Here is a 144,179-nt window from a genome sequence, read left to right on the forward strand (position 1 = left end):
ACTATTGGCTGCACACAGGGGTGGGCAGGACTGGGGCTGTACAAATGCAAACTCATTTTTCCTTGAGGTCGGGTGCTTCACTCTGTGGTGAGGCTGTGTGTGGAAGCTTTTTCTTGTAGGAATATCTGTGGCTGGTGGTCAGAAGTCTCCTTTAATGGATCCATCATTTTTTCTCAAAAGTTGACTTACTTGACACAAAATACGTACACAGAGATGCATACACACACCTATTTCAGCTGTAAAGCAATGTGGTGCTTCATCCTTAACCCGCTGAATTTGGGCTTCTGCAGTGCATTTCCTTCCCCTCCCCAAAGAGCCCATCTTTGCTGCTGAGGCGGATTATGTAAGAGGATCACACATAGAGGAGGGTTTTGTTACCACCGAGGGAGGAGTAGACAGGGGATCTGCAATTATGAGGATCGAAAATATAAACCTCTTAGGCAGGAATGCTCAGGAGATCAGCTGCATTCCTGCAGCCCAGGGAAAAGCCTGCAGTAGAAGCAGGGAAAATGCTCCAAAGCTGCTGAATCAGAGGGAAAAAAACACCCTGCTTTTTGTTTTGCTTAGCTTGTTTACCAGAACACCATGGAGGTACAACTGGGATGGAAAGCAGTGCTATTTAACTCAGTTGCAGTGTTCATGCTGAAACCTGCTTTTTTTGCTTTTTTGCTTTTTTGTCAATATTTTGGTGTTTTCTGTGCTGAATGTTTTAGTAGGCACAACCAAATACTCCAGGATTATAGGCAGAGTTTGGAGAGGGAAAAAATATCTAGAGAGAGAATAGTTTTCCTTTTGTTTCTTTATGAATTTTAGAAGATACTGTAACAAATTACTGGTGAGAAAGCCTTAAAATATAGCCTTTATTAAATAGACTAAGTAGTAGATTTTCCTGTCTGGAAGCCTTTCTGCTTACATATCACTTTCTGAATAGCAATTACTGACAAACAAATGTCACATTGTAGCTGTGCTTCCATTGCAGCAATAATAAAGTTTATTTTCATTCTGTCTACTGCCCAGCGATAATTTCCAGAAGTTATTTTTCAGCTACTGCTGTTCTGGTTTGGCAGAAGATAGTGTGCCCACATTTCTTGGGAGAAAGCACACATTTGTTCAGGAGGAAAACAAAACAAAACAAAACAAAACAACAAAAAAAAACCAAAACAAACTGTATCCAGCTAATGGCATTGGTAAAGTAATGAAAAATTTATTGTGTTTTCAGTGTATAATCCCTTATGACCACACTTCAACGCCCTGTGCCGATCACACTATATATCAAAGAACGCTTTTTTTTTTTTTTTTTTGCTTTAAGTATCTTATTATTATTTCTTTCAATGATCTACTGCACTGTAAGATCAGTAGAGAGTCAACAACGAAACACAGTACCTACATCACATCGAAGTTATGAAAATGGTAAAGCTGTTCAAATGCATAGCCAACAGATCTTACAAAGAAGAAAGTTCACTTCTGTGCAGGGGAACAAAAGAGGTTTGTGTGCTTCCAAGGTTCTTTAATGCAAGATAAAGTACATACAGAAGGAAAGTTCTTTTGTTGATCCTACTGCAATACACTGAGTTCTACAGTTATTTGAAACCAAAACAAGATTAGGCATATGTACTTTGAAATTTAACACAAACTCTTTATTTTAATTAACTATGTAAAGCAAGAAAATATTTATCCTATTTTTAACTGGCAAGGGGTCATGTATTTCTGAACGTCTGAAGTTTGAAACAGGAATTTGCTCCAGTTCCTTGTCACATTGCCTTCCCAGCGCATGTACCCAATAGAAATCCCCAGAAAAAATAACCACCTGCAGCTAAGACACATTCATTGTATTTAATTTAAAAGGTCATGTTTTAAATTTGGGTGCAGGTGCTGATGTTTACACTAAAAACTGGTGCTTGCATGTCTGGATGCTGATTTTAACAGTAAATATAGAACTGGAAACTCAGGGTTGCTTACAGATTTTCTGTGTATTATCAGTGATTTTAAATATAGATATTATTCCTACAATTTATGTCATGTTTGCTATCATAGCATTCTTCTTACTTAGAGATAGACTTATCAGCAAAAGGCACTTGTGTAAGATGAAATCTCAGCTCTGAAACTGAGAACTCAGGACTGAAGTTGAGTCCAAATTTCTGACTTGAACAGAGCCAAAATGTTTTTCTTTATGCCTAACTTACCAGCTTGCTGCATTGCACTGTTCTGAATAGTAGTATCATTTCTGCTCCTGAGGATTAGTGGAGACTTGATTATCAAGGAGGACTTTCTGATCTAGCTATACTGGTTCTGATAATTTTTTTTATTATCTTGCAAAACAGCAAAAGCATCATGCAGTATAAATAGATTCCGTTTTCTGTACATGATCACTCTCTTTATTGGAAGTTCACTGTAAGCTTTGGATTTCCAGTGAGTTCCGATACACAAGCAAGTCCAAAGTGCTTATTATGGTTCACGCATCCATTTTAAATTGTTTTGCTATCCGCTCACTCTGATGAAAGCACCACTGATTTTCAGGGCCTCTTTAGGAATAAATACTGTCTCCACAATGGATCAGCATGGAAATATCTAATTTATATACCCTTATTCCAACAAGCCCAATGTAAAAAAAAAAAAAAAAAAAAAAAAAAAAAAGCTAGAAGATAAAGATAGCATCAATAAATATAGTTTTAAAATTGAGAAATTATTTCCAACCCATTTAGAAGCTTGTACGTCCACTTTAATGTCTAAGATATTATAGAGACAGCAATATATATTTAAACTACTATGAAATTAAATCTTAACCTAAGCATTCTAAAGATGTTCAAAGCAACACTACACTGTAAATCAGACGGCTTATATCTCAGAGTGTGGTATGTAACATAACTTATTTTTAATGTTTTACTATTAATGTTATGATAGCCAAAAAGTGCTTACAAAATAAAGGCAATTTTAGAAATTGGTAATCTATCACTGGCACAACACAGATAAGGAAATTTTAGCAATGAAAGCACATGGCTGTACATGTCAGTGTAGCTAACACGTTTGCAGTTGGAAAAGCAGGTGAGCAACTCATACTCTGATGCCCACCTTGATTTCCTGTTTTCACAACAGGCTGTTATCCCCAAAGGAAGCATCTTTTCAGGATGCTGTCATACCCAGAGTGGCAGTCCCTGGAGTTTGGTAAAATGGAGCTAGAGTAACACTTGTTCACAGGGTTTGTTGTCCTTTGTATCCTTTGTAGACCTGAGTTGGCCTCTTTGGGCATAGCTAGTTAAAGAATTGTTTTTATGTGGATTGCCAACACTGTATAATGGAGGTGGAAGATGGTAACTTTAGTTTCAGATCATATTCTCCATATTTGAATTGCTCTCATAAAAGGCAATACAAATATGTTAAAAAGTAACTGAGGACAAAACCCTGAAATTATAAAATATGCAAACCAAATATTGTGCATTTAGAAGAGCATAAGCAATTAACTTATAATCATATTTAATGACTTCTCTTGCTTGACTAGTAGAAGTCCAGTATAGATTTTGGTCTTCAATGAAACTCTTACTCTCACAGAATTCTGCATTAGTCATTATCATAGATGCAATCTGAAATGGAAATAGAATGCAGAAAGATCAGCATTTAGAACTTTGACTCAAGGATAAAATTAACTGCAATTTAATATATTATTATAATGATTGGAATGCTCAACATACCTTCAGCAACGTCATCATAAATCTCTCCATCGCTGTAAGTTAAAAATAAAAGAGAAAAAAAAATGTATTTCAAATTGAAGCATCCATATTACTATCTGCCTACAGATACAAAATGCTGTAGCACTGTGGTTCAGACACACTGTCCTATAGTTCATTTTCTGGTTAGGAAAGTGCTACCCGTATTGTAACAAAACAGCACAGAGCAAGAAGGCATAGACAGAAGAGTTTCAGCGAAGGGCAAAGCTGTATTTAGTTTCTAAAGCAAAAGGCTTGTTCTGTTAAAGGATTTTTTAAAATAGGTTTTAAAATAGCAGTTCTAACAAGTTCATAGTAACATTTCCATTAAGAATGAAAGACCGAATGAGTTTTTTTGAATCAAAATTATGAAAGATAATTAAAAATAATAATAATAATAAATCAGTACAGAGCTAAAATGCTTATTTGTTTCTGTATTTGGATATGTGGTAATGATTTTGGAAAAGCAGATTTTTGGATAATGAATTTACGTAACTTCTATGTATGATAATTGTTCTCTGAGAAGGAATTTTCAAAATATGTCACTCAGACACTTGAACAGTTGCCTTGGGAGCCAATAAGGCTATTTATATGTGTAAGCTAAGCCCAAGTGTAAGTGTTTGCAGGCCTGAATTCTAAAATTGACATCTGATTTAATATTTAGAGATCTAACACAAAGCACATTGAAGGAAATAGAGAGGCTCCGTATGACGAAGATTTTGGATTAGAACCACAAAATTATTCTCAGCAACACGGAGCCAATTCTGCTCCATCCCAAAAAGACTGAAATAAAAATAAGCTTTATGACAAATTGGTCCATTTTAGTTAAACATTTGGAATTGGCATCAGTGCATTTAATTACATTAATGTTGGTTTTATTAATAGATTGTAGTCCTGATAATACTTAATTCATGCAGTTTTTCATGGTTGAAACCAGAATGTATGGTTAAGCAGCAAGGAATGAGGTCTTGGACAATTTCCAGCTGAGATGTATGTGACTAATTCTTGAGAAATCAAAACTCCATAAATGTATCTCGATTTATAGCACTGGGATGACGCATTGAAATAATCAAATTTCACATTTATTTAACAAACAGTTCAGAACAAAGCATAGCATTAAAATAAATGTTTCAAAATGATGATTTTGCACTTACTTCTCAACTAAATTGCTTCTCAGAACATAGCCATCTGTAAAATTGAAATACACAGATATTTAAGTTAAATTTAAACAGGCGTAATATTTGATCGCTTTCTGTCACTTTTGAAATGCCAATTTCTGTTAATTATTTTGGATAGGAAGACATACTGTGTATTACAGTGTATACTGGATATGTACTCATCTTAGTTTTAATTGTTTAATTGTTCTTATCTACTTGTTTAGTATGACATTGATCTCCTACAGGGACAAAATGTCTTATAAGATATATACACCAGATAAAAAGTATTAACTGTGGCTGTTAAGAATGTTTTCACTGTATCAAATTGATAAAAAGTCTTTGTGTAAAAATCTGAAAATAACTTAGAAAAGCTCTACAGTAGTGATTTAACCTATTCTTTTGTTACATTGCTACTGAAACCTGATAAAACCACACAAATTCTTCTTTCACATACTTAACGTCCTGGAAAAATACTATTCATCGTCTTTGGTAAAAGACATCAACTGAAATACTTGGTACAAAAGTATCAGTTTTCTGCTAGTATATCTGGTGGTGATCCTGCAAGTCAGTGTAAATGAATCTTCAGGTCTTACTCTTTTACTCAAAGACAAAATTTCCTCCTTCATATTAAATGTTCTGATGCATGAAAGTATTTCTTTTTTTATTCCAAAAATGTATGGGAATGTCCAGATAAAGAATCATTACCTACTTTATTCTAAGTGAAATTTCCATCTATGAAATCCCTGTTACAAGATCCACTTCTTTACTGGCAAGGTTATTATCCCAAATAGTACTGCAAATAATAATCATTAATTCTTGTACACAACTTTTCTCCATAGAGAAACACTTATATAACTCAACTTAGTGTATTTCAACATAAAAATAATTAGATATTCTATAAATTCAAATATGTAATACTTTTCCCCCAGGAATATGCTATTTAATTGCCAATATTATACAGAGTAGTACAAATTGGCAGTTTCTTCTTTGACAGCCTTAATACAGTAAAAACACTGAATTGATCAGGAAAACTGTCTTGAGCTAGAGCTGAAGTTTGCCTGAAATGCATTATTTTCACATAGTAATATTTCATTTTGCACTAATCTGCTTTAGCTTCTTCCATTTACTACTTATCAGTTGTGGGAGTACACATAGAGTGAAAAATAACCTTAATAGCTCTCTGTATAAGATTCTGTGCTAGCTAAAGCCTTTGTGAGTTCAAAAACACTTTAAAATTAATCACTGATCCACAATGCATACTCTACAATTAAGGAAGTTATGAGTTTCCTTATTTTGAATGGTATCTGAAACTTATAATCATTACAGATATCCTTTGAGAAAATGATTCAAATTTTTCTTGCTAAGAAAACCAAACAACAGTTAAATAAATTTCAGACTAGACTGCAGCTATGTAAGAGGAAATAGTTGCTTAACCTTCCTGTATTTATACCTTCACTGTTGTGAAGATGTGATATTTACATCAGTTCTGCTAAAACTTTTGCCTATTAAAAATGTTAAATTGCATGGAATCTGCCACATTTCAAAGAACCCAGTGCTGTGTAGTTTCAGTCACCTGTGTATTTTTCAACTGTACAGGCACTAAGCTGTGGAGGGTCTCTGTATGTTGAGGACCACATGGAAGAAGTAACGAAAACATCTATAAATGTTAATTTTCAGTCAACCTGGGCTTCAAAATGTAAAACTGTACTATTAAGATATAAGGACACTCCAACTATCGCAAATAACCACAACTCCACAAAGTAGGACTCAAATTTTACTAACTAATGTGAAAATTGACAGAAATCTTTACAGAAGCTTTTATAGAGGATATTTTTATTTGTTTTGCTCTTTTATGCATAGGAAAGCACTATCTTCTGTCACTATCTGAAAAGCTTTGAAGATTATGTGAGGGAAACAGACAACGTGAACTAATTTCCACTTTGCTATTATCTCACTTCAAAAAATGTGGCATTGACAGCCCCACTTGGGGAAGTAGCTGCACCAAAGCAATCCATATTTTGAAAAACACATGTGTTGTTATGCAAGATATTCTTCCTGTCGGCCTGCCAGGGAGAAGGCTATACTCCAGATTGTAACAGAGGAGTACAGAGGGGAAAGAAATAGAAAGTGACCAAATCTTCTTCAGAAGCATAAGGCTTTGGACTGTCATCTACATAGGCTAACAGTAAAAGGTAAAGGTGAGAGGAAGGATGTTGCCACTTTTAACATTGTCTACTCTGTGAAATTACTACAAGGAGAATTGAAAAGCATTGTAAAGTAAGTGCATGAAGAAACTGAAACCAAGAGTAGATGGTCCAGATTTCTCCAAAAAAAAAAAGCTAAAACTTCTGCCAATGCATACTCTCTCCAAGGGTTTCAAAGAAACACTGAAAGGCCTTGTGCAGCTCCCAAAACAGGCAGGAATGCCAACAAGGACATATGCCTTGGATCAGTTGGGGCCCGGCAGGGGAAGACTCCTCAGCAGTTTTCCCTCCCTGCCTGCTGAAGAGATTAAATTCCAGCTCTGAGAATCCAGAGCAAGAATACCATCATCAATCTTCCCTTGGCTGAAATCAGTGGGCAACAGTTCCAAGGGGTGCAGCAAGGATTTTCCTATTTTACCTGGTTTAGTGGGTTATCAGTGCTACAGGCTTTTTAGAAAATGGAGGAAGATGGAAGTAGTAAAAACATCTGCTTATCGTAGCTGATGCAAAGTGTTCTCTCTCATGATTTCATCTCTTGACTATTAAAGTTCTATGTTTTCTACGGTCTTATACACTTAATACTCTTGAGGACCTACTGTAAGTAAAAATAATGAGATAACCGAAGTATATTTCTTGTCAACCACCAGACAAAGACTAACATGCTCTGCTCTAGTATGGCAGGAAATAGGTATTTTTTTAATGTCCTGATTCAAGTTATATATTCTCAGGCCATTTAATTTATAGCACATGCATTCCGTACTTCAGCTAGTTGTTAAAACTTACATTTTCCTTCTTCATTCCTGCACAGCACCTTGGTATCATCTGTACTTTGTATAACTTCAAGAGGCTCTCCTGGCTTAATCTGCAAGTCTTTAGATCCCCACTTTCTTTGGGACAAGTCCTGGACAGTGGTGGTAGAGTAAAGAACCTTGATTTCACCTTCAAACTGTAAAAATAAAATAAAAAGACGTCAGTTTTTTTATTTTTTATTTTTTTAAAGAAGTCATTGATGTAGAGCTTATTATCATGCATATTAATACCAATATATTCTCATTTATTACTAGGTTTTTGAAAGTTAGGCAAATAAATGTCTATGCACTTGCAAATGTTTACATCACCGTTCTTACAAGTAGTAGCACTTTACCTGTTAAGGGAAAACTAACTGATGGTTTACAAAGTAGAAGAAACACATTAGAGAATACTACATTAATATTTTAGTTTTTATATTTTAATGTGAAGAAAACTTACCTTGAATTTTTTTCTGAACTCTTTCTCTTCTCTTTCCATCATTTTAAGCTTCTGTGGATTCTTTTCATCTGATTTGCCTTTTGCAAGACTCACAGATTTTGATAAACTTAAACAAGAGGTTATAATGAAACAAAATTAATAACACTTCTAAGGTACTGACAACCTCTGTGGCAGTTCTAGAGAAACTGCATTTCCCTCCATGTGTCTTTAGAACATTTCCCTTACTCTAGAAGAGTAACTTGGGCAGTACAGTGCAGATTTGATTACTGAAGTTAAAAGCTGAGACTGTCCTTCCTTCCTTCCTCCTTTCCTCCCTTCCTTCCTTCCTAGTTATGGAAGATATGTTACTATTTCTATTACAGCAGTGAACATGGAGAATATTTCTATGCTTCTAGCTACCGCATCTGTGAGAACTTTTCATCTACCAAAATAGTTTGCATAAGCAATACTCATCCCTTTAATGATTTTTGTGAAGTCTAGGTATCTTAGGGTAGTAGAATTAATAACACATGCCCCACTGTGGAGGTCACTGAGGCATCTTTGTCCTTGTAAATGAATTAATCCCTTGCATCCATCATGAGATTTTGCTGCTCAAGGGAATCTACATTACATTTCAAGTTCTTACACCCTCTCCCCTGCCCCCACCTACACACACACACATTCCTGATATGCTGATTTGCAATGCTGATCATGGAAAGGATTCACTTCCCAACTGCCTTTCCTGGTGCTATACCTTGGAATTTAAAATCAGAGCTGTGAATTACATTCTGTTTCACTGATAGCAAATGTTTATGTTTAAAATAATTAAGATCTAAGGTGGACCATGACCTGTTTTTATACTTCAGACTAGATTACTGTAATGCAATCTGTGTGGAATTCCACCTGAGAGAAATCAGCAATAGCATAATGTGACAAATTGCAGTCAGGTCTACAAATGCTTACAACACATCTGTTCTCCAGAGATAGCTGTGAATTCCCAGTACAGGGAGAAAAGTTTTCCAAGTTGAACTTTAGACTTCCAGATGTGTTTCATACAGATAACACTGAACACTATCTCCTATTCTCATAAAATACTGCAGCAGCCAAGATCAAGTATAGTACTTATCTTAACAGTCTCCAGATTTTAATAGGAAGAGGTCTGCATGCAGAGAATCTACAATTAAAGATCTTTAGGTCACACATTCACTTCTACTTCTTGTTCATCAGGTGCTACATTTGATGAATTTCAAAGCATTATTATTTATTCTGCACTCTAATGCGATTATTGTTTCAGTCTGCAATGGAAGCCATTACCAGCAGCAGGGTTATGACAACCACGAGACCTGATACCATCACATAAAGCATACAGTCCACTTACACTAAATACTTTGAAAATATATCAGAGCATAATAAAGAGTTTTAATCAGAATAGTAATTTTCACTTGCTTGAATTCAGGTGGTGGAGGAGGGAAGTCTGAGGAATCTACATCATCATAAACACTGTCTCCACAATCTGAAACAAGATCATTAAAACAGATTCAACATTACTATGTTGCAGTTCAGAACATTATAGGTAAGTTGACCAGAAACTGCAGTGTCCTGTAGTCACTCCTTTTCTGTAGTAACTGTGGGTCCTCTGTTTTGCACAAACTGCTGAGCAAAACATACATAAGCAGCCCTTTTCAGAATAAGACTCTTTATTAATAATAATAGGTATTCACTGATATTTTAATCTTCTTAAGCTAGAACAAGTTTTAGCACATGTTGGCTAATGCAATAGCCCTTAATCTTCATTTTAATTAGTCTATTTCCCACTGTGTTGCACCAAAGTATATTTTTAGGATTTTATTTTAATATACGCTTAATCACTTCTGTTGCACTTTGGTCAGTGTAGCATTGCCTAGAAGTGGACATGATTCACACGTACACCAGTTTATAGGCCACCTCATAGTGTCAGAGTAGTGGAAAAGATTTTTACCACAAGAATACACTTTGAATCACATCCAGAGTATTTGTGGAAAGAAGGCAATTATTCAACTTATTAAATCCATGGCTTAAAAAAGTCACAGTGGGAGATAAAAGGTTTAGAATTCAGTTCAGGCAGAAGCTCCCAAACTTGTGAGAGTTTGCTCTTTATTTCCTGGCTGAGCTGATATTTATGTTTTCTTACAACAACACAGCAGGCGATAAAAATAACAGCAGGCATCTCTCTATGCTTTTGAAGTCTCTCATTAGGAGTTACTTTCCAACTTCATCTATTCACACTTATGTTAAATGAAAAGAATAATTGGAAGTCTCCAAGAGAAGCATCCTGCCTTCTTTAAAAATACATTAAACTGTTTTCTAGGAAGCTTGCACTGTATTGGTACTTCCTCATCTGTAGCCAAATCAGTCACAACATTTCAGATTTGTTTGCTAGAACTGGGTAAGTAATGGGAAATTCTGTTTCCTTCCTTGGATATGTTTTTGTGACTAACACACAACATAGAGTAATATATGCAGGGAAAAAAAAAAAAAAAAAAAAAAGGATCAATAATCAATACAGAGACAAAGCAATAAACGATTAATTACCTTTTCCAAACTGTTTTGTTGAAGAAGACCTTCTAGAAAAAAAAAGAAAGAAAAAAGAAAAATAAGAAAAAAGTGACCATTAAATATTTATATCACATTGACAGCCCTTCACATCATTTACTACACTTATGACAGAAGGGCTCCAAGTAGTGTCCAGATATTTTTAAGACCTGCTGACACTATCAGTTGTCAAGGACCAAGTGTTTTTTACCACTGAAAACTAGTTTAGAAGTGAATGAGAAAAGATGGTAGTGAAAACATTAATTCCTGACCTAACCAGTAAGCATGCCGGGAAGAAGATAATCTTTGCCTTTTTCTCCATGATTTAATATTCCTAAAATCTGGATTGGCAGAACTAGATTTACCAGTTTATATCAGATACATTTTGCTGGTGAACAGCCTACATTTAAATAGAGAACAGAAGAATCTGGCATCAACAGAGTGGAAGAGATGATGCACTATTTGAGCATTCTTTAAGGGTATATATATTTTTTGTTACATTTTATTTACTAGGATCATGCAACAAATATAGCGTGTAAGTATAATAATTACATTGTAAAGATTAGAAGAAAAGTTATCAATGTTTTTTGCAGAAAAATATTGCCCTGATTTGCAATTTGGTGCATGATTCACTAGGCTGCTGTGAGAACATGTTAGTAGCATGCAGTAAGTGCTTTATTAGAATTAGTTAATGTGCACTGTGATTTCCTAGCAGACTCTTACAACAAATTTCCATTATCTTCTGCCCCATTGACTTTGGTTGTTTTTTCTCGTACACTTTTCTTTTTGCAATCTTTGATCTTTAGCTTCTTCAGTATTCTCCAGGACCAGATATCATTCTTATCTTCATCCTGTGATACAGACCTTTGGAGTATGCATGCAATTATCACAATGTAAAATGTAACACTCCTTTCAAAAACTCCAGTTCTGAGGTACATAATTATCATTAACGTCAACACAGTGAGGATACAAAACTATTTAAAATGCTCAAGTATGTATTTTAGGTATATAATAATGAATATATTATTATGTATTTCTCTCTTCCATGGAGATACATTTACAGTTATAGATATTTTCTACCTGATTTCTGACTTTGTGCTGTTATGTAGCAAGCTCTTTTCCAAGACGTTCCCATATCAGAGTTATTTGGTCTACTTGGTGATTTTCAAGATGGCAGCTTCTTTTGCTGACACACTAATGTTAGTTACAAAATGGAACTTCTCCTAAAGTCCAAAGAACCTTTTCTTTTTTAGATTCATTTATCACCTGATGCAAACTCACTTACTGAAAAGCCCAACTATTCTTAATTAGTATGTCAAATTTTAAGAAAAGCTAAAATTTAAACATTTAAATAAAACATTTCATATTTAAATGATATGAAAACATACCTAGGAGCAGCATCTGTGTCATCAACTCCATCATAAATTTCTTGATCAGAAGGAGGAGGAGGGAACATCTCTTTAAGAAATCAGAGAGTAAGTTAATGTATTTATATTTAATGCTTCTGAACATGGTACTAATTACTGGCCTGAGCGTGTCAGATGTCTGTGCAAAGTCTGTGCAATATTCTTATAAACGGTTTTTTTCTGTAAACCTGCAGAACCTATTTATTAAAATAGCAGTTGAGACATGTCCCAGTTGGGCACGCCACTTAAACATGACATTGCCACTAACAAGGGCATGAATAGAGAAAACAGATGAATTTACACTGTATTTGATGAAAGTCTCAGCAGTTGGTTTTGTCCCATTTGACACGATGCCTTTTTTAGTGTGCTTCTGTTTGAGATGATTGAAGATCTCACACCAGCACTTCAAGCAGATGACACCTTGTGTTCATCCACGGGAGTTACAGGCGAGTGCAATGCAAGCTCCTCATTTTGGCCACAGCTCTGACCTCTGAGCCCCACCTCCCTCAGTGCAGGGCTAGCTCAGTTTCCATACCCAGTTCCAGCCTCTGGTCAGAGCTCCTAGTGAAATCTGTACTTATCTGGCAGCAGCTTCATTCAGGACTGCCAGGGGATGCTTCTCCCATGACTAGTATCTAAACTCTAAGCTGAGAAGATGAGCCGTGCTCTTGTGATCAACAAAGAATGCTACATAAATATATGTGTTACCAAAGAGGAAACTGATTTGAATGTGTGTTTTTGACAGTGTGGAACTACTGCAGATATAACAGTTAGGACTCCAGACTATTGCTGGAACTGAAATACCCTTCAAATCTGCCATAAAAATTCAACTTCAATTGTTAATATCACTGTCTGTTTCAGAAATGGATTTATCTGACATGAAATCTGTTTTCTAGTTACGTCTTTCCTGTTTTGTGAGGTCATTTACCATTTCATAAAAATATCTTGTCTATAATCTAGCATGCTTCCAATTCACAGTATGTGAAGATGAATTCATTTTCCTCCAAGTTCATGCAGGTGTGTAAGAAAGTGAATCTGGCCACCACGGTTGTTGTTAGTTAGCTAATACATAGCACGATTATGGGTAATTACTGCATTATACTGCATTATTTGGAAGCTGCAGAGGCCTGGATCTGAAGGTAAGCAGTATACAGAAACAACTTCCCCCAAAAGCATGCATAGAAACTTACTTCCAGCTCCGTTTCGACCACCACTCTGACTGGAAGAACAAAAACAACAGGAGTTTTAGAGAAAACTCTAATTTTGAACAAACAAACAAACAGTACAACACATCATGATTACCTCTTGCTTTAACTGTTCTTAGTTCTAAACCTAGTACCAGAAGGCTTTGGTACTTGTTTGTGTTACTGTCTGTGTGCTACAAATTATGTGCCGAAAGCTGAGGCACAGGCCTACACGTACTATTGGGGCTGCAACTAAATGTACCACTTCTGTTTTTGTGTCTGCCTTCATGAACTGACTTCTTGCAGTTAAAAAGTAGGTGCACTCTCAGTAATGCTAAGGAAGTATGTCATCTAATTCATGAGTGAATTAGCTGTTAGATGAGGAGAGATTAGCTTTCAGCACAGTTAGGTAAAGAATTTAGAAAACTTGCTCTTTTTTTATCCTTGGAAGTAGTTTATTACAAAATAGGTGGAAAAGTGTTTTAGAATATCATTCAAAGTAATTCACGGTGGAATAAATCAGTTATCTATGGCCTCCTCAGTTAATGTAAAGGGGCAAGAGACACAGCATTTGTAAGATAAGCTGTGAGGGAAATCTGCAGAGATCTAAGCAGGTATTTGAAGGTATATATAGGTGCACATTTTCAGATCTTCAGCATAATTAAACTTAATTTATCTTAATTGATACTATTGGAAATTTATGCCATTTTCATTTAATTTCAAGGTGATACAAGCTAATTATGTATTCAGAAAGTATTTTTTATTGCTGTTGATGTCATTAAGCCAAAGAACAAAATATAGTTTAGGATCACAGGATAATTCAAGTTGGAAGAGATCTTGGGATGTCATGTAGTTCAGCTGGATGGAAATTATATTATAACCTGACTGAACACATGAGAGTGCACCCACACCCTTTAGATTCACCCCTTATGAGGCAATTTTCATGGGATTAAATGGTAAGCCAGCAAATTTATTGCTCAACTATCTTTTAATAGGTGATGCTTTAAACCTCTAACTGCATGTTTCTAGACTTTCAAGGATTAGTGTGATGTTCTAACAGTAATTGTAAATAATCTGATAGGCTCATGGTAACTAAGATTAATTCCAGGCCAAATTCTTGTTTAAACGTACATCAAAGTGAGATTTTTCTTAAACTCTTGTGTCAAGAACTACTGAAATACAGTAGCCCTAGTATTTTGTTAATTTTGGAATATAAATAATACTCCTGATAATGAGATAATGCTGTTTGGTAAAGAGGCTTTTTTTATAGTGTGGCATTCTTACAGTGGTTTAAAAACAAGTTGATGCACTTCAGACCTTTCAACAATTCATGTTCATGAACTGAAAAGAATGCTACTCATCACTAGAGAAGTTAAAAATGTCAAAATACAATCCCTAAAAATTTAATGAATATGAGCCATTCATTCAGCCATCCAGGTTCACTTAACTATTATTTCTGTATGCAACAATGTAAGTATTCTTGTTTGCTTTTGAATTTAATTAATCTGAAGAATTTTCCTACATCACTTTCATTGAGGTGGTTAATTGTGATGCTCGACATAGCGAAATGGATTGGCCAAAACAACTTTGGTAATGGAAGTACCTTACACTTAGAGTATCTAGCCCCCAGAATAACTTGAATAACTCTTCTGACTACCATTACTATGATATGAGACCAATGCACATTGAGGGAAATTGATACTGAGCAACCTGCAAAAATATCAGATGCAAAACCATATTAGTTACCTAAAGAATGCCAGCCCAAAGGCAGATCTTCAAAGTGCTGCCTTTGGAGCTCATAAGGCAGTTTTAGCAGCTGAGGATCATCTGCGACCCAGCCAGACAGCTGCAATCATTTTATTCCAGCCAAATCTCTAAGCGAAGGTGCTGGGAAGCCCTAAAACCAGATGTAATAACTGAATGCTGCACGATAGTTGTTCTACACTCTGAAATCCTGTATGCTTATACACAGTCCTCTTATCTGAATTCCAGTGTATGTGATTCTGCACATCAGGACACAGGATGGAGAATGAGCACTGGTTTGCTACCTCATGAGACAGAAACAGACTCTCATATTAAGGCCAGGTAACAGAGTTCATTTTGGGTTATATGATAGCTCCAGCTCCTATCACAAGATCGTAAATATACTACTTTGCCAGTAAATTTGATATTGGCTGGAGATTATCATTTTCTAGCTGCAGGTCTCTATGACATTAGAAGCATGGAACGCTGAAGTAGAGAGGTTGCAAAGTAGAACTGCATTGCAAATGCACTGGGGACTGTTTAATTGTAGAACTTGATCTAGGGGAAGGTGCCCTTGCTCATGACAGAGAAGCTGGAACTAGATTATCATTCAAAGTTCTGTTTTGCAATTCTATTTTTTTAAGACAAAATTAAAGGAAATGTAGCCCATACCTATATCAGGTTATATCAGGGAATTTAAGAGGCTTATTTTTTCTTTTCTGACACAAACACACACACACACACACACACACACACACAAAAAAAAAAAAAAAAAAAAGGAAAAGAGGTAGTAAGACATCATTTGAGTGCAATGAGGGTGATAAAAAATTCTGCAGCACAATGAGTGCTTCTGGAGAAAAGTCCCTTATTCTTACATGTTAGAAAAGGTAGTATATGACTTCTAGAAACAGAGCAAGGAGTGAGAGGGGAGGGGAGAAAACTGCAAATCCTGCAGGTTTTGTTTTCTTTCCTGAGAGTTGTGATGACACAGAATGGACAGCAAGGATTTCTCCTGAGTGTGAGTGCTTATAGATTCTGAACCACTGAGTCCATCTTATTCTTTAGACTACTTCAGACTGAATAGTTCAGTGACACGTTTTTTATACAAAATGATTTGTTTTATGAAAACAGCCTACTTGGTAGTTGTAAAACTTCTCCTGTTCAGACAGTCTGAGATGATTCCTTTTAGTGTGTTCCTTATACATACCTGCTAATACTGTCCTGTTCTCCAATATCATCGTATACCTCTTGGTCAATCTCTGGTTGTTTCACAACAGCTTGTTGCTTTGTTTTTAAAGAATCATAATCAATTTCCACTACAGTTGTTTTAATGTATCCATCTAAATAAATGAAACCATGTTAATTACAGTTTTAAAGCCTTCAGTAAAAAGAGCAATTTAACAGAAGATACAGAATCACTGATTACGTTATATTGGATCATCTTTGAAAACATTCATAGAAATGTGTCATTCTATCTGCCTACATACGTACAAATCCAAGACCTATCTCAGCCCTCCTCTACCTGTGTCAAGTTAACTTCATCTTTGATTCTCAGCTACAGCTGAAGAATTTCTTGAGCAGGCCCCAGGAAGAAGAGATGGTACAAGCTCTGTTGACCCTGGGACCACTGTGATCTTTAGGCATGTTTCAGTACAGTCCATGACAAAGATTCCAACAGGATGTAAGGAAGGAGAGACACTTTTTTTTTGCATGGATTGTGCTTTGTGTTGGTAGATACACTGGAGTTGTATTACCATCCTCCTCTCTGTGGAATATCACTAAAGAGAACTAATTATATTCCCAAGTGAACTCTCCCAACTCTCTTGTCCTATCCTCATTTGGGAAATATTTCTTTAATGTCTTCTAATGCCAAGTACTACAAAGTGCTCAACTGGTACTGTCCAGTTGTACATGTGTGAGTTCATATTGAAATTGTCATTTCAATCTCATCAAAAATTTAAAGCAGCATTCTTAATATCTTAGACTGATTTTAATGGCTTCCATTGATTTTATGGATCATCTTTCAATATCTTCGCTACACCTCCAGAGTCAGATAGTCAGCCCTTCACCATAGCCACGGATCCACTGAATTTGTTAATACAAGTAGAAAAATGTCTTATATTTCAGACAAAACAAACAAACAAACAAAAAAATAGCAAGAAAAAAAAAACAAAAACAACACTTATAATAAGATCTTCTATTCTCTGCTTTTAATTTAGGTAGATCCATTTTATTTCTCATAGAACAACTTGAAAAAGCCAACATCATTACTTGCATGGAGCCAAATTCTGATGTTACTTTGAAGGATGAATTACCTCTCAACAGGTCCTTGAAGATCCCAGTGTATGCCTAGAATAGTTCCTAACTTATTGTAGTACCTGTTGTTTACATTATGTTTACAATAACTTGCTGCAATGAACTGCATGCTAAGTAAAGACAGCAGGGCTCATGGTAGTAATTACTGCTTTGTTGATCAGTGACTCAGCCTTGTTAAGGTGACTCTTCTGGAGAAATGCTGCATGCACACACACGTTCCCTTTCTTATAGTGAAAACATTCAGTAGCACAGTGAAGAAGCAGAACTTACAGCACCCTTTTATCCTGCCCAGCCACTTTCCTTCTGGGTTGTCTGTTAGACGAATGATTTCAATTTGATCCCCCTGCTTGACAGTCAGTTCATTCTTCCCTCCCTTACTGTCAATACAAGCTCGTGCCTGATGAAGAACTTGGATGGGTCCTGTTAACTGCAGAGAAAAAAAACAATGAAAAAAGTCACAGATGTAGAAAAATACAGTTCTTTCCCAAATGTTCACGCAAAGGATAAAATAACTATCATGATGACTACTTGTTTCATTGACATTTAAAATACTATAGGCAAATAAAAACACATCACCCCTTCTTCCAACTTATGAACTATAGTTAAAACTGGGTGTTAAAAGAGAAGGCAACCAAATCGAAATAAAGCAGCTGAATGAGTGGCAGAAGCACAACAATAGACTAAAATCAAACTGTGTAGCTGTTTCTCACAAAGCAGATTTGTATTTGGTTCTACCAGGCAGATCCACATAGTTCCAGAAGAACTACTGATATGAAGAAATCTCCAGTAAGATTAAGAAAGTCTTCCACATAAGTTATGCACAGAAAATTATGCTTTATAAGTGATCCTACAAGCACCTCAAAGAGGTGATTGTCCAGTTTGTTAGAATTCAGGAATTTCTTTATGTATGTTGAGGGGAAGCTTGTTTGGATTTTAATTTCTGTGCTTTACCACAACAGTAGTTTTGCAGAAAGATTTGGCTGTTAACAGCAACAGACTGTCTTAGGAATACCTATTCTTATATGAAGTAGATTTGTCACTAACCCTCTGACAAACATCAGCTAAATCACTATTAACTATTAATATTTTCCTTTAATATTTGCTCTTCAGCTCATCTCAAGGCTATGATGTGGGAGAATCACTGTGGAGTTGCTGTGCACAGTGCATAGCAGAAAGCAAGAAAAATAAATCCACCTACTATGTACAAGGAAACCAAAGGGAACAGAGTGAGAACATCACAAATAAGTATCAATTAAAAGAATATGATTGGCAGTTTTTTAAACTGTGGGAGTGTGCTGACCATCAGCTACATAAAAATGACAGAAAGCAGAAAGAACTAACTCATAACTCAGATCTTAAGCTCTGACAGTAACTGTAGCTCCCATACAAATGTATCATACACCCTTCCAACCCATTTAAGCCAGAAGTCCCTCTGAGTTGGAGACTAAGGCAAGGGTAATGTGATGCTATTTAATGCTGAAATCTCTTAGAGGCTCAATATGGTTGTATCTAGCTTGAGTTATGCAAACAATATGAAGTATATGGTCCCCAATTTCCATTTTTATAAAGGGTTTTTGGTGCTATTCAGTGAAGGAAAATTATTTTAAACTAAAAAGTGAAGAAAAATGCTTTTAAGGCTTTTTTTCTTTTCCTAAATAGAACATAAGGGAACTTAATGAATACAGCATAAACACTGAAAAAACGTCTTTGTCTTCATTACAGAGTATGAAATCAGTCATATGCCAAACATAAAAGGGTAGGTGAAAACTGTACTCAGGATTTATCCAGGTGCTTGACCTACCTAGCAGAACAAATACACTTCTCACCCGTCTGCAAAACTATTTTGAACTCAACAATGCTGATTAATGAATCTTAGATGTCTTTGCCCAGTGTACAAAACAAAGTGCTTACTTTGAATTTCTTCCTTATTTCCTGCTCTTTCTTTTCTTTTTCTTTTTGTTCTTTCTTTTCTTGGTCCAATCTTCTCTTTTCTTCCTTTTCTGACTTCTTCTCTTTTTCCCTTGATGTTCTAGAATTAACAACAGTGCAAGTCTTAGTAAAGGTTTCTTACCCAACATCAAAAGCAGCTACACCTGACAGAAGACTACTTCTCCCAGGGAAACCAAAGAAGCAAATTCTAAACCCAAACACGGTTGTAAAAGATTGAAGAAGTAGCCCTCTCTCTTATACTACATACATAATCTAAAGCAGCTGTTTTCAAGACAATATAGCAGAAAGGAAGGCTGGCTCTGCATGTGCACGTCCAAACAGTTCTAGGCTAATTTTGATAAGGAGGCCTGGAAATTGGTAGCAAACTTAGATGCCAAATACATATCCAGGCCATCAGTGGTTCACAAAGCCTGAACTGAAGCCTGAACCTATCAGGATCATGCTATTTTAAACTTAATTGAAAGATATTCCAGTGGTCAACATAAAGTGTACTGCATTGTAAGTGGGCCTAATACACCAGGGTACATTGCCTGTGATGCATTTCATGCCAGACTGTACTAAGATGTGGGGATATAAGTAGGATGATAGTTACAGCTTTGCTGTAACTTTTCGAAGGGAATTTAACAAGAAATTAATGCTGAAAGTCATTCTACTTCAGAAACAATATTTTGGTGGAGGAACTTCAGAATCTCATTTATTCCAAAGGAATTAGAATGTTTCTTTACATCCTAGCATACAATGAATCCCATATACCTAGCTATTAGTGCAGTGAGACACTCCTCAGAATGAAGGGCTAACAAGTGAGCAGAGCTCTGATTTCAGCTCTACAGAAATGCCAGGAGTCTTGGTCCATGTGAGCTGTAAATCCAGTCACTCATACAAATTCACTTATATACAAAGCAAGAACAACCACAACAAAAGGATCTCTGTGAGTTCATAATACTGAGGGGGCTGACCTTGCTTTTGCTTCTAAGCAGTAATTCCAAACAGGGATTCATACATGTTCATTAGATCAGAAATCAGACTTTCCTTTTACCTAACTCACAGTAATAACATTGTTTTATTAAGGATTTTTTTTTCACCCCAGGGCATATGAGATAAAAGTTAGAAATAACCTGTGAACAATATGACTTTCCCTAAGTCAAATGGATGAATCCAATAATGCTTGGTAGCAACTGCACTGGAATCACTTCTATTGTGCCACATGAAGCACCTCTTCTAGGAAGCTTTTGCTAATAAAAATACAGGGGTTTGTAGGTTTTTGCTAATAGGCTACAGGGTTTTAAATTAATACCTGATGTCATTTATGTCCTCATACATCTCTCCATCACTTCCTTGGTCCTGTAAGACAAAAATCATTTAAAATGGTTTAGATACATCTGAAAAGAAGAACCTGTTATATGAGCTTTACAGACTATATAAAAACATTTACAGAAAGATTTTCATACCCATCCTTTTTTTTCTCCTGACTTTGTATTTATGATATCAGCTATAGTGCCCTTGATTGTTGCTATCACAGCAGCACAATGCTTCATCAAAAGTGGATGTTTTAAATTGCAATGCTAGTCCTGGAAACCCTTTATCTGCAATGATTATTGCATTGCTATGATGAAAGTGCCACAGTTAGTAGCAGTAACTAACATCCCACTCTGGAGTGCCTGGTATCTAAATGGAAGTCAGATTAGGGTCTGAGAACCTGTTTTAGTCCTAGTTCAGCCAGGTACTCACATATATCAAGACAAACCTATGCTCAGCTGACGCAAGTCATTTATTACTATAATGGAACAGGGCTCTTGTTTCTGGGAAAGCCCAATGAGATTAAATGTCAAAAGAAATAGAAGTTTTGTTTTGTTTTTAAAGAAAAGCAGCAGCAACAACAACAAAAACACTCTTTTTTTGTTAAAAAAGTAAACTAATGTCAAGCCAGCTTTGATAGTTAGCTCTGCTTACACAGTTTTATTTATGTCCTGCATAATAAATACTTCTACGATTTATTGTCAGTGTGGCCAGATTCATTCCACAACTCATTTTCTAATTAATTGGAAGTAACTTGCACTAAAAAGGATAAATTTATCAGGGAGGATAACGCTTACCCCATCTTTATTTCCAGGACCTGCGTAACCAAAAATAAAAATCAGGATGTTAATTTTCTGTTGTACAAAAGCAATTCAATCTAGTCTTAATTCTTTACAGACTGCTAAAACACAAGTGGTATTAAATGGAAATAAATGCAGGCTCTTACTTTCAGTGAGGATCTGAGAGTGTAAAAAACAGAGGTTTTCAAGGTACTTTTTCTTGTACATTGTAAAGTGGTCATACCTGCTTTAAACACTTCACTTCACCTGCTGTTTTGTAAAAAATAGCTTATTTTGCCACAGTTTTAGAAGTGAAAAATTTGTTTTCAAGATTCATCTGTGACACTGACAAACTTAACTATGGAATTTTAATGTAAAATCAACATTAAAAAAAAAAAGACAACTTGGTCTGAGCAGACCACAAACAACTTTCTTGCACCAACCCTGCAGCTGTTTAGGGGGTGCAAAGCTTTTCCTGTTAAGCCGGTGTCTGTCCTGAGCTGCAGAAGGAGGAAATCTGAATCCACCACTTCCTCCTCCCTGCACAGATAGGTTTGGTAAGCAAAGAGCTTGGGCTCAGATGCAGCTCCAGTGCCCACAGTGCTGTACAGCACGGATGGCCATCACTCTAAAGGACACATACTGTGCCTGGCACAGACTGATGCCTCCAGAAGAGAGATCAGAAGGCAGATTGAAATTCTTTGTGTTGCAATCTGCTTGCTTCTCTGGCTGCTCCTGGTACAGCACAGCCACTCACTGCCTTTTACAGAAGGCAGCTCAGAAAGAAACACTAGAAGCACAATCAAGATATTATTATTTTCTTAATCAAGTATAAAAAAATGCCTGGAGTGCACAGCTTCAACTCTGAAAGAACAGCATTAATTCGGTTTGGTTTTTAAAATCTGGTAATTTGCAGACCCATTATACTCAACACAACAACAAAACAAAAACAGGGAGACTAGGGGAGGAGAGTGGAAGAGAGATATTTAAAGCAGTTCCTGAAAGGATGTCATATTAATTGTAAAACAGCTGTTATGAGAAAAACTTCTTCGTTTATAAAACTGCAGTACCAGAATAATCAGTTACATCAATCACTCACAAGCACATTAAGATACAATATGCTTTTGCTTCTCTTACAAATACAATTTACTTACAGCTTCATATAGCTGTTATTATTTAAAACTTACCCATCCTACCCTGTAAAAGAAATTCAACATCATCATAGTTTTCTTCAGTGTCTGGGTTTCTGTAAATAAGAAAAAGGGAACATGTGAAAGCTATAAAGATAATTTTACGGTTGCATTTTCATATAGCTATTTTTCTGCTGCCTTTTTCTATTATTTTATAGAATGACAGGGCACCATGTTGAGCCTTATATGTTCCTTAAGTACTCATGCAATTCCCTAAGCTGCTCTTCATGTGATTAGGTTTCTCACATACAGACACCATGGTCTTGAGTATGGATGGAGAAAAGGAGCTGAAGGCTCTCGGACACCATGGAGATGAGTGTGGTATGAGAAATACAACAGGCACATGAGCTGACCGAGTGGAGTGTCGGTTGGTCATCTTAATCACACTCACAGATGAGGGCTTCTCACACACAGTATACAAGCAGAACACCAGATGTTTTGCACAATGGTAAATACAGCTCTACAGATTGCTCCCTGACTTGTATGGCAAGTGCAAACAGTGGACAGGAGAAACCACAACTTAAGAATAGGCCAGGTATAAGGGCTCTGGTGTTGCCGAAGTGCTGCCAAACCAAGAGAAGTAAGAAAGTGAAAATTTAGCTCGAAATTATATTAGAGATCTTTAACTTTTGAACACTCTATAATAGTCGAAGTAGGACTGTCAGCCTGGGTATTCATTCAATAGAGGGGTGTCACGGGAGCGAGGAGAGGAGAGCGGGACCACCCCTAACAAGCACCGACCCACCGGGACCGCCGCTGCCGCCAGGGGGGGACGGAGCACAGCTCCAGGGTGCGGGCAGAGCCCAAAGCGCTGCCGGGCGGTCCCATACGTCTCCCCGTCTGCCCTTAGAAGCGAGCTGCTGGCCGGAGGAGAGCTCGAGATTATCCCCAGCTTGTTTCCGGTCAGCTTGCACGCCATAAAGAAGTGCTCTCCCCTCTTCACCGCTGTAGGCTTGCCGATTAGCCGGCGGCTTTTCGAAGAAGGGCGATGTAAGACCGAGGTATAACGGAGGCTTCTAATATTACCGCGGCCGGCCAGGCTGCGCTCCGTCGTGCGGTTTCACACCGACCGCTGATCTCAGTTCCTCGCGCTTGCACGGTGGGGTGTCAGCTAAGACAGACTGGCCCTCCTGACTCCTTCCCTCCGGAAAAATGCACAGGAAGGCTTCAGTTATTGATTCAGCTGACTTTATGCAAGCATACGAAATGTACCTCTTTGGAGTACAAAACCCAGCAGGATGTCTGTCTGCTCCCTCCCCTACTCCCTTACAAAGGGGCAGAGAAAGTGTCCTTACAGATAACGCTATCTGGGGAAACAACTAAATGGATGGAGAATCCAAACGAACAGAAAACTTACCCAGACAGTGAAGGGAAAGAGTAAGATGGGCAAAATGCCCAGAAACCTGGAAGAGAGTCTTCAGCTGCTACTACATGAAAAAATTGGCAGAAATAGGAGAGAAGATGAAAGACCTGGGATGTTAAGCTTGCTTACATTGTTTCAGAGCTGGGCTTGACATTTCTGGGCGGCAAGCTGGGAGCAGCAGGGGCGTTCAGGGATGGGTGAGAGGCAGGTGGTGGGGGCGGTGCAGATAGGGAGGCTGCTGCTGGGGTAGGTGCCATCTGTTTAAACCCTTCATTCTTAGCACCTGTAAAACAAACAAACAGAAATGAACAAAAACAACTGAACAAACAAACAAAACCAGAACAGACTAAATTAACTAAGCAAAAAGCTCAAGAAGATTAGAAAATGGAAACCTCAGGTTCTGCCTAGAAGAATGTAATGCCTACAGCAGTCCTTAAAAATGTTTTTGCAAACACATGAAAGAGATACTAAAACATCTGTTTGTCCAGTGTATAAGCTGTTGTGCTCTTGAGTTATCATTTATTCTACAGTTTGCCTGCAATGATCAGTGTCACAGAAGCAGTGATGCAGTCTTGCTGGAGTTTTCCTTGCTCAAAAACAAAATCTAAAGGGAAGAGATGAGAAACAAAAAGGTTTATTGGTACTGATTAAAAGCTGTATAGGTTTTTGTACACCTTCAAGTAGATTTGTAATGTCAGCTATAGAAGATTGGACTTAGTTTTTTGGTTTTTTTCACTGGCAAACCCATACTAGAAATGATGCAATTTGGGAAGCTACACCCTCAACAAAAAGGTGTACTCTTAAAAACAAGATGATGCAGTGCAGGAGGAACACAGAAGCCACAATTATATGAGTAGACTGCACTGTGTACTTCACTGAATGTGTGTTCCACATACAGGCTGCAACTAAAACTGTTTCAACTATTGCTTTGAGAGCTCATAGTCAGAGAACTTATTCACACACATTCTAACAAAATTGCTGCCTGTATGCCATGATGTTAAGCACAGGATTACATTTTAACTAGCATTAGTGGATTAAAAGCTACCCAGAAGGAATTCTTCCCAGATGTATGGAGCAAAGTCCAGCAAAATCTAAGAAAGAGGAGCAGGAGAAGAAGTAATATTCACATGTCGGTTAAGCCAACAACAACAAGAAAACAAAACAAAACAAAACAAAACCCTTTTGACTTCTGGAGGTTCTCTTCAAGCTTACACCTGTGTAGTGGAGATGAAAATCGTACCAAGAACAGAATATTCTTCAAAGTGCTGGAAAAAAAAGTGGCTTAAACCCAAAACAACAAGTATTTATTAATGCTTAATATCCAGGCTGAAACTCAGTAAGACTACTGAAAGAGCATTCATTACTTGCTATTTTAGCAATATCATGAGACAGAATGAGGAGCCAAAAGCCTATTGTATTACACAATAAAATGCTGGATGATATAAATGTTCTCTGCCTCATTTCTCTGCTTCAGATCATTGATGGGGGAAGAAAACAGGAGAAAGAGTTAGAAACATAGAATGATAGAATCACTCAGGTTGGAAAAGACCTTAAAGATCATCAAGTCCAACTAATTATTCTTATCTCCTTACATTAGCAGACTCATGTGGCAGGGAAATTGCTATACTAAGTTTATTTTACCTTTTTTTGGTAACAAATACCAGAACAAACTGAATTTGTCATGCACCCCATCTACAATGCTGGCTAGCCATTTGCTGCTCAGAGCTAGACATGTGTGTATGAATTCTTCCCAATAATATCCTAGTCTACAACTGCTGTGAGTTTATATAAGCTAAGTGTGGTTTCTGCATGGTAACAGTTCTCAAAAAAGTTATCTTCCATGGACTTGTGCAGTCTCTCCTTCTCTGCATGCAAGAGCACTGCAATGACATTATACTAGCAAGAATCACAAACACTACAACAGCCCCGGGTGGGTTAGTGACACCTGACCCAGGCTCCCTCTGCAAGCAGAGTCAACAGTTCATGGCTCCTTGAAGCAACACCTGAACATATATATTAACAAAGTTAATTTGATGAGATTAAAATATGTGACATCATAAAACCTTAATGCCGAAAGGACAATTTTCTTCAATAGCCTAGACCCAAAACAATGTGAAATAATACTTTCTCTTAGTACTGAGAAGACTGCACTGGTGATAATGTGTGTCAGCTGGAGAGAGCCCAAGGATGAACAGTAGGAATGATTAGAGATCTTGAAAACATGAATTCCTGGAGACACTGAATGAATTGCGGTTATTTTGGTGAAGATGGCGAGACCAAAGGAAAGAGAAACAAAAAAGTCTCTGACAAAGAAAAAACAGTTCTTTAAATAATAATAATAATAATAAAAACAAACAAACAAAAATCATCCCTTCCCTCTCCACTTCTATTGTAAAGATGACAAGAAGTGATGTGTTTAAAGACCAGCATTAGGTGTCAGGAAGCATTTTCTAGATTTCCTGTTTTGGAACTGCAGGCAACCAAATATCAGTCTCAGGAGCATTCGCAAGAAGTTTTTTTTTCCCCCAGACATTATGATTGTATGAAGATTTCTTAAGAGCAAAACTCCAAAAGATTATTGCTATAGTCCCAAAGTTGTTATGCGTCAAACCTTTTTGTCATATCATTGTCTTTATTCAAACATCCAGTTGTTTATCCTCTCTGTTGTATAGATTTCTTTTTTACAAGGCACTGAACTACTTAATTTTTATGTAACTTTCAGTTCATTTTCATTTAACTTTTCAGAGTCTCTATTCATTGAGACTGCCAGCTATAATCCCTTATTTCTCCAAAGTCCCCAAAGGCAAAAAGTCTGTTTTCATAAAAGCGATGTTATTTGGTATTAATTACACAACGTGTTTTGACTGTCAATCCTATATCAACTTTTCCACAGTTATACATCATTTTGCATTACTGCAATTAGTTTATAGGACTAAGGTAATGATTCAGCTCAAGTTCCTGTGCATAATATTCCTTCCACCCTCTTGAGAGCCAAATCCAAGCAAAAAGAAAAAAAAAAAAAAAAAAGAGGAAAGAAATCCAGATGGATTTTAGATTAAATACCTTTTAATTATTTTTAGTTATAAGCATTGAACAACCTGTCTGTTTTTATCTATGTTCATTTCTTGGATCTTAGAAGAACTGAACGGTCATCATGATAATGGAAACATAGTTTTTCTGTTCTCTAACTGTAGAACTGTCTCTTCTCTGTGTTTAGAGGTGTAATTACCTACACCTACACAAACTGAGTCTGCTGTGAGTATAAAATGCTTTAATTCTAATACTGAAAATAATGGGATGAGTGAGATAGGAAAACAACAGTCAGTGTGAAAAGGCTGTTAACAGGCTTACAGAGACACAGCTATCATGATGTTTCAGTAGAATTTTATTTGTTTATTTATTTATTTTAATTGGAGCAATTTAATTTGATCCCCTCTCTTTTTGAGTCTCATGGGCTTGGTGCTCTGGAGATTCAGAAAGGTTCTTTACTGGTACTGGAACTGAAGTCAGCTCTTGAACAGTCAGTATGTGAAATTAAATCAAAACTGCCTCCTGGCTGAGCAGGCACCCAAAGCACCCTCACCACAGGAAGCAATGTGTTGGACCATCACAGTATGATAGCTTTGATTACTAACACCGCTTCCAAACGGCCTCTTCTCAGTTCTTCACTTTTTCACATGCCAGGAGGCACTGAGAAAGCGGGTAAAGAAACTGAAGTTCTTGACTAAGAAATGAAAGACTGCATGAAATGGAATTAGTTCCTCAAATCATGTGCAGCTGTAGAGCAGTGAAGAGAAGTTAGCTTTAGAAACTTTCCATATAAATAATTAAATACTGCTGCTAATTATGATTGATACTAAATTTTTAAAATCATCCTTAGAGCTTTAGCTCTCACAGCAGGACTGTACACAGAACACTGTAAACTGTTCTCCTATGGGCTTAGAGAGACTTTTCTAACAGTTTCTGTATGTGCAGTTGGCAGAGGTTACCTGCATTCCTGCTGAATATTTGTGTAGCAGGAAATTTAGGACACTGAAACTGTCTTGATGTAAAGTGTCCCTGATGTCCCTGATGACCCCTGTCATTCCTGGCTTGTGAAAGAGAAATACTGAATCATTGTCAGTAGCTAATACAACATCTAGAGTCAGAACCCATCTTTGCTTTTCATCCAGGTATTCTGCACTATAATTTCAGTAAAAATCAGCCTGAGTATGATAGTTCTCAGTAACATCCATGCTTCACTGTGTGAATTCAAACAAAAACTAATGAAAACAAATAAACAACAGCAACAACTAAAGCATGCAAACAAAAAATATACAGATAAACCTAATTCCTTGGCACCCCTGTATGCTGTGCAGTCACACACAAGTTTAAAGTTAGGGAAAAGGGAAGATACTCTTTCTCATCTTACTAAAAATCATCCTTAACTGCCTCAAAGTGCTGCATTTCTCAGACCTGAGATACTGACACCAGAAACATCCAGTAGACCTGGGAAAAAAAAAAGCAAAAAACAGCAGCACCTGTATTCCTTACTAAAAGAACACATGCAACAAGCAGTGCTGAGATGAAACAGGAATCTGATGAGAACCAGTGATTCAGCAAGGACCCATTCTCTGCAGTCCTTTTCAGACTCACAGCTTTAATGATAGAAGCTTCAATGTTGACGAAGCAGAAGTGGCACAACTCTATATATCCTCTTCCCTAAATATCAGGGTGTTTCATTTCTTGAGTGAGAGAATAGCAAACAAATAAAGAACAGTATCAAACTGTCAGCATGAGCAGAACAGAAACAGTCAGAGAAAAAAATAAGAGTTGTAAAGCACTCACAGCTGCAGTTCAGTTCTCATGGGTTGAAGGCACAAGCTGCTCAACAGTTCAACCTTTGATTCCTTGGCACTAAGTTATTCACGTTTTTCGTGAACCTTGTCTGGACTGCAGCAACTATGTATGCTGCTGAGATCGAAAAGGACCTCTAGAGGCCATTTTGTCCAACCTCTGCTTGGGCAAGAATGGTCAGAGGACGATGCTAAGGACCATGTCCAGGAAGCTTTTGCAACCTTAACCGCAACAACTGTGAATTACCATTAAGGTATTGGGCTGCAGCATCTAGGCATCAATCCAGAAATGTCTAATTGAAGAATGCATACTAAAAAAAAAGAAACCGGACACACAAATCACAGTAACTTCAAATTCACCCTTGTGGCACCCACTTCACCATAAATGTATCAATATATATATTAATGAAAACCTGCACCATAAGAAATATTTTTCTTACATATATAGGGGAAAACCTGTTTCTTCATTTCATATCCTCTCTTTTACTATAGCCTATGGAAAGACCTCTTTCTTTATGATGCCTGATACAGCCTACTACTGATGAGGAGTCATCCCTTCTGGGTTATATTAATGTAAAAAAAAAAACTGACAATAATCTGCTACTGTAAGGAGGCCCCAAACGTTCTGCAGGCAAAATGCCTGAAATTTCATAATTTTCAGTGAATTTAATGGTTTTGGTTTTTTTTTTTCATTCTTTTGAGCTGCTTTGCAAACGTGGTATTGTTTTTCAGCTTTACTGCAAAATGTGTCACCATTTCTACATGCAAGATCTGGGAAGGCTTCTGGGTTTTACAAAGAATTCGCTGAGAACCTACAACTACATTTGCAGCAGCTGATCACCCACTTCCTCCTTTATTCATAGTCTGCAGAGTGCTGTTCTCTGCTCTGCTTCCTTAACCTGCATATTGATTTAGATACAAGCCATTATTTTGTGTTTCACTATTATGCTTCTTTGGAACTGCTGAGAATAAACAGGCTACAATTGCAAGATTTCTGAAACTCAGTGCTTTTGATTTGCTGTTTTCAGAGATGCTGTACCCATACAGCCATTAAGATTACAGGAGATATTGCTTATGCCTGTAAATCAAAGTCCACATAATGGTTTTGATTTTGCTTCCCTTGAGTCCAAGTCCTACCTTAAAAAATACTTCAAAACAGTCTTTTTCTTTTTTTTTTTTCTTTTCTTCTCAGCTCTCCTGACTGTTTTTTATCTTAGGTGGTAATGGTGCATTTTCAGTATTATTCAGAGGAAGTAACCTCCCACAAAAGGGAAATTTTGGAGGGGGGAAGTGAGGAGAATGGAGACTTAGCTCTGCTCAGCTTATTCTGTTTTAAGAAAACATTGATGATATTTGCTCATACATTATGGAAAACAGGATCTGAGCAGACAGATGGAAAATTTGTGTCTCTTTTCCAAGTAGAACATCTCATTGATCTAAATTGGGAAATATTTTCTTTGGTTAAGTGGTACTTCAGTGCCTTACAATCCAAGATGAAATAGAGACCACAGATTGTGTACCTTGATGAGAGTATATATCAATCTACATGAGACTGTAGAAACAAACGGATAAGGGGTAAAAGAACACTAGAAAAACCTACAAATGAGGTTGATATCTGAGAAACGTTAAGCATTCAAACAGCCTTGAGTTGTGTGGTGGCTAAATATGAGACAGGATATTCAGAATACTTTGGGCAGAGCTGACTGGCATGAGGAAAGGGAGTTAAAACAACTGTTGTGTAATTAGATGTGGAAGCATGTCATTATTTATAAACCTGAGACGATTATTTTTATATTGTACAGGAAAAATATATGCAGGATAAAAATGGCAGTTTGAAGTATTCAGTGACTGAGTAAGTGCAAGATAGAAGTGGTTTAAACTTAGTTAAACAAGCTATTGAAGATCTTTACAATTTCTTTTACTTGTTCGGTGTAGAAAACAATGACATCATGATGAGTGTACAGTCCTATTTAAAAAGTAACCACAGAAGTGCAAACACTGATAGTCCATATGAAACATAAGTTGCATAAGAAATTCCCACGCTACAAAATCCTGCATTCAAATCAGGGGATTTTTGCCCATTTATCTTTCAAATCTGCAAACAAGGAACATCTCTGTTCCAAATTTAAAATTTCAGGAAGGCTGAGTTTCAGGAGAAAGCTGGTAATATCAAATATGTTCATTGATAAAACACATTAATTAGGATAAAATTGTCAGTATACAGCTTAAAAAGCTTCCTAGGATCTTTATGTTTAAATTACATTTTTCTATCAGTACTGAATAGTTACTTTAGTATTTAATAATAAATATCAAAGCAAAACTTTGTCTTGGCTTTTCAAGTCAAAGTACATTTGCCAAGCTATGCCATAAAAATGTAAAATCCAAGCATTCAGTTTAGTCATGATTTTTCTATGAATATTTCACCTCTTGTGTGTGTGTGTGCCCTTAGGAGTATACTTAATTAAAAGAAAATGCTTATTGCTTTCTAGTAAAAATTGACATTCCGGCTTAAAAAGATTTGTGTATGTCATTAGAAGGATAAATATGAAATAACATGAATAAATCTTTGTACTGTGTCCACATAGCATGGCTTAGGTGATGGTGGGGGAAGTGTACAGCAGTAGCCTCTGTGAGAAGACACTGGGATCTCTTCCAGCCATTTCAAGAAAAGACCCAGCACTGGCCAAAGCTGAGCCCATCAGCAACACTTGAGTCACCTCTGTGATAACGTATTTAGGAAAAGGGAAAAAACAAAAACAACATTATGCAGCAGCAATGGAAGAGAGGACTTTCTCTGCAGGTGCCCTGCAGACACCAAGATTAGTGCAGGAGGGCAGGAGGTGCTCGAGACTCTGAGCAGGGTTGACCATGAGGGAGTGGCAGTGACAAAGCATTACAGACTGACCATAGCAGACACCATCAGGAGTGAAACTAAGTCTGGGAAGAAAGGGGGTTGGGAAAAGATATCCAACACGAACCTCCCCTGCTGCAATTTAAAGCTATTACCTCTTAACGTGAATTTAATGGGAGAAGAGGCCAACCCCCACCTCACTGTAATCCTCTTTCAGGTAGTTTCAGGTTTTTTGTTTTTTGTTTTTTTTTAAAAAAAAAGAAAAAAGAAATAGAATTGTGGAAAAGCACATGAAACCTCAGCTCTCTGTGTGAGGAATCCAAAAATGGAAAAAATAGGCAAATTATGGGGAAAGCTGGGAAAGTTGTTTTGGAAAACTTTATTCAAAACTCAGGAGTGTTCAGCAGTGCAGAAAATCATACTGCTTTTATAATATTGTTATTAATTTGTGTGGTGCATAATACAATCAAGTAATGAAGGTTAATCTAAAGTGTTTCTTCAAATGAACCAAAGTAGGTCTAAGAAATGACAGGATAGAATATATGACATTATACAGTTTTATATATATGAACCACCAGGGATATATTATTAAAACAATTAGGAGAAATCCTGACATCCCAGATCAAAGAGAAACTTTGTCAGACTAAAAAGGTATGAGAAGTATATGCATTTTTGTGAGCTAAACACAGAGAAGTTGTTTGGATCTAGCTGTAAGTGAGAACTTCAGGCTTCAAGATGCACCTTACAAGCAACACATTGACAAACGCTTGGCTGAACATGAGCCAGCAGTGTGCCCAAGCTGCCAAGAATACCAAGGACATACTGGCTTGTATTAGAAATAGTGTAGCAAGCAGGATTAAAGAAGTGATCTGCACTCTGCTTTAGTGAGACCACACCTTGAGTATTGTGTTCAGTTTTGGGACCCTAAACAGTAGAAAGATATTGAGGCCCTGGTGTGTGTCCAGATAAGGGTAGAAAAGCTGGTGAGGGTTCTGGAGCTTACGTCTTATGAGGAGTGGCTGAGGGAGCTGGCATTATTTATTCTCGAGGCTCACAGGAGACCTTATTGCTCTCTACAGCTGTGAGAAAGGAGGTTGTAGCAAGGTGGGGGGTGGCCTTTCCTCACATGTCAAAAGCAGTAGGATTAGAGGGAATGGCCTCAAGTTCTGCCTGAAGAGATTCAGGTTGGACATGAGGAGAAATTTCTTCTCTGAAAGTGTGGCCAGGCACTGGAACAGGCTGCTCAGGGAGGTGGTGGAGTCACCATCCCTGGAGGAGTTCAAGAAATGTTTAGGTGTTGTACTAAGGGACATGGATTAGTGGGAAATATTGTGATGGGTGGATGTTTTGACTAGGTGATCTTGGAGGTCCTTTCCAGCCTTGGTGGTTGTATGATTCTATGTATATAATTTCATGACTACCCACATATTTTTGCATACCTGGAAAAGAAAGTATAATTATTTCCAACTTTACCATGAAAGTTCCTGTAAATTAATGTGATACTCTGGATACCCCTTATTGCTAAAATTGTTAAGAAAAACTCATATGAACTTAATAAGGGCGGATGTTTTCAGCTAATTCTTATCATCTGTCTTGAGCTCTCACTTAAAATTATTAATGTAGTTTGTATTCTCATTGTTATCTGGGATACATCCAGGTTTCAGAATACATGTCTTTGTTACAACAAAATTATTTGTGTATTTGTGTTTTACCTATTGAGTACAAACAAATGATGAAAGTTCATCAAAGGTGTTTCACTATATGAACCATACAGGCCTATGAAAGAACAAGATAGCAAAAGCTGTAAAAAAGAAAACTTAGTGAAAATTATTCAGTTGAATCAGTTTCACTGTTTTCTGTACAGAACTTTTCCTTTTGTCAACTTTCATATTAAACTCACAACTACCCTTTTCGTTTTACCTGAGAAGTTTTCCTTTATAAGTTGTGCTCTCAGTACTCCACCACAAAGGTTTCTTTCATATGTGGAATAATCCCAAAGGGATTTTGTTGTTTTCATCCAGCACTGACCCCACTTTATGATGAACACTGGACTGTAAAACAGTGTAACGCATGAGGTCTTTCATTCAGTTCTTTGCAATTTCCAGACTAATTCAAAGAACATATTGGGAATATACTTTAATTCAACCCAGAAATGACCTGAAGTCAATTTCAATTACTCTGTTGATATCATTTTGAAATTGCTAGATCATTTTCAACAGAATAAATAGGTTCATCTTATCTGCAGAATCTTAAACTATGCATCCTAGATACTGAATACTTAGCTCAGGATTGGACTTAATGGGATTTGGCTTTGTAAGCTGCAGGAATGACTCTAGAATTTGTATGTGGACTGAAAATACATGCAGGATTAAAATACATTTTTGTGCTTGTCATTCATACAAAGATATACACAGTCCTGATCATATAAATGGGAACAAGTATACCACATAAGGTCATACAAGCAAAAATCAAAATATTTTTGAGAAGATCTGTGAATGTGCCAATTATATGAGTTACTTTCTTAGGCAGATCAGTAACTTTTATTCATATTTTAATCAGATGGGTTATGTTCATTTTAAATTGCACAGTTTATATTTTTATCTTATTTTATTTTACACTGATATAAGCCAATCAATTTTGGGGGGAAGCCTTAAACAATTAAAAGCAACACTTCTAAAACTTCAGTGACAGGATTTTTTCCATAGTATTATTATTATTCTTTGCTGTGGAAACTCTTAAAAGAACACAAAAAATTTTCTCTGTCTGGAGCAGACAGAAAGCACGTGCTTGCTCTTTGTTTGTTTACTGAAAATTTTCAACTTAATGTTCTGTAATTATGATGCATTTAATTATAGCTGGAGAATGAAGAGAAGAGCAGAAATACTGAGGGAAAATTAATTCAACTGGTTGGTTGGAACTCTGAGCTAATGAAAATGGTCAAAGGAATTGAAATAACAGAGGAAGAAAATTTTTTTTTTTTTTTTTGAAAGAGACCTTACAACAATCTGTCACTGACAGGACTCCCTTGGGGTCAGATGCTCTCAAGTGATGACACTGCACTTGTACAAGATTACATATATTGTGTGGGTTTTCATACACTGTGGTTTGGTTTGCATCATGAACTCACGGCTTTGAATATATTTCAGCCAAGCATCTTTCTTCAGTTCAACAGACTTCAAAAACTGATTCTTCTGTTTCTCAGCCATGTCAAATATTTCAGTTTAATTTTGCTGAAAGAGAAATCCTTTAGGTTCTTCTATGTACAGAAACAGAAAGAGAGGAATGTCCCTAAATGAAAGCTGAATAGTTTTAACCTTAGTTTATAAATTACATGCTAATCCAGATTTTTTAGGACTTTCAGGCAGGTCTAGCAAAGTTACGTTATTTGATATCATCACCTTGTTTTACTTCCATCCAAATAAATTACTTGCCTCAAGTTACAACTCTTTTCATCCTCTTACACCTTATGACTGAGCTATTTTGTGACTATTCAGTTGAACACTGAAGTAAAGAAAGAAAACCTCCAGTGACATTTTAAGTCTTGATTCTGCTGTAAACCATAGTGACTTCCTGTGATTAAAAAAAATCCCCTTTTCTTTTTGACTTTGGAAGCTCTTGTTTCATTTTGCCATCTTCCGAGGGCAACAAGTGGCTGGCTTTAAGGGGCTCTGCAAAGATGTTTAAAATGTTATTTTGACAGATACAGTGCTTGTCACTTACCAAAGTGCTGTGCTGCCTAAGACAACATGCTCTGCACCTCCACTTTTAATTCTGACATTATCACTGGTCGCTTTGTCCAACACAAACAGCTGTGTCACTGAGTGGTTATGTACTGAGAGCCCTAATGGGGCCGGCGAGACTACCTTTATCCAAACTAAAAAATTTCTTGTGTATATTATCTTCTCATTGACTCAGTTTCCTTTCATTTCTCCCACTCCTTCTCAAAGTCTTCTCCATAGCAGAATTCAGAGCACTGGGGACTTCTACAGACTTCATGTGAGTGGCCATCTGCACTGACAGGAACCCACTGAAGTCAGCACAGGTGCAGTTCTCTGAAAGCAACAGTGTGCTGTGGCTTCACATGGACAGATGTCTGCAAAATGACTTTGTTTCTCTTCTTCATTTTTCCAAAAAAACACCTGTTTGAACTTTGGATGTTTGTTATTAAACACTAATGTATTATTTCCTGAATGTAGAAAGCACATGCATCCCACTGATTGTAATGTGAGACAAGTAAGATCTCGAGAAAATGGGTTTAGTGGGGCATTGCATGGAATTTTAGAATCATAATTCTATGATTCTGAGTTGGAATGGACTTGCAAGATCACCTAAATGAACTCCTGGTCCCTCATAGGAATACCCAAATATCAAACTCTATGATTGAGAGTGTTGTCCAAATGCCCCTTGAACTCCAGTAGCTTGGAGCTGTACCTGCTGCCCTGGGCAGCCTGTTCATTGTCCACCACCCTCTGGTGCAGAAGCTTTTCCTAACACCCCTCTTATCCCCCCGATGCAGCTCTGTGCTACTCCCTTGAGCCATGTACTCACAGGCCCAGACTAGAAATTTTGGAAACCTGCCTTCATTGAAAAGTAGAAACAAATTTGCCTCAGCGGTGTATTTGTATCTGCAGGGATGTTGTCAGGATGAGATGAAAAATTCTAATCCATAGCCAGGCAACCCATAACATTCATGCAGGAGTGGTGGGCAGTCTAAATTCTACCCTTACATGTGAACAAGAACCACTACATCTAAGGTGAGTATTTCAGCCTTATATATAAAGTTATTTTGTGCCCAATTAATACTTTATTATGAAAAAAAAAACACAGTATAGTAGCTTTCATGGGAAAGGATAGTAAGCAAACAAACAATAGAAAAAAAAAAGAAAAAAAAAGAAAGGTGTGAACTGATGCTTTTGAGAAAGACAAGTTCAAAATCATGGCTTCAGTCCAGAAATACAAGGTTTTTCTGCACCCCAGGCATATGTCCCTAAATCATCTATAACAGTTGCCATATATGAAGCTTATCTCTTCACAAAAAGACACTGTAAATCTCAAGTTTTGCACTAGTACAGATAAAAAACATTAAAGGCCTAACAACACTCCAGAGGCTAGATCTCAGAAATCCATCCTGATGAACACGAAAGCCTTCTCCATTTGCTTTTCTATCTCTGTTTTTTTATCAGTCTGTAAATCACAGCAGAGAATAAAGCAAATATGGCAAAGCTGCCGTTTGTCAGGAAAAAGTAATGAGCAGAAAGAATTAGTGCTTATCAGTCCTGAAATGACAGTGAAAAGAAGAAAGAAAAAGAAAATAAGAGAAAGCAGTTTGGTTTAACTGCCTTTCCAAAGCAGGCAGGTTTTGTCATTTACATTTCCAAGAAACCCAACAGTAGCGAATAACCATCAAACTGAAAATTACCTTCTTCAGGATTTATTCTAGAACACCAGGTCTCTCCACCAAAAGTATTCTGCATAGTCTATATATTCTACTGTTCTGGTCACAAAAAAATGACCTGCATTAGTAACAGCCAAACATAACATCAAAGTCCACATGTCAGATCTACAAGTTCAAGGTCAGTATGAACAGATTTTTATTTATATCATATCTAAATCTTTCACTCTTGATCAGGTCCAGAGTGTGAAATAGAGAAGGCTATGGCTGATCCCTCAGTTCTACTTAGTTAGGTTTGTGATTTGTAACATATTTGGAGTGCAACCGGTACCACCACACTGGGTAGCTCCATCTTTTGGCCCTGTAACCCGTGCTGTTTATTCCAACCAATGGCTGCACCCCTATTGGTCAGCGACAGCTGGAGATTCTCCTTCTAGCAGGAACCCTGATATTATCTTCATGGCCTTTTTCATGTGAAGAATTCATTTGAAATACACAGAATAACATTTCTACTTTTCAATTTAAGAAAGAGAACAACAACAACAAAAAAAACCAAAAATAATACATTGTCAATATAATTGCATGTGAAACAAGAAAATAAAGAAATTAACAAACAGGAAATTTTCACCATTAATTGGTTAGAAGTAATATTGAATTATTATTATTATTATTATTTTAATTATTTACAGTTTTGCATGATTCAGACTTGGTCACGAATACTCAAAGTTTTAGCTATCAAAGATCAAGTTGCCTTTGTTTTATCAAAACCTTTTCAAGTATTCATTGCTGAAAATGCTGCTTTTCCATTTTGAAAAATTCCGGACAATGAAATAAGAACAGCCATCCTTAACAATGCTCTATGCCGAAGAGATGGCTGTTCAAACTGTGGTGAACTGTCATATTCATTTTAAAGAGAAACAGATTTATACCATTTCAGGACCTGGCCCTGGTAATGGGTTTTAGAGAACATTTCCTTAAACATAGGATGACAGAGGAAAACCAGAATATAGCAGAACCATCACATCATAGAATCATAGAATGGCCTGGGTTGAAAAGGACCATAATGACCATCCAGTTTCAACCCCACTGCCATAAGCATGGTTGCCAGCTGCTAGACCAGGCTGCCCAGAGCCACAGCTGACAAGACAGTACATTTTATGTTACTGATGAACTCTTCATTTTTTAGTAGCAGAAAATAGTAATAAAAAATATAGTTACATGCATACTTTTTGGTGGCCTTTTGTCCTCATATAAACTCAAATTTTCATCTGATTGTGACACCTTTAATTTGTCCTTTCTCAGAAAATCCAGTCTTGAGTGCATTCAAAACTGACAAAACACAAGCAATGCTGTATTCTAAACACTGAAAGCACAAGTCAAATTTTATATCAAGTAATTGACATGAATTAACATGATGGTTGTGGATTTCTTTAGAACAACTGTTTTAAGCTTCATCAGATGCTGAATGAGGTAATTGGGCATATCTCTTCCCTACTTGGGAACTTAAGCTCTGTTCAGTTAATCTAAGAGAGACGCTTGAGGTAGACTAATGCAGTTAACGTGAAACGACCTCCACTGTCAGAAACTACTCAGCTGTGTGTTTCACTTGATATAATTTGTAGCAGGATGTACCTGGATAAAATGACTTGAGCTAAAAAATATTTGTGAGGCCTGAATATATTCTTTGCTTTCCAAATTCAGTGTAGGTAATAGTACATTAAAAAAACAAGCAAAACAAGCAAAAAACAAAACAAATAAATGGGTGGGGGGGAGGGGAATAGCCCTCAAAATTTAATAGAAGAGTAATTTTTTTTGTTTGTTTGTTTTTGTTCTTGATTCTCCCACAAACACTGCATAAAGCTTAAAAGCTTAATTTTAAAAATATAATCACAGTTTTTTCATGTGATCATAATTCCCAGTACCTGGTGTTCTAACAAAAAGAGAGAGAGCCTCCTCAGCTGCCCTATAACTTGGAATAAAAGCATGGCAATTAGCATCCCCTCGCTCCTGCTGGAAGTGAGGATAGCTGATTCAGTCCTTGCCCAGGACTGCCTGTAATGCACTGGGAGGAGAAAATCTTGACCCCAAACTTGTAAGAGCAGGTGTTTTAAAAGAAAATTAAGGAGGACATGCAGAACATCTGAAAAACTGATCCCTCCCGGAGCTAACAGCATGGGCCTAACTTTAAGAAACACCATCTTAGACAAATTAGATTTCAGACATTAGAAATTAGATTTTCAGCTTTTTTTTTTTTTCTTTTTTTTTTTTTTTTTTTTTAAGCTTGCCCTACGTGTTGAAAGGAACTTGTTGAAGTAGAACTTTTTGCGTGAGTACAGTCATGGCAATTACATTTCTTCACAGAAATGTATATACTCATACATTTTAAATGTATTCACAGATTCTATTATTACATGCAAAGCAATCTCAAGTTTTATAGAAATCTATTAATATTTGTGCCTGGATTACAACCATAAGAAATTTTGGAGGCTTGGTTCTTCATAAAAACATTGAAGTAGATCCTCAGGCACTACACACTTCTATGCTATTGAAATCACACAGATCTAATAAAAAATACAAAGAGAAGAAGATGCTTATAGAGTCTAGGTTCAGATCTTGGTATGAGATCCATGCAGTTCCTCTTGGGAATGGCTGACTGTAACCTTGCATAATGTTCTAAAGTACATAGTTTTCTAACATTCTGAACACTATAAAATTCATTGGCTTGCAGGGCCATGTGGTTAGTCAAAGAAGAAAAAAATGTATGGTTACAACAGGTTTACTATCACTTAGATAGATATCAAGATGTGCTCAGGAAGTTCATTAGAGAACAGAACAGAGAACATCAACACTTCAGTTATAGGAAGTCAGTACTTCAATGTCTGCTGTGAAAAGTACTCAGACTCACTGCTACAAGTTATAGTTTTGAAAAACAAATAAACCCAATACAGAAAATATTCCTCCTACACTATGTGTTACTGAGAGAGAAATAGTATAATTTCTGTCCTGCCCAGAACAGGTAAAAGCATATATTAAGGCTTTAAGGGCTCTCTAATGCACAGGTTTTGTGTTATTTTTGAACAGAATTGACAATTTTACCTGAAATGAATTGATTGCTGAAGGGGTAGAAATGAAATTAAAGGAAGAACATAGAGGACTCACTGTCTCTTGGGATGCTCTTCTGGAATCTTTCCAGGTCCACGCTGGGTGGTCGGCTGGGCTTTTGTGGGGGTGGTCCCAGCTTGAACAGCGGGGGCAAAGACTTCCGTTTTGGAGCTCCTGAGCTCCTGTCCAAGTCATCCTTCTCGTCTGACCCACCCAACGACCTTCCTGTAGCAAACGTTGTGCTTGTTTTAGGGAATCTGGGGGGAGATAAACCAGATTCTTCCTGGATGATTTTGTTCAGAAAGATATTCCTGGTGGCACTCACTCCCTTTTCTTCCGTCTTTTCCTCTGCATTTTTGGGAGTGACTTGAGATGCACTGGACCAGTGACCAGTAGGTTTCAGAGCCATGTTAGAAAAATGACTGCTTGCAGTTTCTGCTGCGCAGTTACTATTTTCATCCGTTTCCTTTCTTGCTTTAAATGAATGTATATTTGGTCTAGGGCCTGCTAGACCTTTATGTGGGGAAACATTTTTACTTGAGGTGTCTTCATTGTGGGAAACTGCATGGTTTACAGAAGGCTTTTGTGCAAGAGCCGGTTTGGAGAAAGAAGGCTTGGAATCATTTTCTTGTGTGGCAGACATGAACTTTTCCTTAACTCCGGCTACTTTTGAAAAAGATGTTTTCTCTTCACTCTCTTGTGCTTCGGAATTAAAATTTGGCTTTGTTCCCAGGGGCTTTTTTTCCTTCTCTTGAGGAGCTGAATTAAGAGGCTTGTTCCCTGCAGGTTTTGGATACAGAGGCTTCGTCTCTTCTTTTGCCATGTCACTGCTTTTGGTAGGGGCTTTAGTGTATCCAGCTTTTCCATCACTTTCCCGATTAGTTGCCTGAAGTTGAACCCCAAACTTTTGCCCCACTGGTTTCAGATATGGGGGCTTTGGATCCTTCTCTGTCTTATCTTCAGTTGAAGGCTTGACTGCCAGAGGAGGCTTAGAATGAGCAGGTTTTTGAGAAACACTGGATCCTGAAGAAGAAGCTGCATTTCCTTGACTTGCAAATTTCTCAAATACTGCTTTCCTTGTTTGTAATCCTGAATGGGTTGGTTGTCCTGTGACTTTAGAGAGTCGAATGTTGCCAGAAACATCCTCTGAGGGGTTGTTACCCACGTTAAACTTCGCCATGAGTGACTTCACATTTGCCTTTCCATTCTATGGGCATAGAGAAATGACAAAGAAAAAGAAACAATGAGAAAGTGTCAGTTGAAATGTTCACACATACTGTACTTTAAAGAATTTCCTGGTCTGACGCTTGTAGTACTGCTGATTGGCTGTGGAGATATTGTAGCACATCTTCCTGTAGGGTTAGAAATGCTAAGCACTTTGTTGTATCCTTGCTGTGGTTATATAATCTTTTAAATTTTTCACTACAGGTTCTGCATTCAGACAGTAGTCATTCTGTTCCTTTTGTTCACAGAGTGATTACTGATTATTTCTGGAACTAGGAAGTAAACACCTAGTACATATTTACATGAAGATATCCACAATTTCAAAATTAAAGTAGTCCTGAAGATACAAGTATCCTATGCTTAGAAGCATAGAATACACTGGAATCTGAAAAATACATCAGAATAGTGTTATTCACATCAGATCTTTGGAGAACTGAAAGTTGCATAAACAGAAAGTCTTCTGTCTTGGGGGGATTGTATGTCAAATTTTCTTTCCCTTCTGAGCAAGTTGCTTCCCTACTACCCTCCACCTTCCCCTGCTTTGTCCTTGTTTCTGTTCTCCATTTTGTATCTGATAAACACTGTACATGGATAGACTGAAAGTGAAAATATATGGAGCAAAATAGGAAGAAATGACAATCAGTAAGCAAAAATACTGTAAGAAAGAGAAAAGGAAGAAGATGAACAGTTGAAAGTGGGTAAAACTCAGTTTCATTAGAAAATGTTTGAATTGGACAGCTCTTTTTAAGAACTTTCAGCCTTCAATATGAACTGTGAATAAAAGCTGAATACAGTTTGATACATTGCAGCTGTTACACAGTGCAACGAAAGATCTTAGCAAAGGGAAGTAAGGTGGTCACACCACAATGGCCTGAGTCCACTCTTGTGTTACAGCTGTCACCAGCAGCAGGGGCTGCTCCTTTGCCAGCAGACAGTGGTGTCAGAACTGCTTTTACTAATTAAGATCCATTTTATGAAGGAAGGTCAAAATGTAAAACTAATGTTATGAAGCAGGGATGTTATAGCTAGGAACTGATCTAAATTCTTTGTTTGGAAACAAAGATTATCACTATCCTGTATATAATGGTCTGAAAAATCCTTTTAGAGTAAGATCAATAAATGAACTGTGCCTTCAGCCAGTACGGTTTCAGTGAGCATTCAGTAATGTTTTAACTTCATTAACAAGATCTTCTGAACTGTGGTTGTCTACTCCTTTTGCCTTCTTTTTGGTTTTATCATGTTGAATTTCCTGATATGTTGGAGTAGTTTCACTTGTGACTTCTGCAACATAAAGTTAACCTTCCCAGTCTTTCAGTATCACCAAGAAATTCAGTCTTTCCAAACTGCATTGTATTACAGAGCTACTGTCTTTCTTTTAGCTATCTGCTAAAAGAAAAGCAGCCAAAACAATATGAAAGCTATCCCCAGAGTACTTAATTATCTATTTTTCTCTTGTAGGAAAGGGAGGAAGCACACATTTACCATGGAGATTATCAGGCTTAAGCTATCTACTGTTGGTTGCTATACATACGCTCAGACACACACACAGTTACTCTGCATAGATACATATATATATGTATATGTACATATATATAAGATTTTTCTCATAGAGCCTCACAAAGCACTGATTTTACCCACATGATGAGAAAACTAGGCTAACTTCAAAGCCAGAAAGAATGACAAAATGTTCTACCTTTGATCTCTCTTGAATCAGGACTAATGCTATTTTTAATTTTTTTTAAATTTATTTTTAAATTGTTTCTTTGTTTTTATAACTTCTGTAGCAAAATCTAAACAATCAGAAATACAGGGTTTTAAGTATTCAAAACTTGTAACTGACAATCTAATCAATAACCTGGCCATCACAGAAGCTTATTTCTTTTGAAAGATATAGGAATAAATTGATTCTTCTGCAGTTTCTTCCATTTGTAATTAAGGAAACCATTCTGTACTAAGCCACAGTAATGTGAAAGTTTGGGATGAAAAATATTCAGCACATAAACTTTTTGGAAGTTTGAAGTATGGCTTTCAAGAAAGTTTTCCTGTTGTGATGTGCAGTTTCTGAGAACTTTTCTATATCATGGCAATAACAAGATCAATTACATAATTGATCATACAGGCTTTCAAAGGCAATAAACAATCCTCTACTGCCTGGCTAAGAGTGTTTATTTTCTGTAAGGACTACCAACATCAATAGATTTGTTTTTAAAAATGTCTTTATGGTACTGTGAATAGATTTCAAACCTTGTTCTCATCAAACAGATCTACAAACTCATAAAAAATGAGCTCCTGGAGATGTAGAGGGGCTTACAATCAGCAGCATAACTTGTCTCACTCACAGGAAGATAAGTAGTGATGGTAGCACTCTAAGAATCCAAGGAGGGTAAGAAACTAAGAAATCCTTCTGCTTCTCTGTAATGTATATAATCATCTCCTGATTTAATAAACTTATAACAGAAGCCATATCGAGGATTCTAAGCTTCAGTTTAGCTTCTCAGTTAGACAGATGGAGAACAAGAATAAAGATAATCTTTTATTGGTGATCTTTGCTGTTTCTGCATTTCCCTTCCCAGAAGTGGCAGCAGTTACCTTTTCCTTTAGCACATACAATGCGTTGTACTTAACGAAACAGGAACTTGAAAAGATTGTGAAATTGGACAAAGTTTACCCCATTGTTCCTACCCAAAATGCAATGTGCTTGTTAGACAGAGGAGTGTCATGAAAGAAGTACTTAGGTAATATTTGGAACTTTCTGTTTGCATTCTCTAAGGAGACTTAATACAGAATATTTCCAATCTTTCACCTTTTGAACTGAATTGGAAGCAGCACAAGGTAAACAGTAAGAATTTCTTTGCAAGGAGATGGAAGCATTTAAATGTGTTTGACTCATATCTAGAAAAATACTCTGGTTTTGGTTCCCATGTGTAGATCAAGGAGTTTAGCATAAATGTGCTTTCCCGTTTTCCAGTTCCTTCAGATAGGACCCACACAGATATGAAGATGCATTTGTACAGAATTCTTCAAAGAGTTTACACTGAAATTTAATTAAAAGTGAAATTTGCCATTATTTACAATATAACTATACTTTTTGTTGTTGTTGTTGTTCAAAATAACGGAATAATAACAACAGAAGTAAAAATTCTAAATCTATTTTTTCCTGAATTTTCTCTGTAAATGTCAGTCAAAACTGGCAGCCTGATTAAAAACAAAACAATATGAGACAAAATAAGCACTTTTGTTTCGGAGTAAATATGTATCATTTAATTTCCATCTTGATGGAGCCAAAAGAATACTTCACATCAGCTTTCCCTTGTGGTTTCTTTTTCTTCGAGTAAATAGCAACCCTGGATTAATGAAGGCATCAGCAGATGTGTGCATACAATTTTTAGTTCAGTAAATAAAATGCGTGTTACTATAGACTGTACAAGGAATCGTGCAGTTCTTCAAAAGTTGTTTAGATCTGGTTTATTAAGGGAAAGAACTCTTTTTGCTTCTCATCTCTAACTTTTTATTTCTATTAACAGATGATATGGTTTAAGTAGGTTTTTAAAAACTCTTAGTATTGAAACAGAATAATGAATTGATGAGTTTTCTAGAAAGTAACACAAGAAAGTTGACAAAGATAACACTTTAAGAATAAAAGTGCACATACTTATGTACTCTGTTATTGTGAAAAAATCACAAAAGCTGCTAACCACTGAAGGAACTGAGCTCTAATCCGCAGACAAGATATAATGTATAAGGTACAGGGGAAAAAAAGGTAAAGAAAATGACAGTGAAAATTAAAGATAAATACAGACCTGAAAATCAGTTGGAAATATAAAAGCCCAATTTAGGTTCTACAGAAGTTAAAGGACTGAGGGTGTTTAGCTGTTTGCATAAAATCCTAGTGCTGTTCTAAATTAATGATAAATTTTGCTTGACTATTTCTTTTTCCGGACAGAGAGACTTCAAAATTACCATTGTACAGCACTTATTATTATTATTATTATTATTATTATAATTTCCAGAAAAGATAAATAATTTCCAAGTTACTTGACTTAATTCTAGTTGTAATAACTAGTAAAGTAAGGCTTCTTTTGATTATGAGTTCAACATTTGAAAAGCGGAGTCAAGATACTGCAGTATTCTGTACTTACAGATGTAAATAGTAGAAACGTGAAAAACAAAGACAGCATCTGCTCACATAGTAGAAATGATAGATATAATGATTGCAAAGTAACGAGCCCTATATTTCAGATGGGAAATATTCAAAGGTGTGGCAGTTATTCTCTTTGCCTTTCTTGAAAGGCAGACCTTTATGATGGAAAGGATAGATGGAAATCTATGGGATTCCTCGGAGAAAGACCAACAGCCTCTACATCCTCTTGATAAAATCTTTTGAAATATCTGATGTCAGCAGATGAAAGTAGCACATACACACAAAAGTGGCTGTCAAACTCAGACAACCTGACCACACTGTATTCCGTATCTTTTCCACTGTGTATTCCACTAAAACTCTTTTACCCCTCCCTTGTATTGTTTTCTCATCTTTCATGCAATCCTAAAACCAAATCCATAATGTTGTATAAAAAAATAAGAACAATGTAATTCTTCTACTCTATTCTGCATACAGCATCATCCTGATCTTTCTACTAAAGCTAATGTATCTTGTCTGAATCTCAAAAAAACAAAACAAAACAAAACAAAAAAAAAACCCTCAAGTTCTTGCCACTGAAAAATTCCTACAACTACTTCTAGAATTTCAAAATCCCATATCATTGTAAAGGATATTTTGTGCAGTGTTCAGCCATTAAATACTGTTCTGGAGCTCTGCTGGAAAGAAAAATATCTTCCATGACCCAGTACAAAAAAATACTTACACTGATGTCTCAATCCAGAGTATGATATATGTAAAAAATATATACCTCCAAAACAACAGCCACAAATAATACAAAAAGATTAGGCTGAGTTGTAGCTAGATAATTTATGACATTATCTAGAAAATAATTACCTCTAATTTCTCTTGGTCTTCTACATGCAAATGTCACTTAAAGTAGGGCTGCTTTTAGTAAAAACTCAGGCAACAAAACACAAACCTTTGAGAGAAAAAAAACAGTCTCATCAACTTGGCAACTTTTCAGCCAAACAACTAGTTGCAAGAAAATTTTACAGTTAGAATTTCCACTTATACAAGGTTGTGTAAAATATCTTGCACTATTTATACATACATATATATACATTTCTTGAACTTTGCATTTTTATTTATAAGACAAACAAGTACAATTTACCTGGACTTCCCAAAGCTCTCCAGTATTTTAATATAAGCAGAAAAACAGGCTCCCTCAATGAGATAGTCCACGGGAGTTTGTCACATTAGCAGCCTATTGTGTTTGCTGAGAGGCGTTCTTCTCAGAGAGGGTTTGCCTAAGAGAGACTTTGCTTGTGGTTTTCATTATCATGACCAGTAGAAAAAAGCTGCTGTCCTCAGGATATTAGGCAAGAAGTGGCAAAGGAAAAGGGAACTAAAATATGTTCAGACTGCTCAGCTGCTGCCACCAGCTATATTCATTAGATGATATCTAAGAGCACTGTGAGCTCCGGCATTTCATTTACACCATACTGCAGTCCCATGAAGCTATAATGGTACATATAAGCTTGAATTTTACAGAACAATATTTAAGAAAATATTTTTGTGGGAATTAAAAACTTGAAGAAAGCATGTGGACCTTTTGGGTCATGAAGTCTAACCACCTTCTGCCAACTAGAACCACTGCATCCATTCCTACTCAACAACTGAAGATGTCAGCTAACATGTTTCTTTGCTCCCACTATTTTTTTTTAATAGTTTCTCAAGACATTCTGCTGGCCATTCTTTCTCACAAGCTTTTGCTTTAACAGTGTTTCTGTTGTTGTTTTTAAATAATGATCATATTTTATTTATTTATTTGTTTGTTTACTTACTTATTTATTTATTTTTACTGTTTGCCTCTCAGTTTACTGCACAAACCAAAGACTTTAAAGTATGATATAGGATAAGAAAGTTGATACTGAGAAAATGAGCTTTATGGGAAACTCCAAACCTGTGCTTGTGCTGAAGATAAATTTAAACCATAGGGGCAGAACCTTCTGCTGAGCACAGCTCAGTGAAGTTTCTGCAGCTCTGCGTTGTAATGAGCTTGCTGTTGAAAAAATTTGTCTTTGAGCTTCACTAGTTGTTGTTTGGTTCTTCCTCATTCTTTAATTTTTTTTAATGTCTATTTAAAGCACTGGAGGTGCTTGACATTTCTGTATTGGTTTTACAAACATTTTAATTTTAGCTAGTTCAGAAGCCTATTGGAATGTTGAATGAATCTTATCTGAGATAAAAATACTACTACTTTATCTCTATTTGTCACTTGCCAATGAAAACAATTTTTTTTTTTTAATTCCATCACTGTTGTATTTTTTTTTTAGCAAGACAAATGCAGTTCTGAGCAATATTTATTCTGCTATGGCCTGTATTTGGTTAATAAAATCAAATTTATTTGTGAAAATACATATTCATCGCAAATGATGAAGCTTTTATCCTTAACATTAAAGCAGATTGGACTTTGTACCTTGGTATTCTATTTGGTAGTCTGCACAACTGTTTTATGGTTCTATATGCAACAAGGTAGTCTTTTCACACTGGTAAACACTACTGCAAGGCATGGCTCACGGTATCAGGCAGTGATCAAAGAATGAGCTCCTGTTCGCAGCTCTGAGCGCTAGACAGTTCCTGTTTTCTCTTTCATCCACTGCACTGTTGTAAAGACATTCCAAATTGATAGAATGCTGCCAAGAAAATGAATTGCAACAAAAACACTGAAAATCACAGATTAGGTTGCAAAACCGCTGTGACCATTGCTCATCTACAATGTGTATGATTATTTTCTACTTGCAGGTGCAACAGCTTCCAGGATCCCCCCTTTTTTTTTCCATGGAGAGGGGAATATATTTCTGAGTATTTGGGGGAATTGGCTATTTTTATCTGAACAATATCTGAAGGAATTAATATTTTAAAGAACATGACCTGCAAGCCTGAAAGTACACTGGATCTGTTTTATACTTTCCTTCTACTTTCTGCAAAACCAGAAGCAGAAGCAGCAATAACAGCCTCACAGATTTAAGCACCACAAACATATCAAACAAAGATAGCACTTTCTTGTACAGAAGCATGCCATTACAGAATTTTTGTAGACCAAAACTGGCATCTGAGGCCCAGCATAATAATGGCTTTCTAAAATTTCAGGAGCAAAATTTATCACTGCAGTGTGATAATAAAGTGTGCTTTTTGTTAATAGAGCATTTACTCAAATTTTGGTTTCCACATATATTTGGGAAAAGTGGCTGCTTAATAATTTAATTTATCATAAGTAGACAAAAGATGAAAGGGGGAAAAGGTGCCTCTGACTTGCCCTGCTTTAAGATGCTATTTTTTTCTTTAAGGTAACTTTCATACATTGGTGTTGTCCTTCACTCTGGAATGGTAGTCAGTCACAACTGTCTGAACAGCTTTAGGCTTTCAGGTCAGTGCTCACAAACAATGCCACAGTCATGATCTTGTCACAGACATGGATGTGTTGGTATCTTGATGTGCTGTGAACTGGAGAGGTGAAATTATATTAAGAAAAAAACTAAACAACAACAACAACAACAAAACCACAACATTTTTGCTTTCCAAGTTGTTTTAGCATGCTTCATTTCATTGATCTTAGTGATCAATGTGATTCCAAAACAGGTATGATGGCATAACAGAATTGATTGTGAGGGAGACTGGGAGATGAACAATACAGAAATGATTTTTTTTTTTTTTTTTGGACCAGATAATCCTTATACCATGTCTAATAAATGTTCATGGGAAAACCCCTACAGACAAGTGTACTAATATCAATAAAGCAAGCTTGACAGTCCTCTTCTTGGGTCAGAAGGTAGTTGTTCCACCCATATTGTAAAATGCATGCAGATATGCGGAGTGCTTGAGAAAGACAACTCAGTTTCTCTCAGAAGCCCGTCTTCCAGTCTCCTCATAACTCCCATAGGTCTTTTGCCACCTAGTGGCAGACCAGGCTCAGCAGAAGAGGTTATGTATATTTCCTACTGAAAATCTGTTGCACGCTCCGGTTTTCACAGGGTTAGTATATCTAGTTACATGCCACTCCTGGGAGATAACATTTCAGCAATTCTACCACAGTCTAAAGACAAGACAATGAGTTAATATGCCTGCTTAGACCTGTTGTGCCAACCGTGGGAGTAAGTGCTGAGAGCAAGTGCCATACAACTGCTGCTCATGACAGGTAACCACGGCTATGATCCAGTTACAGAGTCATTTTGGGAAGTACCTGATTTTCAGTAGAAATTTGATATTCATGAACACTGGCAGGAGCTTCTGTTTTTATTGCTACATTTCTTGTTAGAGCAGTCTGTGTTATCTTTGTATCTGCAAGATGGGGCCAGACTTCCTGAAATGTGTGCTATTCCAATTCCACAACGCTGATAGTTGAAAGTGGTTTTAGTATTTCTGACAGAAGTTTGATGTGGTCATGAGCGAATTAACGGCATTGTCTCATGTCTAAATGCACTGTCACCCATACAGCAACAGCTGGACTTCCCAGATACTATTTGTGGACAGCTGACAGGCAAGATTCTCTGAAAGTGCATCAAGTTGATGCTGTTGTTCTTTCAGACTGCCATAATTAAATCCTTGTAATCCTGTAAGTGTTGAATATTATTACCATCTCAAGATCTTTTTATACTAATGGAAGGCAGATTTTGAAAACTGAAGAAAGAAGGCAAAAGATGATGACAGTGCCAGTTAAACTTCATAAAGAAAATGTTTCTGCCACAGAGGAAAGCCCAGAGTATCATAGTCATGTGCAAGCCTCGTGGATCAGCTTGGCTGTAAGCACTGCACTAAACCACTTCTTCCAGAGCATAGGTCTTCCATTGAACATCAAAAGCTGATGTAAAGCCCCTGCAGTACAAAAACAAACAAACAAACAAACAAACAAGCACAAGCAAACAAACAAAAAACCCTCTTACATTTGAAAAGATAGAAGTACTTCTTTTTTATAGCTTGACCTGAGACCTGTTGGCTCAGACCGTAGGAAACTTTTCCTTGAAGGCAAAATCTGTGTTTAGATGCAGAACCTCTCTCTAGATGGACGACGTGGGAATGCTGGGCCTTCTCTAAACTATCCACAGGCACCAGAAAAACTCTCCTGATAGTTCAGAGCCTACTGTGATGTACAGCAACCCTGATGTGCTCAGATGCACCTCACTGCCCCTAACTTCCCACACACCACAGTTCATGCCTTGCTGAGGGGCACAGTTGGAAGCTTGATTAGATAGTTTGATGAGCTAAATAGCAGGTGATATGCATGAAGCTAAGTGCTGCTTTTTCAGTGGTGAGCTCGGGGCTCATGGGAAGGAGAAAGTTTAGATATCCTGTCCACAGGCCTGGGGGCCATCTCGGTAAAGCATGCAAGGCAGGAAGCTGCTAGAATCAGTAGGCGAGGAGAAGGCTAAAGAAAATGGGATAAGAAGGAGGGTGGAGGAGCATGGCACAGCCACAGTGAATTGGGCAGGGCATTTTATATGGGGAGAGGACAGCTGGGAAGGGTGGGCAGCCATTTGTCTCTTCACAAAGTTGTGCTCCCTCACTTTCCCCCCACCCCCCACCTCACCATGCACCTCAGCAGAGCCTGTCTTTTCCCTGCCCTGCCCCACCTTGGTTCTACCTCTTTGCATTATCCCTGCCCAGACTCAGAGTGCCAGAGAATGCCCTATAGCTGGCTGGGACCAGCATACAGTCCTAGGGCCTCAGGATGGACAGCTTTAGTAATTACTGTGTCCTAGAAGCAGGAAAAGAGAGGAATTCTGAATTGGGTGAAGGGTGTATTTGGTGGGAAGTGAGGAATATACATGGTCAAGTGGGTGATTGTCTGCTGGTCTGAATTCCCCCCTAGCAGATATGCTGGGACATGAGGGAGGAAGCAGCTTTCACACAGAAGTTATTCAATTACCTCCCACATATACCCCAGTATAAATGGTTTGGTGGGGAACTATTTGGCCTGGCTTTCCCCTCAGCATGCCCCCAGCTGCTGTTACCAGCAGGAAGAAGAAGTGGAAAAGCAAGAGGAACAGACATCCTTAGCAGAACACCCCTAACTTCCCTTTTTCCTCAACATGTCCTTCTCCACCTCTGCCTGAGAAGGAAAAAAATGTTCAAGAACATGCAAATAACTCACCAACAGTTGTGCAAACTCTATTCTGTTTGCACAGAACAGAAGGGAGGGGAGAGGGGGATGTCTCTTGGCTTCCCAAGCCTTTACGTGCAAATTTCTCACGCTTTTCATGTGTTAAGCACATGCCAGCTCATCTGATTTTAGTTTGGAGAAGCAAAACAGAATCCCATGTTTCCTAAAAAACATCCCAGCTCCAAGCATGGTCCTGCTCTCACTCTTTGCCCTTCTGAGCAGAAGACTTGCAGCAGATATCTGTGACCGTTCAGGTATTACCTAGCTCATTTGCCATGAGCTTTTCACAGATGGTAGCAAGGGGCCTTTACTCTTCAAAATCTCTCCCTTAAATTTTTGAAGGAAATAACCGGTCACTAACAACTTTTTATTTAACAAAAAAATAAAAACAGTATTCACAGTCAATTTTGGAAAGTCAAGTAATCCCTGACAAAGTCAAGACAAAAAAAAAAATATATATATATATATATTTTAATGATATGCAACTGATGTTAATTCACACTTCAGGTGCTCTCAAGTAAGTACCTGTAACATGTATGGCTGAATTTGAAAACATTGCCAAGCTGTTGTCTACCAGGACACCCAGGTCCTTCTCTACAGAGCTTCTCTCTAGCAGTTCATGTCCCAGCCCGTACTGATACTTGCAGTTATTCCTTCCCAGGTGCAAAACTCTACACCAACTGCAACCATTAGCAATTTCAGAGTCTCTTCTCACAGTCTAGGATTTTAACCTTTTACTGTATGCTATGTTACAATTGTTGTATTCTAAAACATGATGGGAGAAAGGACAAGTTAAAAAACTTGGTGCTTTGCAGTTTAACCTGAATTATATAATAGGAAAGTTATTTATGTTGCAATGAAACCTTGGGCTGTTTTGTCAAATCACCTTTCCACGGCAGTCATGTGGCTAAAAAGTAATCTGTCTGTCTATCTATCTATCTATCTATCTATCTATCTATCTATCTATCTATCTATCTATCTATCTATCTATCTATCCATTTATTTATTTATTTATTTATGGTGTATCATCAACAGGTTTGAAGAAATAGATTAAAATCTTATTGATTCACTGTTGACCTGGATATGGAAGGAAAAAAAACCCAATTACTTCCAATTTCAAGCTCATTTACTTCTGCTTAAATGGCAGGAATAACCCAAAGAAACAAGAATTCCAACAAGAACTACACTGTAGAGATCACTGAACAGCACGTACACTTGAGGGACATACCAGTAACACCATCTCTGATATCAATAATATCTCTTCTTTTGAGAATTTACAAAATTTTCAGTGTCATCCTTAATCTTTTAATAACAGACTTCTCAGTGGTTGAGAAATGCAGGAACTAATTTTAGCAGGAACTAATTTTACAACTAAGCACTGCAGACTGAGCTTCAGATATTTTTGTCTGTCTCTTAGGAAACACTTTCAATTTCTTCTTCTTTGCATGGAGAAGCTTCTTCAAAAATAATGCTGATGTTAATATCTCCAGCTGACTTGTGAATGTCAGAAATGGAAAAGTGCGAAGTACTTTTAGAAGGAAAATGTTTGTGGTAGGTGGATGGTTAGACTAGATGGTCTTGGACGTCTTTTCAAAACTTGGTGACTTCATGATTCTATGATTCTATGGATTTTGTCCTTCAGTAGCACTTAATGACTTTAAAGACTCTCTGCTCTCAACTTTATAAACTATATGAACACATACAAAGCTATTGGTAAAAACAGATGTATACTACTGGCACTACATCATCTACTTTGAAAAGAGACACAGCAGTGTCTCAGCTTTGCCTCTAGTTGTTTCTGAGCAGAAGCTACCTCTTCCACATCTAAACTTCAGAACAATGTGCCTCCATACAAGTAATTATTAGTGAGCTTATTACATGGCTGAACAGTGCCTTCAAACATGTAGCTGTTACTCATCAGCTGACTAGCTGTAACTTTACAGACTCTGCAGTCAGACTTCCAGATATCTGTTTTTCAGCCTGTTCTTTGAGCTCAGTTAGTGCAGGGAGACTGAGTGATGGCTGAAAGTACAGGATCAAGGTTGAAGCATAGTGAAATGTAGTCATTAGAGAAACAGGATACAGTATCATGGTTTTCCAGAGGTATCATGATATCGTGATGGAACTCGGACTGTTGCAAAAGAAGAACTACAGTTCCTAAAATGCCCCAGTCTTTCTGGATGTAAGGACATCTCTTTTCTTCTCCACGCTGCAAGGCAGCATGGTTGGGAGTTGTACCCATTCCCATTTTTTTTTTTTTTTAAATTTATTACTCATTATTAGAGTACTATGGTTAGGTTGTGGTTGAACTTGATGATCTTCAAGGTCTTTTCCAACCTGGGTAATTCTGTGATTCTATGATTATCCCTTTTATATTGCACCATCCCACATTCCTTCATCATTTTTAATAAAGCAGTTTTCTTTTTATCTCAATTGAGCAACAACTCCTCCTTACTTCTCTTCTGGCTTTCCACAGGGGAAGGGTGGGATAAGGTGGCAAGGCCTGTCATATGGCAAAGATTCAATCCATGGTATACACTTAAGAATCTTTTTTTTTTTTTTTGAAGATGCTTTACTAGAAAGTAGACAGTAGACTAGGATCCCTGGTTGTGTAAACTGTAAAGTAGGAAGATGACAACCCAGGATCAGGGTTTGGACTAATGGAAGGGAGCATGTATGATAGAAGCATGAGGTTACTGCCTCTGGGCTAAAAGAGTTTGGATGTCAGTAAGTAGCCTTGCACGCCTTCTTGCAGCATTCTACTTCTAAGTCATCATTTGTTTGCCACTCATCCTGTGCATAGTTTCTGCAAATTCTTCTATAAGTAAGCAGTTTAACAACATCAGTGGAAAATTCACAATAGAAAAACTGAGCTTTTGCTATTATGGTGTGCAGTCATCTTGGCTAGTAGTTCCTTCTGAGGAAATAAATAAGACTTTCTCAGTGTTGATGTGTGGCACTGGATACCACACAATTACACTTGTAAGCTGTTTAACAAAAAAGCTGTAATGTTCATAAAGGTGCAGCTTCAATATGTAAAGCATTTCCTCATCCATATCCCCTCAGGTTTGCTGCTGAATACTGTTCTATATTATATATCTTTGAAAAGATGCAGATTGAAGATATTCAAGGAAAGAAAAAGAAAGATGGAATAAGGCACGGGAAAGGAGCTGCTTTTCAGTACAGATTGTTTTACTTCCTGAGGTTACACAGCAGCATGTTTATACCAGCAATGCGAAGAAACAAGGTTTAGAATAACAGCATGAGAGGAGTGACTGTATGAGAAGTCCCTTAAGCTGGTGCTGTAGTGGAGGAGAAGGAGGGTTGGAGAACACTATTCAAAACCAAAGCTTCAGGACAGCTGCACTTGTTAGAGAGGAACAAACAAAACACATACAGAATATAACTTCTGTGGCACATATGGGCAGATCCCTTGTTCTCCTTTCTTCTATTAACCAGTTCCCTATCACAATGTCTGCCAAATAAAATTTTGATAGTTTTCAAAATACTACTTGAAGCTCAAAAATTATTCTTTTTTAAATTTTTTTTAATGAATTTTGTAGGGTGACCAACACACTTTTTAAGATTGCTAGAAAAGAAATCAGGCATCTGGAAAAACATTCAGAATTTTGAAGTTTAATTAAAAATAAAAACATGTATGTGATTTCTTAGTTTAGTACAGCTTTTGACATCTATATGACATAGGCTAAATAACAATCCCACAGTAAACATTTCAAAACATAAACTGACTTCAGGAATGTTTCCGCAGGAAATCAAAGACAATCATAATTAAAAATGAAAACCCACTTTAATCCAAATGATTTTAGAAACAAAGCTTCAACAAAAATTTATGTATGCACTTTTTTACATAATACTAACACCCTTCCTATGGACAAGTTCTTTGGCATTTCAAAGGGCTTTCTTTTTTTACTACCAGTGAACTTTGATGATTGTAGATGGTAGCAGGGTGGTTACAAAGTTTGCTGACTTCAAAGTGACTGCCAGTCTATGGTAGAACCTGCTGTCCCCCCGCACCCACTCCCCCCCTCTCCAAAAAATAAAATAATAATAAAAAAACCCTTTAATTCCTTCTGGCTTTCAGCATTTGTAGAGAATGCATACTCTGTCTGCATAAGAGTGCCAGCTGATACATCCAGCTTTTGTTTTTAAAATAGAATTCTTCCTTCTGGTCCTACTCTTCCGTTTTTGTTTTGTTTCTTTGCTTCTTTTTCCCTGAGACTTCCCTCTCTGCTGTCCTTAAACTGTTGCTTTTAACCCCTAGCTGGCACATGATATCTAAGAAGCTTGGGAGATGTGACTGGGCTATGCTTCCCCTCTTCCACTGTTCACCTGTCCTGAGAAAGATGTATGTCACTTTTCAGCTGTCAGAGGGAAGGGAACACTACTCCACGCATCACTTTCTCTCTGAAATCATTTTGCATATTTTTTTCCTGTGGTGCCGTGCCGTGCTTGCACAACAGTGACCTCTAATGGAGGTATCACTTTCATTGCAAATCAGCCTCAATAGTTTATTTACAGTGGGTCGTCTTGTCCAACTTTCTGCTCAGAACAGGGACAATACTTAACAAATCATTCAAAGTATTCTTTCACTGAATTCTCACTGAAGGATGGATATGCTGCTGTCATGTAGATCTGTCCCAGTATTTGATTTCCCTCAGTGGAAAAAAATGTCTTGATTCTATTTTCCGTTTTTTTTGCAACCTGTTTTTCCATGCTTCTCATTTCCATTTCTACTTCCATTTAATCTTATTAATTTAGTAGCTTACTGTGTCTATTATTTGCATGCACTTGAATCTGCTGGCTACAGGCTATGTGCAAATGAGAAGTAGAAACCTAATTTGTCAGAGTCAATTTTAGTTTTGCTGTCTCCTCACAGTGGCCACCATCCATGATAAATAGGAGACTTTCCGCTCCAAGTACTGAAGTGCTAGTGATGGGGCAAACAAAATGGGGAAGAGAAGGGGAGAGGCTTCTTGATGCTGAGTTGTGCCAGCTTCAAGCCCTGATTTCCAGCATGCCACGTATGCTGCACCACACCAGGCATATTGCTTTATATCAGATACACTGCAGGCCCATAATAATATTTTCCATTTTTCCACTGTTTACATTGCCAATTCTTTTGCCGAGCTTTGGCTAGACTGAAAGGTAAGTCAGCTGGGCATCCATTAAAGGATGGGCTATTAGGAAACTCATCAATCACACAGGATATGTTGATTGTGAAAGTAGATTAGCTACTTACTGTAGTGGGGAGAAGAGTAGCAGGAAGGAGAAAAGCACTAGTGTTTAGGCTAAGGTACATCTATATTCTTACTGTTTATTCTTGAGGGCTGCTACATAAAGATGATCCATCACAGCTGCTCTTGGAGGCTGACCAAGAGGAATCAATATAATACTCCTCATCATTTTTTTTTTCTCCATAGCTAAGATACAGACCCCTAGAGAGGAAGAGAGACTTCTTCTGTGCTGCTGGAGCTGCCCAGATAATTCATCTACCATTTGTCCCTTTCTATTTTTCCAGGTCATTACTGCCAGTGAGTTAGCATGTGATAATGGTGTGCTCCACACAAACTTCCAGCATATAGTTCTTACAAGTGCTTAGGAGTGCTGGATTTCAGTGCTATTACCTTGAATTGCTGAATAATGTCTAGTGTAACCACTTATAAAGAGGAAGGGTTTGTTTGTTTGTTTGTTTTGTTTCCCCCCGATGTTACTAACTGGCCATTTGTTTCTGTGACAGAAATTTGGTCACAAGGGGTTAAAATATTTTAGCTATTCTGGAAGTACATGAAATACCTTCCAAAGTAAATGCTATAGAAATATGACACAGAACCATGAAAGAGTTATTTCAAGGTGAATTATAGTACAGCTGTTTTCCAGAAATTAACTGTATGGAGATTTTTTAAAATCAATGCTCATATGAGGTGAATGACAGAATCCATTAGGAATTAAATGAGAAGTTAGTGACATTCCTGAGGCAATGCGAATGCCTTCCAAATTGAGGTACCCAGGAAATGTGCATTGTACAAAATGAAGTACCCAGGAAATGTGCATAAGTCTCAATTAATTGATATTTTCATAGGGAGAGATTTGTTATCTAAAACCAGTTTCATCTCTGTCTTGTGTAAAACTGTCAAAAAATGTACTTTCCCTCATTATTCCTCATTCTAACCTTTTCAGTTATATTGTTCTCCATTTTTTTTTTTAACTACTACTTTTTTTCTCTTTGCCTATATTGCTATAATACAAATTTCTACCCCTGCAGCATTAAATATTGTGATTTGCTTCCTTCATGATGCTTCTGGGTTGCCCATGATGAAAGCAGTACTGCTAGGGTAATATAATAAGAATATGAATATGTAGTTAGCATTGCTTTGAACCATCAGTCATATTTGGGTTCAGGTAAACCAATCTGAAACTTAAAAAGAATTTGAAGAAAAAGTAGAACTGTAATTGTTGCTTGTTTTCAAACTGCATTTGGCAACAGCAGAAACCATGTGTTCAATGTTTTTTCATATTTACTTGCTCCTAAACAAACCTTTTCACAAAAGCAGTTATATATATGATTCATGCCAATAGCATAACTGTATCATAATTTGCCTTGCAAATTGTAATGTAGAGTTTTGCAGACACAAAGGCTTCACGTGTACTTCAGAATGCTAAATGGGAAGCTTGAGTTAAAGAATCTGCATCAACAGGAACTCAGCATGCAAAAGCACAGTAAGATGCTAATTTGTTAGAACTGTTGTGCTTTTTTGGATCCCATTCACATATGTGTTTATCCAGAGTAAATCAAGTAACTTGAGTTGAATTTTTTGCACATACAAGCACAGTGTTTTGTTTCTTGTTTTGTTTTTTTCTTCTCACTTGTTCCTACACTCTGGGACTCATTACAACAGAAATAAGAAGTATCTGTTCTATATTTTAAATATCCAAAATGTTGCTGAAAGGCTTTTGAGGCCATTTCTTCAGATTCAGGAAGAATTCAGTCTTTGTGTAAAACAGAGACAACCCCTGCCCAAACCCTCCAAACACTGTTAAATGTAAACTGTTTTCTGCATTCAATACTATTTCACATTGTCATTTTTCTTGTCCTGCTTGTGATGGACATTAGACTTTTTTGCCTATGAAGATACTGAATTCTATGGTTTGGGTTCCTCTCTAGGTTTCATAAAATACCTTTTTCCTCTTAAAACAGATAAACAGATTTAAATAAAGCAAAGCTCTTTAGAGATAGCTTTGTACGAGAATATTTACAATGGTAAAAGTATACAAGATACTCCAAGAGTTCTAAAATATTTCCTGAGGAAAGGGTGGTATAAAAAGCTATTCAGACTATACGATTTTTAACATCTTTAAAATAATTTGACTTGAAATTGTTGATTCAGTTTACCAATAAAATACTTAGGAAAAACATCTGCAAGTATGTAGGTTTTTGAATTTTAAGTGATCTTTTTTATGGAAAAAAGAATAGATATTAGTTTTTTAAAAAATACAGCTGTACCGCAAAGTTACACCTAGAAGCATAAATCTTGTTTGTTTTTAGTTTCAAAGTTCTTCTGAATGAAGACAGTCTTCCTGGAAATACCATTAAAAAGCTTTACTCTCATTTCTGGATTGCTATCACACTGACACCTGACTGCAGAATTCTTCTAGATCTATGGACTTATTTTTCAGCTCAGACTTGAAAGAAGCTTTTGTCTCTTCCTTATTTTTGAATTTCAGAATCTGCAAGATACACAGAAACTGATTCATATGATGAAGAAACAGAAAAAAAACTAAGAAGTTTCTTCATGCCCTCAGGAGCAGGAAGTGAGCTGCAAGAAACTGAATTGAAACTTACTGTAAGCATGTTTAAAGTTTTTGAGTTGCATTCTATATAGTTTTAAAACTAAATATTATGCATTCATATAATAAAAAGATAAGGCTCTGTACTTACCATGGTTTCAGCTTCTCTGTCTTTACAGTCCTGCTAAAGAATATGTCCTGTACTGGAGAGAGTCAAAAATGTTCTTTGTCCTTCACTCTGCACTTCCTTTTTTGAAAGTGTATGTTGCCTATCCAGCCTTCACAGGAAAAGTTATCAGCAAAATCCTTGTTTTGCTTATTATCAGAGACCCAAAAGAATTTTTAACAGCATTTGTTTGTGACACACTGCAGCACTGTGAAGGACAAATGACACTGAATGAGAATTCATTTATTTTATGATCTCTGAGAACGCTTATAACATACAATTATGTTTTCTCTAATCTTTGGCTGAATTATAAAATAAAAAATATTTTGTTTTTTTGTTTTTCATTCTCAAGATTTCCCAGGTTTTTGTGTATTTAGGCATCATTACCTACCAGATGCACTTCTCCTTCTGGCTCAGATTTTCCTGAATGTTTTATTTCAAAGCCATTTTCTTCATCTAATAAGCTGAAATGTATTTCTGTGCACTGACTTTTGATTCTTCATCTCTTCGTGGCTGATAACATCAGAAAAACAGAGTTTTTCTGGTCCAGCAGTGTATAAAAGCTCAATACTGCTACAGAATTTCTATGTATAAAAAGTGAAGGGAGAAAGGTTATAATGGGCCTAGACCTCACTGACCTGAATCACAGAATCATGGAATCACAGAATCACAGAATCATACTTAGAGTTGGAAGGGACCTTTAAAGGTCATCTAGTCCATCTCTCCTGCAATGAACAAGGACATCCACAGCTAGATCAGGCTGTCCAGGGTGTAATCCAGCCTGGCCTTGAAATGCCCCAGGGATGGGGCAAATCAACCACAACTCTGGGTAGCCTGTTCACGTGTCTCACCATCCTCTCTGTACAAAACTTTTTTCCTAGCTATATCTCTTATATAAATGTACCCTTTTGGGGTTTGAAGCTATTTCACCTTGTTCTATAAGCACAAACCTTGCTAAGGAATCTTTCCCTTTCATTCCTGTAGTTCCCCTTTAGATACGGAAAGTCTGCTATTAGGTCAAATCACAGCCTTCTCCAGACTGAATAATAAAACCACAGAATGGCCTGAGTTGAAAAGGACCACAATGTTCATCTCACTTCAACCCCTCTGCCACAGTCAGGGTTGCCAACCACCAGACCAGGCTGCCCAGAGTCACATCCAGCCTGGCCTTGAATGCCTCCACGGATGGGGCATCCACAGCCTCCTTGGGCAACCTGTTCCAGTGTGTCATGATCCTCTGAGTGAGAAACTTCCTCCTAATATCTACACTAAACCTCTCCTGTCATAGTTTAAAACCATTCCCCCTTGTCCTATCACTATGAACCCATGTAAACAATTGTTCCCTCTCTTGTTTATAGGCTTCCTTCAAGTACTGGAAGGCCACAATGAGGTCTCCCAGGTTGCCCAAGGAGGTTGTGAAGCCTTCTCTTTTCCAAGCTAAACAAATCCAGTTCCCTCAACCTTTCCTCACAGGAGAGGTGCTCCAGCCCACTGATCATCTTAGTGGCCCTCCTCTGAACCTGTTTCAAGAGCTCTGTGTCTTTCCTGTACTGGGGGACCCAGGCCTGGATGCAGTACTGCAGATGGGGCCTCACAAGAGCTGAGTAGAGGGGGACAATCACCTCCCTCTCCCTGCTGGCCACCCCTCTGTTAATGCAGCCCAGAACACAGTTGGCCTTCTGGGCTGCAAGTGCACACTGCTGGCTAATGTCCAGTTTCTCGTCCACCAGGACCCCAAAGTCTTTCTCCACAAGGCTGCTTTCAAAAATATCTTTATCCACTCTACATAAATACCTGGGATCAACTGCTGGGGGCCACCACTTGTGACTGGCTTCCACCCTGCAACGGAAACGTTGATTACAACCCCTTGGCTGCAACCAGCCAACCAGTTCTTAACCCATCAAACTGACCATCTTTCATATCGATACCTCTCCAATTTAGAGAGAAGGACATGGTCAGGGACCATTTCAAAGGCTTTGCAGAAGTCCAGGTAGGTGATATCTGTTGCCCCTTCCCATCCACCAGTGCTGTCACTCCATCATAGAAAGTCACCAGGCAATCTTTGAAACAGCTGCAGCTGTGAAGATACTGTACTGACACTTTGTTGGAGCATCAACCAAGCATCCTGTAGTCTATGACAGCCATTTTGGATTTCACAGTAAACTTCAACACATAATTTCTATATATTAAACTCAAATTTAATGGCTGGTGCCTTACCTTATGTTCAGAAATAATTTTGCTTTATACAGATTCTTATTATAAGAATCACAATGATCTCCAAATACTTAACAGAATAATACTGGGGTACAGATTTTACATTTTGCCTGGTGTCCCTTTGCAATTTCTCAATATCAATCAGTGATACTGTTGCTGTTCATGCTTCATGCAGCAGGTACATATATTCTGGCCTTCAAAATCAGCACAGCAATTGCCTTTTCTAACTTAGTCCAGAACAGTCACTTTAATTCAGCAGAAATATATGTTTCTCAACTGTGTAAGTGAATATTAAATTAACACTATCCTATCTTAATGAAAGTAAGGAAATTTCCACTGTAAACTATGAGCTGAATACCACAACTTCGCATTTGGAATCTTGCAAGGTGAATATTTCTTTTATATACAAAAATGTTTGGTTCTTAATGCAGAGAAAAGAAAGCAGATGTGAGGGCTGTTCTGGTATGCAGTACAGCAGGAAAATCTATTTTACTTATAAACTACAGCACTTTAAAACGTGGTATCTTACCTAGTATTTTGGACAGGAACAAACTTGCTTAACAGAAGTAAAAACTTCTCAAATTAAAACCGAGGAAGCACCAAGAAGTTCAGACTGTTCTGCAGATCTCTTTCCTTGCTAATTACTTTTGAGATCATTTTGGCAAGTCTTCTTTTTAGGTATAGTATGTAAAGATCTCAACTTTTATAACAGAATAAATAATTCCATATGGCTTGCCAGATAATGGAAGCTATTCCTGCATGCCTACTAAGGTCAGCTGGAGTTTTGCCTTTGTTTATTTTCAGAACAGAACTAAATTCTCTCTTATTCTGGATCACTCTCTGCTATTCTCAGACTGTATGCATGAAGGGCACAGCACCAATTAAAAATGATATGAAACAAAGCAAACATTCTAAAAGAATAAAATGAAGACTGAACAGGAGAAATATCCTTTTGAGGCATACAACTCATACATTCTACATCTAATGTTAAATCACACTGTTCGGTTTTACATTATATCCTAAAATAGATATCCCTAGCTTCTGTCTGTGACGTATGACACCTTGTAAAACAGCTGCAGTTAAGGCACTTGCCTTACAAACCCCATTATTATCTGCAGCTCTTACATTTAATAGCAGTGCCAGTGCCTAGTAGGGGTTATATAGAAGGAATTTAGCAGCTGACTGCTGTGTCAGCTGGCACCATTTAAGGCATCTTAGACTGCTGATTCACATTCCCTTAGGGCTAGAGGAAATCTCTGGGCCTCTACATCTATCTGAATAAAGTTTACTTGATACAAATGTTCTCACTGTTCAACATGTGCAAAATCCTTTCCTGTTCTGATGTCTCTATGCTGCTTCTGCCTTTATTCTAAAACTATATAAATTTTGCTGGCTTTAGAGTAATAAAATTAAACATTTTAGCTTGATCAGGCTTATTGTTCTCATGAAGCTATGTAACACAGAACTGAAACTTACAGTATAGTTATAGTGAAACTTTAAATTAGCTCCGGAAGTATTCCTGCTAGTCCCTCCAGTAGGTGTAGGTTTTTGTTTGTCTGTTTAGACCTCTCATAACTTATTTTGTAATCATGCTAGAACTTAAATGTGAAGATTTTGTCTGCTTCTATCTTAGTAAAGAGGATGAAAAACTTGCATGAGAAATCAGGACAGTTAAAAAAATATCTATGTTGCACTCTAAAACTGCACAATGCACTTAGCTTATCAGTAACAATCATATAAGACAAACACAGATGTGAATATTGACTTAGAACACAAAGAATAATGTTCAAATGTTTTAGCCAGATAACAAAGTCATTCTACAGAAAGTGTTAGTAAAGGCTGGATGGCATTTTATAGTAGAAAAATATATTTTGACCAAGAACCTTTCTAAAATTTACTAAGATGTTTGATTTTTCTCCTTGAAAATTCTGTTTTCATTGGAGGTGCTGAGGGGTCAGGAGCACAAGACTTATGAGGAATAGCTGAGGGAAATGGGTTTGCTTAGTCTAGAGAAGAGGAGGCTCAGGGGAGGATCTACTGACCTCTACAACTACCTGAAAGGAGGTTGTGATGAGTTGGCAGTCTGTCTCTTTTTCCAAGTAACAGCAGTAGGATAAGAGGGAGTGGCCTCATGTGCCAGGGGACTTTCAGGTTGGATATTACTAATAATTTCTTCCCTGAAAGAGTGATCAGGCTCTGAAACAGGCTGTCCATGGAGGCTGTTCAGTCACTGTCTCTGTAGATTTACAAGGAACCTAAAAGCCTGTAGATACAGAGCTAAGGAACATGCTTTTGTGTACATTACTGGTGGTAGGTGGACAGTTGGACCGGATGATTTTACAGGCCTTTTCCAACCTTAGTGATTCAGTGATTTCACAAAAGAAGCACATAATTGAATCTCAGAATAATTTGATTCAGCTGAAGAATGTGCTTCAGCTAAAATCAGTAATTTTACTTATCTCATGGGAGTTCTTATGCAGTTTCCTTGTGTATTCAACCTCCCTGGAGAGCCACGCTCCCAAGGCTGTGTGCATCTGCTTAGCTATATTTGTGACCATAAACTTGTATAGAAAAAACATATCACTATGTAGAGAGAAGATGATGTCCAAGAGGAGATGTGATCTATGCAGAAAGTCTTGTCTTCAGAAGAAAAGGGGAACACAATACCTCACTGGCAATCTCAATGGCAATGTACATCTATAAATGCAGGGTTTTCACAGATGGGGGAAAAAAGAAGGGGAAAAAAAAAAAAAAAAAGAATGCTCTGCTGTTACCTCAATCTGGTAACCTGGAAAGTCAAGTCCCTTTGTGAATGTGTATCGACGGCCCCGACCAAGTCACAGCTGTTTGTTACACCATTATGGTGAGCGGTAAAATGGCGTTTATTGGAATGTGAGGGTCCCTTATATAGGTATCCTGTTTCATCTTTATCTTTTTTACGTATGCATGACCCAGCAGAGGAGGGCCTATCACGTTACATCCCGAGGGTCCGATTTCGCCTAATACAACACTCTGCATTCAGGCAGCATGTGCAGCATGATCTCAAGATACCCAAGTTGCTGAGAATGGATGGGCCATAGAGAAGAGACTCAGATGTTGAGAAGGCAACAAACACAAACTCCAAAAAAAACCTATTTTTGCTACACTCTTCTTTGATGATCCATGTATTCCCCTTTTTTGGTCACACTTTGTTACACATCCTGATGCGAGAGCTCACAGACTGTGTCCCCATCCTCATAGCTGGCTGGGCATGCCATGTCTCACAGACAGGCATATTAGCTGTGTGAAAATGAGAGTATAATTTCAGAAGTATCAACAGTTCTCTGAGTTTCTGTAGTGTGAAGGCAATCAGACATTAAAAATTCTTTTTTTTTTTCTTTTTTTTCCCCTAAAACTCCTGAACAGCCAGACTACAAAATATGATTTAAAATATCTCAATTTGAATATCTAAAGCACTTGAATTAAGCTTGGGAAAAATAAAATAAAATAAAATAAAATAAAATAAAATAAAATAAAATAAAATAAAATAAAATAATAAGTAGGAAAAAAATCTGCCAAATATTTACAAATATGAGGTGATTCATGTAGGTTCAAAAAGCACACATCAACAGCCACTTTTATCCTGGATTATTATTATTATTATTTCCCCGGAACTTATATTACTTTGTTTGCTGATGGGACCATTGGTATCAAGAGTTCACAAAATCTATATGTAGGGAATATACAGCTACTCCCAGCTTCGTCTCTTCTCTTAGGGAGTGATTTGGAGGAGTAGTAGAATTCTCTGAAGGAGAGGAAATCTGAACCATCTCAAACCCCCAAAAGTGATCACATGGGGTGAAGTAGTTCTCTATACCTATATACCAATGTTCAGAAGATAATTATGGAAGCAGTTGCTTCTTTGGGGATCCCACATTGCATTTTGTTTGTATGTTTATTTGCTCTGCCTTTCTGTCACATTCTATAGCATTCTATTTGTAAGGCTTTCAGTCTTTCCAATGACCACAATATTTTATGGCTGATACAAGTCCCTGTAACTAGCTGAGTCTGGAAAATGGGTTTCAAGTTGCCAGCATCACTACTAAACTTCTATGCATGTCTCATGAAAGGTTTCAGTAATTTATCAGAATAGAGATAATTAAAAAATCTGCTTCAAAAAATACCTATAAAGCTTATTCCTCCTTGCTACAGAGGATGACTGTTGGGCAGTCATGCTGTTCCACAATGAAATGCAGACTGCACCCTTTTCATCTCAACACAAGGTGGTACTGTAGCATACTATGTCTTCATCTGCTCCACTTTCTGGGGAAGAGAAGAATGTAATACTGAAAAACTAAAGCTGCAGTGTGTAAGTAAAGTAATTCGGAATGACTGATTCTTTACGAAATGTTACTTAAAAAAAATTATATATATACACATACATACATATAAATATTTAAATAATATCTCTAAGAGTATTGATATCCTATGTATGGTTCTGCATATTAGCATGATGCTTGATTTACTTCGAATTTTCTGTCTGGATAGATACTTATCATCTTCAAGTACAAAACATAAAACAGTTGTCAGATATTCTTCCAAAAGCTATGTTGCATTTCAATGCACAAATGAGAACATGATTCCACTTCAGGGAATGCCTGTATGCCCCACTGTTTTCTGTTGCCACTGGATACAGCTCCAGATTCTTTACAGTGCCCCAAACTATGTTTTTGTTCATTACATACTCTTGCCTTTCCTGCCCACTTCCTGCCTGTCAGAGTGATCATGGCATGGTGACTGTGGTAGAAATTTACAGTTGCCTTCATTAGAAAAACCTCTACAGTCATTCATTGACTTTATTACATACAAACTGTCACTTCATGCATCAGCCTAATATGAAAATAAATCATTTTTCTTTTTCCAGATAGACATTAAATGATACTCCCAGCTATTCCTCACTGAGATCTTTCCCTTTTTGTTCTTTCATTACTTAATAAACAATTTTTAATCTCCTTCCTTCAAGTGAAAAGAAAAAAAATAAGCCGTATTACTAAATTAAATTTTCACCTTACTGAGATATCTAAGAAAAGTAAGTGATGGGAGAACTGCTTTCTATTATAAAATGTTATTATTTCTTCCAATTGTTTCTATACTATTTTTCATTAATAGGTAATTATTTTTAATTGTATGTTAGGAGAATACAGGAAAATATTAATTCAATATCAACAAATAATTATTTCTATTTTATTTAAATTATTACTGTGTGGAGGATACAAACAATAAGAACTGGTGTTCTAAAGTAAGAGTGAAAAAATAATTATTCTGGGGTCAGATACCATACAATTTTATTGTACCTTTTTTTTTTTTTTTTTTTTTTTTTTTTTTTAAGATCTGAGATAAATGTAGCTCCAATACAAATAAAACAACATAAGCTGATATTAACTAACTCACCTGTAGGTGTCATTCAATGGCTGTGAAGATTGCTTCTTTAATATTTAAAAGGAAAATAAAAAGTAGTGTTCTTAATAGGAATGTCCACGTGGCCATAAAAATCTATTTCTTTCCACAAAAGTTTTCAGTGTGAGTACTAGACTAGCTCTGTACATCTGGACATGGTCTACCCGTATTATTGTGGCTTCAGGTCTGAAATGATTAAGAGTTTCATCAAATCACAGACCTGCTATTCTAGGAGCTGTAGTTTATCATTTTCCCATGAATGGATAATGTTTTTTTTTGATTGTTGCTTTTATGAAGATATTCAGCTATAGCTTACCCTTTTTCTAGGTGCATGGGTCACGGTGCACCCATGCCCTGCAGCTGCTTATCTTTCTCTCTACTGGAGATACAACAACAACATCTTTATTAATGACATCGATGAGGGAATCGAGTGCACCCTCAGCAAGTTTGCTGACAACACCAAGCTGAGTGGTGCGGTCGATACAGTGGAGGGAACGGATGCCATTCAGAGGGACCTTGACAGGCTGGAAAGCTGGGCTTGGGTGGACCTAATGAGGTTCGACACGGCAAAGTGCAAGGTTTTGCACTTGGGCTGGAAGTACTTCAGGCACCTGTACAGGCTGGGAGGAGTTGTCCTTGAGAGCAGCTTGGCAGAGAAGGACGAAAGATGATGGACAAAAGACTCAACATGAGCCAGCAGTGTGCTCTGGCAGCCCAGAAAGCAAATGGGATCCTGGGCTCCATCAGGAGAGGTGTGGTCAGCAGGGATAGGGAGGTGATTGTCCCTCTCTGCTCTTGTGAGTCCCCTTCTGGAGTACTGTGTCCAGGTGTGGAGCCCTCAGTACAAAAAAGACATGGAGATTTTGGAAAGGGTCCAGAGGAGGGCCACGAAGATGATCAGGGGGCTGGAGCACCTCCCCTATGAGGACAGGCTGAGGGAGTTGGGTTTGTTCAGCCTGGAGAAGAGAAGGTTGCGGGGTGACCTCATTGCAGCCTTTCAATACCTGAAGGGAACTTAGTCCCAGGAGGGGAGTAAACTCTTCGAAAGGGATGACAATAGTAGGACACGGGGAAATGGTTTTAAGTTAAAAGAGGGAAGATTTAGGTTGGATGTTAGGGGGAAGTTCTTTACTAGGAGAGTGGTTAGACCCTGGAACAGGCTGCCCAGGGAGGTTGTGGATGCCCCGTCCTTGGAGGTGTTCAAGACCAGGTTGGACGGGGCCCTGGGCAACCTGATCTAGTAAAGGTGTATGGTTGGTGGCCCTGCCAGGCAGGGGGGTTGGAACCACATGATCCTTGAGGTCCCTTCCAACCCGGGTCATTCTGTGATCTGTGATCTACAGCCTTCAGTACTCTTATCCCCCCGTGGAAAGCTTTTTCTGAAGAGCTGTCAAATCAAAAACAAACAAAAAACACCTCAGACCAGTATTGCCTGTATACTAAAATCACATGTGAGTTTGTATTCTAACTGTAGATCAATATTTTGGAAGCATTTTCCAGCTGTTTTCTGCCTCTTTCATAGAAGTACTTGTTAATTAGATTAACAACTGCCTAACTTTTCTTTTCTGGCTTAAAATCACATGAGAAAAAAGCTCAAAGATTTCCTAGACTGTTCTTTTCCCTTTTAAAATCTTTGTGCATGCTCCTGCTCTTCTGGTGGGTCACGTTGAAGAGAATCAAACAATTACACACAGAACATCTGCAGTTCCTCTTTTCAGATTGCTGCCATGATCTTTGTAACTTAAGGCTAAAGGCATACCAGCATATCTCAAATTGGCATAGTGCATCAATATGACTTTCTAATTTCTGAGCTTCTTAAGCTCATGGAATTGTCTTGAAGCCTAAATAAACGTCCAAATATTTTCCCGAGTTAAAAGAAAGATCATGAATAAACATGTTATTTGCTAGTAGGCTAACTTACTTATAGCTGGAGGAAGCAGACAAGTGCTTAGCCATCTAAGTATTTATACCTTGCTGAGTGTAATGTTTTGCTAGTTCAGTATCAGATGAAGACCTGTAATTTCCAGTGTGACTTTTCATTTTAGTGCCCAGTTTCAAACATAATGAAACTCCTGACTCTCAGTAAGTGAAAAGTTATCATGTTATAGAAAAATGTGTCTCTTGACACTTAGACTGTACATACCAAGGCAGTGTAGGATGACATACATTTTAAATACCAAGGCCAATAATTTTGAGTGACCTTATCTTTACAGGTAGCAATGCTGCACAGCAGAAGAATGATAAAATATTGAATTCTAACTTGCCTGGATTAGAATCATAGAATTGTTTGAGTTGGAAGGAATCCTTAAAGGTCATCTAGTCCAACTCCTCTAAGTGAACAGGGACACTTACAGATCCATCAGGTGCTTCTTCTACTTCCAAAGAGGAAAGTATGTAAGAGTTCCCCCACTAATCACAGTATCATAGTCTTGTGCGGGTTGGAAGGGACCTTAGAGATCATAGAGTCCAACCCCTGGGATTTGAGCCTCTGTGTAGCAGAGCGACACTTCTACCACTTGCGCCACAGGGGGGATTCGAACCCAATGCCTTCGGTGTTGCAACGCAGCATTCCTACCACTGCCTGAATTTCACCTCTTTGCTGCATTATTCCAAATGAATTCTGCGCTGCAGTGATATCTGAAAAGTAGACTGAATGCGTGGGTTCATTGAAGGTGGCCACATAATTGATCTTCTGTCCTGTGTTCAGGTGCCTACGACAGGTACCTGCCATATATCGTCATGGGAAGCCTGACTGTGCTGATAGGGATCCTGACCCTGTTTCTCTCTGAGGGCTATGGCAATGCTCTGCCTGAGAGCTTCGAAAAAATGCTGAAGGTGAAATGGTAAGCTGGCCTTTTTTCATCATATCCTCCACAAGAATACAGGACTTCCTTGTACATAATCTCTTTCTTACAATGAATACTCTGGATATACTCCAGTTTTGGCCTTTCATGCTGAGTATCCATCCACTCACTCCCTCTGCACCCTTCCAGGTTAATGCTGCTGTCTCTGTACTGCAGTGGGACTTCCCTTGCTGCACCCACCTGATTAGCAGATATGCATTTCTCTCAGTGTGATGGGGCTTTTGTTGCATGCAGTGCATTGCCCTCTACTCTAATGACCCCCTTTCCTTGTATAAACACAGCAGGAGACATGACAAATGTAACCTGATTCCAGAAACCTGAGAAAGCTGCATTTTGGACAAGGAAGATACATCAGTCCCTTCAATTTTTGAGTACTATTTATTATCTGTTCAGATTATATATGTAGTAAGCTGTTATTGAGATATTAAATTAACATATGTTTGTTTCTAACCATTGAATCTTCAATAGCTCAGTAATCATAGGGTTGTTTGATAGCCCTTTTTACTCTCAGCTTACCCTGCCTGGCTCTGACCTTCCACTGTCACATATACTAGTAGTAAATACTTCCAGCAGCTGCAGTACCTATCTATATCACACAGTCCCATTACCCTACCTATTGCCTCTAAACAACTCTTTCCCCAGAAACCTCCTGAACCTAAGCTCAGGCCTGCAGTAAACAGATCAATGGCTGAGGATGTTACTTTTAAAATCCTCACATGGAACACTGGAAGAATAAAGTACTAACATTCCTTCCTCTCTTCCTACTAATATAGAAGAGCAATAATTCAATAATTTTTTTATTTTTAAAGCCTTTTCAAGCCTCTGCCACCAAAGCCCAAGCCAGCTCTCTGTAAGATCATTCTTATTCAGAAATTTTTTGTAACCCAGATCTAAGAATTTTTGATACCATGTGTTGTGCACAACCCCAAGACAGAAATGACTCATAATACCCTTCTGATTAGCAGTTAAATATTACTTAATCGTTTGAACTCAATCTTCATATAATCTATTCTAAGAATACACTATAATGCACAATCAGAAATCTTACTTTTATTTTATTCCCCTTTTTTATAGAGGGGTGGAGGTTTTTTTCTTTTCTTTTCTTTTTTTTTTTTTTTTTTCCTTTTTTTTTTTTTTTTTTTTTTTTTTTTTTCTTTTTTCCCTATCCTGCCCTTGATTTGTGATGATTTCAACTTTAGGAAATAATTCAGTGTGACAATAAACCAATTTAATGAGTCCCATTTGCATAAAATGCATTTGTTGATCAAGAATACAAGACACTGGTGCTTGTAATATCGTTATGTTTCTACATACCTGCTTCAGCTAACACTGTATGTCCCAAGGCATGATGGTTCTTGAAGACAGAAAGTGAGTCAGAACAGATGGTCATTTAAACTCAGTTAACCAACCAGCAAGCATCTTCAGCCAGTCTGTAAGAGGTCCTCCTAATCAGCAATCAATGATCAACAAGATGTAGAGCTTTTGGAGTAGGTTCAGAGGAGGCCTTGAGGATCCTCAGGGGGCTGGAGCATTTCTCCTATGTATAAACACAGAGGCACCTGCTCTTGTTCAGTCTGGAGCAGAGAAGGCTCCAGGGAGACCTCTTTGCAGCCTTCCAGTATTTAAAGTGAATGTATAAACAGAAAGAAAACCAACTTTTTAGACTTCTCTTTCACAAGTTATCAACTGAAGCATTTAAGACAGCTGTTCCAACTTCCACAAGCCAGTTAGAAACTGGCTGAGGATAACTTTCCTAATGAGGACAGGACCTTATTTTGGCTGGCTGGATATTTTCTCCTGTGTTATTTTAATATTTTAAATGCAATTAAAAAGAGGGATGTTCCATCTCTTTTTTTTTTTTTTTTTTTTATTTCTTCTTTTTAATTTTAAGCCTTAACTATCAGCCAGTCTAGGTGCCCTGGATGTTTCCTGGGGAAGGGGATAAGAGGGGAGGGTAAAGGAAAGGCCAACACTCCTGCTGCAGTGTTCAGTTCATTTCCTTCAAGAGCTTGAATTCAGGTCAGAGCAACATGTAGTTGTGGCTTCAACTGAAGTGTCATATAAAAAGATACAGAAAGTACAATATGATTTCAGCATTCAGAAATTTGCAGTCTAAAATTTTTTAGCCAGCAGTGAGCCAAAAAAGCCAATGGCATACTGGGGTGTATTAAAAAGAGCATGTCCAGCAGGTCGAAGGAGGTGATCCTCCCCCTCTACCCTGCCCTGGTGAGGCCTCATCTGGAATATTGTGTCCGGTTCTGGGCTCCCCAGTACAGAAAAGACAGGGATCTCTTGGAAAGAGTCCAGCAGAGGGCCACTAAGATGGTGAAGGGCCTGGAGCATCTCCCCCACAAGGAGAGACTTAGGGAACTGGGTCTGTTTAGCCTTGAGAAGGCTGAGAGGGGACTTGATCCAGGTTTATAAATACCTGAGGTGTGGGAGCCATAGTGGTGAGGCTGGTCACTTTTCAGTGGTGCGTGGGATACGGACTAGGGGTAATGGGATGAAACTACAGCATAGGAAGTTCTGCACACAATGTGCGGAAGAACTTCTTTACAGTGAGGGTGACGGAGCACTGGAACAGGCTGCCCAGGGAGGTGGTGGAGTCTCCTTCTCTGGAGATATTCAAGACCCACCTGGATGCCTTCCTGTGTGACATGGTGTAGGGAGCCTGCTTTGGCAGGGGGGTTGGACCTTCCAACCCCTACAATTCTGTGATTTTTACATGGTCTGATGGTAATAGTAAAAGGGTGAATGGCTTTAGACCTAAAATAAGTGAGACCTGTGTGAGGTAGAAATTCTTTATACAGACGGTGGCGAGGCACTAGCACAGGTTGCCCAGAGAGCAATGGATGCCCCATCCCTGGAGATGTTTCTCAAGGCCAGGCTGGATGAGGCCCTAGGCAGCATGATCTGGTGGGCAGCAACCCTACCCACAACAGGTCCCTCCCAACACAAGTTATTTTATAATCTGTAGATCTTGACAGCTATTGTCAAGCTCCAGCACCAAACGGCTATTAATTTTAGCCTGGAAAACTCCAAAATTATTATTTTTCTGACTTCAAGTGTGTAGTGTTTTTTACAGTGTAGCCCTTCACTTAAGCACAAAACAATTTTTAAATTTTTTTTTCAAGCTACTAATCATCAATCCCACTAACAACTGATTTAAGCAAGCAAGAACTTAGTCTAAATTATTCAGCAAAAATTATGTCTGACAGCTACCTAAGACAGATATTTTCCCATTTATTTATTATTCTTGGCCGTTAGTATCAGGAAAGTCAGGTGAAAACTTATTGCGGAGCAACTGGTATTGAATAGGCCTGAGAAATGAGATGCTACATAAAGAGTTTGTGTGCTATCAAGCAGCTATGTTAGGAACCTGTGACACAAACAATTATTATCCATCAGAAAGAAAAAAACAAACAAACAAAAAAAAAAAACACGGAATCAATTAGACCAAAAGACTGAGTTATAAGGACAAAAACAAACAGTGACACAAGTGTTTGTTTGCTATGAGAGTTGCTTGTTTTTAATGTCATTAGGTAACATCACTTGAGATACTACAGTTTTATATAGCAGTGTAATATCCAGAAGTTTCTACTTTTCCAGTTTGAGACAAATATTTAAATTCATAGCTTTTTTTTTTTTTTTTTTTGCATTACAGAAAGTGCAAGAAAGGTTTATATAATTGCATGACCTGCTGAATTGAGTACTAAGGCTGTCTTCAAGTTGATTTTCTTAGATCTCCAGTTCAGCAACTGTTTAGGCATTTGATTTAACAATATTATTTCAAGTTTATACTTAGTATTAACAGAAAAAAAACAAAAACAAAACACCACTCAGATATCAGCTATCCCCATTGACAAAGTGTTACAACTAGTTGTAACATCTGACTGATTTCTGATTTAAAGGTCTGTTAGTAAAGAGGTTTTTTTTTGGAAAAGGCACTGCTTTAGAGGTCATGCCTCACATTAATGTCACAGAGATGGTACATCTGTTCACAAGGAATCAAGGCATAGAGTGAAGCAACGATTGTCATTTTGCTTTCTAACACACTGGAATAATGTCATACTATATCATGTCTGACCTATCTGCTTGTTTCATTTGTCTGCCAAGCCACCTTGATAAAGAAAGGTAATCTTCACAGATTTCCATCCTTGAAATAGCTATATTAGCACCAATACAACAATTGCATCCATTAATACCTCAATGTCCTTCAAGAACTGTTTCAGCTTATTTGACCCTGCAGTAGACACCTATTGCTCAGGACCACAGCAGCTCTGTTGAAGACCCTACAGTTAGTCCCTTTATTATGTGCTTAAGGCTGAATGCTACTTGTACTATTAGTTAAGTGAACAATTGTATTGGATTTGCTTCTTCCCCCCGCACCCCACAGTTCCATACAATATAATGGCTTAGAGACTAAGTCATATGCTCATTCACCAATTAGAAGCATGTAATATCCACGTGACTTTACAACTGGCTGATATTGTGTAAACATACAACAACTGACCTAGTTGTTTAAAGTGTGGAGTCTAGCTACTAATTCAATTCTCTTACATTAAGGCAGCATTTCTTCCCTAGGTACATTCAATTCCCATGTTTCAGGACAGAAAGCGCTAGAGTAAGGAGAAATTGAGGTGACCGCATTTTATAAAACACATGACTTAGTGTTTCTAATCTCTTCCACAAATGACTGTAAATACTAAAGTAAAATTAACATCCAATTTGAGTTTGGGTCTCCAGATTGAGTCTAAGTTTCCATTTGCCCTGAATTACTATCTTCACAGCATGTTCTTCAGTGTTTGTGTTTCAATCCACCTGGACATATTTTAGATGACATCATGGAACAGCAGCAAGAGTGGCAGACAAAAATGAAATAAGTAGAAAATTGATGTTGAAAAGCAGTCCAGTTATTCCATGTCCTTTCCTGGTTATGCCTAGTATACTGAAAAAGAGATTAAGGTTAGGATGGCTTGAAGCTATAGCTCCACAGTTTAAACTAGCTTATAGACACTAAGAGAAAAGGCAAAACAATAAATAGCAATACTTGTCTTCTGATAGAAGATAGATGGTACTCCATGGGATGATCTGAGAAATGCGTCTATGTGACATTTAGGGATACAGTTTAGTGGGCTCACATTTAGACCAGGTGATCTTAGAGGTCTTTTCTAACCTGAATGTTTCCATGACTTAAATCTATTCCTCTACAACACATGACAGTTCACATTCTTTAGTCTGTGATAAGAGAGCATGAATTTGTTTCCCTTGGCAAAAGCTCTCATAACAGCTCTTAGTTTGTTATCAATTTAACACACCCCAGTTATAATTGAATAGTACTTCAAAAATTCAACTTCAGAGAGCTACAGCATGCTTTTCTCCTGAAAAAACCATGTCCCACAGATTTGGCACACTCATTAAATTTCCTCTAGGAAAGGAGATAAACATCTATTATGACTTTGATATTTAAGACCATGTAAAAACAGAATCTTTACTGATAAGAATGTGACACTAGCTAGGCTCAGGCAGACAGCATGTACAGCTCTAAGCAAAGGTCTTTAGAAGAATGATTCCAGTGCACAGCAAGCAGTACTTTAGAGGTGCAATAAAGTTAGGCCAGTGTAGTTGATTCAGGAAAACCGTTAGCAAAGAGCTAGTTGAAAACTATTTCAGAGCATGAAGTAGTTTGTCTCAATAAATATTACCTGGTCTATGCAAAAGGGTTGCCAGAAGGACCACCAAATGGGCCAGAAGGTTGTTTCTGAGATTCCTACCAAGAAAAGTAATAAATCAGTCATTAAACATTTTTCAATTTTTATTCTTCATGGTTATTTCAGCTGGTTTTGATTTCAAACTCCTTCTGGAAAGAATACTGAAAAGCACTGGCTAAACAGGTATTAGCTGCCATGCTTCAAGGAGCATAAAGGGAGATCTAAATCTGCCTTAGTACTCACATTAGTTTGAGGTAAGGTATCCTTTGGAAAAGCCATGTGTATTTGGAGACAAGTTAGTGTATCTATAATGAATCATAGAATCATCATAGAATGGCCCAGGTTGAAAAGGACCACAATGCTCATCTAGTTTCAACCACCCCTGCTATGTGCAGGGTTTCCAACCACCAGACAAGGCTGCCCAGAGCCATGTCCAACCTGGCCTTGAATGCCTCCAGCGATGGGATATCCATAACCTCCTTGGGTGACCTGTTCCAGTGCATCACCAGCTCTGGTTAAAAAACTTCCTCCTAATATCTAACCCAAACCTCCCCTGTCTCAGTTTAAAACCATTCCCCCTTGTCCTATCGCTATCAACCCATGTAAACAGTCATTCTCCATCCTGTTTATAGGTTCCCTGTTTATAGGCTCCCTCCCTTCTAGAAGACCACAATGAGGTCTCCATAGACCACTTCCTCCCCCAAGAGGATACTGGACATAGGGTCTAGTATTTGTTCAGCAAAAGACCTGCACAGTCAACACTGCTCTATGTACTCTGCAGAGAAGTAAGCATAGCTGCAGAAGTCTTCCGCTTCTCCATTACTTCACAGTCCTTTGTAGAAACTTCCCACATATAGAAACAAAGTACTTGTAGAGAGGCTTTACAGCTTGGAGCACTGGTTTTAGAATTAAACCAAATGGAATAACGCTTTGTTAGCTTTCTTGCAACAAGTGTTTAGTTAGATCAAGTATGCAAGACTGTTTTTTCCCCACGTTCTCTAAAGCCACTGCATCAACACAAATATTGCTATTGGTGGGGTGCTGTAACAGTCATAGAGAAAACATCTATTACTTACAGAGGAGGCACTGAAAAGGTCTGGTTTAGGTTGGCTTTCAAACAGGACATCAATCGGTAGTGCACTTTGTCTGGGAACAGGCTTCAGTGGTTCTAGGAAGAAGAGACATTCTGTTATATCACTAAACAGCTTTTATGTGTGCTAAGCACTATCAGCATACTGACCTTAAAGTTCAACCAATTATATTCAAAATGAATAAGCAAGTGGCTATTCAAATACAAGAAAAATTTTACCAGTCTTTTTGGACAGCTTGCTAAGTTTCACATCCCTATGACCTGTACTATCTTGAGGAATGGGTACTTTAATAAAAAAAAAAAATGCTGAAAGCTCTGGAGGCACCTGAAAGACTTTGCTGCTCTCCTCTCCTTGCTGGTACTGCAGGTGGCTTTGTCAGCTGGAAATCTTTGAACATTTCCTTGACGTCTTTCATCTCTCTATCCCCAAGTGGATCCAGAGCAATAAAAGCATCACTTTCTTTCTTGGATAGCTCCTTCTGAAGTGCAGTTCTAGGTGGTGGCTGAGGTGGGCTTGTTGTTGGCGCAGAGGGCAATACAGACTCTGTCTGAGTGGGTAGCATTGAAGATGCAAACACATTACTCTGGAAGGGATTTACAGTGCTGGATGGCTGTACCCATCGAGCAGGTGGAACTTGTGCTGGCTGGACCCAGATACCAGAGGACTGAGATGCTGTTGGACCAAAAGATCCAGGCTGACTCCAGCTTGTCACTGCTTGAGGGCCAAAGCTAAGTTGTTGAGTAAATCCTGCAGACTGGGTAGGCATCATAGACCCAGGAAAGACCGATGTGGCCTGGGTGAAGGCAGGCATCTCTGTACTCCATGATGATGGCAAGCCACCTGTGGGGAACATGATTGTTACACAGTGCTTCAGTGATGTCAAGATCAAGAATAAGTGCACCAATTCCATTGTTGATAACAGAAAGGCATTCTTCATGTGCTGTTTGTAAAAATCCACTGATTTACGCTTAACGTAATGCCACTGAGGAAGGTAGCCTTTGAAAAAGGGTTTAGTATTGTTTCCTTCACTTCATGTCAGTCCTTAAAGAACAGAAATGAGGTTGATAGTTACTTCCATGTAAGTAGTTAAGATCCTGCAACAGTGGTACCCTAGCTTCTCAAGCTGTGACACGCACATTAGCGTCCTGGTACAACCTGGATTTGTTGTCAAAGTTTAAGCAAAAAGCCCTGCTCTAGTTGAAGATGCAGAATTTAGGTCCCCAATTCACAGAATTTAATAGTTTATGATGGACAGCACACGGATTAAGCAAAAGGTAATTAGAGCATCCATGGTGGGTTTAGATTGGAGTAATAGTTTGAATTTAAGATATAGGTTGTGAACTAACCTAGGCCAGCTAATGGAGGGGCTGTGGTAGGATTTGTTTTGAAGAGGTCCAGTCGATTAGTTTGCACCAGTCCTGTCTGTGCTGATGAATTTACACCAAGGTTCTCTGTAGTTGGTGCAAAAAAGTCTGAGCTAAACAAGTCACTTGAGGCAGCCTAGAAAGAAAAAAAAAACAACCAAACTTGTTGTGAAATGACATAGCAGAATATAAACTAACATGGTTAAGAAGTCTTAGTCTGGAGCTACAAGCTGTTAGTTTAGCTATAGCAGAGCATGAAGCTTTATTGTATTCTGTAGGTACTCTGTATAAGTGATTCAAACTTCACCAGTTTATGCCTACTGATAAACTTGGCATTGTATAATATATAGTAATTCCAGGTCAACAGCAGAAGAGCAAGACTTGGAATAACTGAATTGCTTGTTATCCTAATGAGATTCCTCTTCTCACAAATAAATACTCCTGCCCAGACTATAATGACCTCTGAAGTTATGACAAGGTCATCAACGGAGTTCTGCATCACTTGACTGCAAGAGATTAACCCAGAGCCACCCTGTGTATGACCAGGCCAGTCATTGAGATTGCCCTCCGTAGGCAGGTACAGTGAAGCCACTTCAAATTCTGTAAACTAGTATTGGTAACTCATTGTTAAGAAGCCACAAGGTGATGTGTATTTATCATAGCTATCATAACAGCTACTGGCATTGTACCTAGCATCAGTATTTCACGGTAGTATACTTACCAGACCTTTACAGAAGTATGGCAGCATTAAGGAAAAGAACATATGTTTAGTAATCATAGCTACTATGGAGCATTCATGAGTGTTAGGATTTACCATGACTGCAGAGAGGTTAGAGTAAGCATGGCAGGTGGAAGAGATATGCTGTGGAGCTCTTTAGTCAGTTACGTAGAATGAAGAAAGTAAAGCTTCCTTCACCCAGATTCTCTAAGTAAGAGCATGCATATCACCATTAATTACTGGAACATTGTTCACCTTGACAGACCTCCTTCCTCTTCCTGGCTTGTTACTTTGTGGTGGTGGGCTAATTGTAATAGATTCGTGTGACAAGAGCTGGATATTGTTTTCAGAATCCAGCTTTACTCCATTTTGCAGAGTTACTCCTTTGGAAGGATCTTCCACAAAGAGGTTTGATGGAGCTTTAAGAAAGCCATTCTGTTCTCTCTCTGGTACCCCATTTGGAGTTCTTGCTGCGGGTGGCTTACTGTCAAATGGCCACTGGCTTGTCTGTGCTTCTCGTCTGCCAACTCTATTAGATATCTGGTCAAACTGTTTACCAAAGTAGTCAACATCACCATTTGAAGCACCATTACCCACCGATGTTAAGGTACTCAGATTTTCCTTCTTCTGATCAGCAGATTTTAGAGAATCAAATGAAGGTGGTGCAGATTGGTCTGGTTGTGCAAAAGGATCATCACTGAAAGGGTCTGGATTAGGTGTGGGAAAGAAGCTGAGATTGGTAGAGAAAGAACCCTCTGGCAAGAAGAGAGGTGGCCGTGGCGTTGGTTGCGGAAGAGAAGGTGTGATGCCATTCAAGAAGAGATCCTCTTTTACAAAAGTCTGTTTGGTCTCAATTTCTGAGTTTAGATCCACTAAGAGAATCTCTTTAGCTTCCTATTTGTTCAGAAAGAAAAGTAAAGTTAGTTTTCTGTATGACCTACTGCAAAGTACACAAGCTTAAGGAAAACTTCTAGAAAAGGAGAGATCTGGTATCCAGCACATCGTACTAATACGTATTTGGTGTCAAATTATGGTCCCATTTTGTAAGCCTGGTAGCTGTAATCAAGTCTCAGCTACTTAGTTCAAAACATTCACTGTTGAAAACACCAGTTTCAAGATCTCTTCATTTAACTGGACTTAAGAGAAGTTTTAGTCATTTGCACTAATTACACCCAGGTGAGCTTGACTCCAGTGACAGCCTGGGTTTTAGTCCTTTTTTAAAACAATTGTAAAATCATGTTGCTTTAGAGTGATTCCAAGTTGCAATCTCAGCTTTGGAGTAAGATTACAAAGCAATCTGCAGGTGGAGAAGGTTAACACACTATCCACCAAAGCAGGTGACAGAAGAGTAAGACTAGTCACTAGCTCTGTTGACATCTATTGCAACATCAATTGTTGCATGACTGCTTATAGCTTTTTATTCCAGAGCAAACTAGTACAGTTTTGAAGTCACAATGAGTTGTTACAAGGTAAATGCATACTTCAATGAAGTTAGGCCCTATTTTATGGACCTAGCTTACATTTGTAATAGCTACAAGTCTACTTGGAACTTACTTACTCATCCATAAAATAAGCTTCAACTTTAAAGATTGTTAACTGAGTTCCTATCTTGCTACTTACAGCACAGGTATATGCTACTAGTACATATTTATTTGGCCTATGGCTAACAACATAACAGTATATAATATCTCTGTCACACAGTCTCTGTCACACACTGTCCATAGTGAATACTGCTGGATAAGAATATTAGCTAGTCTATTTAGTAAGTTCCTACTATCATAGCTCTAAGTTTCCAGTATGTTTCTATAATAAGGAAGAAGCTTCTGTAAAACCAGAACAGAATAGATCTTACTACTCAGAAAAAGTTTGCTCTTGAACATAGAAGTGAGATAAGTAAAGCAGAAGTCTACTTACTGTGGGACTGCTCACATCAGGAGGTGTTGACATATCCCCAAACAAGTCCATCTGGTCAACTCCCTTGAAGCCAAAAGTATTGAAAAAATTGGTGTCAGAGTTGTTGCGAAAGCAAAATCCAAGTATTACACATTCCTACTGAACATATATAAAACTTGTATTTCCTGTATCACATGGAGATAGTCTACTATGAACTTTAATGACATCAGGATAAAGTTCTAAAATTGAACCTACCATTTTCAATTTGTCAGCTTGACCAGCAGGTAGTGCCTCACTACCATTCTGGAATAGATGGACAACAGTGTCAGTGATAAGAATAACAAAACCTCCCTTAAACAATGAACTCACATGCTTGAGCAAGCAAATGATATAAAAGAGAAAGTATGGGAGATCACTACTATTAGTTCTGTAGACACATTTGTCTCAATTTCCAGTGTAACAAGCATCTCATGATTCCACCATATGCTAGCAGTATAAGGAAAGACAGAGCTAGTTCTATCACAGCAGAATACTGATCAAGTGATGAATTAGAGTGACTTACCTGAGTCTTGTTTGCTTCTTCATTCTAAAGAAGAAAACAAACTTTTAGTATCTACACATTGGGTAGAATAATGAATGCAAGAGGCTTTAGTTAGTTTACCTCCTAAATCTAGTAATGAAACTGCTGGCACAACTGCTAGCCAATACTGTGCCATGACACTTTCAAATCTCACAGTGGTCTAGAAGCCCAGACAAAACTAAAACAAAACTTAAGTCTATGCAGACTGTTGCAGCTGTAATTTTACTTGCCTTTTTCTTGTCTTCTTCTTCTTCCTTCTTCTTCATGTTATATATTAGTTGGAAGAGGTCCTTAAGATCAACAACTAGAGGCTCAGCCTGAAAAAAAATTTAGACCACAAATTAGTTTGTTTTCAGCTTCAGTAGAAGCCCAGAAAACTGCAAGTCAAACTTTCCTAAGTGATGCAATAGTATAGTTGAGATACCAGGAAAAGCAAGACTTCAAAGACTGCCTGGTCTAAGTTCTATTACATAGATTTCTGGGGTGACAGCATACCATCAGCCCAGGATGGTTAACTCCCTGGGGAAAGTGACGGTGTCTGTATTAAGCTGACTTTTTTCTCCCCTAGAGGTCATCATTTCATAAGTACATGGCAGGCCTTAAATATTTCCTCAGAAACATACAGGGTATTGAAACTCTGGTATCTTCACAAGAAGCTAACAATGTACCAACTTCAACGATGAACCTGGAAAAAGCTTCTTTAATATTATATTTATTTTAATTGGATCAATCTAGTGTGTGGAACAAACATCAGGTGACACTTAGAGTTGACATCTGCAGCTGAATGGAAATTCAGTGTGAATTAGAAAAGTATTGCATTTTGTGAACAAGAATGGGTAGTTCCAAACAGAGCATTAAGAATATTTGGAGAGATTGTTGAAGTGGTAGCAGGTTAAGCTATTAAACTATATTGATTATAAACTTTTGCTTTAGGCATATTGCATCTGAATCAGTATAAAGCAGGACAGATTCTCTGGCTCAGACTCTACCTTTGGCTTGAGCAGAAAATCTGTTGAACTGGTCCCTTTGTTCATATGTGAGCATCTTCCTCTCCTAATCAAGTGTTTTGGATATGCAATTGCAGGAAGAACCATTTCAAGTTATTACTTTGACACAGCGTACAGCTACAGCAGTAGTTTAGATCTGCTGAACTGCTTACTACTCAGTTAGAAGTGATTATGTTTAAAAGCAACTAGCAGCTAAATAAAGAGCTGTCTATGACTCGGCTAAGCTTATAGACTAACAAGCAGCACCCTATGGTGTAAAGGTCAGAGAACAGATTCCATTTGATCACACATAAAGCTTTTGTGCTTAATTTGCAATTTCAGTGAAGCAGTACAGAACAGGATTCTGAAATAAAACAAGCTCAGTGGTGTAACAGCTGTCACTCGTGTTCTAACAAGGAGCTCCTCACTCTTACCTGCAATGGGTCTGAAGATAAGAGTCCTACAGGAAGGTAGAAAGCATGTGTATGAGGAAATACCTAACACTGAAATCTTGGCTGTTTGAGTCATTATGGGGACTATTTTAGACACGATCATCTAGCAGCTTATGATAAATATCTAGCGTGAGTCCAGGTGTTTTGGGAAGCTGAACAATATTCAGTATTAATTCTAAGTAGCTTGTATCTAACACTGTATCTAATACTTATGTATGGTTTCTCTTCACAGAGACATGCTCTGCACACTGAATTTCAAAAAGGTAAAAGCCCATTACAGAAATATAGTCCTCTCAGAAAATGCAACTCCAGGATGAACAATTATGCCATTCATTTGTCCCAGAAATACTGCTGCAGTTGTTAGTTTTTACTGCTGTTCAAGACAATGCATAATGAAAACTAGACTAGTGCAGTTTTGTTGTTCTCTTTCCTACAAATGGAGCAAACATATGGATGTTTGACTCAAGAATATTCTCACTGACAGCAACACACTACTGTACAGGAAAGCCCATGATAATGGCTCTGTTCATCTCACAAATAACTTTCACGGTGAATGAAATGTTAAGCCACAATAATAAGCAAAGCTACTTGAATACTTTTACTCTGGATGAAAGAACTAAATAAAACCAAAACTACTGATGATAGTCATTTCCTACCATCCTTCTTCAGGATACGTACCACTCCATCAGTGCTGATGTTTCTCTATACCTCAGAGAACTATCAATAAGAAATCCTTATCAGATGTTTTACTAAGTGTTTAGACAATACATTACTTAGAGAATGTGAAAAAGAGCCTATAATCAATACCTGCTGTGCTGTTTTTATGGCAAAAAACTGGTGCTGGCCTTCTCCTCCACAAATGTAGCCAAAGGCACGATTATCTGTTACATCCCGAGCAATGAAGGAGATTTTGGTTACTGGATGCTCATGCTCTATGACCTGGAATTAGAAATAAACAAAGTTCAAATTGCAAGATGCCATTAAGGGATTTATTTTAGATTCATCTAAAACCAACTCATCACTTGATTTAAGAGTCGAATTAAGAGAAGGAGTCATTTCTTACCCCAGTTTTCTCATCTATGATCTTGATACCAGAGAGAGAGATGTTCACCCAGATCCTCTGCTTGTGCTGACCCTGGGAACGAGCTGCCACTGCCATTCCCTGAAGAAGATGAATATCATAGCATTAATGAGACTTCCACTTGATTGAGCTTTAGCTTGTTTCCTTAGCATTTCTCATGAGCCCATAGCTGTGACTGTATTAGCACTTGTCTATTTATTAAGTAGTGTTAAATTTTAAGCCACATTTCTCTTCCAACATAACACATGAAGCCTAGTCAAGCATTTCAGAACTAGATTGTACTTCATAATTTATTTATTAGGAGCTTTAAAGCTTTTACCTCAGTTGGAGGAACCAGTGCAGTAACAGCACCTTTACCAGGCCACATCAGATTTACTGGTCTGACAGAAGCTAGTATAAGGGTTCTGCTCTCCAGAAGAGATTATCTTCAGGGCTGTAGAGTCACATTTACCCTTTGGTTTATCTATATTTTTTGATGTTACCATAGCTACAGAATAGCAGCTTGGGCTTTGCAGTCTTACTCTAAAGAGGAAAAATCTCCTTCCTACACAAAACCTGAGTTAACTATTTGTAATCAGCTTATTACTTTGGAACCTAGTATGACTGATAACAAGAGATTCATCAAAGGAGTGCTCCCAAGAAAGAGAAACAACTGATTATGTTTAAGGCTAACATTCTCCAAGCAATAAGTTACAGCTTCAAAAACATCTTTGATGAAGCAATAAATATCATGTTAGATGTTCCCACTAAGCAGTATTTGAAACTGTGACAAAGTCATTTGATGCACCTTATGAAGACTAAGCAAAACATACTGCTTGGATGCCAACTCAAAATCTTACCTTCAACTTCATCATTGAATCCTGACTCATTTTGTCTCCTCTTGCTTCAGGCACATCATCAATTCCAATCAGTTTAGCTTTGTATCTTACACCATCTCCTTTAAACCTGGTCAGGAGAGTTTCATCTGTCTTCTCTGGCCCTAGAGACAGAAAGATTTGTTTCAGAAGAGAAATACTGTTGTGGCTTTAGAAGCACTATTTTGAATATGTACTAATATGGTACATTTTTGCTTTTAAAAACTGTTGATTATAGTGGGCTAACAACAGTCCTTCAAGTGCTTGTAATTGACCCTGTAAGGTCATGAGGGTCCTACAGAATCTGTAAGATTCTCTTCTGAGAGTTTGGTCTAATACCTAATGTCTGGGGATTTCAGAACAATCCCAACAGACTTGTTTGCAGGTAACAGCTAACTAGATATAAGAGCTGAACACCACCTCTAAGCAAAAACAGGACTTCCTACGGCTATCATAGGCATTCAGTAAGACTTTCAGCTTTTAGCTGCAAGATGTGGTCTAATAAGAACTATTCTTGGTCTTTAAGAATCTGTGGTATCCACACTAAGATTCTGCATCAGCACCTTCATTCTGTAAGAGGTACTAGTACCCACATCCCTGCAGTCACTTGATATTTTGCCTGTATTTGCTATTCCTGCTAGTAAAAGCTTTCTAACTAGAAGCCTACCTTCTTATTAGAGTTATTTCAATGACTTATTTACTCACTCTTCTAGTCACCTTGAAACCTTACAGTTGTTTCAGCTGTGCAATGAAAATGATCATGCTTTAGGAAAATGCAAAGAATTAAGGAGATTGAGTAGAAGTGTTCACTAAGCAGATATCTTACCTTTCTTTTTTTCTTTCTTTGAAGGTTGTGCTTTTGGTGGAGCCTGTTGCTCTGGCTGGCTGTTGACAGTAGAAGTAGTTTCAGCTTCAGTAGACATGATGAGATGGTTGTCAGCTATTCTTGCCGTAGTTTGAAATCCAAGTGAGAATCAGTAGGCAGGCATAATATTTTACCTTAAAGAAGAAATATTCCCATTAGACCTGTTAGTCCAGTTTTGTTCTGTTGAATTATTGAAATAGGACTCCTGACTAAAAGTATCATCTCACCTGTGCATCTCAGGCTGCTCCTCAGAGAGCACAAAGTTACAGCAACTAGGTGATGACCCTTTCCCCCAGTAAGATCCAATCAGTACATTGTACTGACATACATCTGTGGGCTGTACTTGCAACAGCCTGTTATAGTACGTAAACCTCTTACGTACTATAAGTACGTAAGTTATATATATATATATATATATATTATATATATATAAGTTATATATTATATATATATATATATGTTAAGAAAGTTTCTTAACTTTCAAAGCTATTTCTAGAACTTTAGATACTTGTACTCTTCACTGCAACCATCATCTCTGTAGTATGGCAGAAGACCATGCAAGAAATATTTGCCAGGACCTGTTTTTAAACAGTCAAAGATATCAACACAACAGATTAAGAAATAAAGCTATTAGATTTTATTTGTGTTCCTATAATAGTCAATGTCTGAAGTTACAGCACTGAAGAAGTGAAATTCCTTAGGCTGCAAGACAATTTTAGAAGGAAGACAAAACCAGAAAACCACCAACACACCCTCACCTAAAGAGTAATCAAGCAACTAGTCTTACTTCTCCCCTGACCACAAAAAAACCACCAGAAGTCAAGCCATTCCAGTCCATATTTTCTCTCAACTCCATACCATGATACCTTTCTAGCCTCAGAGGGGAAAGTCATAATACATACAATATTCCCCAGCAAAATACACACCATCACTAAATCACCTTGTTTTGTTCCCAAACAGCAAAAATACTGAATAACACCAAATAAATGTACACATTGTATTTCTGAAGATCGCATGTACCCAGCCAGAAAGGCACATTCATACTTGCTACAAAAATTGCTCTAAGTTTGAGGTATAGTAGTGACTGCAGATAGTGTAAGGCTTAGGGTTAAAAGTGAAGCCAAAACATTGTCTAGACAATGAAATAGCTGGGTTGCCTTCCACTACTACTAATTCCCTCTGTTTCTACTGAGGTAGCCACAGTCCATGCCACCTTTTACTCAGCACTCCATTTGAGATGTTCTGTGTCCCCAATCAACTGCTGGAAGAGTTGCATACCTACTGCTTTAAAAGCCTGTAATTCTCAATAGCCTATTCACCACTAGCCTTATTTTAGCTGATGCTTTACCTAGTATACTTAGAAGTTACTTTAAGAATTGTTTTCACTCCTACCTTTCTCCTCTTCCCTCAGTTTGTTAAGTCAATAACTATGAACTGACTCATCCAGCCTGCAACTAGCAGAGCCAGGGATGTCAATGCTTAACTGATTCTTAATCTAGAAAGAACACAAATCCCTAGATCTTTAGAAGAAAAAAAAGTCACCCTGAAGTCCTTCATTTGTACAGAAGGGACACAGCTAGTCAAATATATGCTAAGAGAAGCAAAGTTAAATATGTCTTCTTATCAGATGGTTTCTGAGTTGCATTTATTCTTGCTCAAGTAAATCAGCTAAGACAATACTGCTAATTTGAGAAAAATCTCTGGCAGCTCTGTCTGTTCTCTTCTGTAAGGAACTTATTAGATCACAGGTAGGTAATCTTTGAGTCAAGTGAACAGGTAGTGCTGTGAAAGTTTCAGGCATTATTGAATAGAAATAGGAAGAGCCAATATTTCAAGTCACAATTTAGGAAAGAAATATTATTGCATGCCCATTCTGACAGAGGACAAAATACTGCAATAAAACAAGGATTTTGCACAACATTTGCAGAACTACAAAAAGGGGTATGCCAGTCTGAAAAACACCAAAAAGAAAAACAAAAAAAAATCCCACAAAATAAAACACCTCATGTTAAACAACTGAAATAAAGCCAATTGAATCTCACTTTAAGTCTAGGTCAGCATCTAGTTCTGATGGTAGAGTATCAGCTGGAGATGATCTTTCTACTACAGTATAAGAAGCATTTGGTAATGGGCCTTTCCCTAGGCTTATCAAGTCCTTTAGAAAGGGAGGAAGAAAGGATCATTAAGATCATGCCATTATTCAACCACTCACCCCCCCAACTGGTATGTCACATTTTGGATAATGGAAGGAAGAAGCCTGGAGAAAAACAGCCAAAACATGTTGTTAAGGAGATGTGCCACAGCTTTAGGACTTTCTGCCCAGCACTGTACTAGACAGAAGAAACAGCAACCTCAAGGCACCAAGTCCTTCCTGTCAGTGCTCCTGCTTGACCAGTTTAGTCCAGGATGTACAAAGCCAGAGTATGAGACTGAAGTATGATTAAGAGGCAATCACAAACTAATTTCCTAGAAGGAAAAAATATGCACAAACAGGGTCTCACTAAAATGATAGAACTCCATAAGGGTGATTCTCATCAGGCTCTAGTTATGTATCTGTTATTAGCTATCTGTCTCCAGCCTACAGAAATAAGACCACTGAGTTGCACAGACATGCAGCACAAAAACCTTAGATGAAAGAAAATGGGCAGGAATACACACAAGTACCAAATCTTCCACAGGAAAAACAGGAGGAGTTGCAAGTGCTCAGCCACACTGTGTTAACAATTCAGCTTGAGAAGATTAGTGAGGCCTTTCTGGCCAGTTCATATACAAAAATCTCATCTGAGGTCTGACACAGCTCATCTCACCTGATGAGATATTACAGTACATGACAGTTATAAATTCAGACAACTGTCTTTGTCACACACTACCTCTGCAGCAAGGAAACTAGCCACTAAAATAAGAATGCACAGATAGACAAGTGCAGTCTTCTTACATATTCACATTTTAAATAACTACTTGACCATTAAGCTACAGAAATAGCACTAAGTCCCCTCAGGTTTTATTAAAAAAAAAATAAAAAAATCTCAGTAAAGGGGAACAACAGTGAATAGACTGAACTAGCACGAATCTCATTTGGTTTTGGTAGAAGAGTCACAACACCACTAAATTTTGGTTCTGTGCTTTAGACCAAAGTTAAAGCTGCATTCAATGGCAAGGTCTTTTTCACAGTTAAATTTGCCTTATCACATTGGAAAGTGCTGGTGAGGTCTGCATACTGTTTATATGCACTTTTACATATGCAAGAAGCTAACATTAAAATAGTTTTTCTGCTCTTGCTTGGAAGCTTCTTTTTGCTCAGTTCCTTAGCATTCCTTTACTCAGGCTGCAGGAATAAGACAAGACTCCCTGGATGTGTTTAAGAGCTGTTTGGATGTGGTGCTCAGGGATATGATTTAGCAGAGGGTTGTTAGAGTTAGGGTACTATGGTTAGGCTGTGGTTGGACTTGATGATCTTCAAGGTCTTTTCCAACCTGGATAATTCTATGATTATATGATTCTAAGACTCTACTACACTTCAGTTCTGACGGCCTCCATAAAGAAAGCCAACCAGCAGCGTGAGTGAGTTGTAAATACAAGTGCTTTCATGCAAGGACAGTCATGCCATCAGCTCTACTAGGGTTAAGAAGAGCAAGATCTCCCCCTCAGGGTGATCTGTATAGTCTGCAGACTGTTAAGTGATGTCTTGAAATTTCCATGTAGATAAATCTGTTGCTATCATCACAGCTTAATTACATGCTCTACTCTTATATTATAATCTGCATCAGAAAAAAGCATTTATTTTTTTTCAATTTACTCTAAAAGGAGTACTAAAACTTCCTACTGTTGGTACCTAACTCCTTCCCTGTGGGGATTATTCTGTGAAGAATAGTGATCACACTTTAAGAAATGACCATTTTAGGCCCTCTATGGACAGATAACAGCTCATAACTCAAGGCCTATTTCCTATCCGGGAAACTCTTGATTCACAAACTATACTTGGTTTCCCACATATCTACTCTAGGGAAGAATAAATAAAATCAGTCTTGGGACTTGAGTTATATCATGTCCTTCAAGAATACAAGTTATATTGTGTCTTCAAGAATCTTCCTACAATGAGATAGGGACAAGACATCCTTGAAATACCTCATTTTTAGCACTTATTTTGCACACTGAAACACCTTCCTAACAGTTTTGTTATGGCAGTATCAATTAAGGAAAGCTAAACATTATTCAACTATTCCTCTTACTTGAGCAGTGGCAACATGGTATCTACCCTCCATTGTATGGAATTATTCTGTTTTGTTGCATAAGGACTTGAGAATCTTCATTATTGTTATAGGCTGTCAAGGGATTTAAAAACTGGAAAATCTTCTCCCAAGAGACAAGTTGCTTGTTTTTTTCTTTTTTCTTTTTTCTTTTTTTTTTTTTTTTTCATCCCCAAATACAAAAAAGGATAACTCCCTTAATATCAATAAAAACACATCTGAGCAGAAGTTAGGAGCACTGCAAAAGTCAGAGCTAAGACAGATAAATTGAACACCTGTTGATCAGTGTAATACTTTGTCCTACTCACAGCCTGTGTTCCTTCTTTGTGCCTTGATACTACAAATACATGACTCAGATTTAAGAGTTATTGCATGTAAATATTAACCTCAAATGAAAATCTCAGAGGCCAGGAGAGGATAAAAGTAGCTTTTACTGCCAAGTGCAACATAGCATGTAGGAAGGAAGTAGTAATCAGAATCACAGCAGTAGTTCAAGCGCTGAACATACCTTCTCAAGGCATGTTTTCCCTCCCCAGCATTGTGAAGAGTCAACCAGGTTCTTCCGGTTAGAAGGTTGTATCAGGATCTTTACAACACAGCTTTTGAAATATCCTGTCTTGAATTCTTGTCAGAAAGGCTGTTTTCAGAAGGATGGTAATCAAACTATCTACTTGAGTGACCATGCTACAAGACCTCAGTTTTGTAGACTGAGACAGGGTAGTGGCTAACAGCAACCTAAAGACTAGCAAAAGTCAAAGACTTAAAGGCAGACATTTTAACCAATAGTGGACAACCTTAACTAGCAGTATTCTGACAGTGTAGCAGTACATTTATGTAAAGCCCTGTATCACTGACAATCACATCTAACATCTTAGTGTGTAAATGGCTACTGAATTTTCTCTGAATTCCATTTGCAGTGGTAGTGCCCTAAATAGCCCTGAAAATCTCTAGGCATGCATAAGTAAATTTTTAAAAAGGCATGATATTCAGATATATCATTCTGCCAAAAAAGAAAAAAAACAAACTGCTAATACCACTTTAAATGTTTTGTTTCTTTACTAAAGCAAACACTGTTCTAGCATCTAATAGTGTATGTAACCTGAATATGCCACCTGCAACATGACACAAGATTTTATGTCTTAGATGGAAAATTCCAACTGCTTGCTCTGAGCAGAACACTACAACCATTTTATGTACCCTCTACTAAACAGTTACATTAGTCTGTTAGGAATTGCTGCAGAAACTGGCTAACATATTGAAAAGGTATTAGCCTTACCTACTATAAGATTATGTCTAGTGTTCATTGTTCACATCAATAAATAAAAAGTACCTGCTTGAAGGTAAGTGGTAGGAAAGAGTTCTTAGCCTAGGAACTGTTCTCCAACTCATACCATGTCTGGAACACAAGAAAAGCATAACGTACCAGAAAGTTGACTAAATACAATCTCTTACGCTGCTAAGTCTAACCCAAGCCCCTGTGGTTAGTCTTGTAAGAGACAATGTTGGTCTATTCTGCTGAACAAGTGACATTATCAGTCACTCATACAATCAGTAAGGTCTGTATTAGTAATGACCCCACTAGATAATTTCTCCTACAATTCCTTGATAACAAGGCTAAAGCCATTGATTGCATCTCCCCAAATTAAAAACTAACTAAATAAATAAATTAAAAAACCCTCTTCTATTAGGTTGTAGGTAATTAGAAGCCTACTTTGAAGGTAACAGATCATTTCTGTGGTGTTGGTACCTCAGTTAAATCACACTTGACCTGTTGAGGAGAATATTTCCAGGTTAACAGGATTTTACTTAGGGAGCAGCCCCGACATCTCTGCAACTTCCTATAAGCCCTCAAAACTGTTCTGTTCTCTCACCTAAAAGATGACGTATCAATACTCTTCAGAGTTTATAAGGCAACTCTATGCCAAAGGCTTCCTCTGCCAATAGAGGTACCCTTCAGGAACAAGCATGCTGTAGAACAGGTCTCAGGGTCTAACTGCCTTATTGATGTATATTCAGAAGGAGAAAGAGGGAAGGATGTATCATAAGTGCAATAATGGATACCTTATGGAATACCTTCTTCATGATGCTGATTCTGCTAAATGTCCACTACAAAGAAGACAGATCTTGCTGCTCTAGTATGTGGTGTTGGCTTCAGATGTTGGCATGGACCACTGCTGGTGTGGGACCATGCCTGCAAATCACCACCCAGGATCTTACCATTTCATCACAAGTACAGAACAGTCTGTTCTCATTGCATAAGTGCATCAGCCTTCTCAAAACTGCTTATTTTTTAGCAATAATGTAGAAATTCACACTAAATTCCTGAAAGTGTTTGCTGCACACTTCAGTCACTGGAATTACAGCCAAATGAACATTCCCAAGTTAAAAGCTAGAACAGAACATGTCACTGCATACAACTAAAACAGTTAAACTGTTCCTCTTTTTCATAGTGCCGCAGTTGTAAGCGCAACATTGCTGATGAGATGATTAGTAGCTTCTCAGCCCAGCCACTATGGTAGTTCTAGTTTGAATTTTTCCTCCACTTATCATGGAAATCAATATAGCTCTTGCAAGTGTATTAGAATAGAGGTCTCAGTGAAGTCACAGCAAATGTATCTGGCTCCCAGTGCTGAAGCTACTAAATACAGTGGCTCCTGAGTCTGAGTTCACCGGTTCTAGACAATGATCAGGAGAACATCACCTGCCAACTCACAGGATGAGAAAACTCAGACTGTATATCTGCAGCATCTACCACTCAGTACTCTGTCAGTACTGTTTGGTGGGACTCACTGAGTATATTAACAACTGCTTTCCTTCCAGGTTCCTTAATTAACTCAGCTAGGTTTACTCAGATGCCAACTGGAGTTTGAACTAAAGGACAACTCAAATACCTCACTTATAACCATACTTCTAACTCCCTCATGCTTAGGAGGACTGTTTCTGATCTTCCTTCCAGTTTGCATAGCAAAAGTATCTTGCCAATAACCGTGCTTTTCACCCCCTTCCTCAGAGCAGGAACTTGACACATATTGAAGTTGTTATCATAGGTTATTTCAGCTGCATGCTGTTAACTGTCCAGTGCTGGCAGAGTTATCCCTCTTCGCAGTTTGGGTGTGTGCAAGCTGCACTCAGAGAGATTGCATATGTTCTACATAGCCTATGCTGAACTCTAAGTCTTCTCTACCTGTTCACATCTGCATGAGGAACAGGATTTTCCTGTACTGTTCTTGAGCTCACCCAGCTCAACACCATATTGTCACTGCCACAGTGTCAAGTACTGTGCTTTGCTTATCCAGAAGGTGCTCTCCCAGCTGATTATCCATGACCAGCCAGAAACTAGTCTTTAAAAAAAAAAAAAAATCACCAATATTTGAACAGGCTTCCACGTAGCCACCAGCTTCTGCCAGCCTTTGATTACATAGTTCAGTGCAGTAGTCACTGGTCACAAGATTCCTGTAACAGACACAAATTATGTTCTTCATCTGTCACTGGAAGACTGATGATCCTGCTTGCACTTTATAAAGACCATCTCTCCCAGAGCAGTCTCATTCCTTCCTCAGGGAACTTTACTCCTAAATCCAGACTCTAGTAATCCTGATCAGATCCCACTTAGCTTTCCATCTGTAAGAGGGTCTTGATACCAGATTACAGATGTGTCCCCCACCCACCAGAGAAGCACAAGAACAAGCCTCCCATCCTGGTCTAGAGTCTATCTTCTATTAGCTAGGCTAGCAGCTGTTCACAGACAGGTGTGCTACTTAAGCTTTTAGTTTTTAACTCATATGAACATTTGTGCTCTTGTTTAAAGCACCAATTACCTTGTTTAGTGGAAGCAGAAAAGTTAACCTGCAGGATGGACAATGGATGTAGTGTCAATACTTCGACCTGTATGTTCCCTACTTGTCCTGTCCCTTCTTGGACCATAGTCTCAATCCTAAGCATTTTAGCTATAGGAGAGCTATATCACAGACTCCATGTAGGAGACTTGCAGTTATGTGATGCATCAGCATTAAGCACTCCGTATACTTTCATAAAGAGCATGATCGTCAAGTATGTTATTGTAAAGCCTTCTCAATGACAGGTTAAAGATCTATTAACCTGCCTATCTAACCTAGTTGTTCTGTTCAAGACACAATCCTCATAAGGTATTTTACTTCTCATCCTATTGCCTAAGAATGCAATATGAACTGACAAAACAGCAGGAAATTCAGCTCCAAGGCCAAAAGTCTGCCCTTAACTGGCCCCAGAGTGTCTGAGCTCTGAGATTTAAGGTGACACGCACCAGCTATGAAACTTAGAAGCTTTTAAGAAAAATTGCACATGGATGTAGCTGGAAGTGAAGGTCTGCAGGGCATTTCAGCAGAGGCACTTCACTCTCAAGCACTCCATAGCACATGCAAGGCACGTCCTTCCTGTAAATGTGAAACTGGAGTGATCTATGCCCTCATCAACTCAGGCCAACAAGATTTAGACAGGAGACGATGCTTTGTTCAATACTCAGCTGCCCAGCTTTATAAACAGCTTAATCCTGTTTGAACTGGTACATCTTGTTTACTGACTAGGCCTGCCACTATACTTCATCCAGCCTCTTTATAACCCTGAGACCCTTGTACTCAGATATAGCCACAAAACTGGGTTCCTAAAGTCAGTTTGTTTTGAAAGTTACACTGTTTTGACACTTCATTCTATCTGATCCTTCAAACAACTCTTTTTTCCCTATAGAGTTCAGGCTGAGGTAGGGGAGCAGTGGCTTATGCTTGGTTGTGTTACATAGAAGAAGCTTAAAACCTCTTAGCATTTCCCTCTCCATCCCACACAGCAGGGGAAGAGTCTTATTTCTATTACTAATCCCTTAATCTTCACACAAGAGTTAAGTTTTTCCTCCAAAATCCTTGCAGATTACAAGGTACGATCATGCTATCTCATCACTTTTGATGGAAAGTGGATAGCAAGCAGAATTTGGTTTACCAGTACTATTTCCAGAGTAAGAAGTCTCTCTCTGGTGTGGAATGTGTCTCTTCATTGTCCTAGCAAATTCATACTTCAGAAGTGCTTGCTTTGTGCTGGGCTTGTTGTATGAAGTTCACAAGCATTCCCAAGAACTGGGTTAACCTAGTAGGTCACACAAGTGTACCAGCAGCATAAAGTACATAGAGAAGACCATCAACAGGAGAAAGATCTGTGGGCCTGGCAACAATACTCAGTAATCACAGCATATTATGCACTTCTACTTAACATCACAAGCAGTAGTTTTTATTTTAAACATCCTGCCTGAATACCAGCTGTTTGTTGCCTCCCCCCCCCCAGCTGACACTAAGTACAGCTGTTTTCCCACAAATCTAAGAGCTCTTCTGGTACCTTTTGCACATATTGTTTGCGTGTTTAAAGTGCTTTGTTCCCATCTACTCATGAAGTAAAGGGGCTAAACAACTGTAGCATCTACTGGGCCATTTTGTCCCATAACTAAATTATGTAGCAACTTTGTCAAGTCATTTTCTCTCAATGAGAAAGTAGGCTGTGTTCTGCAGATGTACATAGAAACACAGCAGAAGGCACATATTAGAATGGATAACCATCTCTACCTTCACAAGAGGAAAGTGATGCCAGATTTCTGGCATTTGGCCCATCCACCCGAGTTACAGTGCTGAGCACAACTGCTGATGCTCAGCCAATAGCTTTGTTTGAAGTAAAAGCATAATAGATGAGAAGGAGTGACACAAGTCAAAGAACTTGTATAGTAAAGCTTGCCATTCATCCAGCCTTCTGTCTACAGCAAGAAGCACAGAAGGCACTACTAGGTCCTGCATAGCGGAAGCATCTAATCTCACAGCACCTAACATTCAATGCACTTTAGTCAGAGTTCTCCTGTACTCTCAGTCATGAGGTCTGATAGTGAAGCTTCTGCTTTGATGGCTCACTGGACATTCATTTAGAATTCAAAGCAATCTTCCTCTTCCAAATGCAAACTTTAGTGAGTTTCTACTAACAGATGCTTCTGCTTCAGATCTGACCACATCCTCAGCTCACTCAGGTCATTTTGGAAGCCTAACTGTGCCCTAAGGGCCATTTGTGTTGGATGTGACTGCAGTGATTCTTTAAAAAAAGGCATGCTCTTTGACTCCCTCAAACAATCCTCTTCTCAGCTGAGAAGCTATCATTTGGATTCTGATTTACTCCTGCTTAGCCACCCAGAGTCTCACCTCTATCATCACCTGACACAGTGTTCGTAGGCCTTCATAACAACTTCTAACTGCACAACAGGTCACTATCAGACACCACATCATTTATTTCCTCCCCCCCCCAACATATTAGTGCCTAATAAATCTTCATAACCAACTGGAATATATAGCTTCGTAATTAATTTAATCTGAGCTGCCTATCTACAAAGGAGTTCCCATCCCTAAGCATATCAGTGCTCATTCCTGCATACAATGACCAAATCTTAAAGCCCACATGCTCTGATACCCAGTCTACCTCAGATAGAATTTTCACAGAAATTATGAAACACTCAGCAGAAATGTAACCTTCCAAGGCAAAGAAACTTTTTAAAGATAAGACAATTCCTCTCCAGCCCCCCTTCGACCCTCAACCTCCTCCCACACCCCCAAATAAAAACCTAAACAAAGTAAAGTTAATCCTACCTTAACAATGGATTTACATGCTTCCCTAGTAAGCACTCAAGTAATCACCCTCAATTCAGCTCAGGAGTAAAAGCTCTGCTAAGGGAATTCCAACTGCACAGATCTTACTGCTGGATCGCCGGCACTACCGCGGAACAGCACTCAAAAGTGTCATCATGTGATGATCACTAGGGCTCAAAGCTTCACCAGCTGAGAAGTTAGTTTTCCTGACAAGAGAGTGTTCTCACTTCAGTTAGTCCTAGAAACCATATTTGTTTACCACAAATGAATGCATCACCCTGAGATTCACCACCAGACAGAGGAGTGTTCAGCAAGGATGCTCCATCTAAAAATCAGAACAGAAAGCCTACCCCCGCTTCACTACATTCTAAGCCTTCTCTCTGCTGCTAGAAGATTCTTTCACCTCGGAGATGCATGCATATAAACACGAAGCTTCATATAATTTTTACATCTTCACCCCCTCCCCTGACAAACAAATAAAAACTCATGTTTATTTTGCTTTCAGATCGGGCTTCCTCAGGGAGCCGGCTCTGCTGCAGCCCGGGGCAGGATGCGGGCGGCTTCCAGCCCGCCGCACCCGGACAGCAGAGCGCCCCGCAGTCCCCGCGGCCCTCAGCGCCCGCACCCCGCACCACCTTCTCCTCTGCTGCGGCCGGAGCGCGGCCCGACGCCGCCGGAGCTGCAGGGAAACGCAAACGGCCCCGGTGGAAGCACCCCCCTCCCCCGGCTTTGCCATCCCGAGGCAGGGGGCTGCCGGCCCCCAAAACCCCACTATAAGGTCCCGCTGCCACGTTCTCGAAAAGGAAAGAGGCAAAAGAAAAGAGGGGGGGAAAAAAAAAACAAAAAAAACCCACAAAACAAAAAAATCGCCCTCCCTCCTTGGTTATAGCCCCTCCCGGAGGCTTGCAAAAGCCGAGTCCCCGCTCGCAAAGCTACTTACAAGCTAGATCCGTGCCGCTCCGTGCATGATCCGAGGAGAACCGCAGCTGACAGCCGGACGGGGAGCGAGGGCCCGGTTAAATATTCAGTGGCACTCTCGCCTACGGATTAGTTAGCCACTCACAGCGAGAGATATGGTTTTAATCAGATGCTGGCAGCTGAGAACTACCCAGGAATGTGCTATGATGTTTTTGCTGCTCGGTCTTGGCTACTCCCCCTCAACGTGTCGGTGCTCACAAGATTAACTCCTTGCGAGCCGCCTCTCCGGCCCCCGCCGCAGCTAGGGGGTGTCCAGCACAGCCCCGGTCACCGAGTGAGACTTGCGATGGGTGCGTGGAAGCTTGCACGTTGGTTCAGGGGAGACATATCTGGTGCTTCTCGTGCAGCGATGCGCCTGAAGCTCTCGTCTAGGAAACAGGTCCTCTCTTGTGTCTGTGTGACTGTCTGTTTATACACAGGTGTGGCAGTGTTATTAAAAATCCAATCCAAGCTGAACACTTATTTTCTGCAAAAATACCAAAATCAAAATTCCACCCTTTCCCCCCACAAATCTGTGGCTAGCTGAAACCATACTGGGATATGATTCTGTTTCTGGGCTACATCCAAACCTGACCTTTATAATTTCCACTCATCTTTATTAAAACCTCACTAATGTTTTGTTTCCCTGTGCAGTACAACAGTTTTCCAGCTCGTATGAAAGAGCCTCTGATAAAAACTCATGCTTTGTCCATGCAGAAGAGCTTTATTATTATTATTATTATTATTATTATTATTATTATTATTATTATTATTATTATTATTTTACTTCCCCCTCCCCAAAGCTGCAAACTTAATCTAACATTCATTTTCTCAAAACAGTGCAAAACATTTCTGTCCAATCTGTGCTATTGCCCTTCAAAGCAATGCCTGACATTAAAAAAAAAGAAAGAAAAAAAAGAAAAAAAAACCTTTTTTTTTTTTCCTTGAAGTAGCAATAAATTAATTTGGTAAATATTTTTTACTACTTTAGAAGAAGAAAAGAATTAATAAAAAATGATTTTATTACTGGGAAGTTAAATTTGTAAACTGATGGGTGCATCTGGTCGTGAAGTCCATCCAAAGCTACCAAGTAGCACAATACTTTCCTTGACACAACATGATGCTGCACAGGCCTGCAATGGCAAAATCTATAGGAGTCCTGTGCCTGGGGTAACTAAAAGCTGTCAGTTTTGTCTCATTTGCCCATATCAGTCTTTGATTTCAGAAGTGCTAATTTTAACCATAAAGGACTCGGAGGGACGTATTTTCGAACACCAGCCTAGCATTCATGGAGGGAAGTACATACTACTTAATGGCTCAGTAAGGCATTGCTGCAGTTAACAGGTTGCTGGCCATGCACATGTCGGTGTCTGAAGGGTTAGATGTGACTTCTTTGGGACACTGTCTTATTCATGTTTAACAATGTTGGTTTTGTACTGCTTGCACTGCACTGTGCATTGTTGTGAACACCTTGAGCTGGAGACCTATCATATCAGTGAGGTTACAGCTTCTCTGTGCTGGGGCAGTATGCATTTTAAAGTGTTATGCTTTGCTCAGCATGCACTGTGGAACTGAGTGACGCAGCCCGCCTCAAATGAAGGATGAAATTGTGCCTGGTTTAAACATGGTGCAGTAACAAAGCAGTTTCTATAATGCAGTCAGCCTGCTGCTGGCATAAGCAAGACCAACACTTGTGCTTTGCCTGGCATGAAACATAAGCACTGAAATACCTTGACTAGCTGTACAGTAGTTGTTACAAATATGATTCATACTATTTCTTGTTAAAACTGAATAGACTAAAATATTTGTCATTTGCCCATAGAAAGCAGCTTAGGAATCCTTTCAGGGTGCAATGGAATTACACCTAATGCAGAAATGCTAAGAGGCTCCTCACTGCCTACCAGCACTTGAATCATAACTAATAACATAATGGAACAAGTTTCTTTTTTTTTTTTTTATACTGGTAAATGGTTAATAACTAGATGGAAAAAATGACTGTTTTCTTAGAGAACAGAAAATGTCTCAAGCCATAAAGGACTACACTATCTATTTTGTAATTCAACTCTCAACAGCTCCCCTGATATCCCACATTGTTGAACCAAACGGTAAAATTCAGAACTGTTACATTAAACATATGTAATAGGATTGCTTTGTGAGTGTAGGAGGAATCCAGGCGGAAAGCCCCATAGGAATTCAGCTATTTCGTCTATAGTGCACTACAGGACTTAAAGGGCATGCTTTACACTTCATGAAAAGTAAAAAGATTTTTATTTCACCACAGTAAAAGCAGAACCAAATGAACAATCGCTGTTATGACTTTAAGCCTGACTCCTAAAAGATGATAGCAGAGAGACAGAGCTCTGTTTTCCAGGATGATGACTTTTTTTTTTCTGTTCCCTCTCATTTGTTGTGTCTGATCTTACTATTGCTGGCGTAAGTTCAGTGCCTACCCAAGGTTTTTTTGTTTTAAATCAACCGCTTATTGCAGAAAACAGTATCAGCCTGAAGACTTCACAAACAGGTCTAAAATTATCTCAAAGTTGCAGCTGGAAAGCTTCACTTCAGTGAGTTTTTCTATTGCTTTTCCGGACGTTAACTCTGCCTAAACCACAGTCTGTCATTAGGTTCACTGGGATTCCAGTCTGGGTGGAAACTGGGGTAGCAGAGTGAAATGAAAACACCAAAGTGCAAAGACTTTCAGAAGACATTGACGTTAACATGAGTGTCTTAATGTAGTATCAATAACAGTTTGTGAAAAATCTGCTTGCAGCAAAGCAATGTGGTAGCTAATCCTGCGATGGCTTGCTCAAGAATGCACAGTTTATTATTAAAGTAATCTTTTAAGATTTTATTGGAATGTGCTTCCACAGCGGCGTTTCTGCCTTTGTGGGCTTTACTATGTGTGTGTCATCTTGTCCATAATTAAACATTTTACTGACAGACCTGAGACTTTTTTTTCTTAAACCTCCCACTTTGAATAGTGGAATTTCATTTGAACTTTAAATACTGCCCTGGAATTTGCCATAAGGTAAACTGTCTGCTCCTGGAAGCTTCCTTGCGATGCGACAGATGTTTCAGACACACAATGAATGACTGAACGTAAGAGGACTTGCTAACTTTTCTCTTAGTGTTAAAAGAAATGCTGGTGAGAGCAGGACTTGTTCAGAAGATCTGGCTGTCCCTAGGCAATTCTCACTTTGGAATATACGGGAATAGAATTAATGGAAAACTGGCATAGAAAGTAAATTTTCAGTGAAGCTTCACTGCTGTCAAAGGAGAGAAGGCAAACTATGTCAAAGGAAACATGAAGGAAGAATTTGTACTTCAGCCTTTGGACTTCTCAGCCAAGTTTCTCATGTGACTTGGACTTGCTGACCACTTCTTTTTATAAATTCAGTTAAAGACAAAGTCCATTGAATATCTGAAGCCAAAAGCATCCCTGCTGTTTTAAAATCTTAAATTGCAATCTATTGTTCACTTTAGTGTAGCTCTAGACATAAAGCTCAGGGTAACATAGTGCACAGGTAGCTTGTCTTCTGGAATAAGGAATAGACTCGAGTAATTATTTAAACCAAGGCTTGTTTGTGGAGGCTCTGGTTTGGCAGTCTCAGGCTTAGGCTGCCACAGGGATTTAAATTGCTAATATGTTCATCCGTTTAGAAGTGATTGACCAAAAGAAATGTTAGAGCTATTGCCCCTCAGCTGCAGTACAGCAGCTCTCTTGGTGTGCATCTTAACCAGCTGCACTGCAAGGCAAAACCAATTGTTTTAAATTACCTTCAGAGGTATTTGCTAAGAATTTAAGCTAACCTTTCTCAGTTCACTTCTGATGACTGCTAGTATTTGGCACGATGATTTCCTCTAGTTCTTATAGTCTGTCAGACTTCAGTCAGGGTTATTTTGGGAAGAGACTGCAAATTTCAGGGCTGGAATTACAGTGCCATCTCTCCAACATAGAGGTTCTACATATCCAGTGCTGTCACCAGCACAATGCAGGTTTCCAAAACAAGAGAGACACTGTGGAGCTGCTCAACAGCTTTTTGTGTCTCTTCCCTTCTGCACCTGTACCCTGCCTCAGGCCTGTCTGTGAATGTGTGCTGACACGGAAGGTGGGCATGCTCTTACATCACATTATATGGTCATGGTGTGCAGCTTACACAGTGTCTCTGGTTCTAGCACTTTTGTGCTTGATTCAATGGCCAACAGATTTTAACTGAAGCAGCAATTATGTTTCCACCATTATAGTGCAGTTCTTGGTCACTTGTATCATCAACTAGTTCTATGAATTCTTCTGAGCAAAAATGTAGACTAGTAGGCAATATCACCTCATCTAAAAGAGTACTCTGCCCCCGCCCATGTTAAACAGATAAACACAATATTTTGTTTGGCAATGCTCAAGATGAATAAAAGCCCATTTCCAAGCAGCATTCATTAATCATGAAGCCACTTTGTAAAAGGGAGGTGGTGACCTGTCTCTGTCTTGAATAAAGAGTGGGCAGTATCTTGTGGCCCAAATGGCACTGCATATCTACATACATTCCAAAATACAGGAAAGGATTTCAGCGTGGTATGATTCTTCCCTGGAGAGGTACTATGTCCAGAAGAGAGAGAGAATTTCAGATGCATCCCTGTTGGCAGTATGTCATGTTGGCTGGATGTAGCTTCTTCTGTTTGTGCACATTATATATTCTGGCTTTGGTTTTTAAGTCCACAGCTGGTGGCTGACTTTTGGGCTTCACAATATTTAGCATCCAAACATGTGAACTTCTGGAGTCTGGCCCATCATTCCTAACCTTTACAGACTGTGAACTGGAGTTTGATAGTTGACCTGCTCAGCCATGTTTTGAAATTCTACTAAAAAATGCCATGATGCTAAAAGATCAGGTCTCTAATGAAACCCAGAAATCAGTCTGCTTGAGAAAAAGATTTCATTTGTTAGCTTGCAGTGCCCTAGCTAAGCTGTATTTTTCCATACTTTTAATCACATTAACACCACTGAGGGAACAGAGGTGGTACCAGGTAGAAGTAAATAATGAATTTATTTTATTTAGATGTCGGTCATGTGATACATGCTCTAGGGAGAAAAATTGAGCCTCTTTCTGCCCTTTGTTTTTCATTGCATTTTTCTTCTCCCTTTGGCTATGTCTTAGCTTTTGTTTGTTTGTTTTTGTAAGCTCCTAAGCCACTATCCATCATACTTGAGAAGCTGTGATAGTCTGATGAAGTTCTTAGTGATTGGGACAGGGGAAATATAGCTGCATTTTTAATTTAAAAAAAAAAAATGAAATAAAGTAATTAAAAGAAAAGGAAGACAGAGTGAACTACAGGCCAGTTAGTCTTATTTCGTTCCCAGTGAGATCATGGAGCAGATAACCCTGAAAGCTATGCAAAGTCTTTTGTAAAACAGAGGTGACTGGTGGTAGCTGGCATAATTTCAGTAAGGGAACATACTACCTGATGATTTTGGTGGCTTTCTACAATGGTTTTACATCATTGGTAGACAAGGGAAGAGCAGCTGATGTAATCTATCTGGGCCTGTGTAACACATTTGAGATTGTCCCACACAATATCGTTGTCTCTAAATTAGAGAGCCATAGACTTGACAGATGGGCCACTTGGTGTGTAAGGAATTGGCCAATGATCACATTCAGATTGTTATGGTCAACTGCAAGTGGAGACCAGCAACAAGTGGTGTTCCTCAAGAGTCTCTATTGGGACTGGTATCTCACATATTTATCAGTGATGAGGAATAGATACCATTCAGAGGAACCCTGACTGGCTTGAGAAGTGGGCTCATGCAAAACTCATAATGTTCAAGAAAGTGTAGTGCAAGGTCCTTCACCTTTGTCAGGGTAACCCTAAGCACAAACGCTGGCTTGTCAGGGAATGGATTGATAACAGCCATGAAGATAAGGACTCAAGAGCTTTTGGTAATGGAAATCTTCTAATGATCTGGCACTTTGCACTTGCAGCCTGGAAAATCAACACTATTCTGGGCTACAACAAAAGAAACATGGCTAGCACTTTGCCTTGTAAGGCCCCACCTTCAGTATTGTGTTCGGCTCTGCAGCCCCCAGCACAAAAAAAACACAGACATGTTAGAACAATTCTAGAGTAGGGCCCTGAAGAAAATCTATGGGCTGGAACAACCCTCCTGTGAAAACAGGATGAACTGGGGTTGTTCAGCTTGGAACACCCTGGGAAGATAGTATAGTAGCCTTCCAGAAGGATGATGTGACATTCTCTATCAGTCACTGCATCACTAGGACAATAGGTAATGTTTTAAAACTAAAAGAGAGTAGATTTGGATTAGACACCCAGAAGGAATTAATCTCTATGTGAGTGGTTAGGCACTGTGGACATCCTCAAGGTCAGGCTGGATGGGGCTTAGAACAATCTGGTTTTGTGGAAGGTGTCCCTGCCTACAGAAAAAGGGTTTGTATCTAGATGATCTTTAAGGTCTCTTCCAACCCAAACAGTTTTATGATTTTATGATTCTCTAACTCTGTAATTCTATAAGTCTATGATTCTATGATTCTCTGATTCAACACTTTTTGTTCGCTTCTTGAGAAGAATCATGTATTACCTTTGTTTTTGGCTGTCTCTTTTTCCAATAATTGCCTGTGGAACAAGAATTATCAACAAAGATCTGGGTGCTATGACTATGGGACCTGAAGATCAAAGCACTCAGTATCATCAAGAGTGCTCAGCACAGATTCATCAGGGGAAAGTCATCTCTGACCAACATGACAAGCTTCCATAATGAAATAACCAGCCTGATAGATAGGGAGACAGTGGGGGAGGTACTAGATTTTGTCATCCTGAACTTCAGTGAGGCCTTTAACACTGTCCTCAATAGGAGCCTCATAGTGAAGCAGTTGGAGGGTGACTGGCAAAGAAGATAATGAAGCTGAATGATTGGGCCCAGGGAGTAGTGCTCAAAGCTGCTAAGTCTAGTTGGTGGACAGTAACAGTCGGAGTACCCCAGGAGTCAATTCTGAGTTCATCCTTGATTAATGTTTTCATTAATGATCTGGACAATGGGACAAGAGTACACCTCAGCACATTTGTGGGTGGCACAAAAGTGGGGGCAGTAGCTTACTCAGCAGAAAGCCATGAAACCATCATGAGGGAACTCAATAGGCTGGAGAGGTGGGTTCTCATGGAGTTCAGCGAGAAGAAATGCAGAGTCCTGCAGCTGTGGAGGAACATCTTCTGGCACCACTATATGTAGTGAGCTGGTAATCAGCTCTGCAGAAAAGAACGAGAGTCCTGGTGAACACCAGGTTGAACATGAGTCAGCAATATGTCCTGATGCTAAGACAGAAATACAGAATTGCAAGGGCTGGAAGGGATTTGAAAAGATCATTGCATTTAACCTGCCTGCTAAAGCGGGTCAAACAGGTAGGTGTGCAGATGGGTTTTGAACATCTCCATAGAAGGGAACTCCATAACCTCTCCAGGAAACGTGCTCCATCACCCTTACCTTAAGAACTTATTCCACATGTTTGTGTGGAACTTCTTATGTTCAAGTTTTAGTCCATTACTCCTTGTCATATCACTATGCACCAATGAGAAGAGCTTGGCCTCATTCCTCTTGCCTCCCCCCTTACTTTAGATATTTATAAACATTATTAAGTTCTGCTCTAAGTCTTCTTTTCACCAGGCTAATCAGATCCAGTTTACTCAGCCTTTCCTCATAAGGGGAATGCTCCAGGCCCTTTATAATCTTAGTGGCACCCTGCTGAACACCTAGGAAATCTCTGTCTTTTTGAAGTGGAGATTCCAGAACTGGATGCAGTACTCTAAATGTGGTCTCCCCAGGGCAGAGTAGAAGGAAAGGATCACCTCCCTTGACCTGCTGGCCATGCTCTTCTTAATGTACTTGAGGATACTATCAGTAGCCTTGGCCTCAAAACATGTTGCTGGCTCAACAGGCCAACCTGTTGTCAATTAGAACACTCAGGTCCCCCTTTGCAGAGATCCTCTCTGGCAGGTCAGCCCCTAACCTGTTCTGATGCATGCGGTTATTCCTCTCCAGGTGATTCCTTCCTAAATTCAAGTTCTACATTTGCTCTTGCTAAAGCTCATCAGGTTTCTCCCTGTCCAAATCACTGCTCTGCCCAGGTCTTGTTGAATGGCATCATGGACTTCCAGTGTGTCAGCCACTTCTCCCAGCTTTGTATCATCAGCAAACTTTCTGAGAGTGGACAATGAACAGCATTCAACAGTATTTAACCACAATTTTTTGAGGGGAGGTTGTGATGAGGTTGTGTTTGGCCTTTTCTCCCAGGTAACAAACAGGACCCAGGGAAATAGCCACAAGTTGTGCCAGAAGAGATTTAGATTAGATATAGGGAAAAACTTCTCTCAGAGAGTGGTCAGGCACTGGAAGGGCTGCCCAAGGAGGTGGTGGAGTCACTGTCCCTGGCAGTGTTCAAGAGGTGTCTGGATGAGGAGCTATGAGATCTGGTACAGTAGCTTAGTGTGTAGTAATGGTGATGGGAGGATGGCTGGACTAGATAATCTTGTAGGTCCTTTCCAACCTTGTGATTCTATGTTTCTATGATTCTGTGATTCTATGATTCTTGTCTGCATTAGCCAAAGTATCATCAACAAATGAAGATGTTATCCTTCACCTCTACTACTGAGACAGTGCCAGTTGTACTGTTCTGGGCCCTGGTACAAAGTAGGCATGGACATATTTCAGCAGAGGACCAAGGGAATTCGTTTGGTCCATAAAGATCCAGGACTGACAATACTGAATACAGAGGACAAGAAACAGAAATAGTAAACCAAGATGGATGTGAGATATGCAGGCTCAAGAGTCCTGTTTCTCTAGGTAACATTATTTCTCATAATTCTCCTTATTCTGTAGATAGGAAGTCTGAAATTCTATGACTTGTATTCAGGACACTGAGCTTTAACAACCCAGGGTAATTTCCATTTTGAAATAAATTCATCTTAGACACCTGAGGCACTGGAGTTTTGACACTTCCTTGCTTTGTGGCTTTGACCATAGTAATTTGCCTTACTCAGGGTGGTAAAGCCATTTTTAAGTTCAAACTAACTAAAGTCTGTAGGGTACTTGGATGTTCAGCATCAGGATATGACTCTGACTTCTTAGACTGTGCTCATTCCTCATTCCTCTAAACTTCCTGTTTGCTACAGGTTGTGTTTTTTTGTTGTTGTTTGTCTGTTTTTTGTTTTTTTCATAAAAAGCTACAAACTATACAGAGTTTGATATTTTTAAAGGTCAAGTTGGATTTCATGATTCTCTTTGTCATAACTATTGTCAGTTATCACTGTTAAAAGACATTTGCCCATCAGAAAATGGTTGTGATTTGACAAATCTAAGAATGCTCAGATTAGATCATTTCTCCGCAGCTGTAACATTTTGTCAGCCTGGAAGTCAACATACTGTTGTTATTAGGAGACAAATGCATTGTAAAGTAGATTCAGAATTTTTTGTGTAAGTGAAAGTTGTGAGACTACTGCTGTAGGAAATAAAACTGGATTTTAGAGAAACAGTGTAAAATACTAGACAAATGTGGAACAAATTCATCTACATAAATCTGGCTGTAAATTTGTATGAGGTTTAGCACAATTTGCTTGCGCTAGGGAAAATGATTGCCATTTATGCTATAACTCATGCTGAGGAAGGGATGCTATAGACCATAAACTACTATATCAACAATCTCTCTACAGTGCGTGGCACTAAATAGTCAGAAGACAGCTTTGTTTTCTCTTACTTGGCCTAGAGATAAACACAAAGATCATGGTAGACTGATTTTCTGTGTTAATAGCCACAGAATTCCTTGCAAAAAGATTTGCTGGCAAGAAACCTCCCTTTGCTTAACTCCCTTCCTTTCCTTGCTTCAATCTGAACTGACAAAAGTTATATTTTTTAGGAGGGGCAACTATCCAAGTTCTGTCACATCTCATCATGTGGCAGTATATAAAACTGGTTTGCTAGCATAAGAGGCCCCCTTTTTCTATAGTATTCCTTTGTTTAAAATATAAATTACTGAAATAGCCCAGGAATAATCCCTGTGTTATGAAAGTTCAGTAAAAATGTGTCTTTCTTTTACTTTAGCTTTCTGACAGGAGTATTCCTTTAAGGGTTACTATAGCAATGCAAGCTGCTATTGAGACTGTAAACATTAATGATGACTTGGAAGTTGACACCCTGCAAAAACATTCAGTCATTCTAAGTAAGACTTCCAACAGAACTGCCATAATATGCAACCCCTACTGAGAACAGCAGGATTCAGAGTTTTTTAAGAAAATAGTCCGTATACTAGACAGCAAAACTGCAGTGAAGGGAAAATAATATACTCTAATTTCGCAACAAACCAAAATTCCTTTTTCAGCATATTCTGATGCCATGTTCGTTGTATTTTGGGAGGTCTGCTAGGCCACTTTTAAAGCAGCTTTTGTCTGCCAATTCCAAATTGGCTCTGCATCTCTCCAGAATCAAACTTTTGCTGCTGTTGTTGCTGTTGCATTTCTTTTGCAAATGCAGTAAAAATATGTGCTAGGTTATATGCAACTATGGATATCATTTATTGTGTAGGAAACACAGAAGCAAATGAACCACTAACGTAACCAGTTGTTCATAGGATATTTTGGAAGGGAAAAATCCAAATTTGGGCTTCTTTCCAAATCTGGGAGCTTCAAAATAGAAAAGAAAAATCACAGGTTGGTTTTCACAAGTACAGTTTGCAGCATTGCCTGAAGAATGCTGTCTTCAGCTGCTACTCACAGGAAAGGACACTTCAGTATACTAGCAAATCCTGTAGTGGTATTTGATGATCACTTTGCACAGCTCCTATGGGAAGCAACAGAACAGGAGTTAACAAGGCTGAGACAAAAAGGATTCATGACTACCTAATTTTTTCTTCCTATTTAAATATGATACTTGAATTCATTTTTTGAGACTTCCTTTAGGTATCTTGAACAAGCTGAAATTTATTTAAAGAACAACCATCAAATAAAACAGGCATAACCCAAGACAAAATTCTCAAGATTCTATTGTCCCTGTACCCTTGCTTTCATACAGGCCAAAGATATCATTGGTGAGCTGGATCTTTCCTACACTCTTCCTGGGGCACACTGTCTCTGTGGCTTTCTGGTCTTCTGCACCACAGGTTGTAGGCTTGTTACAGAGTGTTTGGAAGTATTCTGTGGTTTGTGGGGACCCTTCTGCAGTCATTTACATTGCTATCTGTGACTGTAGGAGCCTGGACTTATGGTCCTTTCCAGTATGTGATTCTGGAACTTTGTTTTCATTTGCAGCAGTGTTGATCTCAAGGGCTGGATTGTGTTCCCCTGCTGAGGCTGCTATGTGTGGACTCTTGTAAGTACAGCAGCCGTTGTATTTTCTGACTTTCTCTGTTGTTGCACTGTGCTTTTACCAGAATGTTTATAGGGTCCATGCTGGGTAAGATCTGTATCTTGATGTATTTGTCTTGAGAATAATCTAACCCATGGCAAGGTTACTTAAGCCTTTGAGAATCCCCAAATCAGGAAGGTACAAACAAGGCCATAAGTCACTGCTTATCCTTAGTTTGGAGCTACAATCATAGTCAGATTTAGTTTTAATATAATCCTGTTTTAAACCCATTACAGGGACAAAAGTGTAAAATTCAAACATTTAAATTCCAAAAATTAAGAAATATAAAATTTTTGAAAAAACTTAGATGTCTGTCTTCCACTAGTTTCCTCCTTGGAGCTGTCATCTGGTAGTAGGCTGTCTGTACTGATCCATGTACAGATAGCCATTAAAAGCCTGGTCTCTCCTCTGAGAATCCCACAAAGTAAATAGCCTTGTAGACCAAAGCATAGGAAGTGACCAAGGTCACAAGGTGCCTACTCCTCTGGTTTCCCATGTAGAACTCACGTTGTCTCAATGACAGGACAGCTTCAGTTGTTTACCCATTTTTAAGCATGTCCATCATCTACAATAACGGGATTCTGCAAAAAAAGCCTGATAATCAGCAGTTAAATACAAACAAGAAAGCAACTTGGAACCTACTGATATAGTTCCATTGAGGTGAATCATTTAGGTGTAGGCTGACACAGTAGTGATAAATAATCAGTAACACATTAATGTTCCTAGTGGCTGTTAGCAAGGCCACAGTGCGAATGGCTGTGTTATCTGACTGAGATATGAGCTATGTCTTCAGCTCATTCTACTACTCCCCATTCTGAACCTGTATAAACTGTACTGGAGGCAGATCTTCCTGCCGTGTCCATACACACTTTGTTCTGTACTCTCTGAGCAGACAGCATTCTATATCATAATGCAGTGTCTTTATGCGTCCTTTTTTTCTTCTCTTTCCAGACATCCCTAAATAAGTCCTTAAAAGCTTCACAGTACACTTATTCAAAATGGATGCAGGATAATATTACCACTTAGAAGTGATCCAGCTACTTACAGCATAAATCACAAACTACAGTGACCACAAACTCTGTTTTAAGCTTAGAAAGCTTAGAAATCGCCTTCCCCATGTTATCTTCCATGCTCCTCTCCTAAGCACCACAAGCTTTGTGTATTATTCTTAACAATATGCAGCAGCAGAAAAAGATGTTTTGAAATACTTATTTTTTCCTGTTACTATGCTTTAAATGTTGATGTTGGTTGGGAGTACATCTGCTGTTGACTGAAAAATGTAAAATCCATAGGAAGACTGACCAGAGAACAGTAAACAAGTAAACTACTGGGAACATGTGCATCTACTTCCTTCCAGGAAGAGAGTACTTGCTGAGTGATAGCTATCAAAAGCTAGCAGACGTCTGTAGCACAGTTGTGCATTGCAGTATTACACATTTTTCTGTAGATTTTTTTCTGTAGATTTTCAGAGTAATGAAGCTGTAGTTTGGGACTCAGTGAGGACACTGCAAATACTATTTACATATCCATTTATCTGTTGACCAGTAACAGCTACTACATTTGTGTTATTGCAATTTCAAATTTCTGTGGTATCAAATCCAAAATGATCGGTGCCTGACAGGATCTCATTTCTAGTCCTGTGCTCTGTTTTGTATTGGCATTCAGGGCCCAAGTGAGCTACAGCGTATGGAAACAAACAAGAGAAAGAGAGGAAAAGAGAAAAGAGAGGACCTTCAGTAATACTTTCCAGAAACCCACAGGACACAGAGTGTACCAGCAGGCCCTGTGAACTTTATTCTGTCCTAGGAAGATGTGCTGAAGGCAGCTTTGATATGGCACAGCTGGGTAACCTTGGATAAAGACTCTGTGAAAACAGCTGATAGTCAGAAGCATTGTCTGGCTGTCCCTTGGGAGTCTGAGAATGCAGGAGCTGTGATCAGGATCAAGCCCTTGCTTTGGGTCCTTGCCTGAGCTCTGCTGTTGTTGTGCTGGACCTGCCCTAGCATATAATTACCCTGACAATAGGTTCTGAGCAATGAAGGTAAATGTGAGCAACTCCAAAAGCAGGTCTCCAACATGTCAGAATGCAAAACAGAGTAATACCATATCACAGAGAATATGTGGTGCAAACTTCAGACAGCAAATATAGATATGAATGTTGTTCTGATGGAAAAAGACTTTCAGTCAGAATAAGGAGAACAGCAGAGGGAGAAAAAGAGTAAAGAGGCACAGAAAAAAAAATGAAGTCTGCAATACTTATGATGAAATTTGAAAAGGCATGGAAATGTGATGACAATACAGGACATGAGTTGTAAGAGCTGTTTTTAAGTTGGACAATAAGATAACTGTACCCATACAAACTAGAGACATCATCAGATGACAGAATCACTTGTATTGGAAGGGACCTTAAAGATCATTTAGTTCCAACTCCCTGCCATGGGCAGAATTGTAACCCACTACCTCAAACTACATGGCCCCCCATACAACCCAGCCATGGATGCCTGCGGGGATGGAGCATTTACACCTTATCTGAGCAGCCCGTGCCATCTTTCTCTGAGTAAAGAATTTCCTCCTAAGCTTGTAAATCTCTCCTCTTTTTAAAAAATGTTGCTCTTGTCCTATCACTATCAGATCATGTAAAAAGACAGACTTCCTCCTTCTTAGAAGCTCCTTCTAAGTACTGGGAGACCACAATGAGGTCTTCTCAGAGTCTTATTTTTCCCAGGCTGAACAAGACCAGCTCCCTCAGACTTTCTTTGTAGGAAAGGTGCTCCAGCCCTCTGTCTCAGCCTAGTACTTAGTAAATACAACATTTTTACCAGAAATAGTTCTAGTGAGCAGTTGTTTCAGAATAGACAACAGAAGGATGATATTGACTGAAGCATGAAGTTCAAGTAAAGAAAGAAAAGTGTTCCAAAGAGTGTTGGAAGAGTTCATTTATTTGTTACCCTCTTACGTGAGGTAACAAAACTGCACCAGTTCCCTTCCAGCCTTCTGAAAGAAACGTCCAGATCCAGTGCAGTAGAAATAGCTTGGAACATAATCACCAGTCTCTGAAAAAACAAGTATTCTACTGAAATGTGGAACAGAGAACAGAAACTGGCAGGGGCTCCTTTGTTTTATAAATATTGCAAAAATCCCAGAATTATAAAAAGAAAGTCAGAAAAGGAAGTATGCTGTCTAGATTGCAGTATTACAAAGCAGCACTGCCTCAGGAGAAGCCCATTTCCTGCTCCCTGCTTACTCTTCACATGTGAGTCACAGAGGAAGAGCAGAGTCCTTTGTTACCCAGGGCAGGTGATGTCCAGTGCTCTAGAACAGAAAAGGCTGGAAGTGAAGGGAAAAGAAAAACAGGGAGTAAAATGTCTGTTCATTTACAAACTCTATCTATTCCTTTCCAACCAGCCAGCTTCCAAGTCAAAGTCTCTAACAGTCAATACAACAAAAGGTACAGAACAAATTCATGACCCCTTTGTCTGTTCTGCTTGCAGAAGTGAAAGTCAAATTTGAATTTGTACATCAATTTTCTGCTAAATCAGAACGCTTGAATTCTTCTCAAAACCAACACCAAAAAAACAATGCAATGCCATGAAGGATTGTGAAACCATTAAACTAGCTATAATTGGGTAGATGGGAAGCTGTGGGTAGGGGTAAAAAGATATTTTTCTGTTATTTCACAAATTCCATATTATTTCCATGTTCTCAACTGACCCAATTTTGTTGTGGGATCAGAATTTTCTCTGTGGTATTCTATTATCTGTTCCTTTGGTTTCTGGTGCCCCCATCCTCAGCATACCTACATCTTTTTCCTGCACCTTCTCCCGGGGACTATGGATTGTATGTGTGTGGCAGAACTCTCTTTTGAGGAGCTGGAGGATCACTGACAGAAAAGGAAGTGTAGATGCACGAAGTCCTACAAGACTTGGGGGTTGGAACTACATGATCCTTCCAACCCGGGTCATTCTATGATTCTGTGATTCTGTGACTTTTCCTGTGATAGTACGAGAGTGGAAGTATCCTGCTCTTGGTCCCAGATTCTGGGACAGAACTGGGAATTCATTTAAGGCAGTTAAATTTGCACTTTTACATGTACATTATTGTGAACATGATGAGCCCTTGAAAGTGCAGAGCAGCTTATACACCACTTTCACAACTGAGGCTAAGTTTGGTTCATAAAGAAGTGAAAATTTAGTAAAATGGTATGAAACAGAGCTATTTGTTAACAGTTCAGCATTACAGCTGTGGCAATATGAGAAATTGTTTTTCCAGTTTCTGAATTATCCAGCTCATAAGCGTTATTTTTTTTTTCCAAGAGATTCAACTTACTTGACATTGACTGCTGACTGGGTACTTACAGTGTGTTCCAGCTGTGTAGTGCAGTTTTTCTGCATGGCACAAGGTGTGTTACTAATAGGAGAAGGTCCCAGAGAGTCTAGCTTTATGCTTGGAAACTCAAATTACTTGAAGTGATGTGATTAAGTGGAAGCATAAATGTGTTCATATATCTGTAGAGAACTATAATCACCTGTGCAGATAATGAGGACAAAGTGATGTTGAATCATAGAATCTCCGAGGCTGGAAAAGACCTCCAAGATCATCCAGTGTAGCCGTCCACCTGCCACAAATATTTCTCCACTAAACTGTGTCCCTTAGTACAGCATCCAAATGTATCTTGAATACCTCCAGGGACAGGGACTCCACCACCTCCCTGGGTAGCCTGTTCTAGTGCCTAACCACTCTTTTGGAGAAGAAATTATTCCTAATATCCAACTCATATCTCCCCTGGCACAACTTGAGACCATTCCCTCTAGTCCTTTTGGTGTTTACGCAAGAGAAGACCTCCACCTCACCACAATCTCCTTTCTGGTAGTTGTAGAGAGTAATAAAATCTCCCGTTCTCCAGACTAAACAATTCCAGTTCCTTCAGCTTCTCCTCATAAGACTTATGCTTCAGAGCCTTCATAGCTTTATTGCCTTTCTCTGGATATGCTCCAGTGCCTCAGTGTCTTTCTTCTGCTGAGGGGCCCAAAACTGAACACAGCACTCGAGGTGCAGCCTCACCAGTGCTGAATACAGAGGGGTGATCACCAACCTGCTCCTGCTGACAACACTATTTCTGATACAAGTGAAGATGCCATTGGTCTTCTTGGCCACCTAGGCACACTACTGGTTCATCTTCAGCTGAGGGTCAACCAACACCCCCAGGTCCATTTTTTCCACACAGTCTTTTAACCTCTCTGCTCCAAGCCTGAAGCATTGCCTGGGCCTGCTGTGACCAAAATGAAGGACTTGAACTAAGCCAAAAACTCTTTCAGGTGAAGAGTGAATTGGGTTCAGTCAGATGCAGTTAAACATTTGTGACTGCTGTAGCTATGGCAGTTGTGAGAGCAAAAAACCCAAACTTCACCTTTTCACCTGAACTTTGGTGAGCACAAATCATATTGACGGGTCCTGTGCTTGTGGCTTCTGTTATTCAACAATGGTTTAACTATCTCTCCATAATCTTTACAAGTGAAGATGAACACAAAACTGACAGAAAAATTGGAAATAGAAGGGTTAATGTTATCTTAGGGTTGAGCCTGGGAAGAAGAGGGGGATCTATTGCATGCTGTAGTGGCTCTGACTCAGCGATAAGTGTGCCAAAAGGTCTCTGTTCCCTAGAGTAAGGGTGGAACACTTATCCACCACAAGTGCAGCAGAGCATTATGTGTTTGTTACCTATCCATCTACAGTTAGTTCTAGTCTCTGTGTGCCTGTGGCAGCTGGAGGAATCTTCTTCACAGCTTGAGGAGATTGGCAATAGGTGCTGTTATAATAGGGAAGATGCAAATCTTTGGGTTTTCTCTGGTACTTGGAGATCTTGTGGAGATTTCTTCATTTCTGTCAACGTAGGATGATAAATCTGGCTGCTTAAACCATTTGTAGATATTGAAGCAAATCCATGTGCTTTTGTGGATGGAGGTCTGTGGATACAATGTAATGGGCTTCTGGTTGAGCAGCAGAACTATAAAATGTATCCCTGAACTGTTTATTTCTCTTTGAAAAATAAAGGCTTACTCACATTGTGGCTGGTTAACTGCACAAATGTCAGTGCCCGTACACTTCTGTGGGCAATGATAGGCAAGAAAATGCCCTACCTAAAAGCAGCATGCTGAGTGCCTTCAGCTACACCTGATTTCATATGGGTCTGATGAGGTCACTTAGGCCTATGTTGAAAAAGTAATTAGTATTTTTAAGACTGTCATTATGTCAGCTGCATAAGGAGGTAGATATGACATGGCACAGACGGCATTCCCCTTGTAGACATCTCAGGAATACTACCAAATAATCATCTGCAAGTGCTATGCAGCCTGGCTAGTACCAGTCATCTGCTGAATGGTGTTTAAAAGTAGGTGAGAGAAAATCTTTGTGAGATAAGCACAGAAACACATCCTGATGAATGCAAGAGAGTGGAACAGATAGTTGGTATGATTCCAGAGCATTCGGTTGTGTGTCTCTACAGCTAGATAAAATGTGTCATCTGGGGTGTAGCATACAAATTGAGCAGATAATTCTCTGCTTATCATGAAGCTAAGTTAATTACACTTCTATATGCAATTACTCTGCTTAGCTTACTGAAAGACAATAATAGAAGGGCCAATTTTGCAGTTCAGTATTTACTGATGCTGAAGAGCTTTTTGCCTGAGGAGATGTTGATAAGCAGAAGAGTTGAGATGGATCCATTTTGATCACTGGGGGCTAAAAGAGGCCAGTTCAGCTGCTCTGTATTTGGGTGTAACTCTCTGTGACTTCCAGCAGAACAGCTTCCACTTGCACAGGGCATATGTTTAGTCCTCAGCACAGTGTTATTTTTGAGGCTGTAAAAATGCAGTTGAGTACTGTGTTTCTATAGTGGACAAAGAAAATCTTCCTGTGTGTATGAGAAGCTGTTAATTGTGAATCTGTTTGGATTCTAAATACCATATTCTGCCATCCTGGAAAACTGTCTTTTTGTTTTCCTTTGATCCTTAAACTCTTAATTGCAAATGAAGTTTGATCACATGGAAAGCATAAAATAGAACTTACATATGCCTGATAGAAAACAGTGAGCATGTTCATTATTAAGTTAGGCTTCTGAGGCAAACTCAGATACTTATAGACCAACTCTAATTCTGTATATTGTGTTAAGGGGGTTGAATATAAACACTGGACAGAACTGATGAACTTTCACATACGTAGCCTGGGATAATCTTTATTTCCAGATATTCAGTATTTAGAAATCTTCATTATTATTTTGTCACAAAAGTAGGTAAATGTCTTTGTAATGTTGCATTCTTTGATGTAGAAAAGAGGAGATACACTTGATGCTGACAAAACTGTAGCAGGCTTCCAAAGGGTTCATTTTTTTTTATTTCACTACAGGAACCACAGAATTTCAAATGAGGTTGGTATAAGAAGGTTTAGAAAAAAAAAAACACAGTGGCTCTTTACACCACAGAGCTCCACTCCAAGGAGTGGAATAGTAGATGGGAGCTTGCATGGGCTTGAGTGATGTTTGGGACAGTTTAGGGTGGAAAAATCCAATGAGGATTACTGAGTATGTGGAAACCACATCCAGCTCTGGAAGATCCTGTGGTGAGAAGTGTGGGAAGCTAGGAGAGTATTAGTGGGGAATACAATATTGTCGCTTTATTTCAAGTTCCTGTTTAGCCATTCAGTTACAACTGATGCTGGAGACAGACTAGCCAAACCTTTGGGCTCATTCTTTACTGCCATTCTTCTCATGGCAGTGTTTCAAAACTTACCCCAATGATGGGGTAAGTGGTTTGTGGTTTCTCATGGTGGAGTGACCAATATCATGGTTAAAAAAAATAAATAAATAAAAATTTCAGGAGTCTGCTAAGTCATTCACAGCACTGCACAGTAGAAATGAAAATGTAATGAATCATCATTTTTCCACTGCTTGTAAAATAAATACGTATAAATATAAAAGTCTGCAATTTTTTGAAACCATAGGAAGCAGAGAAATGTGTTTTTCTGTCAGGAGGTTTTTGTTTTTGTTTTGTTTTGTCTTGTTTCTTTGAGGAGCAAGCTGAAGATAGCATTTTTGCATGATTTATGAAGGTGGTCTGAAACTTTGGGATATTTGTTCTGTTTTGAAAACTATTTGATTTTTGCAAATAGAAATGCACTGGTGTCTCAAGTTGTTGCTGACAGCAGAAGGCAAAACTGGTGTGAATATGGTGTCCCCTTGTCAGCTTTCTGGCCTGGTCCAGCCTACTTCCATGGCCAACGGGGCAGAGGCACCCATGGATCTATGCCCCAGGAAAGGGGTAAGGGATAAGATAAGGAAATGGGCCTAGTTGGAAAACAAACAAACAAACAAACAAAACCCAATGGCAGTGAGCTAAAGGAGAAAACTAGCTTACTAAATATGATAGTGGAATGTGAGATGACACAATAAAACATAATGTAATTGGAACTGAAGGTAATAAATCAAATAAATGAGAGTGTCCAAAACCAATGGCCTCACTCACACTTGTCTTTCCTTCTGAATGGAGAACAGAAGCAGAATAGTGAAGTCTTCTGGGAGCTGTAGTTCATCTCTTCCTGGGGCAAGGTGCCCAGAACTCAAAAATCCGTAGAAATTCAGCAATAACTCTTTAACTCTTAATGCACTATATGATGTTATGGTATGGAATATTGATAAGAAAAATTATAAAATCACAATACTGTAAGTTAAAAAAAAAAAAAGAAAAGGAAAGAAGAAGAGGGAGAGATTTTAGTGAGGCTGCTCAAAAACGCTTTGTAAAAAATATGAGTTGATGAAAAATTTTGGAGAACCAATTGAGAAAAAAATATATATATTATTTCAGGTATTAAAAAAATGTATACATATCAAGAATTAAGCAAAGCAAACTAAGGAACATAAGTGTTCCTGGGCCATCATAATGAACAGTAAAGGACCATAAACTACAGCCTGAGCTTCTTAAATTCATCTTCTATTATTTCAAATTGTCTGAAGTGACAGGATATGTAAGATCTAGTCTTGAGTAACAGTAGAGCCATCTGTAGATGACTCTATCCAGAAAACATCAAGTGGTAATTGCTGTAGTTCATGCAGAAGGACTAAAAGGCAGACAGCACTCAAGCCAGAAAGAAACACATCAGTACTCCAGAATGAGAATCAGAGCTGACAAGGAGCAAAATTAGAGCCCCGTTCTGTGTGGAAGTGTGCAAATAGATTTTGCAAAGTAGAAATATGTTGTGCTTAGCTGTTTCTTCTTTTGAATAGCTTGTTCATTACTGGAAGCTCCCTCCTTTCACTCACATATTCAGCAGTATACAGAATAAATGAATAAGCTTCGGCTTTTGTTTTACTTCTCCATTTGTCATGGCTTCCTATCATTTTTCTCCCACATCTATGTTTATTGCTTACTCATCTCTTCTGTCTCATGTTCTGTGTCTCTAGAAGTTGTGCAAGCACTTTGTCCACTACCCATTTCATTTCCTGTATGTTTAAATGCAGCATTTTTTGTCTTTATAATGGTGTTTGTAGGGAAATTACAGTACTTCCTAGGTAAACACAAAGCTGTGCAGCAAAAAGCGTGTTTGGGAGACAGTAGCAGCATTCTATATGCTTGTCTTTTACAGATGTCTGTGCTGAAGCTTTTGTTAGTGAGACACTGTAATAAGAAGTAACAGGGAAATGAGAGCGCTGTTGGAGAACCTGAAATAGAAGAATTACTGCTTGAGCAGGCATGACCAGTATGAGAGCAGTTACCAAACAAAGCTCATTGCACAAATTCTGTGGGACACAAAGATAAGGTCTTCATGTGAAAAAATGTATTTAACTGAATCCCTACTGTTGACCTTTTTATGTCATCTCAATCCCTGCAGAGCAATCTCAAAGTGCATTGCCGAGCTCTCCAAGCCACGCTGTGGTTTTGAGAAGACTCCAGCTCTTTCCTTTTCTTTGCTGGAGATGTCTTTGCACACGATATATCTGTTTATTCCTTTTCTCCTCACCATATATCATCTGCAGCAGTTCTGTCAGACAGACATATTTGGAAAAGTGAATTGAATTTGGGCAGAATTTAAATGACCTTTAATTGGAGTCTGATTCCTCTCTGTATCTATCTCACACTCTCATCTGGTGGTGTTAGAGTACGGAAAAATTGTAAGTAAGTAAGAGCAACTAAATAATAACAGGCTGCCACTTGTTGAGACCTCCAAAGAGCAGCTCTCCCTAAAAAGGGAAAGGAATGGGACTGAAGTGAGAAATGTGTCAGTGCCCTAACACAGATGTTTACTGCACATGTGCAGAAATGGAGGGGGCAGGAATGGAAGGGAAAGAAATTGCTGATCTAATCCAAGAATAGCTTGCTCAATATCAGAGGAAGATGATAACATGAGACAGATTTCTCACGTTTCCTTATTTGCCATTGTGCAAAAATAACCAAGCGAGATACCGCCTTTGTACTGATTTTACAGAGAAATTTATTTTAAAAATTTTCCATTCACTCTCCATTCCACATAGTGCTTGGAAGGTAGTTATTGTTTGGATCTGACACCTCTGTGCCTTTTTCAGAATGCCTTTGACTTTTACTTAATTCCTTATTTTCCGAGGAAGTGAAGTTGCTGTGAGTATTTAGGCCAAAAATGAGTAAGTGGAAGGTAAAAGCATTCTACTGAAAGTCAAATTTAGCTCTGTGATGTAAATATTAGAAAGCAAATGAGTGTAACTAAGGGCAACATTTCTTTAATATGCCCATGGGCCAAATTATTTACTGAATCATACTGCAACATACCGTACATTAAAAATCAAAGCAAAATACAAACTAGAATGAAAAACTCTGTGGGTACTAAATCCCACATTTGACACAGGCTGGTGTTATAAGACAAGAAGTCCAACCGAGTTTGCTTCTTCTACCTCCAGAAAGAGGTCATGACGTGATACAAGGTCCAGATCCAGTGTATAATGGGCTTCACAGCAACCAGCACTTCCAGTAGTTCTTCCCTTTAGTTTGGTAAAGATTTGAATATATCTGTTGTACATTCATATAAGTCATTATTGTTTACTTTTTGTTTTGAGATGTTAAGCTGCTGCATGCATTCTCTTTATTTGGAATAAAACAAACAAACAAAACAAAAAACAAAACAACAACAACAACAAAAAAGGTTTGTGGACCACAGTAGAGTGGTTTAGATCTGACAATACAATCCATAAAAACTGGCATATAGTCCCTTTCGTTCTGCCTTCACTGCCACAGTATTTAAAGGAAATAGTTTTAGCAGGCAGCTGCAAATGATTACTAAACTTTTTAGTGGAACTCTATGATGTTTTGAATCTGCTCTGCTTCTTCAAAAGTGCTGATTTTTGTTCTTTGGAAAGAATCCCTTCACTCCTCTTAAAAGTAAGACTCGTGCACCCAATACAGCTCAAAGAACCATCTCACATTGTGTCTCCCTGAAGGCTGTGGGCTTTTCAGCAGCTGCTGTTGCATTCAGATTTTTATTTATTTATTTTTTTTTCTTTGGGGCTACAAGAGAAGGAAAGCAAGAAATTTCCCCCATATGTTTTCATTTCTGCTCTCCAAAACACATTTCCTATTTTTCCCCATTTGCCTCAATGTTCAGAATTTCAAAGTGATGGAAAATGGCTGCTGGAGTTGGAAAGAGGGAGAGTTGTATGCCTCCTGTAGGAAATTTTGTATTCATCCAAACAACACGATCTTTTCTACCTGAAAAGAACTGATTGAGAAATGCTATTCTTACAAGTTTTTCTGATCACTGGACTAAGTAGTCTGTGGTTAGGAGGGAGATCCAGAATGATGTGATGAAAATGTTTAACCCCTTAGAACAGTTTGTAAAGCCCAGGACTTGGGAAATGGATCAGGGAACAGCAAATTAAAAACAAAAAACCAAAACAAAAACCAAACCAAAACAAAAATCCCCAAATAAACAAACTAAAAATCCCAACAAATAACAGAAAGGTCAGCATAAACAATCAAGAGATAACAGTGTTTTGGGGGAACATGACAGTGGTTGTCTGATTTCCTCACAGAGCCATTAATGACTTTGTGAAAGAAAAGAGAGGAACTTGCTGCATTCCAGACATGTCTGTAAATATTACACTAGTCTATTTATTACTCAGTGGCCTAAAGTCACATTATATAGACTATTGAAGGTCAACAATTATAAAAACTCCTAGTCACTTGTTAACTATTTGCTTTTCCTTCATTGCTACAGTAAAAGAGTAACTTAGACATTTATTAAACCTAGGCACAAGGGTCTGATAAACCGGAAATGACCGTACCACTAGGGACAGTGTATTGCAACATGCAGACGGATGAGGGAATGGGAAGTAGAAGAAATAAGGCAGTTTCTTAGTAACTTCTCTTTCTCCTCCCAAACCTCCTCCTCCAGCTGCCAGAAAACTTCCCAAGTTCTTAAAGTCACAGATCTTGTGCAGAATTCTTTCCTGTCCCTCCCATAGGCATTTTCCTAAAACTTCAGGTTTTCACTTCAGTACAGAAACAAAAGCTTTGTTCGTTTATTAAAACCTCATCTTCTTCATGAAACATAGGTCTTTGTATTATGTCTATTCATGCAACACAGACTTATCAGCCAGTATGGTGTGAATTCTGATACTGAGGTGTCAGATTAATACATTGAATTTGTGCTCACAGAAAGCACCAGCTGTTTTTAGACAGTAATGGTTTCATGCTTGCACTTATCTAGATACACTTAAATACAGATCAAATCTGTACCACCTTACTGATATTAATCTCACAATACTGAAAAGTACCCAAAGAATGTAAGACAGTAAAGGGGTGGCTTTCATCACACGTTCATGGGCTAATTTGTGACAAAACAGGTAATATACACAACATGTAGGAATATTTCCATCTCTCAGCTTTCTACATCTTCCTTATGTGATAGTCCCCTTGTTTTCAGCTAGTGGAAAATAATGTCTATCCACCAGAACTGCTTGTGACATCAAAATATTCTTACATCACAGAAGTGAGCATCATGGAGAAACTACGTATCTCCCTTACAGTCTGTGCTATCATGTAATTAGTTAATTGTTTGCATGGCTAAATGTCCAGCTTGTGGTAACTAGATGAAAATCTGTTGTTTTGAAAATCTGTGCTATTATTTCATTAGTTCCAGGGTCCAACTAGAGTTCAGGAATATGCATGTAGAAAAAAAATATAACTGAATTATAAAAGCTAAAAATCTCACTTAAGATAATAGTGTATTTATGGGCACTATTGTCCTTGATTGTTTGTGGCATATAAGTTTCCCTTCAGACAGAATATATAGCATAAATCTCCCTGTCTGGATGTGTTAGTGGTCTCTTTGATGCCTGATTACTTTCAGAAATATCTGGGATAGATCATGCATGTCTGTATTGCAGCAAAACTGTGCCTTACAGGCATGATCTGCCCTTGAGAAGTTGGTGTTACATCCTTACTCACTGGAATAGTCTGTGTTTGGACAGATATTTTTACTGTTTTAAATTGAGCTACTTGTATGTTCAAGACTGGCTGTAATGGGTGTAGGAAATAGTAAGTTCTTATTCTACAGGACCAAATGCCATAGAATCATGACTACTTCAGTTGGACGAAACCTTAAAGATCATCTAGTTCCAAACTCCCTGCTGTGGACAGCATTGCCACCCACCAAATAAGTCTTCCCATGGCCCCATCCAACTGGGATATGAATGCCTCCAGGAATGGGGCATCCATATTTTCTCACCACTCTCTGAGTAAATAATTTCCTCCTAACATCTGACATAAACCTGTCTTCTATTAGTTTAAAGCCATTCCCCCCGTCCTAACAGTATTAGACTGTAAGCAGTCTGTTTCCCTCCTGCTTATAAGCTCCCCTCAAGTACTGGGAAGCTGCAATGATGTTTCCCCTGAGCCTTCTCCAGTCTGAAAAAGCCCAACTTCTTCAGCCTTTCTTCATAGGAGAGATGCTCCAGCTGTACGATCGCGTCTGTAGCCCTCCTCTGGAACCTGATCTAACAGCTCCCTGTCTTGTGCTGGGTGCCCCAGGCTTGACACAATGCCAGATGGGGTCTCACAAGGGCAGAGCAAAGGTGGGCAATTCCCTCCCTCTCTCTGCTGGCCACCTCTCTTCTTATTCAGCCTGTGATACTGTTGTCCAGCTTTTTGTCCACCAGGACCCTCCAAGTTCTTTTCAGTAGGGATGTTTTCAACTAGTTCTTCTTCCAGCCTGCACGCATACATGGGATAGCCCAGACACAAGTGCAACACCTTGCACTTGATCTCGTTGAACCTTATTATGTTCATGTGGGCCCACTTTTCAAACCCATCCAGGTCCCTCTGGATGTCATCCCTCCCTGCTGTACCAACTGCACCATTCAGTGTGATGTCATCAGCCAACTTGCTCAGGTTACTGTCTATGTTGTTGATAAAGATGATGAAGAGCACCTGTCCCAAGAGAGAGCCCCTGAGAACACAATTCATGATCCACCTCAACTTGGACATAGGTAGAGCTATTGACATTAACCTTCTGTCTGTGGCCATCCAAAAAATTCTTTATTCATCAAATAATTCAGCCTTCACTTTCATATTTCTCCAATTAGAGGCAAGAATACTGTGTGGGAACATGTCAAAGGCCTTGCACAAGTCTGGATAGATGAAAACAGTTGTTCTTTTGTTGACCAAAGCTGTGCCTCCATCATAGCAGATCTCCAGCTTGGTCAAACATTATATGCCTTTGGTGAAGCCCTATTAGCTGTCTTGGGTCACTCTGTTGTCTCACGTGCACCTTAACATATCTTACAGGAGAATCTGCTCTGTGATCTTCCTGCTTCCTCTGCTTAATTTCTTATGTAGGGGGGCAGAGAGTTCTTCTGGCCTCAGAAAGTTGTCCGTAAAGAGCTGCCAGCTCTGTTCTGATCCTAAGTCCATAAGGATAGTTTCCCAGAGGATTTCATCATCCTTAAACAGCCTGAAGTTCACTCTCCTAAAGTTCCAGGTTTTTTGCTCATTGCCAGGCATATGTATATATATGCATATGTATGTAGCATGCATACATTATTTGTAGCATAACCTTTATAATAAGTATCTCTAGTTTTGGAAATTAAATCATCACTTTTGCTCCAGTTTTCCATGAATGCCTCGGCCTTGCCCAATCCCATTCACAGAGCAGCAGGAGTTTATTAACTCATAATAAATAATAGCGTATCCCATGGACATTCTCGTATGATACTCATTCATCGTGCTTAGAGAATGTGTGTACTATTTATAACAAGCTGTGCGACAAAAGTCCTTTTTTTGTTGGTTTAATTTTGAAGTACAGCACATCCACCCACAGTATGGGTCAGTGCTGAGATTCATGTGTTCTCTCCCTATATCAGGGAGAGAATTGTGGTCCCAGGGTGACACTGATGATCTGAAAGGCACAGTGCTTTGGGGGCACTTAAGAGAATTTGATGAATTTATCTCCCCAGTGATCTTCTGCATAAACCTGCTTCTTCCCTGGAGGCAGCTTGAGTATCTCTAAGACAGCTGAAATACCTGATTTGCCTTTCCAGTAATTACCTTGGGGCAAAAATCCTCTAAGGGAACTGAATGTCTCTTTTAAGGAGGGCACAGTTAACTTCTCCAGGGCTGTAGAAAAGTGACTCCCTTCACTTAGCATAAGGCTCCCAACTCTCAGAATAGATGCCTATGTTGTTATTCTTTTTTTCTTCAAAAAAGAATAATAATTGTTTTGGTTTGGGTTTTGTTTTCTTATAAAATATCTCCAGAAGAGGATGTAGCACCAGCCACTTCCCCCATAACTAGGCAGGCTTTTATAACATGGAAAATTGCTGGGCTCCTCTGATTGACAGGTATCAGACTCATCTCTCTTTTATTGTAGGAATATATTCTGAGTAGCAGACAAGGGATTATTAAGTGAAGAGAAATGGAGACATCATCTTAAATCTTGTCCAGTGAGGTCACAGAGCAATGAAACTCCTTGGAGAAGTAAGAGCTCTTGGAGCTCTGAGTTGGTAGAAAGGGTATCTGCTTGTTGTAGAAACGGTGGGATTAACATTTCCCTTGTTCAGAAAAGGAATTGGAGGCCAGTTTCCTGTCTGAGTTCTCTAAACACTGAGACATTGGTTGGAATAAATCTCTATCCAGCATCTTTCTGGCTGTTTATACACAGTCAGATTTTCTGCTGTTTTAAAACTGTACCTCTGTTAGGATAGGTGCATGCAGTACCAGGCCTCTAGGGTTCAGGAGAAGTGCTGAATGAGTCTGACTATTCAAGACAATAGCTCTAGGCACGCTGAAGAACAGAACCATAAGTGCCTGGAGTGCGTTCTTGCAAAAAAATACAAATAAAAATAGATCAATTACAGATTTTAGTTGGTTCTTCATTTGGCAGTAGCTAAGTATGGTTTTTGAGGAAACTGGTTTTGGCACTGGAGCTTCTCTTTGTGGAGAAGATAGTGCAAAGCAGATGTCCTGCGCACTACCTAGTGGCTCCACTCTGGCTTCCCAGATCGGTACAGCTGGCATATGCTAAAATGCCTCCAATTTATACTGGACATCTACAGCCTTTCTGGTATTTTCTAGAGATGTCACAGTTCCTGGACATAGCAGAAAACTCACAGTGAGTCCTGCCTTTTGTGAACACACAAAGTCAGAGGAAGGAAGGGCAAGTTGGACCTAATAGACTTGATGGCTAGTATGACTGATTCCTGTCAACCTTCTTTTATTGCTACCTCTGTCTTTGGAAGGCTGAACTCATGTCAGTGGCCTGGTGAGTATGCAGAAGGTCTGGTACCTCTGGAAGACAGGTTGTTATGCAAGACAACCACTTGTGTGTGAGAAGTAAGTCAGACATTGGATGCACTGCTTGTCTGCAGCCCATCTGATCAACAAAAGCTGTGTGCACATGTCCAGATTTTACATGTCAGACAGCTGAGGCAAATACAAATAATCAACAGATTCTACCAGTCAATCCACCAGCTGCAAAGATAGTTAGGGCGGCTAATTTCACTTTGGAACAAAGGTGCTACAAAGCTACAAGTGCTTGCAGTTGTCATGAACTGACAGTCTTGTTGTTGTCAAGGTTTGAGTTCACTTCAGTGCACAGTTCCACGCCATTTCCCATTCAAGTTATTCCATGGAGAAATACATTACTGAGATATTTTAAGCCTGGCTGCTGGACTATTACTACTAAAAAATCCAAGAATTAGAACATAGTACGACTGTAGCTCATACTTTCCAATTAGGATTGTAATATAAAAGGATTTAATTTATGATTTTGGGATCAGTTCCATGGCTTTGGAAAGAGCAAATTCCCCCTGAAAGGACAAATTCTGAATCCAATTTGGAATATATTGCCTGTTAGGAGAAACAAACATCAGTTAATACCTGATTCATGAGAGAGATAGCTTAAATCTCTATGTACAACATGAACTACTTCAACTTTACTGATATAAAAAATAATCTCTTCCAGTATTGTTTACAGCTTTTATTGTGCCCTTGTCAGAGACAATTATTCCTGATTCAGCAAAAATATTTTTTTTCTAAGGAGTGATCAGACTAGCAAGCAACTCATTTACATCAGACAGTTTGTATTTGCAGAAAATGTCTTAAGAGAGCTGTTTAAAAGCAGATATATTCTGCAAAAAGGAAACAGCAGAAGCATCCTGTGTTTCTCTGTGGTTCAGCAATACTCACTGCCAACACCAACACAATATACTTTGAAAACTATGTTTTCTTATTCTTGCACTGTGCCTTTTGAGGTTACATTGAGCAGATCTGCTTGGTATCAAAGTCCTCCATACATGCTGGTGATATGAATTTGGATGTTTTTTCTTCCTTGTTTGTCCTTGGAAAAGCGATTGCAAAACATTTATCTAGCTATCAGTCCTACACGTAAAGAAAGGGACATGATAAACCCTCTTTTTCATCTTTTCAGGAATTGAGAAGAGCACCATAACATTCAGGTAGTAAATAACAGTGTAAGAAATCATTTACACAGAGAAGTGGCTAATAGCTAAGAAGTATTTCTCCCATGTGTGCTGCTTGTTTCAGTTAGAACATATTTTGAAATACGCTTTCAAGAACCTTCAAGGATGGATTTGTTTCTGATGTTGCAAGAATCCTTCGTGGCTGCCCTTTGCACAAGAACCTGATGTATTATTAATGGTGGGAAATCCTTGCTTCCGAGAAAGTCTTGAAAGGACATTTGAAGTATGGTTGTTTTCGTTCCTTTTTTTTTTTTTTTTTTAGTGAAATTAGACTTTAGGTCATAAGACCTGTGGAACATCTCTGTCAGAAAAAGAAGGTTTCAGAAAAGAGATTAGATTGCCTCATTTTCAGTGGCATTTTTCCATTGTTTTGCTATTTTAATTCTGTTGAAATGATCCATATGACATTCAAGAAACAAAATAGCTGAACAAACTGACTAATCAGTAAAAATCTGGATTCATATTATATACAAGTAAAATTATCTCTAGTGATGAGATGATAGAAACCATCAGTGAGACTGGTAGTATCTCAAGGATGGTTACTTAGATTTAGGGCTTCAAGATTAAAGGCAAATCTTACTGTGTTTCATCTTTTCAGAAGTTAGATATTGATTTTTAAAATTATGAGCATCACTGTTAATGTCTGTTAAAAATAATAAGGTGATTATTTGGGTTGCAAATTAACTTATTTGATTTTGGCATTGTCAGAAACTAGAAATATTTTTCCTCGCACTGATTTTCCAATTTTGTAAAGCTGTCATAGGTCTACTGCTACCTTTTCTCTTACTATTCAGTAGTAACTATTAAATGACTAAAAGAAGTTTTAAAAGCTTCTATCAAAATTATACCTGTTATACTATGCTATTATTTTAGGGAGAAACATAATATCCATTAAGCCTACATCCAGGTTTCTTTACAAACTGCTACAACTCCATGTATTTCAATAGAGTTATTCCAGATTAGCACCACTCTAATGTGGAGGATGTTGGAGGTCCTAACTAACTTAAAGTTTTATGGATCACCAGAATTCATTGTCCCTTGAGGCAAATATTAACCTTGGTTTCATCCTGCACTAATATTTACTTTGACATCAATAAACCTTGATGTTAAATCACTCGAGTTACAGCCAATGCTTGTTGAACATCTCATGCTATATATCATTACTACCAGGAGTAAATTTAAAGCCTTCTTTTTGTTTAAATGCTGTGATGAGGTGTCTTTCTGTGATGTTAACAAATATTTGAAGAGCTTATTTCCAAGTACAAGTAGGATTCACTAGCAATATTATTATTACACTAATGTCTAGAATTGATGGAACGTGATCTAAAGATACACAAAGGGAACTGTTGGTGTGATTTAGGAATTGCCACATTTAACAGATACTGGCGGCTGTTTAAGAAGTGTTTGCAAGGGTAAATTCATCTTAGTGTCTGTAGCTTCCATAGGCTTTCCTTAGAGTCCACAGAAGCAGACATTTCTTTCAGTGGAGAGTTATTAATTCAGTTATTAGTTCAGTTATTAATTCTTGTAAAGTTTTAGAACTCTTTTGTAGGGTATGCACACATATAAAAGCTGAAAAATAACAAGGTATATAATGCCATTTTGAGAGGGACTGACAAAATATATTTGTGTACTTATTACTGTTATTGTTATGTTATAACAAAGAGCTCATGGCATCTTCTGTACTGAAATAAACCAGGTGCTGCCAGGCTGCAGAGCTCTCCCTCACCTTGTCTTATTCAAGGAAGCGAGTTTTGTCTGCTTTCGACTGTTCTTGTTTGTCAGGCACAAAATGGAAACACACTACACTATTCTTATTGTGCCATGGTTCAGAATTTATTCTGGCTCATCAGCCGTGGTGAATTTCCTCATTTGTTTTATGAGATCTACGAATATGTTTAGACATTTCAGACTTGTGTTAACATTCCTCTTACTAAAACCAATGGAAACCTTTATATCTGCTTAACTATGAGGAAGCTTGAACCAATGGCTGCTCTCCTGCATTTCTGTTTTATAATTTTGACAGTTATTTTTATATACTGACAATGTTCCAGGTTCATGTAGTGACACTGAAATGTTTTTCAGCATAGCCATCTTTTGTAAATGACAGTTTCATAATATTCAGTAGCTTTGAAAGTAAGGGTTGGTTGTCTCTTTCCTGTTTCTTCCACTTTGTGGATGGATAAAATACCAAGATGTGGAAGTCTTGCAACATCCCAGTATTTCTGCCTTGCTGCCTGCCTAAATCCATGCTGCTGGCCTGTGTCAAAGAAGGCTAAATGAGCTTCTGGTGACTCAGCATCGGGGGTGGACAGGATGAAGGAGTGAGAATGATGGCTGTGGCTCAAGCACCAAGCCTGTTAAATTTTTATTTTGCTGTACTTAGCACCAAGGGTGTGGAACTGGATCTTGCCCATCTTAGCGCAGTAATAAGCCCTTTTCAGCATCCCCAGAATGCCATGGAATTTCAGTATTGATTTCTGTGGCATGTTCACATATGTTAACAAGTGTCTTTAAAGCTAATAAGTGAGGAGGCAGGGCAGGGAAGTGGAGGAGGAAAAGGCAAGCAAGAGGACCAGCTGAATGTTCCTGCCAAGTTTTACTTAAGCTGTGTCGATGAGTCTGTTACTCAGGTCCCTTGGCATTTGTATGTAGGTTGTGATAGACAGGGGCTTAATTATTAGCACCAGGGCACATGTTTGCTGGATGACTAGATGGGAAATGTAAATGAAAATCTAAAAATATATCAATTAGTACAGTTCTTCTTACCATGGGATTCTCTAAGAGATATGGCACATGTTGTAGGCTAGAATCAGAACAGGCTGTGGCTTCTTCAGTCTGAGAAAGATGAAAGATTTCTTTGTCCTTCTCTGACTGAAGAAATGGGAAGAAGTAAGAAAGTGTTGTCGGCCCTACCATTTGGTTCAGCTTCAGCAAGAAGAACATGGCTGAAAGAGAGGCAGGTACTGAGCATCATCAAACATATCTGACCTCCTCCTATTTCCCAGGTGAAGACCTGGCAGCGCAGGACAGTGGTGGTGGGAGGTAGCTTGACATCTCTTGGAATTCTCCTCAGGGAGAATTTCAGCCCACAGGGGGCTGAAAGGACAGAGAGGCCTGGTAGGACCTGGCAAGGGAGCTGGGAGGGAGCCTCAGCTCTGCACACCACATCAGAGCCCTGACCTCTCTCACCACACTAGCTGCAAGCAGCCTTCACTATCCTTCTCAGTCCAGGCCTCCTGCACGCACAGCTTTTCTTGGCTGGCCATGTTCCTGCGTGGTTAATGCTTTCAGGCCACCTGGGCCTGGGGAATAGGTTGCTGGTGTGTAGGCTTTTCTTGGCTGCTGTCACTCAGTAATTAGAACTTGACCCTAGTGCCTTGACACACTTCTTGTCTTGATCAGCAAAGACCTGATAGAGGTGTATTTAATAGCTGAAACACAGTGTGCTCAGATCTGTTTATCTGGGTTTGAGTAGATTTTTTTGGGTAAGAGCAGAACTTTTCCTATGGCTGGGAAAATATTTTTCTCTGTGCCCTTGTTTCATTTTATTACTTTTTATTTATTATCATTTAAAATTTCAAGCGTCATGGGCAGGTACTGAGGAAAGTTCTTCAGGTTTTGAAGGTCTCTGCAATAATATTGATCTCTTCCAGACCCTTTTGCTCATCTGAACCTCTCACAAACTTTCTGTCCCTTTTTACTTGCTTCCCCTCACCTCCTGGAGGCATCTTGTTGCTGCAGCTATGTTAAACACTGTCAATACTAGGACAGATAGTTAGGAGTTAAGGCTGACCCAAGTTTTGGTACTGTGGTTGACTGTGATCCTGACCCAGGGTGAGGAAGTGTGACACAGCACTTGAAACTTGAGTCAAAGCAATGCCTTCAACCTATAGCAATGAAACATTTCAGGATGAAGTCTGTATGGCTGCATGAGGACAAATTCTTCAGGAGGGTCTGCTGAGATAGATAGGATAGGGAGAAATGGTTTCAAACTAAAACAGAAGATTTAGACTGCATATAAGGAAAAAGTTCTTTGCAATAAGGGTGCTGAGGCACTGGAGCAGGTTGCCCAGAGAGGTAGCAGAGCCTCACCCTTGGAGGCATACACTGTCAGACTGGACCAGCATCTGAACACTTTGATCTGGCTGCAGATGTCTCTGAGCAGGGGAGCAAGAAAAGATGGCTTGTAGGGGACCTTTCCAACTTAAACAATGCTATGATCCTACAGCAGACTTTCTAACTTGACCCCTTTGCAGGTGTGGTTTCAGCTGGAAAATTGTTGTCACTCTGTGAAGTTCTGGGCACCCAGCGAGATTCACAACTGGGCCTCAACCTCCCTTTCTGGATCTTCCAGTTTAACTTACCATGCCATCTGTGCCCTGGTTCTCATCTGTACAGAACCCCTAGCAAGGCCTGCTCACCTTCAAAACTTTAAATCATTATGTGGCGAGGTAACATATTGGTAGCTGGATGAGATGTGTGTAATGCCATGTGCTGCAGTTCCCAAGATCACACTAATGCTTAATAGGCTCAAGAAATAAGCAAACGTTATCCATGGTAGATCCTTGTTTGTCTGCAGTATTTCACAGTCATTATTGTCATTTAATCTTTTGCTCAACCTTTCTCTGTTACTGCTGATCAAGCAGAAACACTCAGACTGTCAGGGAGAGGAAGCCACCATTATTTACATTAAATTTTGACCAAGTGAACGCCCTGATAAACCAGGTCATGGAGGACACAGATCCTGCTTGGTTTTTCTTGCGGGTTCTCTGTTTTGTTATGAATGACATTTACAAATGTACTGCCCTTTTTTACACGTAAATATCTCTCTAAGCACACTAGACCTGTTCAAATGAATGTCAGCAGTTCCCTTATGTGGCAGTATTTACCACAAGTTAGAGGAGATGCTGGAGATTTAAGTGCTAATTCTTAATATCCTATTGACTATTTATAACTGCCATGGGTTATTCCAAATAACTACATGCAGCAGCAAAAAAGTGGCAGGGGCTTCTCCATGCAGCAACCTAATATGCTTAAGGAATAATGGGAAACATTGTGACTAAATTAGGCCTTGTAGAGTTTTGGTTAAATGCTCATCAAGTTCTTCACTACACACTACAAAGATAGTTGCTCTCGTTATGTTTGTATATCATAGGTGTGTTTTGCTTTAAGAAAATAATATTTTGTCTTTCAGTTATTCAAGATCATTACTATATTAATAACACAGGCTACTATTTTCTCCTCTGTTGAACAGAGTTGAGATCAGGGACCACAGAAGGGCTAGTGCCAAGAATATAATCCCAGAGCTGCTCGAGGCCCCTGAACCAGAAGCAGCATACAGCAGAGCTGAGCCACCTGTAAGTCTCATCTGGCCATTTACTTACTGACCTTTGTTTGGCAGGAAGTGCAGAATAACCTACTTAGCATTCATACAGTCTCGTTCACCTCTTAGGAGGGACAGCAGCAGGGTTGATGACAAGGTTAAAATACCAGAAGTGGACCTAGGGAAAATATCTCACCTGTAGAAATCTTTGTTTGTCACAGTGTATATGAACATATGGTGGTTTGCAATGAAGTACTCTGTAAACTATATGATGTGACATTCACACTACAGAAGTGACAGAGAACGCTCTCCCTTTTTTTGTCCAGTTCTGGTACAAATTTGGCTTTAGCTCAGGCCACAGATGAGGCCACAGGATAAATCCCAGTCACTAGGGAGGGCTGAGGCAGTGTTAGATCCTGGGAGTTTTTATCTCTAGGCAGTCCCTCTGTTCCAGGGTTGTCGTAGGCCCTGTTAAGGAGTGCTCTGATTGCTGGCATTCTTATCAACCAAAAGACAGTGGAAAGAAAAACTTTCCGGTTCCTTCAGAGAATGGTATGCAGAACTTTAAACAAACAAGTGTTTAAAGCAAAAGGTTAAAACACAACCTGAAATCTTTAATAAAGATATACTGTATATGCACTTTGTGCACGTGAAGTCTTCAATTACATGACAATAATTTTATGTAGAACATTTTTTTCTGCCTATTAATGAATGATATGAAAAATTCTTATTGCTGTACATAGGTGAGTAGGCAGCTGTTCTAAATAAACATGCACTTCTCTCCATTATTTGTATCATTAGAGCATCACAAATACAGTTCGGAACTGCAAAAGTGGAAGTTTTCTTTATAGCAAAAGTTTTCTTTATAGTTTTCTTTTTCTTAGTGAAAGCTTTCTTTATAGCAGGGCTTGTTAGCTGGATGTGGATTCTTCAAATATATTACTGAGCTTTCCTTTTTATTCTGGAAACAGACATTCTGACAAAATACAGAAATAATTTCAAAGTTATCCCTTTAACTTTTCTGAACCAAGTAGTTGTTTAGTGGTGATGACAGCAGGGGCACCAGAACCAAATGCAGATCGCTCACTGGGATTAATCTTATATTCACCCATTGGGATTAATGTGTTACAAATAATAAGGTACTATAATTTTGCCTTCAAATTTAATTTCTGGCTGCTCTTTGCATTTATTTTTCTTGATTTTTTAAATCTTGTTCTACTTTGCTGCCCCTGGGGATCAGCATAAAACCTACATCTCTGCTGCAGTGGGGGTTATAATTGTCTTGCCTTAGGATTTTATAGGAAAGAGCGCATGATAGTAAAACCTGAGGGTTGTTTTATATGTATAGACCCTCTATGTTTGGTTCATAATTCCTAGACTATTCTCAAAGGGGCAATATGAAGCAGTTTCTTAGGTAATGGACATAGAAAGCAGTCTGTGATTTCAGAAGATGAAGTCTTTGGCAATTATACTAATTTAATTATACCAGTTAATGCATCACCATTTCAGATGTTCCAACACAACAGTTTATGCAGCTGCTGATGAATCACACCAAGGAGATCATCAGCTTCAGAAAACACAATTTTTTGGGAGTGTTTCTAAAAATGGGATCTGTTTATAAGCTGCTTCACAGTGTCTTATGACACTGCGACACAAAAAGCTGTGCCAGCATAACTGGTACAGGGTGGGAAGGATCAGAGTATTTTACACTGGTATTGATGAGAAGACATTTGTCTTTTTACTGATAAAATGTTGACCTTGTCCTTTACAGTCACATAGTAAATTGTATAAGGCATTGTAAGACCTATATGCAGAATGTAAAGACTGAAAAAACAAAAGCTATTGGAGCATCCATTTACTATTTGTTTTTTTTTATTAATTTTTTTTATTGCCTCCTTTAGTTTGTTGCTGTTGTGCATATTCAAATACACAGTTTCAACACCACGTTTATACCTTTGTACTTTAGCACTAACATCTACATCCCCCACTTATTTTTGTCCACAGTTGGTGTCTTATTCCCGACAGCATGTCCCAGACATGTTATATTTGTCATTATAGACAGCTAAGAGCTTGCAAAGGTCTCAGGTTTTTCCGTTCCCCCAGCATCTCAGTGACAGACACAGACTGCAACATTCCAGCCTACAGGGTAACTGTCTGCACAGTTACAACAGAGATCTGTAACCTGCATTCCAAGTGCAGCAAGTATTAGGATCAGCCCAGAAAATATCCCCAGATTTTTTGTAAGCCATTCAGTCTACAAGGTATTGTTTTTTCCTAAAACTCATCGTGGTGGACCAAGCATTACTCCAAGGCAGGCTGTTTGAAGTAACTAAGCCCAGGGTTGTGGCACTAATCTTGTGGTGTCATAGCGGCACAGATTTAAAATCCAATTTACTATTTCAGGTCCATGTAGTTCAGAATCAGACAGCTGCTTTTGCACATACGCACACACGCACACAGACATACACACACACAAAAGCACATATGCACACTTTCTTTTTGTATCCAAAGTCTAATTGGAAGAAATTATACTGCATATAACCTGCTTGCCATAAGTAGCTATGCAAGTGGCTTCCACTTCAGCTGCTGAACATGTCTAATAAATTCTACTCTCAAACACAGGTCTGGTGAGTCCTCCTGAGTCATTAAGCTTAACTAGCCTTTTGTCATGTGTCCAGAGACACAGAATATCCTAACACATACTGCTCTTCACTGCTTTTTTCTCTTCTCTTTTGTCCTAGTGTTATATATTGCATTTTATTTGGGCTAAACACGCACAAGAGATATACTAGGTCAGGAAGTTTCCCCTTACAAACAAACAAAAACGTTGGAATTCCTCTCTTTCTATCAGTAGAAAAATGTAAACATAATTTGTTTTCAGCACTGGAGATCAGAGGCTGCAGTACTAAGCTTATGATTTGTTTCTGAGTTTGCTCAAGTCTCTTCTATTCAGCATGTAAAGAAATGAATAGAACTGCACCTGCCTTCAAGAATCTTTTAACTTGCGAATAGTATACGAAGAAAGAAAGAAAAAATTCTACTAGAAAAAGAAGATGGAAAAATTAAAGCTGAGGCTGAAATCTTTTAAAAATATTTGAACATTTCCTTAACCAAAATAAACATGTGAGCATTTTCTTTCTAGTTCCAGGTGCAATCATAGTATATGCTTAAATAAAGGGCATACGGAGTTTGCTTCATTCTCTTAAATATTTTCACCATGCTCTGAATGAAGTGCCAAGCTCTATAATGAATTGATTTGTTCTTTAGATAGTGTTGAACGGGCTCGTGTTTCCCTGAACTCACTGTGTGTGGGAGGCTCAACTTTTCAACGATGTTTAACTTCTTCCATGATGGGGGCCCCAGTTTCTGCTTAGTATGTGAGCTACTTTTAATTTATATTTTCAGTTTTATGCAAAGCATTCTTTTTGCGAATCTGGTTATGTATCAGCCTACTTCCCACACTCTTTGGAAACAAGCTACCAGGGCAGCAAATAAGTGTTCGCATTTCAAATATGCTTTAGTGCAAAAGAGTGGTAAAGAATTTGTTTTTCCCTTTTTTCTCCTTTTTCCTTATTTTTATTCCTTTATTTTTCCCTTTGCTCTTTCTTTCTTTCCTTGTTTCTGACTTTTCTTACTTTTCTTTCTTCCTTCCTTTTTTTTCTTTCTTCCTTTCTTCCTTTCTTTCTCTGTCTCTCTTTTTTTCTCTTTCTCTATTTCTCTCTCTTTTTCTTTCTCTTTCTTTTCTTTCTTCTCCTCCTTTATTTCTCTCTTTCTTTCTGTCTCTCTTTTCCTAAAGCTAGTTAGTGCAGTATTAGGTAGGTCACTCTGGCCGCATTCCCAGAATTTAACAGTGGGGGCCTTGTGGAATGCTAAACGATGTGTATAACAGCATTCAGGCTCTCTGTGAGCCAATCCGTCAAAACATTTGCTGCTTTGAAAATGTGTTCTTCAAAAAATGGGCATATGGAACTTATTAGACTATTTGGTGGAGTTCAGGCAGCAGAGCCCAAGAGAAGTATAAAAACATTTGAGGACACAATTCTACCTTAAGGTAATGGGATCTCTAAACTGTTCTTTTGCAATCAAAAACATTCAAAATGCAGGCAAGAAACATCCTGAATGGAGACATTTGACATTCCAAACAGTCACAAGACCCTAAGTAAAGAACTTGTAATAGTAGTAAAACAGTAGTGGCTTGATTGCAGCAGTGGCTGATACGTTTGGTTTGCTCTCTTTGCAGAGTGTATTGATTCTTGGCTCCCTAACAGTTTAAGCTGAAGTGATATCGAGGAGCTCTGACTCATGATTTCACTGCAGTGGATTCCTGGGTCTCTAGTGCATTGGCAGCGAGGATCAATCAGTCTCCTTAGAGATGAAAAAAGTCAGTGTTGCTGAAAGAAGGGAAAAATAAACTACCATTTTCCAGCACCTGTTTGTACCTTTTCCCAGGGACTCTTCATCTCTGTGGCACAGGGATCACAGATGGATGGTAGCATAAGCAGGGCTCCCCCTTCACAGTATTAAACAATGCAGCAAACTGCAAAAATTATTCAGTTCTGAGTCTGGCATCCACAGCAAGAGATAGCACTGGGGAAAGCAGAAGGGGGGTGGAATAACCCACATCAACCCTGCATTCTGTCCTTTCCTCCCTTCTGCCCTGCCAACCCTCTGAGTGTGCAGCTGTGATCTGTGTAAGCTCTTCGTTATGCCACACTGCTACCCTTGATCATTATAGCAAAGAATTAAAAGGACACCCTGTTCTTATGTGGAGGCATCTTTGCCAGTTGACATTCATGTAGCTTCTTTCATACCATTGTGTGTTACAGGCCAATGTCGTATATATGAAATTCTGAACAATTTTTTCTGCCCTGTGAAAGACAGGAATCTCAGCTTTTAGACTTTGTTTTGTTGATATATTTGTATTCAAGGATTGTTTCTTGCTGCATTGCTGCAGTACAAGTGAGACAAAAAATGATACTGAGATTTTTATTTCTTTTTTTATTTTCTGGTCAAATCAGATGAGACAGATTGTTAGCTTTGAGTAAGTTTGGTACTATTTGCTGATATACTCTAGACTGGTCTTTGCTATCCCAGTGTTTGGACCAAGAGCTGAATTGCGCAACAGACTTTGACTGTTGTTGACATTGCAGAAGTGATGGACAGCAACTTCATGGCACAGAACACTGTGCTATCAAGTGATGCCACTGATATCATTGACATACCTACAAGTCATGTGTTCCATCTTCTTACACTGGCTTGAACCATTTCTGACCACCTCTTTCCCTGCTGTGCCTCACTTTTAGTGTAATGCAATTCTTCCTTCAGGGAAGGACACTACTGTGTATGCAGCCTCTTTAGTCCTGAGGAAGAGGGAAAATGAAGGGGCTGGAGGTGAGCTGTTCTCTCATTTCTATGCTCCAGCAGGCACCTTGCTTCACATTCCCTTGTGTCACACCTTGAGGCATGCCAAGATGCATTCAATGGGGTGCACTCAACAATCTGCAGGGAGGGATCCTGACATTGCTAGTGCTACTTTTTTCAACTTCTGCAAATGAGTAAAGCATCCCAGAAAACAGGGCTCAGCCTTGAGACTTTGTTAATGGTCAAGGAACAGAGATTAAGGACAGAGGCTGGAACATCTCCCCCTCTTAATACAAGCCCCTGGAAACCTCAGTGACCCTTGTCCAATAAGCTTTGTATGATACTTGGCAATAGCATAAGACTTTATTCGTTATTGTTATTACCAGGAATTCAAATGGCAGTACCCCTGTACAGCAAAGACATGCTTTATTGTTTTGTTATGCAAAGATCCTTGAAATAAGCTGTGGAATCCAGCAGAAACTTTCTTTTTTTTACTTTATTCCTGTATTTGGAAGAGAATCCTGGGACAGAAAAGCCTCCTGGGAACTTTGAAAGGGGAAGTTACCTGTAAAGGCCTTATGGTTGCCTCCATGAGCTGTGAAGAATTACTGAATCGATTTAAATGGCAGATATGTTCTCAGACTCCCTTTCCATTGAATTTTCCCACTTGAGGGAAACCAATCTGCCACCTTCAAGAGCTGAATTTTGACATTGCAGAGACATGATACTGAAACCATAGATCTGGAGCCTGGGTAGTACCTCTGTCTGTGGGGAAGAAAAGTAAGAAAATAACCTTAAAAGTGCCTGGATAGAAACTTCAGAAGTGCTGTGCTTTGGCCTTCTGCCACTCCTTTTGAAGTCAGGGACTTTTCCCATTGTGTTAGATTTTAACAGAGTCAGAACAATGTCAAACTCCCTTAAAAAATCCCACCCAACTTTCAGTGCATGGCTTCATTGAGCCAGAAAATTTTGGTGCTGGAAATCACTGTGGGGTTTTGTAACAACAGAGGTGGACTCCCTGTTCCTTTCATGTCAGCCCTTGTCCCTGCAGGAGATCTTTGATTCCCTTCCTGACTCTGCAAGAGTAGTACTGTGTCAGACCCCCTGATACTGCCTCCTATTCATTCCATCATGGCAAAATATGAAAGAAAAGTAGAAGCAGCATTATGCCCATCAGCTGCACTGGCTGTAAGTCTACTGGCGTGGGTGGCAGTGTGTTGTGCAGAAAGGTCCCTCTCTTTCTGCCATCTCCCTTCTCTTTTCTGATGTGTACCATTGTAGTTCCCAGCTGCTCATGATCTTGTGTATGAGCTTTTTAAGGAAGGTTACTCCTGCAATACTAGCATCTGTCTTCATGGCTGAGTTTATTCTGTTTGCTCTTCCCTGTGGTATCGCAGGTGAGCCTTAGCTCACCACCTTACTGACACATTTCTTTTGTTACAGGTTCATGTTCAAGGGATCCAGCAAACACTCCAGCTAAAGTTCCTTATCAAGTTTTACGAAACCTTTAAACCAAACTGGGCCTTATTAAGTCTTACTGGTTTGTTGTTCAAAATTAATTCCTGGAGTATCTAAACTTATGAAATGTTTGATATTGAGACCTGCCTGTGGCTCAGGTTTCTGTTGTGGTTGAGCCATTAAGCTTTATTCTACTGAAATTGTTTTATTTATAAAATTCTAATGTATTTTACTTTGGTATTCTGCAGCCATTTCCTAAGGGAATCGTGCCTGGAAAAATTGGAAGAATGAGCCATGTAAGTCCATGAGAGAGGCTATAAAATAAACATTATACCATGTGTGGGGTAACATTTTTTACTGCAAGTGGCTGCTCTCACTTTCTGGCATTTATACACATGGCCATCTGTTTGAAGGCTGTTTGAAGTGGCTGTATTCCAGCATTTATGTAACTTGCTTGTTGAAAGGAAATGACATCATTTAGTTTCCTGAAGAATATTACCAATGCCAGAACTGAGGAAACAACATCTACAATAAATAGAATATGCATTTTAAAGCTTTTTTCTCTGTTACAGTAGACCCCCCTCCTTACTGATCTGAACGTTTTTGAAGCAGCGTTAAGCCCAGGAAACCTCATCCCTTTCAGACACATTTAGATATTCATTGCTAGCAGTAGACTGCAAGTCACTGTGACCTGAATGTTTGCTGAAGTGAAATCCAGCAAGACAGTTCTGAAGAAACACAAGGGCAAAACGTGTAGTTTTCCCTGAATGAGCCTCCGTTGAAAGGTATAACGATAAACTAACAAGCATTGCAATTTAATACTTAGACTGGATGAAGGTTCATCACTTTCAGGTGACCACCATAGAGCAGCAGCTATTCGTCATACCTGGAAAAAAACATGCAATTCCATTAATAGGAGTTAATCAGTTTATTACAAACACTTAATAAGGTTCAAACTGCAAGGAGGTTTACATTATTAGAATCTGCATAAATGACGTATATGTTCTGAGACAGTTGGTTTAAATCTTTTTAAAGATGTAAAGTTCTTCAGCTGGTGATTTCAGCTGAGCTGTGTTGAGCCATCACATGAGCTTCCTCCTACTCTGTTGAGACAGAAACTTTTCAGACTATTTCTTGACTGACGACTTCTGTTCTGTTGCATGCTTTTCAATAGAAGTAAGATGTTAAGCAAAATCTGGACCATGGGATCGCCAAGACAGTAGTCCAAATAAAGTAAGAAGGACTTTTACTTTATACAGAGTTTCGAATGGAGCTTGTATTTCAATTTCCTTGTATGAAAAAATGTTGCAGAGTAGACAGGCCATACCCCAGGAACAGAAAGGAAAGCTTTGATCATGAGTTTGGTCATACTGCTGCAGGTATAATTTCCAGTCACATTTATGTACTTCAAGGTACTTCATGTTTAACTCTACTATGAACTAATGACAAACAAGTTTTATTTACAAAAGTTATTTCCCAAGACTGACAGTTGTTTATAAAAATACTCAGTTGATACATTTAACTCCATTCCATAAATGGTAGTGTATCTGGACTTTAATTTATGACTGATTTATTAAAAACAGATTTGAGTTGCCTATTTTCATATTCCCCTACTTTTGAATGTTTTTCAAAATTAAGACAGTATTATTGTCAAAATGGAAACTGGAACAGGCTGCCCAGAGAGGCTGTGGATGCTCCATCCCTAGAGACGTTCAAGCCCAGGTTGGATCGAGCTCTGGGAAACCTGGCCTAGTACCGGACCTGGAGGTTGGTGGTCCTGCCAGTACTGAGGCGGGAGGGGTGTTGGAGCTTGATGATCCTTGGTGTCCCTTCCAACCCAAACCATTCTATGATTCTATGATAATGATGACCCTTAATAACTTATGAAATTCATATGATCTTCTATATTATAGATATAATATTCTATATTTATCACTGGACTTTCATATTCTCCAGAATATGTTGAAACTTAAGAAGCTCACTCCTTTGCAAACCAGCATAATAAATAACACTAAAATTTTTGCCTGTCTAAAGAAAGTAGATCTACTTAATATAAATATGCATGCTAACTGGAGTTAGTGGTTAACAAAGCTATGTTTTTATATTATAATTGTAATAGGATAGTCTAATGTAGTCAGTAAAGAGAGAGAAACAAAAGAGCTTATTTCCATCTGATTAACTGTAAAGCCTGAATAAGATGAATAAATAAAAGTTGATCATTAAATCCCAGTTTTGGTGATGGCTTTTTATTTCTATTTATCATCCCACAGCAGAAGTTGAGACATTTGTCTAGGTGATCACATATAAATAAATCTAATCTTGTAAACTGACTTCATAAATGTAGATATCTGTCTAAATTAAAGACTGACTGAACTTTACTAAGTCGTTGTTATGAGACAATGTTGAAAGTCATAATGTTTTAGAGAGCAATTATCCAATGGTTTAGAAAGGAACAGTTTTAAATCCATTATTTGAATCTAATATGAAAAATACGGTAATTATTACAGTGCATTTACTATAACAGATTTGTAACACTGGAGTAATGCAGTAAAATTAGCATCCCTTGCAAGTGCAAACTGTATTCAAATAATCTAAAAGGGAGTCACTCAAATCACTTAATTTTACAACTTAGAAGTGTGATTATACCATAGATGTGAGGTAATATTTGAAAGTACGAACTCAGGCTTGACCAAATCCCTAGGAACAAATAGCCAGCTATGTATGAAGTTCTGCGTTTCCTCACAGGTATAAAGAGGTATATACTAGTTGGTGAGTCTGAAAAAGTAACAAATGAACAATGACACAAGAAATAAAAAGTATTTCAAAGGCACTTGTTCAAAGAACTACAATCTGTATCAGGTAGATAGATTTTAATTACTTTTTTTTGATTCTTGGTCCATATAGAGGTCAGATATAGGATACATGCTTTCAAGGGGGTAATATGAGTAATGTGAACCATATTTTTAGTCCCTAGATGTGCACTGCATGGTCTTACATCAATCACATCATTTTGTGATTGCAGCACAGTCAACAGCACAAGTTTTAACCCTGCTTTTATGGTGACTTGATCAAGCTGTGGCAGTTAACTAAAGAACTGCAGAGGAAGTGATTTTTCAAAGAAATCATTTTCATATCTACACAAAACAAAATGTGTTTTTCAAGGGGAAAAAAAAAAAAAAAAAGTGTTCTTTCTTCTTCTACAGGGCAGCTGGAGCTCTGTTAAATACCATATAAATGTTCCAAATGCCTACTTGTGCAGTGAGTTACTGCAACATGCTGGCAGAGATATTTGTTACTGTGACATTTCCAACTTCAAAGTTAGCCTTGTGTGACCTCTTTCTTCCTTAATACATTTTTTTACTATCAAGAGCATCAACAAAGTAGTGCACCTAGAAAAACAAAGAAGTGTAGTCATTGTAGCTGTGTAAACAATTAAGTAACATCAAGGCAGGATCCAGCCAGCCCCTATTTGTGCACATGTGTAGAGCGCTTGGTTAGTTACTATTGCTGTGTTCCACACTGCTGTCCATGTAAGTCTGCAGGTTGTTAAACCGTGTGAATTGTATTACCCCCTCTCTGTTGTGTTATCACTGTAGATATCACTGTTGGTATTCCAACTCCGCTCATGCAAAGGTGTTGGAACTAGATGACCTTTACGGTCCTCTCCAACCTGGGCCTGTATCATTGTTTTCCATGAAGTCTCAGACATTTGTACACCTGTACTAAAAGCAGCAAGAATCAGAGGGAAAAAATAGTTCCTGGCTTTGCTATGTAACATACCCAAGTACTTAGATGATCATATTTTCTTAAAAATCCACGTTCTTCTTGGAGATAAATAATTTATCCTTAGACAACCAAAAAAATGACAAAAGAGTCATTAATTCCATGAGTACCCTCTTTTTGGTTTGGAACAACATGACTGAACTCCACTAGGCACCACCCAACTAGTGCCTAGTTATCAGTGTATTTTATGTAGGTTGTTCAGGATTTTTTTTCCTTAACAACTGCAATAACAACTCTGTAGAATTCCCTGAAGCCCAAAGAGGTCAGTTTGCATTTCTGAAAGTTCCTGTGATGGGAAGCAGACAATTCTAAAGAGATGATGATTCAAATTTATTTTGTGAATCTTATGGTTTTCTATGCTACCGTCTATGGTGTGGAGTCTCAAAACCCAGTGTCAGTAGATGCGCGGGCAAGAACACTGAGGTTCTTGAAGACTTCTACCATTTTTTTAAAAAGAGACATTTATATGTCTCTAGGACTTCCATTTGTCTTCCTAAGTGACTGCTTTGAATTGCAAAAGCAGAAAATATTCTGGATTTTTTGGTGGAGTCACGTCTGCTATCTTTATTATGGCTGTGGTCACAGGCTGAGTAGGGATATAAGCAGGGCTTTATTCACCCTATATACTCAGAAAGTTTTAAACACAATAATCTATTCTGCAGGAAGCAGCCTTATTCAGGCACTTACTCCTTATAATGTCAGTGGTTTACAGGTAGAATGAATTAACCCTTTATAAAAAATGTGGAATAAAACATGACCACTTGATAGAAAACACAAAGCACAGTTGCGAGTGAAGAATGTGGATTGTGGTTCCATTTCCAACCAGCCTCAACATTTTTGCAGTGGTTGCATAATTTAAAGTTTTCTCTAAAGACACTTGTGGTGTGGAAAATTCAGTATTTTAAAATGTTATTTTGTTCCAGCTAAAAACCAGCAATGCTGAAGCTCTCATCAAGGGAAAGAGTCCTAGGCTTCTATGCCAGTTCCCCCTGGTTGTCCCTGAGCTGAAGAAACTGAAGTCTCAGTGCCTCAATCACCTGCAAAAACAGCCAGCTGGGGAAAGCAGTGCTGTGGAAGGAGATTTGTGTTTGGAGTCTTCATGCTCATGAACACACAGCTCCTCCCAGCTTGTTTTGTTTGGGGCCTGTAGTATGGATTCTTAGAAGGCTGCTGTCCTGACTGCCTCAC

At 38.6% G+C, this 144,179-nt stretch overlaps 2 protein-coding genes across 5 annotated transcripts; both read right to left on the minus strand.

Annotated features, from left to right (window-relative positions):
* Positions 1 to 1,170: 1,170 nt before the first annotated feature.
* Positions 1,171 to 59,881, minus strand: FYB1 (FYN binding protein 1). Of its 3 annotated transcripts, XM_015848505.2 has the most exons (20): positions 46,762 to 46,922; positions 40,325 to 41,474; positions 24,217 to 24,370; positions 23,751 to 23,861; positions 22,722 to 22,780; positions 21,553 to 21,572; positions 20,754 to 20,800; positions 19,421 to 19,538; positions 17,780 to 17,936; positions 16,401 to 16,533; positions 13,457 to 13,485; positions 12,249 to 12,318; positions 11,584 to 11,724; positions 10,861 to 10,892; positions 9,736 to 9,802; positions 8,311 to 8,416; positions 7,846 to 8,008; positions 4,856 to 4,889; positions 3,687 to 3,718; positions 1,171 to 3,578 (listed from the first exon to the last, which is right to left on the minus strand). In XM_015848505.2, exons 2-20 carry the CDS (start codon positions 41,445 to 41,447, stop codon positions 3,556 to 3,558), a joined length of 2,619 nt encoding a protein of 872 aa, XP_015703991.1. In that variant the 5' UTR covers positions 41,448 to 41,474; positions 46,762 to 46,922; the 3' UTR covers positions 1,171 to 3,555. The 3 variants fall into 3 exon arrangements, with proteins under 3 accessions (XP_015703991.1, XP_032297242.1, XP_015703994.1); XM_032441351.1 differs by lacking the exons at positions 11,584 to 11,724; positions 46,762 to 46,922 and adding an exon at positions 59,708 to 59,881; XM_015848508.2 differs by lacking the exons at positions 23,751 to 23,861; positions 46,762 to 46,922 and adding an exon at positions 59,708 to 59,872.
* A 13,841-nt stretch (positions 59,882 to 73,722) lies between these two features.
* DAB2 (DAB adaptor protein 2) lies at positions 73,723 to 97,859 on the minus strand. Of its 2 annotated transcripts, none has more exons than XM_015848503.2 (15): positions 97,660 to 97,859; positions 85,793 to 85,965; positions 84,952 to 85,091; positions 84,095 to 84,193; positions 83,839 to 83,970; positions 81,824 to 81,910; positions 81,576 to 81,599; positions 81,269 to 81,316; positions 81,035 to 81,097; positions 79,376 to 80,014; positions 78,385 to 78,538; positions 77,363 to 77,878; positions 77,024 to 77,115; positions 75,942 to 76,006; positions 73,723 to 75,184 (listed from the first exon to the last, which is right to left on the minus strand). In XM_015848503.2, exons 2-14 carry the CDS (start codon positions 85,887 to 85,889, stop codon positions 75,947 to 75,949), a joined length of 2,151 nt encoding a protein of 716 aa, XP_015703989.1. In that variant the 5' UTR covers positions 85,890 to 85,965; positions 97,660 to 97,859; the 3' UTR covers positions 73,723 to 75,184; positions 75,942 to 75,946. The 2 variants fall into 2 exon arrangements, with proteins under 2 accessions (XP_015703989.1, XP_015703990.1); XM_015848504.2 differs by having other exon boundaries at positions 79,718 to 80,014; positions 97,660 to 97,856.
* Positions 97,860 to 144,179: the final 46,320 nt, after the last annotated feature.

This window comes from Coturnix japonica, chromosome Z (genome assembly GCF_001577835.2).
Source record: "Coturnix japonica isolate 7356 chromosome Z, Coturnix japonica 2.1, whole genome shotgun sequence".
Classification (NCBI taxonomy): domain Eukaryota; kingdom Metazoa; phylum Chordata; class Aves; order Galliformes; family Phasianidae; genus Coturnix; species Coturnix japonica.

What these genes read in the sequence shown, in the direction of transcription:
- FYB1 (XM_015848505.2), bottom strand. Translation starts at nt 41,447, where the DNA reads ATGGCGAAGTTTAACGTGGGTAACAACCCCTCAGAGGATGTTTCTGGC. An exon ending in GCGCAGCCTGGCCGGCCGCG is followed by an intron (nt 22,781 to 23,750) that starts GTAATATTAGAA and finishes TCTTATTTACAG; the next exon opens with AAACCCAGACACTGAAGAAA. An exon ending in CCTCCACCACCTGAATTCAA is followed by an intron (nt 8,417 to 9,735) that starts GCAAGTGAAAAT and finishes CTCTTGTTTAAG; the next exon opens with TTTATCAAAATCTGTGAGTC.
- DAB2 (XM_015848503.2), bottom strand. Translation starts at nt 85,889, where the DNA reads ATGTCTACTGAAGCTGAAACTACTTCTACTGTCAACAGCCAGCCAGAG. An exon ending in AAGCTGACAAATTGAAAATG is followed by an intron (nt 81,098 to 81,268) that starts GTAGGTTCAATT and finishes TTTGGCTTCAAG; the next exon opens with GGAGTTGACCAGATGGACTT. An exon ending in CTGATGTGAGCAGTCCCACA is followed by an intron (nt 80,015 to 81,034) that starts GTAAGTAGACTT and finishes CTGAACAAATAG; the next exon opens with GAAGCTAAAGAGATTCTCTT.